We start from the raw sequence: 111,411 nt of genomic DNA, 5'->3' as shown, positions 1-111,411 counted from the left end.
TGTTCTCCAGAGCCAGCAAGGAAAGTTGCTCTGATTAACGAAGTTTTTCCCTGAAAAATGTATAAAACATGTAGAAATTAAAAATTAAAAATAATTAGTGGGGTACTCAATCTGGTTTTTAATAACTTTTATTGTTTTACCGATTATAAAAATATGTTCTTTGTAGAAAATATGAATAATGCAGAAAATTAAGAAGAATATAAAGCTCATCTGTAATCCTGGCACAGGATTAAAGATAACCACTGTTATTATTATGGTGAACCTGTCTGCAACCTTTCTTTTAGAGCAGGGGTTGGCAAGCTTTTTTGGCATAGGGCCAGATAATAAATATTTTAAGCTGTACAGGCAACTACCCACCTCTGGTTAGTGGGAGAGCAGATGTACACAACACCTAAATGAACGAGCGTGGCTCTGTCCCCACAAAACTGCGTTTACAGAAACAGGCAGCACCCCTGATTTGGTCCCGTCCACAGTTTGCCGACCCCCTATTCTAGAGCGTTCAGTTTGGAGAGGGGCAAGCATGGACTTATAGATTCGTATTTCCCCTCCTGCCCTTGACATTTCCATTGCCGTCATCCTAACGGAAGACTCTCATCACTGTTCTCCACGTTCACTGGTCAACATTTACTGAAAGCCTGTGGCTATGCATTTGCGCCTAGAACGCGTTAAGGGAGCACCCCCCCCAGCCCCCACGTTCCTGCCCTTCTAGGGTTACAGGCCGTCAGGAAACCATTACAAATATGTGAATAATGACAGGCACGCGCAGGAGAGCTGTAGGGTGCTCTGGGAGCGTGTAACAGGAGGGCCTAACCCCATCGGAGGTTCAGAGACAGCTTCCGTGGGAGGGTCAGTGAGGCTGCGATCTGAATGATGAGCGGGGGTGGCCTGGGCCACGTGCTGAGAGAAGGGGGAACAGCAGATGTGAAAGCGGAAATGTGGGACAGCTCACATGGCCAGAGCGCAGAGATGCCGGACAGCCAGTGAGAGGAGCAGGTAGGAGCCAAAATGTGCAGGGCTTTAACACCACCTAAAGCATTTGGACTTGATCCCGTGGGCAGTGGGAAGCCACAAAAGAGCTTTAAGCAGGAGAATCATGAGATCAGCCTTATTCCAGTGGATCCTGAACTCAGTACCCGCACCCCAGACCACCAGGAAATCTCCCTTTCAGTCCTTTCGATGCATCGCTGCAGAGGGATCTTTTAAGTATCCTCATCTTGTCATGGTGCTGCTAAGACACCAGCACCCCATGGCTGTGAAATTAAGTCCAGACTCATAGGTCACCTGACACACCTCCTTAGTCTTGCTTTTCTTCAAAGAAAGACATTTGCTTTTCCCTGTACATATCTCCTATTTCCCCATCTTCATGATTTGGTGCAAGCTGTTTTCTCTGTCTAGAATGTTCCATAGCACCAAAGAGGAACACTAGAACTGGCTAAAAATTTTATTTTTTCTAAAAGATTTAATTTCCAAAATTAAAAAAATGTAAAGCCTAAAAGAATTAATAATAAACATGGCAATTTTTTACATCTTAATGAAAATATTTATAAAGAATGTAGACATTTTTTAAAATCAGAAATATATATATGGAAAATAAAAAACACCTATAATCTTGCCACCCAGAGGCAATCATTGTTAATATGCGGGGCATTTTCTTACAATTTGTATTTTAGCAGCATTCAACTTGGAAAGTTAAAATGGAACGACCTAAATGTCAGAGTGCTTCTTAGGGAATGAATACTTTCGACTTACCTGCTTTTTTTTTTTTTTAATTGGCTTTGTTTTTTAAAATAAATTTATTTTATTTATTTATTTTTGGCCATGTTGGGTCTTCGTTGGTGCTGGTGGGCTTTCTCTAGTTGCGGCGAAGGGGGTCTACTCTTCATTGTGGTGCGCGGGCTTCTCATTGCGGTGGCTTCTCTTGTTGTGGAGCACAGGCTCTAGTCACATGGGCTTCAGTAGTTGTGGCACACAAGCTCAATAATTGTGGCTCGTGGGCTCTAGAGCGCAGGCTCAGTAGTTGTGGTGCACAGCTTAGTTGCTCCGCGGCATGTGGGATCTTACCGGACCAGGGCTTGAACCCATGTCCCCTGCATTGGCAGGCGGATTCTTAACCACTGCACCACCAGGGAAGTCTCAACTTAACTACTTTTAAACAGAAGAGTATAGAGTGTAAATTTTTCTGCAGTGAAAGCAGCAGACTTCCTCCCCTGCCCTGCACATATGTCGTTTATGAAGAGAGTGAAGAAGAGAAGAGAAATGGGGAAAGAAGAGAAAGAAAGGGGAGCAGGATGGAGAGAAAAAGGCAGGGGAGAGCAGGGCATGAGCAGAAGAGCAGGAAGTAGAGAGGGCAGAGGAGGAGACAGAAGCAGATTGAGAGTTTCCGAAGAGACAGAGACAGAAAGAGATGGAGACATACTGGGAACGAGAAGCTTCCACACATTCTGAAGTGAGAGCTGGATTGTTTGTCTGTCAGCTGCTCAGGGCAAAAGGAAAATAAAGTGGAAACAGATGAAGAGAGATTCAAGTTAGGTAACAGCTAATTCGCCCAGAACTCAGGTCCCGGGATCCCATGTACAGAGGGCTAAAGTGAAGATTTGTTTGTTTGAATATTTTTTTTATGGTAGCATAACATATGGAAAAGTGAACAGGTCATAAATGCACAACTTGACGAGTTTTCACAAAGTAAACACATTAGTGGAACCACTACCCAGGACAGGAAATGGGGCATTCTTAGCACCCCCAAATCTCCCAGTTCGTTTCCTATCCTCCGCCCAGTAATGACCCCTCGAAAAATAATTACTATCCTAACTTCTACATAATGGATTAGTTTTGCCTGTTTGTTTTTGAACCTTGTATTACATTTACATGTAAATTAACTGAGATGGTACCATAAATACTTTTCAGGATCTGGCTTCTTTGGCTCAATATTATGCTTGTGAGATATGTCAGTGTTACTTTGGGTGCAATAGTTCATTGTCATTGACATCACAGTGTTCTGTTGCATGAGTATATAACTATCCCTCTTACTGTTGATGGATATTTGGGATTGTTTCCAATTTATGGCCATTATGAAAAATGCTACTATGACCATTCTGGAACATGTCTTTTAGTGCACACATATTATCTTAGAATTATAATATCTCTTTTTTTTCATACTTATTTATTTGGCTGTGCTGGGTGTCTCAGTTGCGACTCGTGGGATCATCGCTGCAGCATGCAGGATCCTTCAGCTGCGGCATGCAGGATCCAGCTCCCCAACCAGGGACCGAACCCGGGCCCTCTGCATTGGGAGTGCGGAGTCCTAGCCACTGGACCACCAGGGAAGTCCCTATAGTATCTTTTTCAAGTCTGTAAGATCTTTAGCAGTGTCTCCTTTTCAGCCCAGATAATAGTGATCTGTGCTAATGGGAGAAGATAGTTGTAGTGTATTCCATACGTGTTTAGAATCTAGAATATTTAAAGAACTCTAACAACTAAAAGACAAACAACCGATCTAAAATTGGCCAAAGACTTGAATAGACATGTCTCCAAAGAAGATATATAGACAACAAGCACCTTAAAATATGCTCAACATCATTAGTCATTATAGAAATGCAAATCAAAACCACAGTGAGATACCACTTCGTACCAAACTAGGATGGCCATTATAAATAAAGCAAAACAAAACAGAACCAGAAAGTAACAAGTGTTGGTTAGGATAAGGAGAAATTGGGACCCCTGTACATTGCTGGTAGAAGTGTAAGATGGTACAGCCACTGTGAAAAACAGTTTGGCAGTTCCTCTAAAATGTAAACATAGAATTACCGTATGATCCAGCAATTCCACTCTTAGGTATATACTCAAAAGAACTGAAAACAAGTATTTGTACATGAGTGTTCATAGCAGCAGTATTTACAGTAGGCAGAAACAACCCAAATGTCTGCCAGTGAGTGAATGGATAAACAAAATGTGGTATAGCCACGCAATGGAATATTATTCAGCCATAAAAAAGAGTTTGGTTGCACAAATCTGTGAATGTACTAAAATCATTGAAGTATACACTTAAAAAACTTATACTCAGGACCAAACCTGAAGTGCTGAGTGATTCACTAACCTCTAAGTGATCAGTCTATAGCTTATTTTGTACAGTCTCTGGGAGGATGTGAATAAAAAGTGGTTATAAGAAGGGTGTGTTCTAACAGACAGTAGAGCCATAAATTAAAATACTAAACCTCTGGGTTAATTTCCCACCTTAAATCATGAGTCTGAAGTGAGGTTTGGGGTCTCCTGGAATAGCATCTGGCTGTTCCTAAAGGGAAGGCTCATTAGCTTTGCTTAAACCATTATAATTTGCTTTCAAACCTGTTTGACTTCAGTTAGGAAAGTCATGCAGTTAACAAGCCTGATTGTGAAATATTTATAAACCCTAATATAGCATTTACACTGCTGTTAAGGTATGTTGATAATGTTGAGACTGGCTCAGGGCAACACTGCGTCATAAGGATCATGACAGATTTAATACGTATGGGGTTTTACTCATCTCACCCTCAAATGTTCTTTCTGCCTTTTAAAGGAAATATCCCTCCCAAGGCATTCTTTTATGCTCTTCCCTTCCTTTCCTTTCATTCCAAAGTTTCTACACTTAATGCTGCTTCTCTCCACCAGCTCAAGATCATTCCAATGTATCTGACGAGAGCTCAAACTTTTAGAAAAGGGATGTTGGAATGCCATCTGGCTAACCATTAGATGTGTCCAGGCAGACACATTGTGGATTATCTCCAGGAAGGAAGAAAAATAGAAGAGAGTCTCAGAACTATTTATACAACTATACAGCAGGCTTTGGCCTGGAAAATAAGAAACTAGGACTTTAAGGGTTTTGATTGCATTTCCTCTTTCCGGTATTTCATGAAGTTTAAATTATAACCGTCTGTTTCAGAAGATATAAAAATCCTGAATTCCATCTCCTTCCATATTAACAGCATACTAACCCCTTGGGGAATCTTATATCAGTGGAGGTTCTCAGTAATGACTCTCCTAAAATCACAGTGTAAAGCAAGCACTAAGCTACATCTCATTACCTCTCTACCTCATTTGCCTCTTGAATGTAGTGATGAAAAGGGCGTCTAACTCTGAAATGCATCTCCTAATGAGGATGTTTGCCTGTGTACTAACAGTGACATTGTTTTCTGCTTGTTTAATGATGGTGTTGAGGATGGTGATCATGATGGTGATGATGGTAAAAGCTCTCTTTCCTCCAGCTCCTATTAAAGACCATTAAATTACCTACTATTTTGGGCTGATTCTTTTGCTCGTCTTAACTTTTCAAAATATCCCCAAATTATTCCTGGTAAATTCAAAGGCATTTTATACTTGGCGATTAATTTAATTTGCTTTCATTCTTATGGCCTACAAGACATCGTGGATGGGAAAAACACCACTCTGAAATTCACCAACTGCAATGAGTCTGATCCCATTCCCCAGTCACCCCTCCCCTCTCAGTTTGATAGGTAATCCTTGGTGTATTTCCAGTAAGCTGGAGGGAAAACATGGCATTGTAGCTGCATAAAATAACCTTTTCTGTGGTGCAGAAAGTCACTGAGTTTCTTTTAGTTAATGTGCTAGACTCCGATTTTCTCTCTCAATAGGCTTTCTCCATTCTTCTCTCAGAAACACTTTCTTTTCTTCTTCCCATTAATAAACCTTGATTGAGCATCTACTGTTTTCTAAGCACAGCGCTGGGTACTGGAGACACGGAGGTAAACAAAACCTGGTTTTTATCCCTGAGTAATCAAAATCGAATATAGAACAAACCATGTAAATAAATACTCATAACACAGTGAAACAAGAGCCTCATGAGAAAAAAGTTGAATATTGTGGAGGAGGAATGATTCGTAAGCTATAAAATCTTGTTTTTTCTTCGACCATGTATGGGTTTCTAGTATTTGATGGTGAATTTATTTTTATTTTATTATTTCATATACCTTTAAAATCTCTGTGTCTTCAAGGCTTATGTTTTTCACCTTTTATTATAATACTCTACCTTTTGTGGGTCTCACAGATAAATATAACCTTTTATTGCATCCATTGGACTTTTATTTGGGATCTAGAAATCAGGTAAAGAGAAAGATTTAGAATGAGTGGTAATGCGGGTAAAAAATCTTGCCGGCATTGCTGAGATATGAGACAGAATATGCAGTTGTGTCCCACACCCTCCAATAAACATGCTTCAGGCTCTCAGGAGAAAGGCACAACAAAATGAGTCAGAATGCCTGAGAGGGAAACCTCCCCTCTAGCCATAAAGAGAAAAGAGAAAAAGAAAGCTTGGAAGGCTAGAGAGATTTCAGTCATGTGTCTTTCAGGAGAACAACAGGACACACTCCCATGTAAACAATTCACTGACTGCATCATTGTCAAGGTGAAGCATTTTTAAGAACTAAGATGAAAAGCAAGTGAAAGCTACTCAATACACTGTTCCTTCCTATCAGGTCCCTAAACCCATGGGGAGGCTAAAACCAGTGTCTTAGAACGAAATGTAAACACATGTGTAAGGCCTTTGTCTGGGCCCGGGGATGGAGCCAGGGAAGAAAATACAGAAGTATATTACCTGAGAAAGATTAGAGAACAGAAAAACTCTTCTTATCTTGAAAAGGTAATCACATTCTTGCATAACTGGAATCGCTAACAGCTCATTGTGAGGGAAAGGGAATGAAATGAAATGAATACTAGAAAGAATATTCTGGAAACCGTTTAAGGCCTTGACCAACTACATCATCCACCCTCAGAGTGAGATGTAGAGTTCTAGTCGCCCCACTGTACCTGAGGGGGGTTCATCTTGAGAAGGATCTTTGGCACCGACTGGTGTTTAAGGCAACCTGGTGACAGGTCTCAGGGAAAGAGTCAGTAAGCTTCAGTAATTTTTAAAAGTCAGTTGTCAGAGGCAATGGCTGTCTGTCCATTGGGGCCAACAGCCCACACTTGGGGGCATAAGTAGGGGGTTAGGGATGCTGGCTAGAGACTGCGGAAGGTCGAGATGCTTTGCCTGTGCCAAGTGGCCGCACAGCTGGCGGGGCTCAGCCATGTGGTCAGCCCTGGGGCACTCCACAGTCTCCCCGCAAGCCCCAAGGGCACCGGCGGCCGGCGGCGGGTGAGGCCCTGTGGGACCGGAAGCCACAAGATCCCGCAGGCTTTGGGAAGCCTTTGTTCTGTGACTGCAACCAGATGTCACTGCTTCAGGGCCAGGCTCAGCGGGGCGGGGTTGGAAGGTGGGGACGGCAGAAGGTTCAAGGGCCCGAGCAGTGGAAACAGCAGGGCAGGTACAGCCCTGAAAGCTACAGTGGAGGGCAGTGACTTCAGGTGGACATTCAAGTGAAGCACCAGGAAGTCCTTCAATGCGACAGACAGTCCAGGAGACCTGACTGTAGCTCCCAAGGAGGGACTTGCCATCACTCACTCCACAGCGAAGGCAGCACAGGCCCTAAGGACGGATGGGCAACATTCTTACACGACACCACCTACTTTATGTTCTTCCGGGCCAGGAAAGGCAAAGTGACCTGCTGCTTGTGTTCTGACATCCACAGGATTTCATCCAGCCTGTTTCAATGAGTTGTTTTCACCCTGGCTGTTCATAATGGTGTCCCCAAACTTTCTTTTTTTTAAAATTATTATTATTTTTTTAATTTATGGCTGTGTTGGGTCTTTGTTTCTGTGCGAGGGCTTTCTCCAGTTGCGGCAAGCGGGGGCCACTCTTCATCGCGGTGCGCGGGCCTCCCATTATCGCGGCCTCTCCTGTTGCGGAGCACGGGCTCCAGACGCGCAGGCTCAGCAATTGTGGCTCACGGGCCCAGCCGCCCCGCGGCACGTGGGATCTTCCCAGACCAGGGCGCGAACCCGTGTCCCCTGCATTGGCAAGCAGACTCTCAACCACTGCGCCACCAGGGAAGTCCCCCAAACTTTCTTGATTGCGTGCTCCACCAACAAAAAAATGTGAGCATGCACCCCAGTGTGCCTTTATTTATTTATAAATGAATTATAAACATAAGCTCCTATATGGTATGTATGTTATAAACCATATACAAAAATAGAAATGACAAAAGGATCAGATTAAAAATATATATAAGTAGAAGTTCTGTTATTTCCTTCCAGTACCCCAGTAGGGTTTCTTGTGCACCTATAGGGTACAGGGGCCCACTTTGAAAGTCACAGAAGATGAAATAGAAAGCATGCATAAAGCACTCTGCCGTGTATCCAACCATCATGGTTATCTCCAGAAAAAGCATTTGTACCACCATTTAAGTGGTGAGCTGAACCAACTGCTTTCTTCATGGAATATCCTTTTTACTTGAAAGAACAACTGGCAACTAGGTTATTCAGACTTGACTGCTTGGTGGGCATTTTCTTGAAAATGAACCAAGTGAGCTTGTCACACCAAGGAAAAGCAACCGATAATATTTGTTTCTTTGAGCTTTTAGGCAAAAATTAGATTTTTAAAAATCTCGTATCGGACATCATAAGCTTGACAGCATCCCAATACTTAAAGACTTTTCAGATGAGATTGGTGTGGATAATAATGAATGTGGTTTTTTGATATTGTGTAATGAAATGGGTCAACATTTGGAAGAAGTCCACAACTCAGGGAACCAATATTTTCCAAATAGTCAATGCATGATGTTGTAAAATTATGCAAGGGTATGGACAGAAGATCCATTCAAAGTGCATGTGTTCCCCCCCTCCACAATTCAAACACTGAAGCCTAATCCCCAGTGTGATGGTATTAGGAGGGGGACCTTGGGAGGTGATTTGATAGGTAATCCCATCCTCATGAATGGGATTAGTGCTCTGATAAAAGAGACTTCAAAGAGTTCCCTCACCCCTTCTGCCACCTGAGGACACGGTAAAAAGTCTGTGTACGAGGCTCTCATCAAACACTGAATCTGACAGTGCCTTGAACTTGGACTTCCCAGCTTCTAGAACTGTAGAGATAAATTTCTGGTGTTCATAAGCCACCCAGTCTATGGCATTTTTGTTATAGCAGCTTAGTTATAATGAAGTGATTGCACTCATTTAACCACTGGTTATAATTCATCATAAAGTTATAACAATTTTTTTCAGTTTAATTCCACAAAAATATATTCACTTTGTGTTCTTCCTCCATTTTTGCTTTTCTCTGAAATTGCTTTCTGTTCTTTGACCTAGAGTAATATCTAAATCACTAAGAAAGGCCATAGGACAGTCATACATCAAGAAGATGAAGAATTAAGATAAATACTCAGTTAATTTAAAGGAGAACACTTTGCATGAATGTTTTATGAAGGTTTCTGAGGACGGCAGTGGGGTGGCTCTTCTGATTGGTTGCCTGAGTTCTACATTCATTTAATTCCTCAATGCTGTTATCTGCTTTGAAGATAATGTGGGGATTTTTAAGTGAAAGCAAACAAACAAAAACCTTTATCACTAACATTACCAAAGCAGTATTGAGGAATCATCAACTAATCTAGAGTAAAAATAAGACTTTTCATACAAATTGCACTTTTCATTCTAATGCTGACAGTGTGCACTGCACAGATCTTTGCTTTGGATTTTGTAACTTTTATAAACCTTGTCTTGGATACAAATAAATCTGTGGCATGTCCAGAGGGTAGCAGGACCACTGGAGATTAGGAAGGCTGTGTGGTAAAGGCATTTTTTAAATTTATGAAAAATACTCTACTGTCATGCATACTGGTGTCCTGGGGTTATTTCCATCCTCTTCTTTCAGTACAAGACCCAATCATGTTTATACACAGTGTCTTGGCAAACACCTGGTATTTACCATGTCACGTACACTAGGATGAGAAGTTCAGTCTTGAACTGTACTGCCCAATATTGTAGCCACCAACCATCTGTGGCTATTCAAATTTAAAAGTAAATTAATTAGATTTAAATAAAATGTAAAATTCACCTCCTCATTCTCAATCAGCCACATTTCAAGTGCTCAAGACCTCATATGGCTAGTGGCTACCATACTGGAGAATGCAGATGTAGAATATTTCTTTTGTCACAGCAAGTTCTATTGAACAGTGGTTATCTAGAACACAACCTGTAGTTCTCATTTTTTAATAGATGGCTGTATGATGATCATACCTGCTTTTTAAAGAATGTTAGTAATTTGAAAAATTAATTACATTAAAAAAATGAGTTTTTGGAATTCTGTTTACAAACTCATGTTTTTAAACTTAAGTAAAATGAATACAGCAAAAGCATGTATTTGCAGACCGGCTTCTTCCAAGTTGCCTGTTTCACTCTGCCAACGTTCACTGACTCATTCGAAAGATATTTACCGAGTGCCTTCTGTGTGCCAGGTACTCTTCTGGGCTCTGAAACAAAACGAACAAAATCCCTGGCCTCATGGAGCTTACGGTGTACCCTGTGGGATGAGAGGCAAACACTATTTCTGTTTCCAGGTCCAGACACAAGTATCTGTTTAGGGTAGTATGTGCCAAAGCAGGGAACAAAGTGAGAAGATTCCAATTCTCATGTTGTTGCTCATTAAGAAGTCATAGAGGGCTTCCCTGGTGGCGCAGTGGTTGAGAACCCGCCTGCCAATGCAGGAGACACGGGTTCGAGCCCTGGTCCGGGAAGATCCCACATGCCGCGGGGCAACTGGGCCCGTGAGCCACAATTACTGAGCCTGCGCGTCTGGAGCCTGTGCTCCGCAACAAGAGAGGCTGCGATAGTGAGAGGCCCGCGCACCGCGATGAAGAGTGGCCCCCGCTTGCCGCAACTAGAGAAAGCCCTCGCACAGAAACGAAGACCCAACACAGCCATAAATAAAATAAATTATAAAAAAAAAAAAAAAAAAGAAGTCATAGAGGGCTTCCCTGGTGGCGCAGTGGTTGAGAATCTGCCTGCCAATGCAGGAGACACGGGTTCGAGCCCTGGTCTGGGAAGATCCCACATGCCGTGGACCAACTGGGCCCGTGAGCCACAACTACTGAGCCTGCGCGTCTGGAGCCTGTGCTCCGCAACAAGAGAGGCTGCGATAGTGAGAGGCCCGCGCACCGCGATGAAGAGTGGCCCCCGCTTGCCGCAACTAGAGAAAGCCCTCGCACAGAAACGAAGACCCAACACAGCCAAAAATAAATAAGTAAATAAATAAAAAATAAAAAAAAATAAAGGAATTCCTTCAAAAAAAAAAAAAGTAAAACAAATATCCTTCTTTAAAAAAAAAAAAGAAGTCATAGAAAGAGGCAAATACGAAGAATGTAACTTCTGATTTTAAAAGACATTCTCATCATCAAAAACAAAACAGCCTTGTAAAAAAATTTAAAATACTAGTCCTGAAAAACCCCATTTGCCTGACAAAGTATGCCAAGAACTTAGGCACATTTTCCAATGTCACCATCTTCCTCCATGGGATCAGAGTATAGACAGCTACAAGTGGTTTTAGCCTCTTCTGTTCCAGCTTCCCTCCCAGAGCATCCAGCCGGGTAACCGTTTCACCCCTAGCTGGGCACTTTGGATAGCAGAAAGCTCACCAATTTAATGAACAGCAGGGACACATTTTCATCAGTCCTAACTTTTATTATTATTATTATTATTATTATTATTACTACAGTATTACATATCCATAGTTAGAAGTTTAGAAACAACAGATAAAAATGAAAATATTAAATTAGTATTATTCCTGATACCCAGAGAGATAATCACCAGAAGCGTTTTGATATGTTTTCTTCAAGAATTTCTCTCTCTCTCTTTCTCACTCTCTCTTTCCCACATCTATATATATAAAATGTATATAAAATATATATTTCTATCAAACCAAAATGGCACCATTTGTATCTCACTTGTTTTTTTAACTTAACCATATAGTACAAATGTATTTTCATTCAAATAAGTATAACTCTCCATCACCATTTTTTTTTTCTTGGTCGCGCCACACGGCTTGCAGGATTTTAGTCCCCCAACCAGGGATCAAACCCAGGCCCCTGGCATTGAGAGCGCTGAGTCCTAACCACTGGACTACCAGGGAATTCCCTCTCCATCATCACTTTAATAGCTGTGTAATAGTACATTCACTGACTATATTCAATGAGTTATTTAAGGCCTTGTTGTTGAAAGTTTACATTATTCTAAATGTTTCACCATTATAACCAATACACCATTAAACATCCTTGTACATATATCTTTGTGAAGTTGATTTAATTTCAGCGATCAAAATGTAGAAGTGAAATGCCTGGGTCAAAGGTTTGGCACATATTTAAGGCTTTTCATGTAAATCACCAAATTCTGTCCCAGAAAAACTGAACATCTACCCTAATTCCAGCAGTTATGAGAATGCCCCTTTCCCCAGGACTTACCCCAATACTCTTCTTGGGAGAACTTTACCTTTTTTCTAGTTTTCACTCATTTGTGCCCAGCTTGCCCCTGGGACAGCCGTTCTAGTGTTTGAACAAAACCGTCATGTGCCAGCAAAGTCTCCTCCTTTTTAGACCTCACCTCCCTCCAGTATGGATTAATAAATTATTGTCAGCCTGGCACCTGGAGGATCAATAGTTCTGTTCTTGATCTTTTACTGCTCAACATTCTAATAGATGACTTGGAGGAAATTATAAAAAGCATGCTTGCAAATTCTGCTCAACGTTTATTTAGTACCTACCAGATGCCAGGCACGATGCCTTGTTCTTAGGACATAAATACAGACGAGCTCTCTTCCCTGCCCTGGAGGAGCACATGGTACTATCAGAGCGAGGAGAGTATGATGGGGCTGGACCAGGTGATTGATTTCCAGCATGGCTCACATAGGAAGCCGTAATATTTGTGGCAGAGGGCACCGGCCACCCCATCCCTTCCACAGGCTGTAGCACGCTGATTGGGAGACTCTGCTCCGTTCAACAAATATTTATTGAGCACTGTCTGTGTGTCAGGCTGTGTTCTCCAGAACGATCCCATAGAAATTAGTTTTTGAAGTGTGCTGCCCTTTCCTCCAGAACAGACACAGCAGAAACATGTTTCCAGTACACTCATACCCAAGTGTCCCCTGCCTTAACTCTGCCTTTCCCCGTGCCGTTATTTATTTTCTCTGACAATTTCCCAAGAGAATTTCTGGATGACTAATATAAAACCAAATGCATTTTGTAGAGTTCTAGGATGCAAACACATTAACCTTAAAGGGAGATAAGCTGTTTTGAATCCTTTTGGGAGGGGAATGAGGCAGTGTATAAATACCTAAGATGGTAATTCCAAAACTCCACTGTGAAGTATAAATTAGTCTGGAATAGAAAAAGAAATGCTCCAAACTCTAAAACATTCGGCACTTGGTGATTGACAGATGATTCCGTTACTAATATTAAGCCTCCAGGGGCTTCCCTGGTGGCGCAGTCGTTGAGAATCTGCCTGCTAATGCAGGGGAAACGGGTTCGAGCCCTGGTCTGGGAAGATCCCACATGCCGTGGAGCAACTAGGCCCGTGAGCCACAACTACTGAGCCTGCGCGTCTGGAGCCTGTGCTCCGCAACAAGAGAGGCCACGATAGTGAGAGACCCGCGCACCGCAATGAAGAGTGGCCCCCGCTTGCCGCAACTAGAGGAAGCCCTCGCACAGAAACAAAGACCCAACACAGCCAAAAAAATAAATAAATAAAATAAATAATAATTAAAAAAAAAAAACAACCTCCAGAAACTTCTAAACTGTACTCCGAGATCAGCTCTCCCCTATTCCTATTTCCTTCTGTGCCATGACAGTCAGGTCTCAGATTTACATTTTCTTCAGAGAATGGGGTTGTTGTACGTTGCAGGAAATCCTCGTGTCTGACAGGATTTAACGTAAGAAACAGCTCTCCACTGTGGGCCTCCTGGTCAGATGTCCTGGCGGGGCCAGAAGGACGTAGAAAAGTTTACTGTGCTTTGAACTGTTGGGCGTTGGATGCCAAAATCAACAGCCCTTCTTTCCAGAGGAGTACAATCAGCTTGTGATTTGAAGGTTGAAATAATGAAGCATCCCTCGTTCAATTTCAGGTTTAAATATTTTACTCTTTGCATTGGTGCCTGACATTTTGCTGGATGCCACAATAGTTTGTGGTTGATTGGAGCAGAGCAGTTGATCTTTGTCTCTGTGTTTTATGAACCATGTCCCACTCACTAGAGGTCAGAGAGTGTGTGTAAGGCTGGCTTTGTCTTCTCACTTTCCTTTCCAGAATCTTAAAGGGAAAGAAACCATGTGCCTGCCTGTCTCGCCTTCCCCTCACTGGTCACGGCCATGAGTGGTTACCAACATTCTAAACCTTCATTTTCCAAATCAAGCTTTGTTCATACGCTCCACAGACAGCCTCCCCTGAGGCTACCCTTGGGCCTAGAAGTGCACACACACCGGCAGTGCAGGACAATTCACTCAGGAGGATGGCAAAAGGGAAAGGCCACGCAGGACCTGGAAGTGGGCTGGAGACTATTTCCTCAGGGAATTCCAAGACCTTGGTTTGGAAGAAGAAGCACCCAGCAGCCCTAGGCAAGACCCTGTAGCCTGTGGGCTCCTTGTCCTCTGAGGAGGGGCCAGGCTGAAGGTGACCAGAGGGGGCTCTTGAGAGCAGACAGCACAGCACAGGGGCACATCTAGTTTGAGTATATGGGCCATACTGCAAACACACACACACACACACACACACACACACACACACACTCTCTTTCTTTTAATTAACATTTCTATTGAGATAATCGTAGATTCAAATGCAGTTGTAAGAAATTAATATAGAACTTGGACATGTTGCCTGGAGTGTCCACCCACATACATGAAAGGTCCTTCCTGGGGTAAGACGAGAAGAGTGTCAGGGTAGGCCCCGGGCAGAGGCAGGGGATTCTAAATTGGAACATACTTGCCATGTCATTGCGAAGTTATATTTGTCAGGGAAGGAGCATATGAATACCATTTAACAGTTTGTTAGCTTGATTTATATCTGGATTTATAGACCTATGGCATGTGGGCCTCCCTTTGTACCTTTCCCCTGCACCCCTGCAAAGGTTAGGGGTGAACCTAGGGCTGGAGGGGAGTTTATTCCTAAGTTAATTACCCCTAGAGATAGTTTGAAGTTTCTGAAACCTATCTAGAGCAGCCTGTTGGGTCCCAGAAAATGTCCTATCCCTCCCTTGGAGAACCTTCTAAGAGTCTGGCAGCCAAGGAAGGAGTTTGCTAGGAGTATTGGGGATGGTGTGTGGAAAACTGGGGTTTGGGGAAAGATTCTCTTGGTAACACTGAAATGAAGAACTCTTGTTCCCGCAAGATAAATGATCCATGTCTTTTTCTCTGCTTTGGTTGTTTCTTTTGTTCTTGCTCTTTTGGGATTTTCCCTTAGCATCCAAGTAAGATTTCATATGAAAAACTCCTACATGTCTCGGCTAAGCTGAGAGGCTAAGGGGGCGGTGCACTTGTGGGCTTGAGTAAGTGGTGAGGTCAGAGCCCTGGGACGAGGACAGAGGCAGTAGCCAGGGCAGGTGGAGCCCTGGAAACATTTTGTGACCTCTGCTGCCTACAGCAGCTTCAGGAAAGCAGGGTCTGTTCCTGTCCCACCCCGTGCCCGGGGCGTGTGTGTGCTCAGACAATGTTTGTTCAATGAACGAACAAATGTCCTCATCTAGCCTGCTACACCAAGTAAACACTCAATAAATTGTTGAGTTAAAGAATTATTCTCGGGCTTCCCTGGTGGCGCAGTGGTTGAGAGTCTGCCTGCCAATGCAGGGGACACGGATTCGAGCCCTGGTCTGGGAAGATCCCACATGCCGCAGAGCAACTGGGCCCGTGAGCCACAATTACTGAGCTTGCGCGTCTGGAGCCTGTGCTCCGCAACAAGAGAGGCCGCGATAATGAGAGGCCCGCGCACCGTGATGAAGAGTGGCCCCCACTTGCCACAACTAGAGAAAGCCCTCGCACAGAAATGAAGACCCAACACAGCCATAAATAAATAAATTAAAAAAAAAAAAAAAAAAGAATTATTCTCAAGCATTTTAATTAATTAAACAGTACTAATAACTGTGATTAACAAATATGAATGTTACCTGTAAATATAATATATTATAATTATATAAATAATATGCATACATGGTAATAAAATTAAATATAATTAATAATTGTTAATTTAGTTAAGATTTAAATAGTAAACAATTTATTTAGACCATTTCATTGAATTTATTTAAACTAAATTCACTCCTAGAAAGCTTCACCACTTCATCTAAAGAGAGAGAAAAGCAAATTATGTTACCAAACTGAAAAGAGGGGCTGATCTAAAATAGCTGCAAGCAAATGCATCATAATTTCTTCCTGGTTTTCGCATACGGAGCACTGTGGTCTGAATTGTTTGCAGTGTCCTTGATGGACGTGCCCTTCTGTAAGGTGTTTGCTTGAATTTGTAGAACAAGTTCAACCACCAAGATAAACACCATCGCTTCGAGGCCAGGCCTTCCAAGTATGGCTCCTCAGGTTGTCTCTTTATATATTTATTTCAGGCTCTTGCAAAGGTCCCTAAATTGCTGTCTCAGTATACGTGTTTGCAGTATTTATGCTTAATGTTAACAGCTCTACTTTTTTTTTTTTTTGCTACAAAGCATTTTATTAATAAAGTCCAAGATTGTTAAATAAATACATAATGAGTAACGTGTTTAATGTGTAGCATTTTCTTCCTCCAATAGAGATGAGCAACACTATTCACATCATTATTTTTTGCATGCATCCATTTTTGCAATGCATCCTTATTTAGGTTCAATAGAGGACCTATCAATTTTCTCTCCAGCCCTAAAATACAGGATGCAATTTTATAAATTGAAACTGAATTATTCCCAAACAATAGTGGGCATGTACAGCTCTACTATTTTATCAAGTTTACCAAGTGCTATGTATCTGATCTTCGGCCAGAATTTATTGATACATTACCATGACTCAGTGCAAGGCATTCTTATGCATATTTATCCACACCAATTAAAAATGATAAGACGTATAGATCAATGGAATAGAAATGAGAGTCCAGAAATAAACCCATATATCTACGGTTAATTGACAAGGATGTCAAGACAATAAAATGGGGAAAGAACAGTCTTTCAACAAATGGTATTGGGACAGCTGGATATCCACAAGCAAAAGAATGAGCTGGACCTCTATTTTATAGCATATACAAAAATTAACTAAAAAATAGATCAGGGCTTCCCTGGTGGCGCAGTAGTTAAGAATCCACCTGCCAACGCAGGAGACACGGGTTCGAGCCCTGGTCTGGGAAGATCCCACGTGCTGCAGAGCAACTAAGCCCGGGCGCCACAACTACTGAGCCTATGATCTAGAGCCTGTGAGCCACAACTACTGAAGCCCGCGCACCCTACAGCCCGTGCTCCGCAACAGGAGAAGCCACCGCAATGGGAAGCCCACGCACGGCAACGAAGAGTAGCCCCTGCTCGCCGCAACTAGAGAAAGCCCGTGTGCAGCAACTAAGACCCAACGCAGCAAAAAAAAAATAAATAAATTTATTTAAAAAAAATAAAAATAGATCAAACACCTAAATTTAGAAGCTAAAATTATAAAATTCTTAGAAGGAAATATAGGGGTAAATCTTCCTGACTTCATATTTGGCACTGGATTCTTAGAAATTACATTAAAAGTACAAGCAACAAAAGAACAAACAAATTGGCCTTCATAAAAATTGAAAACTTTTGTGTATTAAAGGGCTATCAAGAAAGTGAAAAGACAATGTACACAATGGGAGAAAATATTTGAAAAAACATGTATCAGATAAGAGACTTGTATCCAGAACATATAAAGAACTCTTGGAACTCAACAACAGAAAGACAAACAACTAAATTTAAAAATGGGCAAAGAGCCTGATATTTCTCCAAAGATATATAAATGACCAACAGGCACATGAAAAGATGCTCAACATCATTAGTCATTAAGGAAATGTAAATCAAAACCACAATGAGACATACTTCACACCCAGGAGGATGGCTACAATTACAAAAATAAAATAAACAAAAAAATAACAAGTGTTGGCAAAGATGTGGCGAAATTGGAACCCTCATTCATTGCTGGTGAGAATGTAAAATGGTTCAGTTGCTGTGGAAAAGTTTGTCAGTTCCTCAAAAAGTTAAAAATAGAATTACCATATGATCCTAGACTGAAAATAGATACTCCAGTAAATACATGTACATGAATGCTCATTACCACACTATTCACAATAGCCAAATGGTGGAAGCAACCCATATGTCCTTCAATGGATAAATGGGTAAACAAAATGTGGTATATCCACACAAGGGTATATAACTCAGCCATAATACTACACTGCTATCTGCTGTATCCTACAATGTGGATGAGCCCCCCAAAACATGATGCTAAGTGAATGAAGCCAGACACAAAAGGTCATATCGTGTATGCTTCCATTTATACAATACATCCAGAATAGGTAAATCCATAGAGACAGAAAAGAAAATTAGTGGTTGCCAGTGGGTATGGGGAGTGGGAATAGGGAGTGACTGCTTAATGGGTACAGGGTTTCCTTTTGAGGTGATGCAACTAGATAGAGGTGATTGTTGTACAACATTGTAAGTGTACTAAATACCACTAAACTCTATACTTTTTTTTTTTTTTTTTAATTTATTTATGGCTGTGTTGGGTCTTCGTTGCTGCGCGAGGGCTTTCTCTAGTTGTGGCAAGTGGGGGCCACTCTTCATCACGGTGCGCGGGCCTCTCACTATCGCGGCCTCTCTTGTTGCAGTATACTTTTATTTATTTATTTTTTGGCCACGCTGCGCGGCTTGTGAGATCTTTGTTCCCCCACCGGGGATCGAACTGGGGCCCTCAGCAGTGGAAACGCAGAGTCCTAACCACTGGCCTGCCAGGGAATTCCCTGAATGCTATACTTTTAAATGGTTACTTTTATGTTATGTGAATTTTACTTCAACAAAATAAAGGGCAAAAAAGACAACCACCAGACCCTTCCTTGCCCCTCTCCCAGGTGCCTCTGTGCAGCTGCTTCTATGGGAACGATCCTCAGTCTCCACAAACTCCTTCAGGTGCTCAGCCCATCCTCAGGGGCAGGAAGCACAGTGCAGCCCTGTCCTACCATTTACTGGAGTTTAGGGAAAAAATCACATACACCAGGGCAGTTCCTGGTCTCCCTGTGTCCCCCCTCTTCGTCTCCCCACCAGCCCTCAGCTAAGCAAATCTTGGACGTTGTATCAGGACTGGCTACACAATTTGGGGAGCCCAGTGCAAAGTGAAATTGCCAGGCCCTCTGTGAAAAGATTAAGAATTTCAAGATGGGGATAGCAGAGCATCCAAAGAAGCATAGGGCTCTTCATTTCTGAGCATGGTGTTCTGTCTGCCCAGGTCATGTGCCCTGGTGGTACCCCACCCCTGTGTCCTGTTTCTGGCTCCGTCGTCACTTTATAGCACTATATAGACCCCCTCTCTGACAACAATGAATGTTGTATCCTGTCCAAGCTGCCTGGGACCACTCAGCTGTCCCCCCAGAGCCACCTTCCAAAGCCAGATCAGTTTAATGTCCTCCCAGCCTTTCCCCTCTCACCCCCTCCCTCACATTGCTTGGCATTCAGTTTGCCTGAGAACTTCAGTGGGCCCAACAGAAACCTCGGCTGCCTCTAGAACTCACTATAGGAACAGGAGAGATGGGCCCTGAATGTGAGGGGGCTGGGAGGAAGCATGGCAAGACTGAGGCCCTGAATCAGTGGAGGGGGTCAGGCCTGCTGGTCTCTAAGTCCCCTTAGAACCCTGAGAGTCTATATTGAATCTAGGCCGACGTGTACCGTTATCCCTATTTTCATAGATGAGTAAACTGAGACTCAGAGAGGTTAAGTAACTTCAGCAAGATCACACAGCTGGATACATGTTTCATTTTGAGTCTAAATGTAATTTAGGAAAACTTAAGACATCTTTACTCTTGGTAATACTGGATAATATATAGTTACCTGCTAGAACTCTGTTAAGATCAGGACTTTTTTTTTTCAAATAGCTTTGCTGGCTAAGTTTCAGTTTCATTTCATTTTCTTTCTATCATTTAAGTTTCAGTTCTGTTGTCAGGATATTCTCTTTCCCTTTTTAGTGGTATTATCTGATCCTGTTCATTATAATTGTTCATTTGTGCCCTTGAACCTGGTTAAGATACACAAGTTATTCTATGGCAGATATTCCTAAACAAGAAGTCTAAACAGATTTAAAGCTTAGCATCATGCGTATTTATTCTAGCATTAAGCAAAATGCATCTACTTTACTATTACCATAAAGTTTCCCAGTAGCTGCTTCGGTATCTATGCATCCATGGCTTAACTTGCCCCATCTATACATTCCTTGATATGAAAAGGCCAGCAGGAATCTCTGACACCCTAATCGGCCTATTGTGAATGAACCATATCCAGGGTTTCTGCCTTTGCCAGAAAAAGGACTGATTGAGAACTTTCTGAACTTGCTGGTATTCTGGCCATAAAGTGGAGGAAAGGAGCCTGTGAGCCTCCTCATTCACAGCTTATTCTCGAATCTATCAAAACCAAACAGGCCAAGGACTCCATGGGACAACATGAACTGGAAAGTGTGAGGAAAGGACTCGAAATAGTGACCAAGTGGTTAGAAAGCTCTTCAGACTTGACAGCACTTAGGGAAAAAGAAAGATTGAACTTCTATTTAGATAGCCAACACATACTTCAGACGCTAAATCATTAAGATATTTAAACTCTAAAAAATTTCTGCTTGAAACTTGAATCCTTGATGACCCTGTATTTTTTAAAATTAATTAATTTATTATTATTATTTTTTTTGGTTGCGTTGGGTCTTCATTGCTGTGCAGGCTTTCTCTAGTTGCGGCGAGCGGGGGCTACTCTTTGTTATCGTGCACGGGCTTCTCATTGCGGTGGCTTCTCTTGCTGCGGAGCACGGGCTCTAGTCGCGCGGGCTTCAGTAGTTGTGGTTCGCGGGCTCAGGCTCAGTAGTTGTGGCGCTCGGGCTTAGTTGCTCCGCGGCATGTGGGATCTTCCTGGACCAGGGCTTGAACCCGTGTTCCCTGCATTGGCAGGCAGATTTTTAACCATGGTGCCACCTGGGAAGTCCGATGACCCTGTATTTGAAAGTACATGTTTTTCCTTTCCAAAATTAATATATGCCCCATTTTGACAATTTGGAAAACAGATGAAAGTAGAAAGAGAAAAAAATTCAAATTGTAATTTCACCATTAAAGGTAACTCCTCTTAACATTTTCAGGTATTCTTCTCCATTTCTTTTTTCTACTCATATTTTTTGTGTATTGCCTTGACCATGCTACTTGTAAAATTTTATACCCTGATTTTTTTCACTTAACATTATATTATAGCATTTCCCTGTGTTGGTACAAATTTTACCAACCCCATTTTTGTAATGGTTATGTAATATTCTCTCACTTGAATATAATGCATTGGCCATTCACTTATTTTTGGACATTAATATTACAAATTATCCTGTTATGAACATGTTTGCATATAAAGTTTGTGTTTTTGTTTGTTTTTTAGAATTATTTCCTTAGGAATCATTCCCAGAAATAGGTATATAATCAGGCATTCCGTATCTGCGGGTTCTGCATACACAATTCAACTAACCTCGGATCAAAAATATTCGGAAAAAATAAATTTCAGAAAGTTCCAAAAAGCAGAACTTGAATTTTCCATAGGCTAGCAATTATTTACACAGTATTTACATTGCATTAGGTATTATAAGCAATCTAGAGATGATTTAAAGTATACGAGAGGATGTGCATAGGTTATAGGCAAATACTATGACATTGTATACAAGGGACCTGAGTATCATCAGATTTAGTATCCAAGGGGGTTCTGGAACCTATACTAAATGGTACAAAAAGTTTTAAGATTCTTGACACATAGTGTCACGTTGCTTTACAAAATGATTGTAGCAGTTTACACTCTAAAGTAACCTATTTAACATCAAGGTTCCTAGCAAAATCAGTTACTTGAAGTTGTTTGAAGCAAATATTCCCTTAAAAGAAGTTTCCCACACATCTAATTTATACAAAAATGTCCTTTATTTTACCTATGCTTCTGAAAGGTTTTTAGCAGTTCACTACTGTGACCATATTTGAATTTAAAAATCAAGCTTTAATCAGTTTATTTGTGTGACATGGAGGCCTAAAGAGGAGTACAGAATGTGGTCTGTGTCCCATAGGATAGACAAGAATTACATATAGAAATAATTGGGGGAAGACAGCGTTGCTGAAGTGGGTGGTAAGGGCCCCCATAGTTCGGAGGGAGATGAGACTCACGGGGACTGGAATGCCTGGGGAGACAGGTGAGTTCTGTTCCTCTGGAAGTGGTGGAATCTGACACTGAAGGACGGTAAGACCTAGATAAACACAGATGAGATGAGGAGGGCCTTCGAGACTGGGAAAACAGGATTTACAAAGAAGGTTTGCCATAAAAGGAAATGAGGAGACAGTAGGCTAAAATTTACAAGTGATGTAACCTACATTTGTACACTAAATTCTGATGTTCCATCTCCTGATTTGTACTCAAAGAAGTCAGTCCACATAAGCTCATCTGATTTTAGAGCTAGAAGAGATCTTAGCTCAGGCCAATATCTCCCGTATTCTATATTTTTCAAAGGAGGAAGTAGAAAAGAGTGAAGGATTAGAAGCTATATGTTCTAATTCCTAGGACAGTGCTTTTTCTATGGGGTCCTACACTCAGGCACACCAGACGGGAATCTGACAGAGACCAGGTTTATTTAATGCCTTATATTTATATGTTTAAACATACACACACAACATTCTTACAGAGCCTGGGAAAATAATTGGGGGGAGGGGGGTGCCAGGTAGGAGTGATTATATAGATGTGAAAAGGGGACTGAGTTTTCATCAACTTTAAAGTTTAGTTCCATACCCGTATTAGAATATTTTGTGTGGAATGATTAAATGACACGTAACTAAATATTAGAACTATTTATGTCTTTCATACTTAAGTATATTTAAAGAAAGAGTGCAAATATAATCATCATACAAATTAAACTTTTCCTTTAAGTCTCAATAGAAGTCACTCTGCTAAATTTTATGAGGAATGCAATAAATAATAAGATGGAGGGTGTAGCCCCAGGCAACTCACAATTTAACTGAGAAAATAAGATTTAGAAACATATATCTACAATGTGCATACAGATACACAGATAGCTTTGATACAGATAACTTTTACCTATCTTCTATCACATAATCAGTGTCTTACAAAGAGTAGGTACTCGATACATATTTGCTAAACAAATAAATGAAGGAAGGAAAAAAAGACCATTTCCAGGTGGGATAGCAATGGGAGAGTTCCTGAAAGAGTGAAGATTTGACATTGGTCCTTGAGAGTGGTTAAGATTTAGAAGAATTAGGAGGATGTAAGAAACATTACAGACAAGGAATGAAACAGAAGTCTAATGTGCCTATTTTTGGCAAGTTAGATAAACGTGCTCTCTGACCACTAAAAATTAACTTTCTTCAACAGATAAATGTGGTATACACAGAGGCATGTGAACATACACGTAGGATAAAATTAACAGTACACCTCACCAAGAGGTGATTTTTAGGGCTAGGGGGAAAATACATTCTAAAAGATAGCACTGAAAAATAAATAAACTGTTTGTCCTCAAAAAAATAAACACAAAAAAACACACCCTGAAAACTTTTCCTCAATTATGTTGCTAAAAACTAGAATAGTCCAGAATAGAAAATATACCATTTCCTGAACAGCCTAAGGGACATTAATGATTAGTGATCACATAGTTGCAAAATACTGGTGGATGCTGATTCTCTGCTGGTGTAAAAGATCTGTCAGTTCAGTTCTGTGAGATTGCATGAGGGCAAAGGTGTTACAAATATACACAGATCACTCACTCTGCACACAATACCTTTGCCCCAAATAACCTTCTGCACCTTTTATACAGTGAAAGAATTAGAGCTACTATTCTAGGCACTAGTTCCTAAAATATAAAGTCGTTCTTTCCTCTTTGCAGAATTTTAAACTATAGGCAAAGACATGTGCTATTTATAGATGCAGAACACATGTAAAGAGTTTTTGTTATAACTTTTTTTTCTGCTAAAAGCATTCGTCTTATTTTGAGTGAAAGGGGGCTTACTAGTTATTTAATCTAAATCCTGAAAATTGTTTGTACATGTGTGTATATATATGATAACACAGTGTAAAGGACAGGAGGTAGGGGTGTTTACAGTCTCTAAGTGGTAAATGAACCTACATATTCCACGACAAAGGAACCTATACAGGAACCTAAGCAGTAGTAAATCAACCTATATATAACAAGGTTTCTACATTTTGTATGAAGTGGAAACATTAAATAAAGTAGAATGAAAAGTTAGGGATGTGTATTGTATCCCTATAGAAAGAACTGGGGGGGGGCAGGGGGTAAGGCAGGGGCAGGATTACCCAAATGACTGAGGGAGAAGCACAGCAAATGTTTTCCCCAAACAGCAACAATAAAATTGGACAAAATTATCAAAAACAACCATCTCAGTACTCTGTAAATACAAAAAGTTGAGAAGAATTTATTTGAGACAACTATTGAACTTCAGTGAGATCAGTGGAAGTTTGTGGCATTTTAGCCTGAGGCTGCTCCCAGCCACCCCTTTCCTCAGCTTCATGGAGAGGTGGCTCTACTCAGGCAGAGTAAGTGATGAGAGACAGCTGCCAGAGCAGGGTAGCATCCAGTAACATATAAGAAGAATGACACATTATGACCAAGTGGGATTTATCCCAGGAATGTAAGGTTGGTTCAACATCTAAATATCATTTAATATAATACACCATATAATAGAATAAAGTGCATACACCACATGATCACCTCAAAAGACCCAGAAAAATATAGGACAAAATCCAATACCTATTCATGATAAAAACTCTCAGCAAACTAGGACTAGAAAGGGACCTCTGCAGTCTATTAAAGGGCATTTATGAAAAATGTACAACTAACATCATACTCAGCAATGAAAGTCTGAATTTTTTCCCCACTGAATTGGGAATAAGGTAAGGATGTCTACTCTCACCACTTCTATTCAACATTGTGCTAGAAATTCTAGCCAGTGCGGACAGGGAAGAAAAAAAAGGCATACTGATCAGAAAGGAAAAATAAAACTTGTCTTTATTCAGACTCATGATCCTGTACGTAAAAAATCTTAAAACACACACGTACACAAACACTCACACAACTAGTAGAATGAACAAGTCAGCAAGGTGCAAACTGCAAGATCAACATACAAAAATCAATTGTATTTCCATATACTAGCAATGAACAATCCAAGATTAAAATTAAGAAATCAACATAGTCTTAAGTTAAAAATGTTACACTCACAAAACTATAGTGTATAATATATATACCCTGCACAAATATACACACATATGTGTGTGCACACTCAAACACATACAATCACAGGAAAATATTGGAAATAAATTGTATAACAGTTACCTCTAGGCAGTGGAATTATGGCTTACTTAAAAATTTTAATTTTAATCAAATTTTTTTTATTAATCAAAATTTTAATAGTGACTGTGTGTGGCTTTTATAGTCAGGAAACACGTGGTAAATTATTCATTATCTAGATGGTATAATGGTTGAAAACAGTGTAGGGTGGCCAATCAGGGTTTGAATCATGTATCAGTCACCTTCTAGCATGAGACCTTGGGAAAATAGCTTAACATTTTAGTCTCGCTTTTCTCATTTATAAAATGGCATATACCATTTTATAGAATGTTACGAAGATTAATTGGCAGGTGGATTCTTAACCACTGTGCCACCAGGGAAGTCTGATTTTGCACTCTTCTTTAGGAACATTTCTGTCTGAGGATGACCTTGCTTGCATTTGGCTGTGGCCCAGGTTTCCTTCAGAATGCATTGACAAACTGACTCTTGGGACACCTTATGACTCTGCAAGCCATTTCAAGTTGATTCTAACCAGCTTCACTCTCTAATTTTTTGAAAGGTCAATATATTGAGGTAACAAATTCGGAAAACCCATTCTCCATTAGGCTTGTGTTCCTTTTACAAATCTTATTATTCTATTTTATATATAGTTTTAAGGGGACTTTGATTAATGTTTTGTCCCATTGACAAGACCAGTTAATTAAGCAACTTTAGGGACTTCCCTGCTGGTGCAGTGGTTAAGACTCCGAGCTCCCAATGCAGGGGGCCCAGGTTCAGTCCCTGGTCAGGGAACTAGACCCCGCGTGCCACAACTAAAAGATCCCGCATGCAGCAATGAAGATCCTGCACGCGGCAACGAAGATCCTATGTGCCGCAACTAAGACCTGGAGCAGCCAAATAAATAAATAAATAGTTTTTAAAAAGCGACTTTAAATGTGCTAAACTCCATTCATAAATTTAACAAATTTTATTTTTTTACTCATCCTGTGGATGTGTATTTGCAATCGCCATTTTTTCCCACTTTATTTTGAAAAAAAAAAAATCGCACCTAAAGAAAGGTGAAATTGTACAATGTTCACCCATATACCCTTCACCTAGATTTGTCTACTGTTAATATTTTGTCACATTTGCTTTATTTCTCTATATATAATTTTTAAATTAAAAGATTAAATTGTAGATATCATGACATTTCAACGTTCAGTACTTTGGCATGAACCAACGGAAAACATTTTTCTATAAAACCATGATGTCATTCTCACCCAAGGAAGTTAGCATTGATACAGTAACCATATCAAATAAGAAGTCCATATTCAAATTTACCTAATTATTCCCAAAATGTCTTTTAGAGTTTTTTAAACCCAGGATCCAATCATAGATCATGAATTGCATTTGGTTGTCACGTCTCTTTAGTTTTCTTTAAGCTACAACAGTCCCCTGCCTGTGTTTGCTTTTATGACGTTGATATTTTGGATGATTCAGGCCCATGTCTCGTATAATGTCCCCAATCCAGATTTTGTCTCTTTCCCCATGATTAGATTCAGTGTAGACATTTTGGCAAGAATACTGCAAATAGTGTGTGCTTCCAATGACATCCATGACAGGAGGAGGAATGTTAGACTGTCTCATTATTGGTGATGCTAATCGTGACCACATGGTTAAGGTGGTATCCATCAGATTTATTAATGTAAAAGTACCATCCCTCCCTTTTAATTAAGTGAGGTGTTATTTTGAGGACCTGTGAATGTTTTGCTTCCCAACAACTTTGCACCCAGTGGTGAAAATGCCTGGATCAATTATTGCATTTGGTGGTTGCAAAATGATACTTTCCTTCTAAAATTTTCAGCTGGCGTTCTTCTATAAAGAAGCGCTTTCCATGCACCCTTCACCACCCCTTTTTCTTTGAGAATCCCTATGAACTTGGATTCTTTTTTATTCACTGGCTCCATCTTATTCTTTTTGATATTCAAATTCTGCTAGATTTGGCCAGTGGGAGCCCCTTCACGTACCAATTTTATAGAGTTTGTTGGCTCGTATGTCCATTTGACATATCCCAGTCATTCTGGGTTTCTGAACCAATTGGAGAGAAGTATGGGCTTTCCTGATTGGGTTACTGTTCAAGATCCACGGAGCTGGCAAAGGTATCCCCCAAGCCACACAGGGTCTTTGGGAGAAGCCTGGATACTTGAAGAAAAAAAAAATCAGGCTTCTTTTATGAAGATGGAAGGGTAAGAGATGGCGGGTTTAAGGTGGGTTGACCATCAACAGCTCACCAATAATATGATGTTACCATATGTTTAAAGAGGTACACGAATTCAGCAAATTCCATTCCAGAGACGCTGCTGGAGCAGAGGTTATTTTTCTATCTAGCAAGTCAGCCTTCCAGAACTTCAATTCTACCTTTCCACAGGTCCCTAGAAGGCAGTGTGATTTTTTTTTTTGGCGGGGTGGTGGTGGTAGGGGAGAGACAGCCCTTGCCTTTTTGAGCGATTGGGTACAAGGTCTATTTGCAAAGCTACCAAAGAACCACACAAGTGCCTAAGGTCATCCAGCTCCTTAATTTCTAACACAAATTAGAAGCCTGAGGATTTTCCAAACCAAACCACTTCAGAATCAAGTTTATTTCCGGACAGCCCTCAAAGATCGGTGGATTTCAGGGTTCCTCTAAAAGTTTTGATGTACAAGTGGGAAAACGCGGGCAGCCTGGTCAATCTAAGTCCCTGAGAACCTTTCTGACAAGTGGAACCATAACTCCAGCGAGACTCCGAATTTTACCCGATGGTAGTCTTCCAGTAAAGGAGCCATATACCACAGTCTTGGGCATGGACTTCCAGCTGGTCAGTGAGAATACGGTTACAGCATAAACACTGAGGGTTTCTTTTCATCTCAGATCTGTCATACTGGGTGTTTCTGTAAACCTTACAAAAACTTATCCTTTTAATTTTAAATATGCAATATTTTGTTCCCTTAAGTTGTAATGTCAATGAATAATTTACCTGCGTTGTTTGCAAGACTTTTAGACCAGCTTCTTTTTTTTTTTTTTTTAAATATTTTTCTTAACCATATTTGCTTATTTATTTATTTATTTATTTATTTTTATTTTATGGCTGTGTTGGGTCTTCGTTTCTGTGCGAGGGCCTTCTCTAGTTGTGGCGAGCGGGGGCCACTCTTCATCGCACTGCGTGGGCCTGTCACTGCCGCGGCCTCTCTTGTTGCGGAGCACAGGCTCTAGACGCGCAGGCTCAGCAGTTGTGGCTCACGGGCCCAGTTGCTCCGTGGCATGTGGGATCCTCCCAGACCAGGGCTCGAACCCGTGTCCCCTGCATTGGCAGGCAGATTCTCAACCACTGTGCCACCAGGGAAGCCCTAGACCAGCTTTTTAACTGTAATCTCTAAAGACAATGTAATATTTAATCTCTTAAAATAAATACGATGTAACAAAAGGAAAATATGTGACCTAACTAAACAAAAAATTGTCTTTGAGGTACCTTAAACCCATGACAACTTAAGTGATCAAAAGTATAGATTGTAAGTACGATGACACTGGACACATGTGGGGTGCTTCCGCAGCATCCATGTCTCCCTTCTTTCCAACAGCCCTGGATTTCTTTCGTGGGATCCACACAGTTCTGAAGAAGCTGCCTCCACTTCTCTGGCTCCAGGATTGATCAGGAACAGGCATGTAACCGAAGCCAATTCAGTTAGAATAAATCTCAGGACTAGCCTGGCAAGGTTGGGATGCTGATGTTTTCTCTTCCCTGCTAGAGGTGATAAGGGTTCAGGTGATCCCCGGAGCTGTTAGCAGTTACTTTTGGTCCCTGGAGCATTATTCATTCATTGTTTATTTAACAAACATTTAGTAACAACTACTGTGTTCCAGATGTGAAAATATAATAGTGAATAAAACATGGTTGTCGATGTTAAGATATTTATATTGTAATGGAGGAAACAGGGAGGTGTAATGGGGGAGGGGGCAGATAGGTATTCACAAAGACTAAGAGAACAAATTCTTGGTGCGGATCAGGTTAGCTGTTGCAGGATATCATCTGAGGTAGACGTGGCTGTAGCTAGGCATCCTTTATATGGAGTAGATGTCATTACCAGTCTGCCTTGAACCATCCAATTAATTGTGGTTTCAGTGAAATTTCTTGCAGTAACTTAATTGCAAAAGGGTTACAAAGTCTCCTCAATCTTCAACCACTGGCTGGTGTCTTAATCCAAAGTATAATCTTAACTTGAAACCAGTCTTCTGGGTACACCATCTTTCATTGTTAAAGAGGCAAATAAAACAAAGTATATTGAATACACATAAATATCACCTAGGGACAAGACACAATAGCACATTGTGTCCTTAAAGATGTCTTTTACAGGATATATTCCTCTGAAAGATCTGGATACAAACACACACCCACCATTACCACAGTAATACTATTTGGCCCATCTGAATGATTATATAGAAAATATATAAAATACCAGGGAATCTAGAGCAGGTGTTCCCAAAAGGTAGGCCCGGTGGGAGGAATACCTTCCTAGGATGTCTTATTAGAATCATCTGGATAGTTTTTTTCCAATAAACACGCCTACACCTCATCTTGGGATTTCCATCTGGGCCCCTCCCTGTTGTAGTACATTGGTCTTAACTGAAGGTGTTCTCTCTCACTTAGGATGGGGTGGAAAAAAACAGAGGCCTGGTCTAATGAGTAGCGGTATGGAGAGGGACCTCTGAAACCATGTACTGGGGCATAAATAGCAAATTATCCAGCTGATGCATGATGACCAGAATCATTAAATCACTGTGTGTCATGTATGTGTAGGAGCTTTGATCACTGCATTTTCTTTTCTTTTTTTTAAATTAATTTATTTTTGGCTGCGTTGGGTCTTTGTTGCTGCGTGCGGGCTTTCTTTAGTTGCAGCAAGTGGGGGCTACTCTTTGTTGTGGTGGCTTCTCTTGTTGCAGAGCACAGGCTCTAGGCACGTGGGCTTCAGTAGTTGTGGCACGTGGGCTCAGTAGTTGTGGCTCGCAGGCTCTAGAGCGCAGGCTCATTAGTGTGGCGCACAGGCTTAGTTGTCCCACGGCATGTGGGATCTTCCTGGACCAGGGCTCGAACTTGTGTCTCCTGCATTGGCAGGCGGATGCTTAACCACTGCACCACCAGGGAAGTCCACTGCATTTTCTAATATGGACAAAAGATAGAAGGACAAAAGTAATCATCATTGATTACAAATCTGAATTCAGACCCAAAATTTATGGATCAAGTATCGTGGGGAGTTCATACCAAATGGCTTCTTGTTGCCAAGGAAGAGGTGAAGACTATATGCCTGGATCACCTCGATCCTCATCTAAACAGGGTGACTCACTGTGGACCTGTGAGTATCTAGTAAGATTATTATTGGTTGCCTAAAGTATTTCACCCTAAGCTTCAGAAATGTGGGAACAGATGAGATAGAAGATTCCAGGGCAGGTGAGGTTGACAGCAAAAAAAGGGCAAGGACTGTAATAATAAAAGTCCTTGTAAAGTTTTCTCCTGATTGTAATGATTTCTACATCACACCAAAAGAACACAAGGAAATAGCAAATTACAGGAAAGAATGGCTTTCATATATTTTACTAATCTCAAGTGTGTTGAAAACAATTGCCTCCCTATTTTATCACTGAAACTGATTTAGGCTTTAGTTCAGCCTTTTACTGAATTATAAATTAGCTTCTTAGGGCATAAAGCTGTGGGGTAAAGAGGGCTCAGCATATGCTCTCCCAACAGATGTCCAAATACTTTCAGAAAGACTTTCGTAAAAAGTGATTCTTTTTTTACATACTGCCACAATATAGCTATAATAGGACTTCCTAATTTAAAACATTAAGGATTTTTTTTTAAACCCACCTTTTTAAAGTTAACCCTCAAAAGATCCAGTGGGACCTTAAAAATTTAGGTTCCACTGTTTTTTAAAAAGCAACAAACAGTGAGAGAGAGAGAGAGAGACATTTTGGAGGTCTTTAAACCTTAAAAATGCAACAAAACTTTAAAAAAAAAAGTTGAAAGCCTGTCAGGTCACAGGGAATTCGCACCGGCATGGGAATTCAAAATGTTAGCATTAGGCACAGAAACGTTTTGTAGCAAATAAAGTAATCCCCCAAAGATGGGGGCTTTGGGGGGCTTTTGCTAACTGTCGTGAAAATAATTTCCAAAGAGCGTTACAGACCAGAGGCAACTGTTAGGCCAGGGGCGTCCACACCAGCGCGTCCCGCTTCGGCCCAGAGGCCGTGGAACTCCCGCGGGTCGGGTCGCCCCTGCGCCCCCGGCCTCGCCCCGTGCCGCCCGCGGCCCGGGTGAGCGCTCGCCCGGGATCGAGGTGTCCAGGCCCCCCAGCCCACAGCCGCAGCCCAGCTTCCCCACCCTGTTCCCCGATCCGCAATCCGGAGAGTCGACACAGAGATCCCGGTAAAGCTGCGGTGGGAACTGTCCTGTCGCTGACTTCCAGACAGTCGGCCGGGCTGTGGACCGAAGAAATGCGGGTTAGTGCGCTCCCTCCGGAGGAAGCCCGGTTCCTGGGACGCGTACCACGCGGCCGCGAAGGGAACCCGGCGGCGCTGTGGGGCGGCGGCCCCCACGATGAGGTAGGGCAGAGTCGGTAGTCACAAGCCGTGCTCGGGCCCTTGGAAAAGGTGCAATTCCCCACTTCCTCTTCACACGTGGGCCTTGCACCCTCCTCGCTGCGCTCCTGCCCATCTAGCCGCCACCCACGGTCCCACAGCGTCCTCCCCACGACCCGCAGGCAACTACCAGACATTAGGACCACGCGGAAGCCGTCCAGAGGGAAGGCGCCTAGAGGGCAGTTGGGCGTGGCTTCTCGGAGAGGGGCGGGCCCCGGGGGCGGGGAGATCTACGCAACCATTGGTTCGGGCTGCTGATTGGCTGAAGTGCCTGAGTGGAGCCCGCAAGCGTCTCCGCCCGGACCAGCCGCTCCTCCTCTTCTCCCAGCCGCTCGGTCCGCACCGGTTCGCGAGGGAACCGCTCAGGTACCGCCGCCACAGCCCAGTGCGGACGACGGGAGAGGAAGGCGGAAGGAGGACACGCTCGCTCGCTTGCTCTCTCCCACCCGCACCCGGCGCGGAGCCCAGGGGGGAGGAGTCACTGCGGGCACGCCCCGCCTCCGGCCGGGGAAGACTACGCCGGCGACCCCGCCGGCTGGCCACCGCCCCCCTTGCCGGCCGAGACCCGCCCCCGGCCCTCCCTTGGCGGCATGGAGGGGCCCCGCTCCTGACGGCCGCGCCGCCGCCTCGGCCCCCGCCCCTCCTCCTGGCCCCTCCCTCCCGCCCCCGCTCGCATGTCCGCACCGCCTTAGCCGAGGATGCTGAGGATGAAGCTGCCGCTGAAGCCGACGCACCCCGCGGAGCCGCCGCCCGAGGCGGAGGAGCCCGAGGCGGACGCGCGGCCAGGCGCGAAGGCGCCGCCGCGCCGCCGCCGCGACTGCCGCCCCCCGCCGCCGCCGCCGCCGCTCTCGGGCCCGCCGCGGGGCCCCCCGCCACAGCCGCCGCCGCCACCCGGGGGGCTCGGGCAGCCTGTTGCTGGCGGATCGGCGGCGGGGGCGGGCATGCCGAGCGGCGGCGGCGGGCCCACGGCGGCGCTGCGCGAGCAGGAGCGGGTGTATGAGTGGTTCGGGCTGGTGCTGGGCTCGGCGCAGCGCCTGGAGTTCATGTGCGGGCTGCTGGACCTGTGCAACCCGCTGGAGCTGCGCTTCCTCGGCTCGTGCCTGGAGGACTTGGCGCGCAAGGACTACCACTACCTGCGCGACTCGGAGGCCAAGGCCAACGGCCTCTCGGACCCGGGGCCGCTGGCCGACTTCCGAGAGCCCGCCGTGCGCTCGCGCCTCATCGTCTACCTGGCGCTGCTGGGTTCCGAGAACCGTGAGGCCGCCGGCCGCCTGCACCGCCTCCTGCCCCAGGTGGACTCGGTGCTTAAGAGCCTGCGCGCGGCCCGGGGCGACGTCTCGCGGGGCGGCGCGGAGGACGAGCCCGGCGAGGACGGCGACAACGAGGAGGACGCCGAGAAGGACGGCTCCGGCCCGGAAGGCGGCGGCGCCGAGCCTCAGCCCGGAGGCGGGCTGGGCTTCAGGGCCCAGGAGGAACTGCTGCTGCTCTTCACCATGGCCTCGCTGCACCCGGCGTTCTCCTTCCACCAGCGGGTCACCCTGAGGGAGCACCTGGAGAGGCTCCGCGCCGCGCTCCGCCGGAGCCCCGAAGACGGGGAGGCGGAGCCGTGCAACTTTGCCGGCCCCAGGGCCCAGGTAAGGCGCGCCAGCCTCCCTGCGCCCGCGGGGCGGTCACTGCCCCGGCGGCCTCCCCCGCCTGCCTTTCGGACGCCCCTTGGCCGAGCCTCACCCCGGCGCAGGTGGCTCGGCATCCCCAGCCCAGGCTCACAGCCCCAGAGCACTAATCTGCGTTTTGCTGGGCCGCTCAGTTGCACTCCGCCCCCCCCCCCCCGCCCCTACACACACGGGTACCCGCCATAACAGAATGCTCTAGAAGTCTCTTCCGTGCCGGAGTTGCCACGGAAAACATGGAGCTCTCAGCCCCGTCCCCCTCTCGGATGAAGGGTCTCGGGACCTTTTTGGCTTTGAGCATCTCGACGTGTTGGGAAAGGCGAAGCGCTAGGGGAGCCTGTGTGTTGGCCGCAGTCAGCCCTGGGCTGAGCTTTCCCTTTCCTGCCGCCTGGCGCTCTGGTCACGTTGTAAAGCTCTGCCTTGCCGCTCGGTGAGGCGTCCTAAAGGTGCGCTCCCGGCGTGTGGCCCTGTCTTTGACACAGAGGGGCTCTTTTTGCTCAGTGTATGCCCGAGTTAAAGGGAGTCGTAGGGTCTTTTGGCTCCTGCTCAGCGAACTTCATGTTCCCAGAAAAACGTCAGATGTGGAGACCCACGAAATGACTCAAATTAGGTAAGTCGTAGCGCAGGTTGTCTGGGTAAAGAAACCCCTCCTGGGGCGGTTGGTTATGCCCTTTGCCTCTGGCGTGTCCTGGTTTCTAACGGGTTTGAGTTGTGCTTACACATTTGGGTACGGGGATGTTTGTTGGTCCTTTGCTGAGGCATAAGTGTTTTCTAAAAAGTTATTAAACGCCAAAGTGTAGAAGACGAGAATTAAGATAAGTCATTTGTCGCAAACATTAAATAAAATAATTCTATATGGCCACGAAAGCAATTTAATAATAATCTAGGCCCAATATAAAGTCCTTGAGCGTCACAATTTTATGGAGTAGTAGCTTTTATTTAAAGTAAAACCCGAACAGTAAGTTTATTTTCGTGGTTCACAACTATTTAAAAAGTATTTATTTGGATGCCATGTTTTTCAACTTGGGTAATCTCCAGGATGATATATTGGAAAGGGGGAGTTTTTTCACTCCTTGCTTGAAAGTTAATTCAACTTATATATCTGCTGCCGTTCAATACCTTGGAATTAAAACTGGGCATTGTATTTCTCTACTGGCTGTGTGGACTCAGCACCCATAGAATCAAAGGAATTTGGGGGCTGGAAGGGATTTAGGGATAATCTAGGCTGAACCCCTCCTTTTTAAAACGAGGCTTCTGTGAGGTGACTAACTCACATTTTAGGACATACTTTATCAAACTCAGATGTAGTAACGCAAGTATCCAGAATTTTCTTGGTGAGCTTGAAATATTATCTTCCAATGCCTATTTACTACTAGCATGCAACTGTGTATACTGATGGTATAAGCCCTTACCACTCTTCTTCAGCCTACTCACTAAAATAATTCCAAAAAAATCCTGCGCCCGTCATTAAATTTAGAGAAGCAAGTCTGAACTCAGAAGCAGTACTTATATATCTTAAAAAAATTTTTTTTCTTGTAATAGTATATATTGTAAAGATAACCTTAGAGTGTAGATATAATCAAAATGCCCCACAGTGGAGCAGTTTATATTATTCCATTCGTATCATTCCAACAAGGGTAACCGATTTCTGGTTTTAAATGCTGAGTCTTTTTTTTTTTGCCTTTAAAATTTGCTTATAGTGTGTTGGAAGGTGACTAGACAAGGAGAGAGAAGCATGAAAACCACAGTAATGAAATTTTTATCTTGACTGCAGTGTGTGGCCTTTTCTGGCAACCAGTGAGTGCTGGGAAGAGTGGACAAAGTGAGGCTGGGCATCCTGCCATTAATTTCAGCACATCATTACTTCTCAGGCAGTGCCTTGTGCTGTGGCCATCAGTAGAAGTGGGGGAATAAATAATAGGGGATGCACACACTACAGGTGACACTGAAAGCTATTTCTAGACGTTGGTGTTGTGATGAACTGTTTTTCTCCAGTAGTTGTTTAGGGTTACCGTTAACAAGTCACTTACGTCTCACTAAATTGTTACTGCCCCACGCTTTCTGCTGGTTGGCGTGGACTCGGAGGCCCTCAGCTGTGGCTTGTTCTGGCCTTGAAGACATTTCCGCGGATCTTATTGCTCCCAGGCTCTCTCTCTAGAGGCGGCAGATGGGGGTGGATTGATTTCAATCCCTGTTCACTGCAGTCCAACCCAGCTGTTCCGCGGCCTTGCGCCGTCGATGCACTCGGGGGAGGGACGGCCCACCTCCGAGTCTGCAGGGAGGTGCCCGAGGCTCGCGCCCGAGGGCCGCGCGGTCACGCGCCGCCGCCGACCGGTGGACGGCGACTGGGGGCCCGTCCTGCGGGGCTCCTCCCCTCCCCCGCCCTGTAAGATGGCGGCCGCGCACCTCCCACGTGACTGGCGCTGGTCCCGCCCCCGAGGGAGCGGGCTGAGGACGGGCCGCGCTTCCAGGGGGGTGTCCCTTAGGCCTTCGCTGGGCGAGGCGGAGACGCAGGTTCGAGCGAAGAACAAGGTGGATTGCATGGTGCTCTCTGGGAATGGCAAAGGGGAGTTCTTGTGGCAGCCTTCTTTGGCCCCGGAAGTAACCTTTTAGACCCATACTTGTAACTTTTTCATTGCTTAGGAATAATTCTATTTCTTCACTAGTGTTTTAAGCATCACCTATACTCAATGGATGAAGTAGAACTAATTTTCTTTTAATTTTCTGTTGGAGTAAGGGTATACTAGCCATGACTTTTATGGGAAGTTTTAGGTTGGTTTGGCTGCAGCAAAGAATACAAACAGTTCACTTAATAAATGCCTTTTGGGAGAGGCTTTTAGAAGATCACAGTTAAGCAGTGATTATTTTAGTAGCAAATGGGAGCTATTGGGTATCCTCCTCCAGTTACTTACATTTTTCTCTGCAGTGGTTTTCTCAGGTAAGGAGAATTCAGGGAAAATCTCACTTATACCATAAGTTAATATACCATTAATTTTTCTGCAAATTAACTAATGTAATATATATCTTTTTTTTTTTGTTTTTAATTACCTTTTGTGGATTTTTTTGTGGGGTAGGGGACAGGAAGTGTGTTGTAGAGGCTATCAAAGCGTTGAAGAGTGATAGCCATGTTTAGTAGAGCACTAGACTTGGAGGCTTAAATTCCAGCTCTGCCACTTACTTCGTAATATTAACCAGGCCACTTAAATCCGTGAGCCTCACTCTGATCTGTAAAATGGGAATAATAACTTATTCTTAAGGTTATGGTGATTGAATTAAGGAGATACGATGCAAAATAATTCACACTGTCTTGAGCACAAATTCTTTGAGAATGACGTTCAGTGCGTTTTCTTTTCCACTAAGATGCAGCCATCCAGATTGTTACATCAGTTGTTTTCAGGAGTAGGTTTTCTTTTATTTTCTTTTTTTTTTAACCTAATAGAAGTCTATACATAATAGTATTTTCTATATTCTCTATTACCATACCTCTAAATTGATTGTTCGGGAAGGATAAGTAATTAAGCTGGTGTGTGAGACACATTTGGGGCAGTTTTGTTAATTCTTACATTGTAAAGATCTGGTATGCTACAGATAAGCCCAAAGGAAGCATTTCTCTGGGTCACAAATCATTAAAATATGTATTTTCCCCATATTGGATTTGGAGATGGGAATAGAGAAAATACGTATTTTGAATTTGGGTTATCATGAACTCCTGTGCAACCATAATCTACTTAAATCTTTTTCACATTTAGTTAGGATGATGTAAAGCTATTTTGCAGTTTTGTTAAGTTATGTAATTTTTCGTTTATTTCAGAGTACAGCCTGGAATCCATGGATAATTAAACATTTTATGCCTTTTTTATAGAAGCTATTAAATTGGCTGATGTTTAAGCATATTTAATATTTTTGTTCTTCTTGAGAAATATTAAGCTTAATTTTTTTTTTTAAGAAAAGCAAAAAAAGCCTGAACTACCCTCAAAGCAGACTGAGCTTCACTTTTACCAACCGTGTTTCCATTATGGAGGACTGTGTTGTCACAGCGCTCCTTTTCTTCACAGAGAGCGCTTTGTTACACAAGCCGCCTTCATCCAGGCTGTGTAGACAGTCACTCCAGAAGGGAAGTGCCTAATCGGGTGTTTATGTCACAGGTGGTAGAGCTGCTGGGCGCTCGGTAGTCCGTTTCCTTCTGTTCTTTCTATGCTCCAGGGAACGTTTGGCTTTAACGCCCTTCTAAATGTCTTAGTTCATTAGGCCTGTTTAATGCTCATTCAAGAAATAATTTGAGGTCAGGTTTAGGTTTTGAAGAGGTCATTTTTGCAAGTTATTTGGTTTTTCAAGTTTCAGACTGCCTAGTATTGAATGGGGGTCTCATCACCATTTATTGCATGTAACTGCTGTGAAGATGAACGTGATAACGTACATGAAAATGCTTGGTAAACACGAGTGAGATAGGTCAACCCATTTGTCTGTTGATGGTTCCAAGAGTGGATAGCACAATTTGGTTGCAGTGGATGAACAGAAATACAGAAGCCTGAAGAGATGATAGGGGTTGGGTTGCAGAGGGCCTTGAAGGTCAGATGAAAGAAACTGGTTGCAGTGGGAGCAGGTGGAAATTTGTGTGTCTCCCTGAAATGTTTACTGGCACTTTAAATTCATATGTATGAAAAGAATGCATCGCTGATTTGTTAAAAAGAAAAAGATCTTCCAGACTCATCCAGTTTTCTCAATGGCACCATTATATTCCTAGTCACTCTGATTTGCTTGATAATCTTAATCCTCTCCACCCTCATATGCTGAATCCACTCTTTTCTCATCCTTGCTGACACCATTCTGTTCTGGGACCTTTATCTCTGATTCCCTTGCTTTCAGCCTTCCGACTTTTTACCTGTTGGATACCACTGCCAGATACATCTTCCTAAAGCAATATTTAATCATATCACGTTTTCTTACAGTGACTGATGGAACGTGGTCTCTAATAGGTCTTTGGACTCAAAATCTTTCTTCTGCTCCTTCCTCTCACGTCTGTTCTTTTATTTAAGGCTGACTCATGCCATCACTTCTTGCATGTTGTTCTCTGGAATTGTCCCTATGGTAATCTTCTCCTAAGAGTCTTTGCTGCCTCTGCATTCCAGTAGCGTGTATATTCTGTGTTACAATTTCAGTACGTATCCTATGATTCTTTTTTTTTTCTTTAACTTTGAATTATTTTTAACTTAAAATCCAGGGGGGAAGGTCAATTTTATAAGTTCCCCAAAGACTCAGGCATGACGTCTCATTTTTTTGTCAACATTGCATATGTTGTAAGTGTTCAGTCAAAATTTCCTATGCTTAGTATATTTCAAATATAGCTCTGAAAAATACCATTATGATTAATTGCTCTAAGACAATTAGAGTGCATCAGGAAGTGATTTTTGGGGGAGGGGGGTTGGTGAATTACCAGCTACTTTATGGTTACTTGCAGCCATGTAGTATAGGCACAGTTGTTTTGGAAATAATAGAAGGAATTGTTCCTTTAGGTCGAAAGCATGGAGCAGTATAGATTTGAACTGAAGCTTCAATGAGTGAATGCTGAATAGTTGTGCTTATTAATTATTCTTTCAAAATCAGGTCGTGTGTTATGTACACCACTCCCTAAATTAACTAAGCTTTTGTGTGTAGGGGTGCATGTTGGTGCAAACCTATGGGTGATGTTTTGATAGGACGGAAAAAGTCACAACTTACACACTGTATTATTGTTTGGGTAGTTGTAGTTACTGTCGCCCAGTGTTGATCTCTGACCCGTGATTTGCTTGAGGGGTGGTGGGAGCCAGATGTGGAATTGAGATAGTACCTTGCTTATGATCTGAAAGTTAAAAACTTTGGTCACTCAAGTGAGCAGTTTATAATCTAAGAATTGTGGGGTTTTTATGTTTCTTGTTAGGAACGTTTAAATGGGGAGAGTTAAGAAGCATAATGTTCCCTCAGTGTAATGGATTTTTGTTTTGGGTATCAAACGCTTGAAATTCTCTAGTGGTCCTGGAAGGAACAGCATGGTCGTGTGTCAGCCACAGTGCTGTGGTGCTTGGAGAAGACTTCCTCAGGAAAGAGGTCAAACACTTACAGAGAGGGTGATGTTGAGTGGTTTTGTTAGTTTGGGGAAGGTGCCTGTTCTCCCAGTTGGTATTAAGCACAAGTCCTAATGCAGTGTTTCCCAACACTAATAATTACCGACCTGTAAGTCACTTTCTGTCAAGGATGCTTCATAAGCTTTATAAGCTACAATTTCCACACGGTCCCAGGAACATTTCTCCACTGGGGGTGAAGGCTGTGCTTCAGCTAGAAGTCCCTGCAGTGCCATTTGGCGGTCAGGCTCCTGAGCCCAGGCTCACCTCCTACCAAGATCCTTTGGTGTCTCCTGTGGGGTGGGGCTGTGTAGGAGCGGGCAGTTTGGTCATATACGGGCTGGGGAGGAGAGACACATCCTCGCTAGATCCTTCTGTACTCATGCTCATGGGTGCGTTCTTTTCAACTCACCCAAGAAACATTCTGGCAAAGTGGGGATTTAAAGATCTGGGGGCTGCTAGCCCAGGGATGCAGCAGTTCTTGTTCAGCCTCCTAATTCCAGGGTAAAAGAAGAGATCTTTCCCCTTCTGTGTGGTAGGAGAGCAAGAAGGTTGGTAAAGGAAACAGACGCTGATGTTAAAGAGGGGGGGGTACCCCAGCTTTGGTCTAGGCTGGAAGACATTACCACTACTCCCTGCATTCTATACCTTTGTAGCTTTGTGGTCCAATACAGTTTATATTTTTTCACCAGTCCACCTGTCAACTACAGATGGCGCTATTGAGGTTCAAAGAGCAGAAACACAAAGGGAGTTTCATAAACGTCACACATCCAGGCTGGTTCTCGGGTAAAAACTGCTGCCCTCACTTCTTTCATTCTCTACTCTCCTCATCCCCAGTAGGCTTTTGTATCAGGGTTCTTCTGCTAGATCTTCCCTAATTGTGCATCCTACAAGTTCAGTTCTCTAGAAAAGATGATGACATCGACAATTTTAAGGTTTTTTATTTGTAATAAATTCAGAGCTCCCCAGCATACATAGAAAGTTACAGTGAATCAAGTTTCCCACTCCCATCTTTGTTTGCTGCACCCAGTTCCAGGCCACTGCTACTCTATACAGGTAGCCACTGTCAGTTCAGAGATGTCGTGTTAGGAAGAACTTAACAGAGCCAGGTCTTGTCTGTGGGCTGTGATGGCAAAGTGTATACACGGATTCAGTACATAGTTTAGCACTTCCTCCCACATTCAATAACTAGAGCGCGCTTACCCATGCTTTAACATAGTGAATTCTACCACACTCATCTTGCTGAATCACCTTATTCGCACATTTCTAGTTAAACAGTAAATCACCTAGGAAGTGAGTCCATGATCATAGCAGAAATCCATGGCATACTGTTTCTAAGCTGCTGATTCATTGCTCCCTCCTTTCTGCACTGTTGGGTCAGTTTTGTTCTTTGTGGCATAACTTTAATACATTTGCCATCCATGTTTCTTCTCACACCACAACTTGCCTTTTATCAGATGCTATAGATTGATTCAAGGCATTTCATTGGGTTGGGTTATACTGTTTCATTGAGCAAAGATGAGACAGATATCTGCTTTTCTACCACATCCTCTCAATTAAAGAGACAGACAATAATTCTTAAATTCACCTCAGCTTCTTCCCTCTTTTTCTACCAAAATAGATGAAATTTGACATCTCAGTAATGTTTCTAATAATGAATCATTTTCTGACATTCACAGGAAGACTTTCTATGAATCTTGCTTAAATAATAGCATATGCTTTAGGTACAACCCTGGTTATTTAAAGAAGAGAATCTGAAACCTAGAACTGTAACAGATTACCCCAAAACTTAGTGGCTTAAAGCAACAGCCATTTTATTATTATTTCTCATAATTCTGTGGCCCAGGAATTTAGACAGGTAACTAACAGCAGGGGCGACTTGTCTCCACTCCAGGATATCTGGAGACACTGCTGGGGACTGGGGGCATCTCTCCCCGTCTCCTCTCTCTGCCTGGTCTCTGGCACGGCAGCCTCAGGGGAATTGCACTCCTCACAGGCTGGCTCAGGACTCCAAGAGCGAGTGTTCCCAGAGGCCCAGCTGCAAGGCTTCTTATGACCTATCCATAGCCATCCCGGAACACCCCTTCCATCCCATCCTACTGGTCAGTCAGGTCTCTAAAGTCAGCCCAGATCCACTGGTTGGGGAATTAGACCCACCTTTCAGTGGGAGGAGTATCAAAAGTATTTTTGGCTATCTTTCCTCTACCACAAAAACTTAATAGGGTGTTGTTGTTTTATATACTAGTGTTAAATTCTAAGTCTGATTTGATGAGTGTAAAAACTTCTGAAGTTAGTAAAATTAGTAAAAAAAAAAAAACAAACTAAGAAATTCATTTTCTGCTTTTGTTTTTTGTTTCTTTCTTAGAAAGAATGTCTTGGTATTTTAAAACGTACAGTCCGCATCAAAGGACTAGAGGAAACGTTTAGAACATTGGTAGATGAGCTAAAATAAACTCTACCTACAGTTTGACCTTTGTTAAAGTAAAATGAGACCAGTGTGATTTTTGTTCCAACGATGTGTTTTCAGAGAAGAGTCTTTTTAGGACTGTCCAGTCACTTGACTATTTCACAGACTTTCTCCACATTTAAGAGATCGCAAGTATGTAATTGTGATGGCTCTACCTGTGTAAAATTGAAATCTGAGCAATCTCTAGAATGAATGAGATACATTACATGACATGTGGATTTGAGCTCACCCGGAGCACGCCATAGGTCAGAAAAGGCTTTACACGCTCAAATGAGTTATAGAAAGGAGAAGGGCACACACATACTAATGCTCTTTTTGTTCCTGTGCGTTCTTTTGCCGGCTTAGAATTTTTAAACTTCGTCTTCTCAATCCAAGCAGAGAAAATTCTCCCACTTTCCACTTGGTCTTGATTCTTTTTGTAAAATGCCAATTCTGGCATGTCATCTATATTGCGTTTGCATGGGAATCTGAACTTCATAGAAAAAGTGGGCATAATTCCTTCCGGTACGGTTCCATTGAGCCACTAGTTCTCAGATTTTGCGGCACCTTCTTCTACGCAGAGGAAAGCACACGTGACATGGGGAGGGGAGACGGCAGAACCGACCCCCGTTCACGCGGGGACCAATAAACGCCGTGGTTCTGATCTCTGTAGCTCATGAGGCGTTAAATTTTTGTTAAATTAATAAAATTTAAAATTTTATCGTTTCTAAATTTAGTCTAAATGATTTTATAGCATTGGTACATGCTGAGACTTGGTGTTGGGAGGGGGCAGAAAACTTAATTAGTAGATATTTCATGGGTTGACGAACTTAGGTCCTTGGATAGCAACTCAAATACCATTTTTCTGCCTATCTTATTAAACTAGGAGGCTTTTTACTTGGTTGTTAAATTGTGTTCTTTAAAGTAACTTCTGGCTTTAAAAACGTGATTTTGATTGTGAAGCAAACTACTTTCACACAGTTGCTTCAATATAAAATTTGTGGAGACAACATGATAAAATTATTCTTAATTTTTTATTGTGGTAAAATATAATAACAGAATTTGCTGTGTTAACCTTTTTTGAGCGTACAGTTCAGTGGCAGTAAGTATGTTCACACTGTTGTGCAACCATCACCACCATCCATCTCCAGAACTTTTCTTTTATCCCACACTGAACCTCTGTATCCATTAAGCAGCTACCCCTCATTCCCCTCTCTCTGAAGCCCCTGGTAGCCACCATTCTACTTTCTCCATGAATTTGACTACTCTGAGGTATCCCATATAAGTAGAATCATACAGTATTTGTCTTCTTGTGTCTGGCTTATTTCACTTAGCATAATGCCCTCAAGATTCATCCATGTGTCAATTTTATTCCTTTTTAAGGCTGAGTAATGTTCAGTTGTATATATACCACATTTTGTTTATCTGTTCATCAGTGGACATTTGAATTGTTTCCACCTTTTGGCTATTGTGCATAATGCTGCTATGAACATTGGAGTACTAATTATCTGCTTGAGCCTCTGCTTTCAGTTCTTTTGGGTTTATACCTAGGAGTGGAATTGCTGGATCATATGATAATTTTATTTTTTTGAGGAACTGCTGTACTGTCTTCCACAGTGGCTGCACTGTTTTACTCTCCCACCAGCAATGCACAGGGGCTCCAATTTCTCCACATCTTCACCAGTACTTGTCCGTTTTTTGGATAATAGCCATTCTGATGGGTATGCAGTGGTATCTCATTGCAGTTTTGCTTCGCATTTCCCTAATGAAAACTGTTGTTTCTTTTATATTTTGCATTCATTTATATTTAAAGGTGTTATTTTTAATTCATGAACTACACATGAACAGTGTGGAAAATACTCTATGTAAAATGGTTGACCTATTCAGCTAAACTTCCAATTTACACAAGTATTTGAGAGGATTACAGGGCTTTATTTATTTTGATTTTTGAAGTATTTACAGCAATTTTAGGCCAATGTGGTTGTATTACTTTGTGGTAAATGATTATATGGTTTGGGTTAGGAAATACATGATTTTGTTATTGTTGGAAGAATTCCTGTATCCACTTTTTTTTATTCAGTAATATTGAAAGTTGGTGAATGCCATTCGAAAGTTGGATGTTGACTTAAGAGGTCGGTGCTCTCCTTCTTAAGTGTTTCTGTGTAGACAGTCTTTATTTCCTTGGGTTTCTAGAACAAGACATACTGTAAGGCTGAAGCTTTGCTCCCAAGAGTATCTATTATGATGCCTTATTCCTAGAAATAGAGGTGTCAACTGGCAACCCATACTCATTGACAGGCCAGGATGAATGATGAGACTATAGAACAAAATATATTTTTTTAACATCTTTATTGGAGTATAATTGCTTTACAATGGCGTGTTAGTTTCTGCTATATAACAAAGTGAATCAGCTATACATATACATTTATCCCCATTTCTCCTCCCTCTTGCGTCTCCCTCCAACCCTCCCTATCCCACCCCTCTAGGTGGTCACAAAGCACCGAGCTGATCTCCCTGTGCTATGTGGCTGCTTCCCACTAGCTATCTGTTTTACATTTGGTAGTGTATATATGTCCATGCCACTCACACTTCGTCCCAGCTTACCCTTCCCCCTCCCCGTGTCCTCAAGTCCATTCTCTGTGTCTTTAAATTAGGATTCTTGGAAAGTTTAGGGTCTTCTGTTTACTTCATTTCTTTATACAGTTAAAAAAATTAATGTATATTATTTATTGCAGATTTGCAAAATTGTAATTGGTTCCTGTAACTGAGATAATTTTGGTCTGAGTAGTGTTTTGAGATTCTGAACATAAAGGGGAGGATAAGGTGTGAGTTGTGATAAAGAATTGTGTTAAAGCTGTTTTAATTTTTGGCTTACCCAGTGGGTTATAGTAACAATATATACAAGACAATACTTGAATTCTGAGCGCTGTGTGTAAGATTAGCATGCTCTTCATTACTCCAAGTAGCAGTTCTGGGGTAAAACTTACCTCTAGTTCACTAATAGTAGGGATTGGCTGAGCAAATTCAGATTTAGAGCACCCAGTTGCTATTAGATGGTTTAACATTAATAGTAAACTCATTGTCCACACACATTCTTGTTTAGAATTGTGTATTGATGATACCTTTTAAAAAACTTTTTCCTAACAAAGCATCTTGTTAGACTGTCACTAAGACCAAGTAATGAATAAAAATTGCATAATTATATTAAAAATACAAATACCCTTACATCTGGGGAGTAGCATAAAGGGTACCATCTTTTTATATTTATTCCTTCGATCCTGGTTCACTTTGGTAAAGAACTGACATCATTGGCAGTTCTGAATAGCAGTTTGCAAGCTGTCCCAAGAAACTGGGACAGTGAATAATGGATAGAATATTGCCATTAAATGAAGATAAATATTGATACTTCTTTCCCCACTGCTCTGACACTGTACCTTTCTGCTCTTAATGTGTAATCACCTATTTTATCTCTAAAAATTGCTATTAAAATTATTGCTATTAAAAGTAAGACTTTAATCTGGTTTATTTTTGTGCCATTCGCTATTCTTAGTCTCTGATGTAGATTAACATGTGCCCCTCTTTCTCCTCTAGAATGACTCTGCTCATGGTGATTATATGCAAAGTAATGAGGCCAGTTTAATGGAACAAGCCCCGATACCTCATGATGGGCTTCCTGTGGCACCTCATAGAACCCAGCGAGAAGGTATGCTGTATTTTTCCTAAACTTTAAAACGTCTGTACACGAAAAGATTGCAGAGTGCTATCGACATTGGTTAACGCACTCCTCTTTCTCCTTTTTGAAGTAGAGAATTCCTCCAGGTCCTGGGTTTAGTTTAGCTCAAATGCCAGCCCTCCCACTTCCTTGAGTCTGTGTCTGGGCTCTGGCTCTGCAGCCCCTGGCCTGTCCCAGCCCACGCTTACTTGGTTCTGCCTTGTGGTCCCTTGTCTTAAATCTGATTGCATACTTCTGGAGGACAAAGACCTTAACCTACTCCCAGAGTATCAGCCTAGTGCTTTATCTGTAGAATGTGCTCAGTGTCTACTGAAGAAATTAATTTTACGGAAGTTCGCTGCAAGAGAGTGAAGAAATTCCTTACAAGCCCATTCTTCCTGCAGTAATGCAGTTTTCAGGAGGACCGGGTGGAGGAGTGAAAGGACGTTGCCCCCTGAGAAGAAATGAGTTCAGATGCTCTCTTCTCCTCACATCTGGGGAGCCCGTTAGCCTGTATTGAGGGAAGTTTGAAATGGCAGATGTAGACTGCCACCCGGGCGGCCTTGGAAGGGTGAAGGGTGTACACTTAGCATCACACTCAGTTATAGCAGCTTTGAATTGATGTTTTGCTTCCTTTTCATTCCAGTAATAATCCTTTTGTGTAGTGCATTTTTCTTCACGGAGGAAAAATAGGTGTGAATGTTTAATGTTTAGAAAATGTTTACGGAATTACCACTTCTATTCAAGACTATTAAACTACTCGAGTCACGAATGAACTGCTTCAGCCAGGCCCAGTGAGCCTACCAGTAACCTAAAGCAGAGTTTGGTTTTGCAGTGAAGGTCCTTTTTTTAAAAAAAAGTAAAGATATTAAAAAAATAAAACATAAAGACTACATCAAAAAGGTAACAATTAACTGTAATGTGGTACTCATAGATGGTTTTTCCTTTATTCTTAATTTGTAAACAAAGGTACACAGTCCGTGCTTTTCAGTTTTAATTTATGAGGGTTAGGGGATCTCCCATTATCAGCCATTCCTCACCACATACGCCTTTGTTTTCCTCATCTTGATTCTGATAGATCACAGCAGGTATAACTTGAAATCAAGGCTGAAGCCATAGCCGTGTTCCCGTACCCACACTGCCCCAGTGGTCCCCTTCCCTAGAAGTAAAGCTGCTTCATATTTTGGAACATTGATTAGTTCAGGTGGTTTTTATTTAATAGCATCATCCTTCATATAATTTAATAGAACAGCTTTTGGAAACAGCAGACTCTCCCTTCCCCACTTTGGCCTTTATCATATTGCAGCAGTTGTGAGCAATTGAAGGCTTCTCACCTGGCTTCTGAGATTTTCTTTTGTCCCATTCTCAACATTTCTCACCCACCAAGGGAAACTGGCCCAGAAGCAGGCCACCAAACACTATAGATTTGGAAAGTTAACACAAAATACTGGTAATGGTATCTCCTTAGTTTATTATGCCTGTTTACCAGCAAATTTCTGTAATCTTATGTTTGCTGCTTTCTCAGTGTCCACCTTCTGTGATCTACAGCAGTCTTAATTCTTCCTGTATACTTTTGTTACTTTGTATATTCTACTTCGCCTATTTTAACTTCTTCTTTTAAGGCAGAGTGAGTCCTTCCCTTTTCTTCTCCATCTCCTGTCCCCCGAATCCAACAGTGACCTTCTGTTGAGTCACTTTCCTAACTTCTTACCTGTGACCTTTATCATCTTCATGACTATTTCTTCTACTTACACCGTGAGCAACAATCTTTTTTTTTTTTTTTCCCTTAAGTCCTTATATTATGCTTAGTAGACTGGCTCTTTTCAATTTGTAAAGAGATTTGCTTGCTAAGGTGATAACTTTTACTGAAGGATGTATGAAATGAGTAGTTTGGGGATTTGCACTTTTGCTTATTACTTCACGAGTAAGCTGACCATCTTATCTAATTCAATTCAGAGTAATTGTTCTTAAGCCATTAATGTAATTTATAATCACTATTTTATCTGTATAATAAATAAATTGTGAAAAATTTTGCTACAGTGAACCATCATAGTTCGTTATAATGTTAAGTTTGTGTTACTGTTATATGATATTAAGGGTCACATTCGAGAAAAATAATTTTTAAATTCTCAATTGGAAGGAAATTTTTACCAGTTCATATTACTTTTGAAGGGTTTTTCCCCCCAATTAAAAAACAAAAAAACAAAAAAACATTTTCTAGTTTACACCTAATATGCATAAATAACTGAATGACTCTAAAGTGCTGTATTTGTGGTAATCTGAATTAACAGTTCTGAAGATTTCATCTAGAACAATAATCTTCACTGCGGGCACCTTTTATTATTTATCTTTGGTGCTTAGCAGAGTGCTTGAAATGACTCCAGCCACTCAGCATGCTTAGTGGATATAGAAATAAATTACTTCATGAATGGACAGCACATTGCTGTGCTTCTGGGTTTTTTTGTTTTATTTCATGATTAAGGCTAGTAGTAAAGATGAAGATAAATAGCTTAATCGTTTGGCTTTGTCAGTTTGGGTAACTGAAATATGTATCTAGTCTCTGTAGAACAAGTCAGCATGTTTTCTTTCTTTCAGCTGTACACATTGAGAAGATAATGTTGAAAGGAGTCCAGAGAAAAAGGGCTGACAAATATTGGGAGTACACCTTCAAAGTAAGCTACTCTCACCCAAAAAGATACCTCATACTATGTTAAATGATCTTTTGGAAAGAATGAAAATTGATCTTTGGAAAAACTTAATGGCAGGTTTGCTAATCTAAGGGAAGCTATACACATGTCTGTGTTTGTCTTAGTTAAGGGAATGTACTGTTTTCAGTATATACTGCATGGTTTGCCAAGTGTTAAAAATTGTATCACATTAAAGTTACTTTGACAGTTTTATTAAAAAGAAATAAGAGCCTTAGATTTAAGGTGTAAGATACATCTTTAAAAAGTGAAAGTAAACATTCACCAGTATTTTTAAAAATCAAGATCACAGGCATTGTCTTTTCCTGGTATTTTTCTCCTCCTCTTCTTTCTCCGAGGCTTTGATTTTCTGGCCTTTGTTGGCTTTTCTTATCTCTGCTTGCTCTGCTGCCATTCTGTCCTTCACACGGCTTTCTGATTAAGTGCAGAGCCCAGCTCTGTTAGTCCCCACGGCTCCTCCTTGCCTGTTGACTGTGATGTGGATTCCGTGTCCACGTCTTCCTTCCCCCCTGCTCGGGCTTCGCTGTCAAGCCCTTTCTTCTGACGTGGGACTGCCCACGCCTGGAAGCCGCGTGGAAGGACGCTGTGTTTCTCTGCATCCTCACTTCACTTCCTACCCAAAGGTGTTGCTTGCCCAACTTTAGCTGTACTTGCCTCACAAAGTCATTTCTAATCCTCCAGCAGAATGTTTTTTCATTCATCCCAGGTGTACCACCATCATCCCTTTCCCAGCTTCTTAATTTGGGTTCCATGATTTTTCTTTCCAGAAGGCTGTCATCTCATAGAGAGCAGGAATCTTCATCCTCTGCATCTCGCCATATCTGACTTGCTTCGTACATTAGTTGGAGTTTCAGGACTCTGGCTTCTGCCTTCTGTGAGAAATATCCTAAATTTTCAAATTTTAAGTCCTTATCTCCATGTTTCACCTATGTTTGGAACATTTAACACAAGCCCCCCTGCTCTATTCATTCAGTTAGACCAGCTCTCCTTTTGTTGCTGGAGCTCTAAGCGCATTCCTTCCTGAAGGCCTTCAATGTCCTCTGGCTCTGGAACGATATTCCCCCGGACCCTGGCAGAGCTGACGCCCCTTCAGCTCACACACAGGCTCGACGGCCCCTACTCTGAGGCCTTTCTTGGCACCCGTGTGACCTGCTTCTCCCACCTCCTGCTCCTGCTCCTGCTCCATGCCCAGCTCGTTTTCTTTGGAGCGCTGATCACTGATGGAGCTCCTTGTACATTCATCGGCTCTAATCTGACTCCTGCACTAGACTCTGACCTCAGCCAGCAGAGGCTTCACTGTCTCGTCCACTCCTGTATCCTTTCATAAGAACAGTGTCTGACACAAGTAGCTGCTCAACAAACATTTGAATAATTAAAAATCATTTAAAAGATGTGCCGGTTAATAAGGGTATTTGTTTGAGGGTTGCTGGATAAAATTTTGTATGTATTCTTAAGTATCTGGTTAACCGTGGCATGATTGGTTGGTAAGGCTTATGTATTAGCATAGTTCAAGTATTCACTCAGCTCAAATAATTGTGAAGTAGAAATTATTAGTGGGCTACCATCGAGTCCACTGAGTTAAAGGTATCCAAGAAGTAGGTGGGTAATAGATTTTAGTTCTGGCTCTTCTGCTTACCTAGAGTTGAATCTACGTAAGTTAACCTTTTTGAGTTCTAGTTTCTCCATCTGAAAACGGAGGTAGTCATATCTGCCCCATCTACGTTAATAGGATTGTAAAGCATCAAGATAAAGATGAAATCTTTTCATAAACCATAAGTCCCCATAAAAATGCAATACAGCACTACCAAAGAAGGGCAGTAAACTTGGTATTTCTCTTAAGAATGTATATTTAATAAGTTCCAGGAGATAGAGTTTTTCTTTTTTCTTGGGGCGTAGATCTGTGCTGTCGAAGTGTCATTTTAGAGTCCCTACAACTTCACCAAAAGGAACGTAAGACATTTCCCTTTCTGAAAAATTACTAAAGTATAGTCACATTGTTAGAAGACAGCTTGTTTTGAAAACCATGTGCTTTGAAAGGAGTTATTAAAATTTTTTTAAGTAGAATGTCAATATACAGTTAATTTTAACAGTTTTGAAGCAATTATGACAATACCAGATTAACTTTATATTTCTAATTGTTAATCTTGATAAAGTTAAAGTAAGGTCATTTGTTTTACACATGGCTTTTTTCCAGTCAGTTCCTGCCTAAGAAATAACTGTATAACGTGTTTTTTTTTTTAAATCAGGTAAATTGGTCTGATCTTTCAGTCACAACAGTAACAAAAACCCACCAAGAACTACAGGAATTTCTGCTGAAGGTAAAAGTATAGATTTGTTGTTAAAATGATTTTGACGTGATATACAGCAGGGGTCCCCAAGCCCCGGGCAGCAGGCAGGTAGCGGTCCTCGGCCTGTTAGGAACTGGCCGCGCAGCGGGAGGTGAGTGGCAGTGAGCGAAGCTTCGTCTGCCACTCCCCATTGCTGGCATTACTGCCTGAACCATCCCTCCCGCCACGCCACCCCACCCCACCACGCTCCGCCCCGGTCCATGGAAAAATTTCTTCCACGAAACCGGTCCCTGGTGCCAAAAAGGTTGGGGACCGCTGATACACAGAATCCGAAAACCTTAGTACCAAAGCAAACACCAGCAAAATTAAAGCATGTATATAGAGGCTGGCTTACAGCTCTTCATGAACATTGCTGTAGAAGATGTCATGTTATTCTAAACATAGATTTTGTTACCTTACGTTACCAATATAAGGAATTGATGGTTTTCCACATTAAAAAAAAGAAAAAAAAAAAGGGAACCTTATTCCTAGTTCCTTGCCGAGATGTATATTGTTGGTGGCTCTGCACCTAGCGCCCGACAGGGTCTCTCCTCTGGGTTTCCCTAAACTTTATCTACTCTTTATCTTGACAGATTTCATTTTTCAGTCACAGAATTTCTCTAAAGGCTTAGGTGTTTTTTTAAAAAAAATGCAGCCAGAAATAAATAATTTGCTCTTCAGAATCACAGTAATTAATGGTCCCCCTGCTTAGCCAACATCTGAATATAGTGTTTTTTCCATAGGACCAATGCCTTATCAGGTTATATGAAATAATTGGCAACTAGCGTACTTCTAGGAACGATTTGCCGATTATGAAATATCCTTTCAAGTTTACCATATGTCTTTTTTCCTTTTCATCTTCCTTTTAAAATCATCTACAAAAGGTAAGAGCATAAGCTGTCTGCTTGACAACCTGTACATGCTAACAGTCTTTGACTTCTGTGGAGGTGGTTGAACTGCACTTAAAGTTTGCTATAGTGAGGAAGGTCAGTGAGTTTGCTATAGTGAGTTCGAGGTCAGTGCTTTCCAGTCCTTTTTTCCGTATCAGTAGCAGCCTCTGTCCTCCACATCCTGGCCTCCTTCCCATGCTGCTCCTTGACAGCTGTGTCTGCCACCTGTGTTGTTTCTCCTTACCAGAAAGGAAGCTCCATGAAGGCGGGGTTCTTGTTTCATCCTCACTGCTGTATCCACAGTGCCAGAAACAGTACTTAGGACAGGGTCGGAGTTTGAACTCTATGTTGACTGAATGAATGAATGGATTAATGAGGAGAGTTGCAAAAACCAAATTGTAATGAGATTTTGTAGATGGTTATCCGTTAGGCCCTCAGTGTTCTTAAAGGAAAACGTGTAGCGAGGTGTGAATGCCTTCCAGCACGCTGAGCTTGTGCTGTGGCTGAGCCGGGGCTCCGGAGGTGGGGGACTGGGTATGCTGGAGCAAAGACCAGACAGGTGAGAAAGTTCGGGGGACTGGTATAGAAGAGGCGTGTATTTTCAGCGAATGTGCCTTCCTCTAGCACTGGAAGTAGTCCCTGGATATCGAAGATAAAAGCACTTGAAAATAAATCCGTTTGCAAACACTGATGGCTGCATATCCGCACTCTGCCCAGTCACGTGAGCGGTCACTGACCAGGTGAAAATGTATATATTCTCACCTTCCTGTGTTGAGAAGAGCCATCAGTCATCCGGTAGTTGAAACAAGCTTCTCCACTGAAGCTGGTTTTGGCCGTGTACAGATATTCAGGAGAAATTGTGTTTAAAATGGGTAATGTGATATATGCCTAATGTTCTAAATCTGTATTAAAATGATAACATCAAAGTATAAATACTGAAATGAATGGTCATTTCCTTGTTTGCAAAAATGTGTAGATCCAGAACGTGTTTCTTCCTGTTAGTGGTCTGAGGACATAATTTACACAGTGGGTGTGTGGAATGCCAGCAGAGCGTTTGACCTTACCAGGTTAATAAAAGGACCAGGAAGAGCTTCATTCTGTTATAACGTCTTGATTCCATAGTCTTACTGTGCCTAAAATAGTAATTCTTACGCTACCTTTGTTAAATGTTCCATTTCTGAATTGTTGACTCAAAATGCTTATTTGTCAGAAGAATACTTACTTTGGGTTCTCCAATTAAAAATTAATATGTAAACTGACAAATTTGTATAGATTGTTATATTCCCGTGGCACCTTAGATAAATGTGTTAATGGTTCTATTCTTAATTTTAGTGAAAGTGCCTGCGGTTCACGAGTTAATTGCAAAGACTAGTTATCAAAAGTCAAATTTAAAACTTTGACTTCTTGAAAGACTTGGAAAATTAGTTTTATAAGGGATCAATTTATTAGGCATTTTAATAGGTAAACTAGTTAATAAAAACAAAGTTTTAAGTCATTTTATTTAATTTAAAAATTTTCTTGGTCAACTGATGATTTTTTTGTGATTTCTTGTGCATGGCTCTGAGGCCACCTCCATCACATTGAGGAAAAGGTTCCTAAACCTCCAATTAATCTTTTTATGTAAGATTCTGAGTTTTCACCCCATCTTTCACACCCATATCTTTATTTGGTGTGTAGCGTTGACAGCCTGACATGGCCTGAGGTTCACACGTGATACAGAAGGCACAAAAGTGGTAACTACAAAGGCAGAGATCACGTTTTCAGAACACTATTTGAGGATAAAAATAATACTCCCTGTGCTCTGCGAAAGGCTCCATTTCACTAAAGAACCTTGGTGCGGTGTCCTGGGAGGGGATGGGATGGGAGGGGAGTGCCGGGGGGCCCAGAGCAGGCTTAGCGCTGCCGGCGCCCTGGGCCCCTCCCCTTCCCTTGGGACCCTGCAGTTCCCTGTGCAGTGGGTTCCCTGTGCAGTGCCGCTTCAGGCTGCAGCCCTATGTCGGGAAGATTTAGAAAAGGAATTGCTTCTGGGTGATTTCTGAGTAGGAGGCATTCATCTTCCTTTTGTGCCTCTGGTGTGTGACATATTTGCCAGTAAGTGAGAAACTTAACGTTGGTCGTGCGGTTTTTCTTTCCTAGCTTCCAAAGGAGTTGTCCTCGGAGACTTTTGACAAGACCATCTTGAGAGCCCTGAATCAGGGCTCACTGAAGCGGGAAGAACGGCGGCACCCTGACCTGGAGCCCATCCTGAGGTAACGGCTTACTGGCACCTCCCCGGCAGCCTCACAGGCTGGGCCACGGCCGTCCCGGGGCTGAGCATGGAGTTCTAGGGGAGATCACAGAGATTCCTCCTCTGCAGTACTTTTCAGAATGGACTTCTTATCCTTGTGTTATTTAGATCTAGGCTAGTAGTCGACACCAAACGAATTTCTCGTATCATTGTACTTTTCAGCTGTCTGCTATCATAAAAATCGTCTCTAAAGTATGCAGATATTCAGTGAAACCTCTTATTTTCACCATAAAGTATTTATTGAAAGAGGCCCTTGTCCAAGGGCTCAACTTTGGAGATGGTTTTGGATTTAAGTTGTTGAGTAAGGTTAGGCTAATGGGTGGGAAAGTGAGGGGCGTCCGAGGTCTGCAGTGTGGTTTTGGTCATTGTTGGCGCTCGCCCCTCTCTGAGGGCCCCCCTTTAGGAGAGAGAAACTAAGGAATAACGGCCAAGGGAACAAAGGCTGTTATACTGGAAACTTGCAGTTATCAATAAGTAAGATAAGTGAAAGCAGTGTTGGCGCAGATGTGGCTTAGAGTCGGGGCTTAGGTGAGACTCATCCGCCCCCTGAAGCTCAGCGGGCCCAACCTGGGAGGAAGACTTGCTGGGGCAGAGGTGCGGGCCACGTGATGCAGTGACCCTCCTGCTCCCACCCAGGCCCCCTGAGTATTCTCAGGACGGGGTGGGGCTGGGGACAGAAGCAGAAATCCGAGAGGGAGGGTATTTCCATGGTATGACAAGATTTAGGGTGTGATTTGGAAGCAAATGAGGGAAACCAGAGAGGAGATGGAGGGAGTGACTGGGAAAAGGCAGCGGAGCAGAGAGCTGGAGGGTCCGATTCGAAGCCCCCCTATGAGCAGGAGCACGATGGAAGGCGTAGAGGGACTGAAGAGCGACCTGGAGGCTGGAGCCAGATGTGGAGTGGCCGGGGAGCAGCTTCAGGGGAGCGCCCCTCCCGCGCAGCCCGCGCACCATGGGCTGTGAGGACTCAGAGGGCACAGTGGGAGGGTCCAGAGAAGGACAGGAGAAGTGGGAGGGGCTGGGTCTCTTGGGGGTGGGCACAGAGAGCATTCCAGGGCTGAGCTGGGGTGGGGTTGGGTGAGGAGGAGTTGGCTGAGCTCCTGAGGCCCCTGTGCTGCTGCTCAAGCATCAGGGGCGTGTGCATCCCTGGGGAGCCTGTTAAAGGGCAGAGTCGTGCCCCACAGTACTGGGGTGAGCGCAGTGCTGGGATTCTAGGCTTCTGGAGGCGCGGGGTCCGCAGAGCACACCCTAGAGGGTGGCGAATTCTCAGGCCCCCGCGCATACAGCTGGCTCAGGAGGGGCTTGTGCAGCTGTGATACGGGGGTGGGGGGTGGCAGCGCGAGCCTGGTGTCTGCGCTGGGTGACAGCCTCTGGGGAGGAAAGTCATTCGCCCCCCGGTGACGGTGCGGGGAGGCCTGGCCTAATGTTCCAGAGGGTGCACACGTGACAGGTGGCCCGGCAGGGGCGTGAGGCCCAGATGGGGTCAGGAGGGCGTATGCGCAGGGCTCCGAAGGGAGAAGCAGTGACAGTGGGAGACAGATGAGCTTACTACAGGGGGATGGGCCTAGTTAGGGTGTATCTTAAGAATCATGAGGGGCTTCCCTGGTGGCGCAGTGGTTGAGAATCTGCCTGCCAATGCAGGGGACACGGGTTCGAGCCCTGGTTTGGGAAGATCCCACATGCCGCGGAGCAACTGGGCCCGTGAGCCACAGTTACTGAGCCTGCGCGTCTGGAGCCTGTGCCCCGCAACAAGAGAGGCCGCGACAGTGAGAGGCCCGCGCACCGCGATGAAGAGTGGCCCCCGCTTGCCACAACTAGAGAAAGCCCTCGCACAGAAACGAAGACCCAACACAGCCATAAATAAATAAATAAATTAATTAAAATTAAAAAAAAAAAAGGATCATGAGAACCAAGTTTCTCTGTTGGAGAAGAGAGTTATGGTATGGAAAGGAGAAAACCAGAATGAACCCTGGAGTGTCTCATTGGAGTTGAAGATATCGGGGCAGACTCACGATTTTCCGTATATATAGGTAGATACAGAAATAGATACGGTTGTGTGTGTACACATGTGCTCCCTGGCTCTGGTCATTGAAAGGGTCGGGAAGCAGCTGCACCCCAGTAGCGGTGGGCATCCCTGGTATCCAGAGCTTGACTTGTAACTCCGTTCTCCACTGAACAGAGCTAGGGCTCCTTGGAGGAGAAGCTGATTGCAGGGCTGGAGGAGGAGAAATACAAGATGAGCCCGTTGTGCCAGAGAGCAAGGAAAGCGCTCAAGGGATGTTTGGCTCGGTCACGAGGACAGAGGCCAGCCTGAAGGGCTCCTAGTGGTCAAGTCTGGAGCAAATTGAACATCAAAATAAATAATAACAGTAACACTGAATGAAACAGGAAACCACGGGTCCGTGTTGAAATAAATAATAAACGAATAGATTGAACGTTTGAGGACTAGGATATTTACATTGTCAGAGTCATTTCCCAGTGCTTATTACTTCTAAAGGAAGGAGAGTAACTCTGGGTGGAGAAGTCTGACAGATGCTACTTGGATCCAGGAGAGCGAACTTGACTCAGGATCGCCCACCGCACAATAGGCTGCAACGAAGGAGCACTGCCTCACTCCTGTGATACTCCTGCTGTGAACCTAATCTCGAGGAAACAGCAGGCAAACCCAAATTGTGACCATTCCACAGAATATCTGCGCTGTCCTCTTAAAGCCAGGACAGTCGAGGGAGGGCTGAGAAGGTAGCACGGCTAGCTGGATGCAGCGCAAGATCTGAACTGGGTCTTTGTGGTAAAAAGGATACTTTGGGATCAATTGGCAAAATTTAAATGGCATCTGGGGGTTAGGAGGTCATAATTTATCAGTGTTAACGTCCTGATTTTGATTGTAGGAGAATGTCTTTGTAGGAATACTCATGTTTCACCCGGTGTTGGGGCAGCAGAGGTCAGTTATTTATGGTTTAGAAAGAAAATTCTCTTTATTTGCAACTTCTCTGTAAGTTTGAGGTTTTCAGAGGGAAAAAAATACTTCCACAAGGAGCCACTTTCAGAAATTTGGCTCTTGGCCAGCACCACAATTAAGAAGTATGTGTTGGACTCCTTGTTATAGCTTTTAGGGTTCTCCTCAGTTATGATCTCGTGTGTGTGTGTGTGTGTGGATAGCCTTTTTACTGTAAAGATGTTATTCAAGCTATTTGTGGAGAATGCAAAGGAAGGTGTAATGTGAAAAGTCCCTAATATCCCTTTCTTCAAGTCTAGTCACTAGAAGTGGCCTTCATTAAAAACTTACATAGCTTTCCAAAAATTTTCTGGGCATGTACACATCCCTGAATTTGTGTATTTGTGTGTATTTCCTTTGCGCACATGAACTCTCCTTTGCACACTTTTTTGCCATTTAGTCTTTTCATTAAATAATATTGGACGTGGTAAAGCATCAGTACATGTAAAAAGATTGCTGCCTCATTTTTTATTTGCTACATAACGTTCCATTTTTAGTTGTACCGTAACTAAACTAATCAGTGTATTTTATGGCTGTTTTGGTTCTTCCTAAATATTTTAAAGCTACAAGAATATTACAGTGACTGTCCACATATATGTTTCTTAACACACTTCTCTGTAAGAGAAATGTCTGGAATTGGAATTTTTGGTCAGAAGTACAGTGTGCATTTTTTAATATGCGGTACTTCCAGATTACTTCTCAGGAGGCAGCAGCACTTTATACCCTCAGAAGCCTCGTTTTTGCATCTCCTCCACACCTCAGCAGACATAAATACTCTCAGCTTCTCATCTTTGCCAGTCTCTCAAAAAGGAAGACTGTATCTCATTTTAATCTGTATTTGAGTGGCCATTTGTACTTTCCTATGAATGAATTTTTCAGTCCCTTTCACTTTTTTTATTGATTACTAGTTTATAAGAGTTATTTGTTAGATAAAAGAAGGGAGCACTGTTTGTCATTATTTCTTGACCATGCAGAAGGTTTAAATTTTTATGTAGTTGGATTTATCAGTCTTCTCTCATACGGGTTCAGGGTTTTGTGTCCAGCTTGAAAAGACTTTTTCTCTTCAAAAATTATATTTTTAAAATGTTTTCTTCATCATACTTCCTTTTAAAAACATCTTTGATTCTTTTGTATGGCTAGCCTGTGGTCTCAACACCATTAATTGGATTTTAGGACACTTATTCTCAGTTTGTGAATTTTAGATTAGTATCGCTATAATTCACCTAAGAAATGTAGCAATTATAAAGGAGGGGGAGAAATGAAAGCGAGAGGTAGGTAATGAATTTATAAGTGAAGTGGAGATTGGATTGGTACAGGACATACTGTACTTCCAAGTACACTGTAAATTAGGAAAATGAAGATATGGCACTGAAATGTACATTTGGGGTTGGACGACTTCTGTTATGTCAAAATGTAATCCTGTTTTTCTTATTTGATTGCTTGAGTAGTTTATGGCCACTTTGGGTTCTAGTTGGGTATAACTGCCATCTTGTGGTTGTGCAGCAATGAACCCTGACTTGAGTCTGTATGCTGATTCCAACCAAGCCCCTGCCTTTATCTCAGGTGTGGTTTTCCTATACTGGACATGCCTGTACTTTTGACCAGTTAATTTGGTTTGTAAATGTAACTGGGCAGTAGATGCCTTTGGATTTTAATCCTCAGCCTTAGGTAATGTGTTCAGACCTGGAAATTTAGATAGCTCCATACTTCATATCTCAATTTCTCTTCCATCTCTTCATTTCCTCCCTTTGTCTTCCTATTGAATATTTACCTCCACATTTGAGAACCAAGAAGCAATTTTGTCTAACCCACAAGGCAACTTTGGTCCATAAGGGTCATCTCTTCATATGGTATTTTGATGATTTTTTAACTAATCTGAATGATAGGTCCAAAACCTTGGGGAGACATTAAGAATTAAATTTTTAAATGAGCATTTAAAATGTTCAAAAGTAATGCAAGGGGGTTTGGATGTTGAGCAGGGTGACAGTTTAATATGCGTATACTATTGGAGTGTCATAACCTTGAAGAATGTTAGTATATTCCCTAAGAAGAAATCGGAACTGAAAGGCCAGATAACTTGTTTAGGGTGATGCAGCTTTTAAGTGATTGAGCTGGTATTCAGATCCCAAGTAAACTTTCCATTAGACTGTGCTGTAACTATGCCCCTTTTGGCAGAGTCCCTTTTGTAGGGAAGACCTCCAGTTGGAATCTTTTAATGACATTAATAAAACATGAGGAAAGCTGTTTTTTAAAAAATAACAGCTTAGAATTGTGGTATGATACCTATTGAGGTGAGTCATCAGTCATACCTTAGTCTGTAGTAATACTTGTAACTAACCTGGCCGCTGCGTTCCGTTCGTAGTTTCCAGAACTCCTGTATCCCGAACTTCCCAACCTCTTACTTTCAGACTGTGGGAAGGTGCCTTCATGTTACACCCAAATGATGAAAAGTAACACTTATGAAGAAGGGTAAAGAAACTGAAGTTGTTTTTCTGAGCAGAAAGGCGACTATTGGACCACTTGGGTAAAAGGCTGAAATAATACATAGTTGGTCAGAATTGAAGCGTTACCACTAGATTATATAAAATTAAAAATAAGCCTGTTTATTAGATTCTTGTACATAAGTCTTTTATTCACTTCCTCCTATGGGAAATACATTAGAAAATAATATTCTTTTCCTTAGGAAGGCAATTTTTTATACCTGAATTAAACTGCCACTGGGTTTGTTTACAATCTAAACTATCTCGTGGATTTATAGTACATGAAATTAATGAATCTCTTTTCTTTTTATGTGCAGGCAGCTATTTTCAACTTCGTCACGAGCTTTTCTACAGAATCAGAAAGTACACAGCTTTTTTCAGTCCATATCATCAGACCCTTTCCACAGCCTCAGTAAGTGCCCCTCTGCTTCTCTGTAGAAATTTGGCCTTTTCCTTGCTTGGATGTCTTGCTTTACCATGCCATCTTGTATGGGATTGTCACTTTAGTTAAGGTCAAGGAATAGTGGCATACAAAATTAGAAACATTTGTAGTTTTTAGTGAATTTTACACTGCAGTTTTAAAGAAAATAACAACAGCTAATGTGACAAAACAGTAATGACCTGTATGCAAAAAGAATATAAAAAAGAGTGTATGTATGTATATATATAACTGATTCACTTTGCTGTACAGCAGAAACTAACACAACACTGTAAATCAGCTATACTCTAGTAAAAATTTAAAAATTTAAAAAAATTTTAAAAAAGCTAATGTCACAAAACAGACTGATCCCAAGGCAAGGGCCAAGTATCTCAAAGTCGTGTGCATACTGGATCCTCAAGTTCCTTGAGAGATCTGGCTTACAGGTTGTAGAGATGCTTCAGTGCTGCTTGCATGATGGATAACCTCTCATAATCTGCCCCTGTTCCCATAATGACCTCCCCAGCCTCCCAGGCTGGAAACTCTGGCCTTACTCTTTTCACTTTTCCTCTTTGTATTCAGTCATTTAAAGGCCAAGCCACGCCAGACAAAGGACATCATCCTTTTTACCCCTCCTCACCAATCCCATTGTTAGTTAGGTCTTTTTTTCATGCATAGACTGTGCAAAGCCTCACTTCTCTCAGGTTCTGGTTTCTTACTGTACTATAACCTATCCTGGGATTATCTCGGGGATCAATTTGTTAATCCTCTATTTAGAACCTTAAACGTTTGCTGTGAAATTCAAGCCCTGCCGTGAGCCCCTTGAGCCGCCTCTCACCTCTCTCAGGCTCCCATTGGCAGCCACTCAGGACACCCTGCCGTTTCCTGTCCCAGGGTCTTGGCTCGTTCTGCACCCTATCTTTTGTTACAGCCTGTTAAAATCACACCTGTTTCAGGACCCAACTGAAATAACACCTCCTGAGGATTTCCTAGCTTTCTCTTACGTTCCTGTGTTTTGGTTTTGCCCGCATGTTTCAGCATTCATCATGGTCTGCCTGGAGTTTAGTTTTATACACGTCTATCTCAGCTGCCTTTTTTAGCAAATATTTTGCCAGTAACATCGATGTGTGCTTTAGGAGAATTTCTGCTAACTTTAAGCACAGCCACTATGGCAAGTCGCTATGTATTTTTCTTGTTTTTTGAATCTTTCCTTCTGCTTTCAACAAAGCCATGTCTCCCTGTACCTAAAGGGGAAAGAAAATGCATTTTTCCTCAGTTTGAAGTGGGAGGAAAAAAAAGAGGTAAAAAAAAAAAAGTAGTATGATTGGATATTTATTGTAACAAAGGGGTTAACTTTTAGTTTTTCTAATCATTTGTGTGTATATATATATGCCTTAAACATTTTAAATAAAAAGTAGCAACTAGAATTAATGACTCTTCATGACTAAGACAAGATGAACAACTCCATGTTTAAATTCATGTCTGAATAGTGGCAATAGCTTTTTAAAAAGAGAATCCTGATCATTCTAGAGTCATTAATAGATTTAACAGTCAGTGCTTTCCACTTGAACCAAGTGTGGTTTTTAATGAATATCTATAAATAGCGTCTAATTCTAAAAAAGCATTGAAGCATGAAGTTAAACTTTTAATTCAGATTTTAGCAGGCTGCCTAGGAAAATGTACCCAAGTGAGTAGTACACACATAAATAACAGAAAACCCGTCTGGAGAGTTTGGCAGTATCTAAATTACATGAGCAATGCTAAAGAGGCTGGTAGATTTTAAGAGATCAAATCATTATGAAATCAAAATAGTGTATTAAAGGACATGTTTTGAGATTGTGGAAAATCTGGTCAGGATGTTCAGATTATTTCACCATAGAACACATCATTGGCAAAGTTCATTTGCACTTACTCTTTTAAGAAATGACAGCTCTAACTTCCCCTGCCCCCTCAATAGAGAGCAATATTCCGTATCCTGACAGCTGAGAGAACAAATGTTAAACTCCTGAATGACTTAAAATGTTGACCTCCAGAAGCCTACTGGTCTGTATTTTAATGGAGACGTAATCCAGTGCATCAGGGTGGGTTCCGTGGGTCAGTGCTGGTCCATGATTGCCGGTCACTGGTCTGTGGTAGAAGAACAGGAACAGAGAGGAGACGCTGGGAGTAATCTGACGTTGCCGCATTATACTGTCTTTCATAAAAGGAGCGATCCACACGAACTGGAAATTCTGAAAAACCTTACACAGCACAGATAGTTGAGAAGCACTGATATAGTCCGTCTCCTCATTTTGCACAAGAGCACGCGGGGGCAGGCAGATGTGAAGCAGCTTGCTTCACCCCTGTGGCTTTTATGGGGAGAGCTGGCTCCGTGCTTCAGGGTCCCCACTCCCAGTCCAGGGTTTTGTGCTATGTCCTCTAGCTTTCTTCAAAGTCCTAACTACTAGACACGTTCTCTTTACCATTAACTCTCCACTCTCATCCTCCGTGGGAGAAGAGTAATCATTATATTTGTTTTTCTCACTATTATAATTTTCCCTAAAAGTTAATGGTATTTAATACTTCCCGCAGATAACTTACAATCCAATCTGAAGACTTCTAAGATATTAGAACACTTAAAAGAAGACAGCTCAGAAGCTTCAAGTCAAGAAGAAGGTAAACGCTGATTCACTGGAATAAGTCATTCTGCGTGATATTGTCACAGGGATAGGTAAACAAACCGTTAGAACAGATTAAGGAACTGAGAAACAGACATATGGGAACTTGGAATGTGACAGGTGGCCTTACAGAAAAGTGGGGAAAGAATATGCAATAAATGGTATTGGCTGGCTTTCCAGTCAAAAAAAATGTTATATAATTAGATCCCTACTTCTCTTGGGCACAGAAAATTTCAAATGAATAACAAATTATTTGCAACATATATAAACTTAATGTAATATGTAAAATGTAAAACTTAAATTTTTAAATGTTAATAGTCTGGGATGAGAAGGCTTTCTTGACAGGACAGAGCATGACCATAGCGGAGATCTTTCTAATCTAAATTAAAGCTTGACACGTGACAAGAGGTTACCATTCAGAGGACATTTGCAGGATATTTACAGGTGTAAAGACTATACATCCAGACTACAGATTCTTCTAAAAATCACTGAGAAAATCAGTCTGGTCAACAATATGGGGAAAGATAAACATAGGCAGTTCTCACAGAAGAACGTTGAATGGTTCAGCCTCACAAGTAGTCCAGAAAATGCAAACTAAAAACAATGAGAGGGGCTTCCCTGGTGGTGCAGTGGTTAAGAATCCGCCTGCCAATGCAGGGGACACGGGTTCGAGCCCTGGTCCACGAAGACCCCACATGCCGCGGAGCAACTAAGCTTGTTCACCACAACTACTGAGCCTGCACTCTAGAGCCCGCGAGCCACAACCACTGAGCCCGTGTGCCACAACTACTGAAGCCCGTGTGCCTAGAGCCCATGCTCTGCAACAAGAGAAGCCACCGCAATGAGAAGCACTGCAACGAAGAGTAGCCCCCCGTTCGCCGCAACTAGAGAAAGCCCACGCGCAGCAACGAAGACCCAATGCAGCCAAAAATAAATAAATAAAATAATTAAAAAACAAAAAAAACAATGAGAGATTAGTTCACACTCATCAGATTGGCAAACCATTTTCAAGTCTGACATTATCAAAGATATGAAGTAATGGGAATCCTCATCTACTGTTGATGGGAATTTAAATTGGTACGACTATTGGTACAACTATTTTGGACAAAAATTGGACACTCTTGTGAAGTTGGAGGTGATTAATGCTACTACCCAGCAGTTCTGCTTCTATGAAAATTGTCGTCCGTGTGTTCAGGGGACAGGGATTCAGGCTCTCCCAGCAGCTTATGGGTAACAGCAAGCACCTGGATGTTAACCCAAATGTTTCAAATGTTAATAAAGTTATAAACAGATTGTGGTACCTTCATGCCAGGTGGTAATTAAAATAAAGGGTATTTATAGTATATTCAAACATGTAGCACCACTGTGTGTTTGTGAATACACACAGAGGTAGTTAAAATAAAAACATGCACTAGATTATTTCAACTAGTTAACCTCTGTAGAGGGAGGGAGCTGAATGGAATGGAGGGAGGCCTTCAGTTGTTTCTGGGATATTTCCTTTCCTAATAAAACGAGGCAAATACAGAGATACCTGCGAGGTGGGTACATGGGTGTTGGTTTTATTAATATGTGGTTTTTTGATATTTGAGACACTTTTTTTTTTCTCATGGTTAAAAAAGAGCCTGAAATTGAATGTGTGGTTTTGCAGCTTAATGCTCATAGTCAAATTTCATAGTCTTGGACAAAATTGATTTTGCTATTAGGTGGAACATATTTGAGAGGATATTTAAGGAAATTACTGTGTCTTACTGTGTCCTTGAAAAATTGTTTCTTTAAGGAATTTTCTGTGAAAAATGCTTGGGAGTGCTCTACGTGGTCTGTCAACACTGTTATGGTCACATACGTTAGTTGTGTCTTCCTTTTGGATTTTGCAGAAGCATCTGGTATAATAAACTGTTTTTTTCCTCCACTCTAGATGTGTTACAGCACACCATAATCCACAAGAAACATACCGGGAAAAGTCCCCTTGTGAAGTAGGTATCTAGTTCCTAAAACATGAATGACTTTGTGCGTTTTTAAATCAGCGTCACGTTTACTTACTGATGTATTTGGCTATAATTTTGCCGTTTTACTGTTTGCTTGTTATTTGTCTCACCTTTTCTGTGTTTTCCTTTCTCTCCTTTCTTGCTTTTGGGCATTTTTTTAAAATTCTCTTTTTCTCTTCTGTTAGCCTTGATAGTTTTCCATACATTGTTTTTCGATTCTTCTGATGGTTACCTAGAGGTTTTATTCTACATCTTTGACTTAGGAAGGTCTGATATTTGTGCTTGTACCATTTCCCACGTGAGGGCCTTGGATCACTGTAACTTCACTTACCTCCTCCCAGCTTATAAACTGTAGCTGTCATGCATCTTAATTCTGTTTTAAACCTCATGAACCTTTTTGCGTTAATCATTTAGTTTTTACCATTCCACTGTTCTGCATTCCTTCCAGTGTGTCTGAGCGTCCTTCTCACTGAAAAACACTGGAGAATTCCCTGTCATCATATCTGCCAGTAATGAAACCACTTTGTTTTTTATCTGGAAAAAATGTCTATTTTGCCTTCATTTTTGAAAGACTTTTTTCTTCATACGACATAGGACTCCAGGCTGGCAGTTACTTTCTGTTAGTGCTCAGAAGCTCCAGTGTCGCTGTCTCCGGTCTAGTGCCCTTGGTCCTTCACATCATATCCTCTCAGCCCAGTTTGATTTCTGCTGCAAGCCACATAAAATCATTTATGTGACTTCTGACCCCCCTCACACTGTGACCATCCCTCCGCAGGCCCTGCCTCGTGACTGTCCGCCTCCTGCCTCAGGGCCCGCGCTGATTCTGTGAGCCTGCTTAGCCCTTGAACCAGCCCAGTTCAGAGCTGCACGTTAATTTGCCCCAGGGGTCAACCCTCAACTGGTGGGGAGCTCCAGCTTCCTGCCCTTTGGGGAGATAATTCTGGGAGGTCCCAGCTGGTTTGAGCCTCTGTCGCTCATAGCGGCAGCCTCACTAATGGACCCACACGCTGGTTTTTCCTCCTTTCCTGTTTCATTCTCCCCACTCCTTGCTCCCACTTCTGGATCACCTCCCAAGTCAACTATGTCATCCCCAGATTCTGCTTTTAGGGGCAACAGTGGACAGTGGGTATCCATTGTTCTTCAATCTTATTGCTGCTCTTTGAAAGTTAGTGTGCTTTTCCAAACTGACTGTGTTTTTGAATTTTCCCATTGTCTGGTTTTCAGCAGTTTCCTATGATACATTTGTAGCTTTCTTTGAATGAGTTCTGCTTCCTAAGTCTGAAGCTTGATACAGTTTTGTTTTAGAGAAGCCCAGGCCATTCTCTCTTAACATATTGCTTCTGCCTGTTCTCTTGTTCCCTCTTCTGAGGCTCGGGGTGCTTACAGGTTAGACTTTTCACCATGTCCTAGGTGTTCTCTCAAATTTTTTTTGTTTTCCACATGTTTTTCCTCTCAGTGTTCCCATCTATTTTCTCATGGTCAAATTTCCTCTTCAGTGATTTTTTTCATCTGTTTCCATCCATTGAGTTCTTAATTTCAGTTTATTGTACAGTTATAGAATTTAAATTTGGTTCTTTTTTTATATTTTCCAGTATTCTTCCAAAATTCTGTCATCTTGTAGTCCTTGACCGATGTGAAACACTGTTAATTCAGAGTCCGTGTCCAATCCCTTCATTCTCTCTGGATTCTCTCTGAGTCTGTTTCTGTTGTGTGTTTCTCTTGGTTTTCAGTCACATTATCCTGTCCCTTCACTTGCCTTAGACACACACAGTACATAGTGGTTCTCTTGAGATTGGGGTTAACACCCCAGCTGTGAGTGGTGCAGGATGAGTCTAAAGACAGACTGTGCTTCTGTTGTCAACCTCCTCAGAGGCGGGTATTAATTATTAAATAGGTAAGAGAGGTATGAACTGGTTTATTCTTATAGTAGACTTTTTTCCTTAGAGCTGTTGCTAGGCATTCTATAAAAAACTAATATACGGAAGAAAGGGTTAGTATAGCTTCTTCATTATGAGATGAGAAGGTTAGCTGACTGAGGACAGAGATTCATACTTGCGTGAACTCTTCTTTTGATAGCACTATTGGTACAAGTTGTTCTCCGTTGGATGGGCTCACCATGCAGTATTCTGAACAGAATGGAATCATGGATTGGAGGAAGCAGACCTGCACCACCGTTCAGCACCCGGAGCACTGTGTGGCCTTAGCTGACCAGGTACGGGGGCTTTGTTTTGTCTTCGTGCCATGCTGTTCAAGCATTGTCACTGCATGAGAGTGGAGTTCTTTAAGCATATTATGTCAGATAGTGTAATCTGATAAGAAGAAATGAAGGAATGTTTGAATGTAAGACTTCAAAGTTAATTGGTGTACATGATCTAAGCTCCTCTGTGACCTGAAGAAGTGTATATATATTACTTTGTTTTTTGGTTTTTTTTAAATTTAATTTATTTATTTATTTTTGGCTGTGTTGGGTCTCCGTTGCTGCACACAGGCTTTCTCTAGCTGAGGCAAGCGGGGGCTACTCTTCGTTGCAGTGCGCGGGCTTCTCGTTGCGGTGGCTTCTCTTGTTGCGGAGCATGGGCTCTAGGCGTGCAGGCTTCAGTAGTTGTGGCACGCGTGCTCAGTCGTTGTGGCTCGCGGGTTCTAGAGCGCAGGCTCAGTAGTTGTGGCACCTGGGTTTAGCTGCTCCATGGCATGTGGGATCTTCCCGGACCAGGGCTCGAACCCGTGTCCCCTGCACTGGCAGGCAGATTCTTAACCACTGCGCCACGAGGGAAGCCCCATATTACTTTTATTGCTCAAAAATATTAGTACATTTTATTGTGATGCCTAAAATGTTTCACTAGGGATGCATTGTTAAGCCAGGTTTTTTGCTTTTGAATTATTCACGTTTCAGTCACTGTCTTGCTATTGGTGATGTGAATTTTGAAACGGACCTTCCCTCACGAGTTGTTGGGCCAGTTTACCAGCAGTCCTGAATGTACTTAGGAAATACTTGGTTCTTAGGAGTTGGTGTAATCAGAGAACAGAATGCTCTCAAGTGTGTTTAGGTAACACGGCACCACAGATACATGAGAGGTACTTACTGGTACAGCTATGGAGAGAGCCACCTTCTCTCTAGAAAATTGGTTTTTATTACTGGCCAACACTCGGATCCAAATGTTAACCTTTACTGGAATGTGTTTTTATGAATTAGAGCATTAAAACATACTTTGAGAAATTGTGTGTTATCGGAGTCATACTTATTTAATGGCTGAGTTTCAGGTCTATGTGATTATACTTTTTCTCCCTCTACTTCAGTGCCAGCACCTTTTCTTCTTAGAGTTGACGCAATTGTGTGTTGCAGTTTTACCAACCTGAACTTTACGAGAATATTAGTAAACGTATAGCAAATACTGGTTACTTGACTGTGTTTTATTTTGTGATAAGAAGAAAAAATACACACTCCATTTTAAAAGCAAAATACGAAATAGATATTTTTTCTCATAATTAATATTAAGTATTTGTCAGAATATGCGGATTTTAGTGGGTCAAGTAGGTAACTTCAAAAAAGAGGTTGGAAATAAAAATGTGTTAGAATATACAACTGGGACTGCATCATTTTAATGTTTTGTATCAGAATAAGAGGATACCTACACGAGTATGGTCTCGCTTTAGTCTGATTTTTTTTTTTATTCTTTTCCCTAGCATTCAACTGAAAAACGAAGTTTATCTTCAATAAATAAGAAGAAGGGAAAGCCACAAATAGAAAAGTAGGTTCAATTTAATCTTTCCAGTAATAGAAATTGGTAAGAAGAGACAACATTTGATAATGGGCATGTTTAATTTATGTAGTATAAATAGTATTTTTCCATTAGTTTTCTTTATATTTTTACTCTGGACTTAATTTTTTCAGTTCTAAATGATCAACACATGCAGGTGATAAAAATAAAGCTATTGTCAGATATTATATTCAGTTTGGAGGGGCAAAATTCTCAGCCCTGTAAACTAAAGGGTGAATCTTAGATTTACATTGTACCTTACTAAACGTTTTTATTTTAATTATAAAAAAAATTTGAGGGGAATTTTATTAATACTGCACTTAGTGTGTTCTCTAGGGACTCTTATAAACAATGTGGGTAACATGTATACTTTCGGCTTAGGGAGAAAATTAAGAAAACTGACAACAGATTGAATAGTAGAATAAATGGTATTCGAATCTCCACTCCTCAGCACGCCCACGGTGGTTCTGTGAAAGGTAAGGGTGTTTTTCTTTCAAATACGCGTCACCTAAATATATTTAGCAGGGTACCTATTAGAGTAGGTATTAGGCTGTTGTGTCAAAGCCTGATAACACTTTTTTCCTGCGTTGATGTGAATAGTGATTTCTGAATTAACTCCATTAATACTTCAGAATTGTTTAATGCAGGAAATTTGATTCGGCCACGGAGGTAAATTTTTCCTTTGCCATAGTGACACTCTGGCACCTTTTCCTTCCCCTGGTAGCAGCGGTCTCCTCGATTGTTTCCTTCTCAGCCAATCCCTGCTCCAGAGCAGAGGCCGCAGGACCTGCGGGGTCTTTCCACCCTCGTGAAAGCCTGTAGTTCTTGTGTAAAGTCACTTTTAAAAATCTTGTTGACTTTTTCATGTTTTAATGACTGTCCTTTGTGGAGTTTTATGGGACTTCAGGGGAATTCAGACCCTCAGATTTTCGTTGTACTAGATTTGTGTGGCTTCCATCTACCCACCATTATTTTAAGGTCCTTTTATTTTTAAGTGAAAGATTTTATGTTCATTTGACTGAGAAATGTCCCTTGTGCTGGTTCATTGGTAACTTTTCTGTGTTACATTTACCTTCACCACTAACAGTAAAGATTTTTAGAAAAAGAATAAAAGCTCACAGACCTCTAGGAAAGTGTTTGTCCATGTGTGTGTCTAACACATAATGTTGACAGCTGACCCTACAAATACGATTTGTTTAATTTAAATTTTATTCAAATGTTAGTACCTTCAGTTGTGATGCAACGTAAATAACCAGAATATATCCATTTTTTTAATGGAGTATGTTTTTAAACTAGCTATTTGTTTACAGAGATTTAATATTGATAAGGAAATATAGTTGCATTTTGACTCTAAAATCATCTGGCCCACTCATTGAATTAATTAACTGAGCGGTCTTTGGGGGGAAAATGACATGGGGAAAAAACCATGTTTATGAGTATATTGTAACACTTCAGTATCTTTGAGGTTTCCTGTGGTGATGGCAGCTAAAAGGAGGGGGGAGAAGCTAAAATAAGGAAGACAAGAGTTCTCTGTCAGTGGATGATTAGAAATAGCTTCTGCCAGGCCTCCCTGTCTGTTTCCTCCTTCTGGTTTATTTTCTGCACTGTCTTCTAAAGCACACACTAAATCAGGTCATTCTATAGTTGAAATTCCTGTCAAATATATACCACCCTCATGACATCACTCTCTCTCGTCTCTCACATGATTTGGGAACTACGCCAAAAAAGCTTGTAACAGTTCTTTCCCTTTTAGCTTCATATTTTCAGAGAAGTGTGTGGACTTTGATCTCAGACAGATGTGGGTTTGAATCCTTACTCCACCAGTTTCTTAAATTTGTAAAAGAAGAATATCTACCTCACCAGACTGTAGAACTTAAATGTGATAACATGAAAAGCATTTAGCTAGTATCAAGCACAGAGGTGTTCAATAATGTGGTTCCTTTTCCCTATTCTAATAAGTTAGAAGAAAACATACGCTGTATAGGCTATTAAGAACTTTTTTTTTTTAAACGTCTTTATTGGAGTATAATTGCTTTACAGTGGTGTGTTTCTGCTTTATAACAAAGTCAATCAGCTATACATAAAAATATATCCCCATATCCCCTCCCTCTTGTGTCTCCCTCCCACCCTCCCTATCCCACCCCCTAGGTGGTCACAAGCACCGAGCTGATCTCCCTGTGCTATGTGACTGCTTCCTACTAGCTATCTATAAGAAATTTTGATAACATCTCAGGCTCTAATTCCTTTATTTCTTTATTTTTAAATATTATGAAAGTACAATCTCAGGATTTTTGATTCAAGATTAACCTTTTCTGTCTATTTTGTTCTCTGTATATGTCACTGATTCATATATATTTATGTTTATAGACTACGACTATAAATATATACATCAATACTTTGTACAACTTGTCTTATTGTCTAGTATAGCTCAGATGTTTGCTGGCTCCAACTTAAAGGGAAAACCCTCTATTTATTAAATCCCCTTTGAAATACTAAGGAGTTACCTTTAAGTAGGTGATTACCTTTAAGCATTCAGTAAACTTAAGATATATTTAAGATTTTTTTTAATAGAACAATCACACATATCATAAATGTAGATACTATATTGAAGCTGAAAATTTTAAATAACTCAAAGATAAGTATTATTTATTTTTAATTTAAAATTTAACTTCTATTTTGAGTAATATACATTTATGTAGTTCAAAATTCTGAAGGTACAAAAGGGAACAAAATAAATCCCTCACTGCGTCCCTCCATGTTGTCTTCTCTCCAAAGCAGTCAGTGCTGTTCATCCTCTGTGTTTTTGCAGTATATTTGCTTTTAAAATCTCTTTGAGACATGATAAATAAAACAGTTTGTCTCTCTGTTTAAAAGGGCAATTTGTGGAATAGCCTTTGGCATAGTTATTTCATCCTCACCTTCCAGCCACACCTCTGACTCCAAAGGATCACATTTTTTTATTGTAAAAATTCCAAAGACTCTACACAATTCTGAAGCACCTGGATTGTCAGAAAGGGAAAATTATGTTCAGTATAGATTTACATTTATGTATTTAGTTCTTTGAAAATTGCAAATTAATATATGACATTTGGTGATTAGAATATTTGCTAGCTATATAATCTAAACAAAATCATTTCATAAATTGATTTTGAGGAATAGCTGCCTTTTTTTATTTTTCTTTTTACATTTCTGAAACTTACTCTTTAGAGTTTCAAAGTCATCACTGCATTTTAGTGAGCAAATCTTGGCTCACTCTATCCCAATGGTTTTGTTTTGGTTTTTTTTTTCCCCAGTCCGTCATTTCTGGTTCGAACTCAGGGGTTACTCAGTCTACTTGATGGGAAGCAATTTACTCTTTTAAAGAAAGAATTTTACAACATGCTCTGAGGAGTTAAAATGTATAGACTTAAGAAGTGGCTCAATGTGCTAATATTGGACAGATCCTACAAAGAATCTTATTTCTGATTTTTTGAAGTTGGTTATATTGATTTTTTCCTCTGCCTTTGTTTTAAGAATACATTTGTCCCCCCCAAAAAAAGTCGTCAATTATTTTCAAATAATATTGTGCTTCAGTAATGAATTTTTACCTAGGTCAGAGGCCAGCTTTTTAGGTAATTATAGAAAAACTTGGAAAAAAAAAATTTAAGGGTGTAACTAATTTCTGATGGTTCAATTCAGAAATTTATTTAACTAAACAATTCTATTTTTTAAAAATCACGTTATTTTTAGATGTGAATTTGGACATTGGATCTGGACATGACACATGTGGAGAAACATCTTCAGAGAGTTACAGTTCTCCATCTAGCCCACGACATGATGGAAGAGAAAGTTTTGAAAGTGAAGAAGAAAAAGACAGAGGTTTGCTCTTTGGAGGGATTTGGGGGTGTCAGAGGAAAATGTGTGCTCTTAAAATCAGTCAAACATAAGTATTTTTATGTTACTGTAAATGTCATTATTGACTTTAATTGGTATAAAGGGTGTCTTGTAGACCACTGACTTAGCAGTTTCTAGTGATGTTGATTTTTTTAAGCCTATTTCACTTCATATGAAATTAAAGAGAAAGACAGTCACAACAAAATGTGGAGTTAATGCAGAAAGATTGAAAACTTGCATATTGTTAGATGCACATATATTGATAACGTTTATGTCTTCCTGATGGATTGACCCTTTTTATCATTATAAATATCCTTCTTTGTCTCTAATGACAAGTTTTGTCTTAAAATCTATTTTGTCTAATAATAATATAGCCACTTTAGCTCTCTTTTGGGTGTTTGCAGGGTACCTCTTTTTCCATCCTTTTACTTTAAGCCTATTTGTGTCGTTGACTCTAAAGTGTCTCTTAAAGACACCTTATAGTTGGATTATGGTTTTTTAGCAATTCTGCCTATCTCTGCCATTTGATTGGAGTGTTTAACCTATTGAAATTTACTGTAATTACTGATAAGGTAGGATTTACGTCTGCTATTTTGCGCTTTGTTTTCTGTATGTACTATGTCTTCAATTCCTCCTTAAATGGAGGCTCAGAGTCAGCCAGAAATGAGAGTTTAGAGCCTTCTTAGGTCTCTCCTGGGCATGCATATATAGCCCTAGATATGAGCATGGCCTTTTAGATTCCCAGGAATATATTGAAGCTTTTCAGAGCTCCCTGTGAACATCTCATTTTCAGTTTTTCCTTTTAAGTTTTTTGGTCAGACTATTGTTAGCCTCAACTGGTAATGCCAGCCCAGGCAGCCAAATTGTTAAACAGTTGCCGCAGATTGATTGTGATAAATGCCCTGTGGGTAAGCAGCTGTTAACACAGAGTGAACTCAAGTTGCCAGACAGATAGTGACGGTTCCTTAGGAAGGTGCTTTTATAGAGTTCCAAATCCATGTTTCTTACAGTGGCTGCTAGGCTGCTTGTTTTCATCGCTACTGTAGTTGCAAGACTATTCGTTTACAAGGCTACTTCAGAGATGGAGAATGTGAGCAAGAATTAGGGCAAGGTGAAATACCGCAGTGGTTGCTATTCTTACAAGATTCAGCTGTTTTTCTTTAATAAACACTCTTCACATCGCTGCAGGCCTTTAATTGATTTCCAGAGTTCTGAAAAAGTTGATTTTGATAGTTTTTGCCAGGATTTTTGTTGCTTTTATGGAGGAGTGGAGTGTCAGAGGTTCTTACCCTGCCATTCCAGAAATGAGGTATCAAAAATGTATATGTTGGGACTTCCCTGGTGGTCCAGTGATTAAGACTCCCCCTTCCAATGCAGGGGGTGCGCGGTTTGATCCCTGGTCCGGGAGCTAAGATCCCCCATGCCTCGCAGCCAAAAAAAAAAAAACGGAAACATAAAAAAACAGAAGCAATATTGTAACACATTCAATAAAGACTTTAAAAGTGGTCCACAGACACACAAAAAATGTATATGCTGAATGAGGATGTCATTCTTTACAATGATAATGCTATCTGATAACATCTTGGCTATAAACATCTGAGTAATACTGTCTTGGTTATAAGGTGTGTCCATGCTGGTGGGCAGTAATAAATGGTTTCTCTTGGGCCACTTAAAGATCATAAAGATCCTTTGACAACAGCATTTCAGACACGTGGCTTTTTCCTGCACGGTCCACAACTCTTCGAGACCTTAGCCTTTGTGTTACAGCGTCAGGTCACATCTTAGGGAGCTATGACAATGATTCTGCTGCATCACATACAGTTAAAGCCAGTTTTTACTTTGAAGTTATTTTGAAGTCATAACAAACGTAGCATGCAGTGACTACTGCCAGTTCGACTAATCTGAGGCAACACTGCGCTTCTGATCTGCAGTTTCCTCCTGAAAGAAGAAAAATGAAAGTAACTGCCCAGAGCTCTTATGAAGGTTAAATGAGAGAATTTTTATGCCTTATCCAGAACAGAGAAGCTTTCAATATGCTATGCTCAGTTCTGTAGGATGTACCAATAATCCATGGCTCTTAAGCTAACAACGCAGATTTGCCTCTTCGTCAGAATTAAGGGTACATCTGCATGCCTAGATGACTTTGCAGCAGTCCTTTCCTGTCATCAGATAGGGTGAGTTGGTGGGCCTGTATAGAGGAGCTTGCCCTTTTTCAGATAGGCTTCGTTATCGTGTGACTAAATGAGCCTTCCCTAAATGAAGGATCATTAAGGGCTCTCTGAAACCAACCAGGGGGGAAAATGTCCACTGTGATAACAAGTGTTGATCATCTTTAGAATTTGGAGTGCATGAAAAGGTTGCTTTGAAAAGCATGGGGCTTTGTTGTTCTTGTTGGTCATAAAGGGGTTTTGTTGTAAGACTTCATACTTTTCAGAGTCAGTGCAAAAATGGAGGACCTCTCTCTAAATAGCTGGGTGAGTCCTTATAATGCTTAGAAAACCATTTGGGATCATGGGGCCATTTGCTATGACCTAAGAAGATTTAAACAAAGCCCAATTCCTATAGAAATTTAATTGATCATCTGAAAAATGTTACAGCTTCTTTTGAACTTAAATATTTATTTTTAACTCTATACTTATATGAAGGTACAGATATAAATACAGTGCCTTAAATAAGTTACTAATTTTTGGATTGCAAAGTTTAACAAGAAACTCCTCAGCTATTAAGGAGAGTATATGTTAGAACCATTTACTCATAAGTTGAATCTTTTCTAATATAAATTATTATTGTTGAATTAATAACATTGTTGACATTCTGTAGGTTGGTTTAGGTTTAACCTTTCTCCAGGAAGACTAGTATGATTTGTTTTTAGTATTGTTTTGAAAAATTTTAGCATCTTAGCTGAATATAACTAGTTATTACCTTAACAAATATAAACATTTTAAGTACACAATGCAATTCTGATTATATTTGTGAGCAGAAAGATGTTAAATTAGGCACTACATTTAACTGAATGGTCTCTATACATAGTACTGCAGTATCTGGGTTTACGATATTTAAACATTGTGAGTTAGATTTTGTCTTTTGTCCCCTTTATACCAAAAGTCAAGAAATCCAGGGTAAGTCTAGGTTGAAGTTATTTCTGTTTACAAGCAGAAGAGTGATGCAGTAATAAAAACAAATGCAGTACAATTTTGTATCTGCCACTTTGCTGTTTTGTTTTAGGAGAAATGGCACTGCTCTCATATTTGCGCTGCTTCTTGTGTTCTAGCACACTTGTATTATGACTGTAGTGGTAGCTTTAAATTTTCTTTCCCCCACTGAAATATTTAAAAGTAAGAATATTTATTCCATTCTAAGAAAACTCTCTTCCCTTCCCTATCTCTGGATATTTGAGTTAAATATAGTCTTTTTTTTTTTTTAACTTATTAATTTATTTATTTTCGGCTGTGTTGGGTCTCCGTTGCTGCACACGGTCTTTCTCTAGTTGTGGTGTGTGGGCTTCTCATTGCGGTGGCCTCTCGTTGCAGAGCGTGGGCTCTAGGCATGCGGGATTCAGGAGTTACAGCACGTGGGCTCAATAGTTGTGGTGCACGGGCTTACCTGCTCCGTGGCATGTGGGATCTTCCTGGACCGGGGCTCGAACCCGTGTCCCCATGCATTGGCAGGCAGATTCTTAACCACTGCACCACCAGGGATGTCCCGAGTTAAATATAGTCTTGATTGAACTCCTTTAAATTGTATTATTTATGTGAGACAAATGTGAAGACCTCGGGTTTAGTGGTACAGAATATAAATCAAGTGCATTGCCTAAAATTGATTAAGGTTAAAAATATCTGATCCCTTTCTCTGTAATAAAGGTCTGTATTTTATACTGTGCTTCATTCAGTCTCCATTCACGTTTTGTTTCTTACCTCTCCTTGGATTTTTTTTTTAATTTAAGATTTAATTTTTTTAGAGCAGTTTTGGGTTTACTATAAAATTGAGAGAAAGATACAGAAATTTCCCACGTATTCCCTGCTCTCACACAGATATAGTCTGCCCTGTTAACAACATTGCTCCCTAGAATGACACATTTTTTACCAAGGATGAACCAGTCTACTTTGACGCATCATTATCACCCAAAGTCCATGGTTTATCTAAGGGTTCACCTTCAGTGGCTTTGGACAAATGTATAATGATACATATCCATCATTACAGCATCACACAGAGTATTTCCACTGCCCTGAAAACCCCCCGGGCTCTGCCCGTTCATCCTTCTCCGGGGCCCTACCCCTGGCAGCCACCAAGCTTTTATTGTTTCCATAGTCTTGCCTCTTTTCCAGACTCTCCATATGTTTACAGTGAAGTCCACAGAAAGCCAAAAATTAAAAGAAGTTCAGCTTGGTAGTCAGGAAGCTTAGGGATACATTTATTAGTCCAAACTTCAGTGTTTATTTTAGATACACTTAAATTTTATTTCTAGCAAGAAGGTTGGGAGATTTTGCTTGTGTTAACATCTACTTATGTTTGTTTCCCTCAGACACAGACAGCAATTCTGAGGATTCTGGAAATCCATCAACAACCAGGTTTACAGGTTATGGTTCTGTCAACCAGACTGTCACTGTCAAGCCACCTGTTCAGATTGCTTCATTAGGAAACGACGATGCAAGCCTCTTAGAAGATCCCTTAAGCTCACCCAAGTATCAGCATATTTCTTTTATGCCAACTTTACACTGTGTCATGCACAATGGTGCCCAGAAGTCTGAGGTGGTTGTTCCTCCACCCAGATCTGCTGATGGTAAAACAATAGGGGTGCTTGTTCCTAGCCCTGTTGCTCTCTCTGCAGGAAGGGAGTCCACGAACTCAACCCCCGTCGGAATACTAGGGCCAACAGCTTCTACTGCAGAATCAGAAAAGCACCTTGAATTACTGGCGTCCCCTTTACCTGTTCCATCAACATTCCTTCCACACAGTAGTACTCCCGCTTTGCACCTCACAATTCAGAGGCTAAAACTGCCACCGCCACCGGGATCTTCCGAGAGTTGCACAGTGAACCTCTCCCAGCAACCAACCGGGAGTCTGAGCGTCGGATCACCAAACACTGCCTTTATTCCTGTTCATAATCCAGGTAGTTTTCCAGGATCTCCTGTGGCTGCCACAGACCCCATCACAAAATCTGCATCTCCAGTGGCAGGACTAAATCAAATGGTGCCTCAGATTGAGGGCAACACGGGGACAGCCCCTCAGCCTGCCAATGTGAAGGTAGTTCTTCCAGCAGCCGGCCTCTCGGCCGTACAGCCACCAGCTTCCTACCCCTTGCCAGGCTCTCCCCTTGCGGCCGGGGTGTTACCCAGCCAGAATTCCACCGTCCTCAGCACGGCGGCAACGTCTGCCCAGTCAGCGGGAGCAGGCGTCAGCCAGGCCCAGTCGAGTGTTCCCCCCGCGGTTCCTACCCACACCCCCGGCCCCGCCCCAAGCCCGAGCCCTGCTTTGACACACAGTACTGCGCAGGGCGACAGCACGTCTTACATCAGTGCTGTGGGAAACACGAACGCCAGCGGGACAGTGTTGCCTCCGCAGCAGATGGGCTCAGGTCCTTGTGGTTCCTGTGGGCGAAGGTGCAGCTGTGGGACCAATGGAAACCTTCAGCTGAATAGTTACTATTATCCTAATCCAATGCCTGGACCAATGTACCGAGTCCCGTCGTTCTTTACTCTGCCATCCATCTGCAATGGCAGCTACCTCAACCAAGCACATCAGAGCAATGGAAACCAACTTCCTTTTTTTCTGCCTCAGACTCCATATGCAAATGGACTGGTGCATGACCCAGTCATGGGGAGCCAAGCCAACTATGGCATGCAGCAGATGGCAGGATTCGGGAGATTCTATCCTGTGTACCCAGCACCCAATGTAGTTGCCAACACGAGTGGTTCGGGGCCCAAGAAGAACGGGAACGTTTCATGTTACAACTGTGGTGTAAGCGGGCACTATGCGCAGGAGTGTAAGCAGTCGTCCATGGAGGCCAGTCAACAAGGTAATCATGAGAGCTCCCAGAGGACTTGTTTCTGAGTGTGCCCGTTCCTCCCTCCCCTAGTGATCGCGGTGATCCTGTTGGAGCAGAAAGAGCTGTTGTGTGTTTGTTTACGGAGGTTGTGCTTTCGGTGACAAATCGTAAAATGCAAACGGCAGAACCTAGTGTGGACACACACAGGTCACACACACAGCACAAGGAAGTTCAGAGAAATTCAGTTTCCAATTAAGGAATAAACCATTAAGGCACTTCTTAAGGAATATAATGGGGATTTGCAAATCTCTTGCTAGCAGCACTTTTTTTTAAAGCTACAATCCTATGTCATAGAGTAAGCAAAATTTTTAAATGCTGAAAAACTAGGAAGTGATAGTCATCTGACATGGAAGATTTTTAGTTGTTTGGGTCTATCTATGCATAACCAACTGGCCTCATGCTATACCCTTCCTTCCCAGCAGATGTTTTTTTTTTTCAGTGCTATTGCATTTTAAAAGGAACAAAATATTTAAGCACTGGTTTTTGGAGTAAGGACATTCAAACTAAGTTTAATATTATTACCACCAGAATAAAGAAATTGTTCTTAAATAAGTACGTGTAAGATACCAAATTCAGTGTAGACCTGAGAAACTGTTACCTTTCACTCACATTAGGCTTTTGTCATTTTGCCAAATCTCACACAGAAAAAAAGTCTTGACTTGGGAGTATGTGCTTGACATTTTTAAGGGAAAATTGAGTTTGATAGCTTTAGGTTGAACTTAAAGCACAAACTTCATTATTACTTTTTAAAAGTCATTTCATGGACCGTTTTGCGGTCAGAGTATTGCAGAAGGAGCAGCGCCTGAGGAGCATGCCCATTTGATATCTTGTAGTGGTTTGTGATGCATTGCATTGTACGCAGTGACTTAGCAGTTCTGTCTTTCCCATTTTAGGCACTTACAGACTGAGATACGCACCTCCCCTCCCCCCTTCTAATGATACGTTGGATTCTGCAGACTGAAACAAGTAAAGCTTGCCTACTTAATACACTGAAGTGTGGGGAGTCATGGTTGGGGTGTGGAGGGGAGGAAAGGAAAGGTATTTTGTTTGTGTTTCTTTGTCTATACATTTCCTAGATTTCTATGCAGTTGGGGTTTTTCATTTCTCTTGTACCAATGTCCAAAACAAAAAAGAATGCATTGCTTTTGAGCCTCTGGTCTCCTGGTACAACAACAGGCTTATCTGTATGATACATGTAATTTAAACATCCAGACAAACTACCAAAAGGAAAATGTTGATGCGTGCTTTTTTTTTTTTTTTTTACACTGAATACTTGCTGTGTGCAATGTTTACTGAATCTTTAAAACTGTGTATTTGACCTTTTTTAATAACACTGGTGACAGTCCTATGGTTTTGAAAAAAAACTTTGCTTCTTCCCCAGTTTTTCTCACTTTGGTCCTACACTCCGCTTTTCTCCCCCGCCCTCACTCTTTCCAGTGGCCGCAGGAGTGGTTGGCACTGCATTGTCCACACTTTGTAAGCTGCTCTGCATATAAATTGAGGGTAGAATGTTTCACCTTAATCATAAGGGAGAATCGCATTCCCAAAATAGTGTGTATATATGTAATGAACAGCACCACGTAAATACATATATGCAGCGCTTGTTATCCAAATAAAAATTAAAATAAGTGGAAGAGAGAGGAGGAAGTAAAATCATATGAAACTGAGAAAATATGACATGTGAAGTGGACAAAGAGCTTTTTCTTTAAAAAAAAAAAAACAACAAACTTTTTACTTTATCATACTTTTTTAGCCTGTTGCTTCAGAGAGACATAAAGTGAACAAACTAGTGTGAGTGTGGTTCTTCTGTGTGTTTGTGTTTGTCATGAAAATCAACAGCCAATTTTACCTGTAGTCTACCACTGTGTCATGTAAAAGAGACACTTGAGTCAAGATTTCTTTTCCTACACCAACTGTTACAGTGTTCCATTGTGTTAAAAATGTGTATGCTTTATTGCAATCTGAACAGAAGCTCTGCGTTTCTACAGAAGTCAGGTATTTGTTCCCTAACTTGTCTCGTAGCAAAGTCACTTTTATAACAGTTTACCACTATGCTTGATTATAATGTGAAAGACTGAATTCTGAGTGTGTTAAGATGGTATGAATCACGTCAGTGTCACATCACTAAGTTTAATGCTGCTGTTTAAAAACAAAAGTTTTTTTTAAAGCCTACCTATGTACTAAATTGCTTCCAGGTAATTTTTGATTTCCTAAAGTGCACTGAGGTTATCTGGAAGACGGGGTGTAGGTTTGGACCGCTGCATCCGACAGCAGTGAGCAGCTACCACTGTAGAGTCGCAGGTTGAGGGCTTGGGGCTGGGTTTGTTTCCCCATCCTCAGTACAGGGCAGAATCGACAGATGTTTGTTGTGTGGGGTCACGTTGGTGTGCAGCAGAGGAGGAACTTGAATATCATATCTGGTCTCGGTTCAGAAGCCTAACAGATTGCCAGACAAAAGGAAACACTTGAAGAAAGAAGCTTTGTGTAATGCTTCACAGATAGAATTTATATTTATAGCACCAATGTACATTTTGAAACCTTCTTTCCGGGTTGGGAGTTAAAGGGGAAGGAAGGTGGGGGGGGGTGTGAAAGGGGGTAGACGAAAGCTTTAATTTAAAAAGAGAAGAAGTCCGAGTAAAGGAAATTATTTTGATTAAATGTATTTTGTTTGATCTGGGTATTTTTGGACCACATTATTAAATTAAATGTTGAGCTGCAGTTGAGTTGTTCACGTGAGAGTTTTGATAAGCCCCATCTGGACCGCATTGTGAACCACTTGCCAGTCATACTTTATGGAGCTTATTTTATGATTTAAAAGACTGTACTGTACATAGGAGGTATGTTACCTTCTCCTTATTTGTATGTTTACCATATACTTTGATATTTGAAATGTTATGTACTGGAAAGGCCACTTATATTTCTAGAACAGATTGGATTTTATGCAACCTTTTTTCCTTGAATTAACAGCAATAAAAAAGTGAAAAACGGCTTAAGAATTGTGCTTTATTGCAAATTTTGTACAAGTGAAAGATAGGAGGACATCATACCTGGTGGGTTTGGGGTTTTTCCCCTTTTTAGAGAATCGACCCGTTATTTTCCTGCAATGTGGGTAGTGAATCCCTAAGTTATTTACCATCTGGAAATGTTTCCCACAAGCAGCCTTAATATATATATGGGTCACCTGTGTGACCGCTGAAAGAAGAGTCTGCACTTCTGTGCCTCCTGAGCACACACTGTGTGCCAGAGGGCACCGTGGCGGCTCAGACAGAGTCCTTACCACCCGAGAGCGGTGTTTCTGGTTCAGGCCCTCCCTCACCAAAAGCGTAGAGGACCTAACTTACTTCCTCAGATTTGTTAATACCATTTTGTTTTCCAGGCAACTCTCCCAATACAGTACCTTTGATTACATTGGTTCTATCTTCTGTAATCCAGTCTCAAGTCAGTCTTTACACAATCAGTAATTTTATAAGAGATTGTGGGGAGGCGCTTTCCACGTATCCATGCATCAGTCATGTCCTCTGGTGATGACTGATGTCACTCGGCCCAGCCCCTCCAGTTGTCCCCAACGTTCCGTGCAGTGATGGACACTAAGAATGATTGTCCTGAGCCACCTAACGCATGTTCCCTCTGTACCCAGTTGGGCAGTGGGTTTGAAAAGATCACAGGACCCCTGATGGCTTTTCCGTTAGCCAGCAAACAGGCACCTACACGTAACACACGGCAGTTATGGACCCGCCTCCAGTTAACTCACACACCTCCGGTGTCATCACCTGTGTCCCTTAACCGACCCTTCTCCTTCCTTCCCCCACTGTGCAAGGTCACCACTACTATCAATTTCACTATTCCTCTTTTCCCCTCACGTTTTACATCCTCCTTCCCCAAACAGTGTATTTTTACTTTTCTTGAGCTTTATAGAAAGGGTACCCTTTACCTCGTCTTCTGTGACTATCTCTACTCATCTGGTTTTACAGTCCTGATGTTGCATTCCTTCAGTTTATTCATTTTCACTGACTTTACAATATTCCATTGCATTGGGGGAGAACAATACACACACACACACAATTTATCCATTCTGTCAACAGACATTTTGGTGGTTTTCACTCGTTTGCTCTTGTAAAAGGAGCAGTTTTGTACCAGTCTCCTGGCTTGTATGTGCGAGAGTTTCCTGGGATATACATCTAGGAATGCAAGTGCTGGGTTGTAGGACATGCCAAGTATTCAGTTTTCCCAGATTCGCCATGTGGTTTACACTCTTCACCAGCAGTCTGCATGCCCCTCAGTCCACATCCCGATGCTGTGATAGTGCCCAGGGCGGCTTGGCGAGGGAGAAATAAGTGTAGGCTCGGAGGGGTTTGCGTGAGGCTTCATGGAGGAGGTGAGTGTGGGGGAGAGCCTGACATGACAGTACGGGTGGGGTTTGGACCAATGTGGACCAAGGGACGCGCTCTAGGCAGGTGTGTGTAAAGGCACAGGACCCAAGGTGATGGGTTGTGAGGTCGGGAGGTAACACAGGCAGCTGTCGTAGAGGGAACATCTTGAAAGAGTTACGAGATTTGTGGTTCAGTAGGTAAAATAGAGCCAGACTGGAGAATTTGGAGTTGATTGAATGAAAAATTGGAAGTTGCCAAGTTTTAAGTAGAGAAAAAATACGTTGACGATAGTTTTTGAAAGTGTCGGGTGGTTGAAAGAAGGCTTGGAAGTTGAGAGACCGGTTAGGGTGAGGCGACAGGAAGGAGGAGGATGGAAGGAGCCCTGGGCTTCAGAGCCACGTTTTCCCCACATGGAAGATGAGCTTGTAGAAGTTACGGCTGTGAGGATTACACGATACGTGGGAAAGGTCCAGCGGGATGAAGTAGCACCAAGGAGGCGCCCAAGTGTTAGTTGAACTCCATTTCAGTGAACAGGAGGAGAACTGTGATTCTGTTTTCAGAGATGAGGGAAGTGCGGACGAGAGTTAAGTCTGTGTGAAGGCAGTGGTTTGCTGGGTGGCGAGGAGCCTGGTAACTGTAGTTCTTCATTATATTAAGCTTAGTTGTTTCAGCTCTATCCACTTATAAACGACAAAATATTTCTTGTGCTCAAAAAGTAAATCTATTTGGAGGTAGCTATGGGCTCTATATCCATGGGCTGAGCCTTGCAGTACCAAAGTAGAACAAGGTCTTACAAGGCAAATCCGCATTTAATTTTTTATGTAAGTGCTAAACATCTAATTTTTCTGAGAAGTTTCCAAAAAGATTAAAGCACAGCATAAAATAATTTCTCTCTCTCTCTTTTTTTTTTTTTAACAGGTAGCATCTAGTACTTGAGCACCACCATCCATGTGAGCTTGGAGGACACCTTTTTTCAGTTCTACATACTGATTACAAAAACATTTAAGGTTAAGGCAGTGAAACCAAATGGAGGCAAGCTGTGACAGTAGTTAACCCCATAACCCTTCCATCTTTCCTCTCAAAGGATAAAGAAAAATTCTGACTCCCCCTGCCTACCCCACCCATAGAAAGGGCCCGTTTCTGTCCAGAGAAATGAGTTGAGGGCTGGGGGATGAAGGAAGAGAGAGGTGCCCTGACCTTAAACATGGTGGCTGCATCTCTGGACCTTTCCTCGGGGATGGAAGACAGTCTGAAGTTGGGTTCTATTATGAGAGTGAAGGGCTCTGGGGCCCGAGGTTGAGAGGCAGGTGTAAACTCAGATGAGGGCGTGTTTTCGCTGCAGTGCCCTAGACCGCCTGCAGAGGGCAGCACCATCATTTCCCAGAGCACGCCCATCCGCTTGCACGGTTTGGATACCTAAGGTCAATCGAACATCAGTATTTTAGTATACCACTGCTTATGAATCACAGCTGTTGTACTCATATGTGCAAAAGTAACTTTTCCACGTTTCAGGAAAAATTGACCTAATTCTTAAATGCTGTCCTCTTTTGAAAACTGTGAGCCCCTACATTGGAGCATGGGTACACATGAAGTGAACTCTGTGTGTATGCAAATGTCTGTCCATCTTGGAAGCAAGATAGCTTTAGGCTCCCTCTTTCCTGCTCTGGAAAGTGGGGTACATCACAAGTGTGGGCATCAAAAATCCTTCCTCCCTGGTGTCACACCTCTTCTTCAGTGACTGCTGGCCTCAAGTCTCCAGAGCTCTTAATTCCAAGATCCTGATTTGCTACTTGAAATTTGGGGGTAGGGGTGAGGTGGGGGGCTGGGTGGCTTTTCATTGTCTTTCTTTTTCCTCTTGCAGCTCCAACTTGATCCACTATAAAAGGTCTCGCTCGGCCAGCCTCTCACCAAAAGAAATTGCTAATTGGGAAGCGGCGCCACCTGGTGGGGAACGAGGACAATGCAAGCAAGCTGACATCATTGCCCACTTGACATGATGCAGAGAAAATTGAACGTAAGGCAGAGAACATTTGAGATTGTAAACCTGTGCTCAAAACCTTAAAGAATGCAGGCAACTGGCCATAAAAGCAATTTGAGCGGTCTCCTCTTTCAGCCATTGCAATCTCAGTTTGTTATAAACATCTTAAATGCATTGATGGTACTTCAGAGTTTCCTTTGCACTGTTCTCTGTGCTTATTGGCCTGCACAACTGTGAAGGGTATGGGGTCTTCCTCCTCCCTGTTTTACAGATTAGGAACTCAGGGTTCAGAGGGGTTAAGTGCCACAGACATGCCGCCAGTGATGAAGGCCAGGCCCCAACTTCAGATTAGTGCTTACCTCCTGCCCCACTTCCTGGCCTGCAACTGCTTCTCCACTGAACCCAGGGCAATGACCTTTTAAACCATACAAAGCGATAGGCACCCATGGTCTTAAGAACCATGGGGCTTCTGGATTCCTGAGAGAGGAGTGGGCTGGGTCCTGGTCAGTCAGAATGTCTCTTTTCTGTATCTCTGTTGAAGGGGTGAGGGAAAGTTTGCAGAGCTGGGAGACCTCAGGCCTTTTAGAACTAGGCTTTCAGCGTTTGCCTGTCTCAGATGAGTTCAAGGAGCAGCAACTGTTGCCTACATCCAAGGTTTGAAACATGCACCAACATACTCTGTTGGAACACTGAGTCTTGCTCTGCAAAGGTTTTTATTATCCCCAGATGTCTCGGTGACTATTGAGCATTTGGTGACTATTCCATTAATTTTAAGACTTCAGAATTTAAGAAATGCAGTAGCAGGGCACACAGAAAAGACACTTCACTGCTGATATTTGCAAAGCTCTGACAGTTATATATAGATTGTCCCAAGCACTCCCTCTACCAGCCACCGCAACTCAAAGACACTCCAAAGATCAAAAATGATGGAGGCAAAGTCACCTTCAAGCAGGAACAGTGACAGTCACACCCACCCCAAAAGCCTTTCTGGACGTTAAGAATGCCACCAGGTCACCTAGTACTCGGTGCGCATTCTTGCTAGCGTATCAGGGTTGGGTATTTGTGACATGGTAACTCACTTTTGCATTGGAAGCCTCCATCAGATGAACTTGTACAAGAGGTGGCACTGGTAAAGCCTTATTTTCAGCACCCACCCACAGTACGCATGACCTTTCTCAGGCTCATTTACAGAACGGGGATAACATCCACTTTGTTAGAATAGTTACAAGGATTGAATCTGGCAAAATACATAAAGCACTCAGCGTCTGGCACACAGTAGGTGCTCAGGAAATTCGTGATAGTGGCGAACGCCTTCATGCCCAGTGGGGGGCAGACACATTTCAGCCTCACTGCAGCCATACGAGGTGGGTACTCCGCTCAATCTTACCGTTGGGGAGGTTGAGGCATGAAGGCCGCCCAAGTGTCTGAGGGTACAGAGCGGTTCAGTGGTAGGGCTGGGACTGGTACCCGCCGCTCTTAGCCCCCAGGCTCCTCCAATTCTTTGTGCCCGGGTCACAGGATGCCACAGGCATGGCGTGACAGTGCAGGGCACCCCGCACGGGGGTCAGGTAGGCAGGACTCAGGCCGGCTCTGCCGTAAACTCTGTCGTCTTGAACACCTGGCCCTCCTGGACCTTCATTTTTCTTATCCGAAAGCTGAGTGTTGCTTGGAAAAGAGTGGTAGAAACTGAGCTAAATGACCTTAGAATTCTGTGGCTTGAAGCTTACTTTTTCACTTTAGGTGATTTATCAAGTTTTTATAATTCTTTACCTTTACACTTTTGTTTTAACTGATTTGAAGTCCTTTTTGGGTGTGGTCAGGAGCACAAACCCCAGCTGTCACCAGGTGCTAACAGGACAGGAAACGTTTCCAGGTCCTTAGGGAACGGCAAGAGAAAAGACCCCAGTTGGGGCTGGCTGGGCACTAGGTGGCAGCACCGGGTTCTGACCGTGTCTGGTCCAGTGGAGGAGCAGGTGCTCTGTCCTCTGTCATCAAGATTCTAGGCTCTCCTCTACTTGTACTGATAAAGTTTTCACTTAGGCGGGCCTTCTAGTCAAAAAACGAAGCTCGCATACTGAGTCCTGTGCTGAAGGACACAGGGTTAGCCGTAGCTCACAGGTCGGCAATGCGTAGAGATGGACAAACTACGGTCCACAGCTAAGAATGGTTTTTACATCTTTAAATGGTTGAAAAGAATACATTTTCATGATGCATAAAAAAATGATATGAAATTCACATTTCAGTGTGCACAAATAAAGTTTCTTGGAACACGGCCACTCGTTTGTCTCGTTGTGGCTGCTTTCGTCGGAAATGGCCAAGTTGAGCAGTTACGACACAGACCACATGGCCTTCAGAGCCTGAGGTACTGTCTGCACCGTTATGGAAAAAGCTTGCCGACCCCTGACACACAGCAACCTTCTCTAAGTAAAGGTGCGCTCTCCGGTGTCTTTCAGGTCCTACGTGCGAGTGCAGGAATTTCACTCTCTCCTTTTTGCTGCCGGGTCTCCTTAGCAAAATGAGATCACCTCTGGTGCACACATTCCATCAGCCGTTTAGCAAATATCTCTTGGCTGGGAGCTGAGTGTCACGAGGGGCATAACCAGCTACAGCCTGGTCACAAGCTGTGGGATCCCAGCGGGTGGACAGGTGAACTCTGCCTGCTGAGAACTGGGAAAGGGTTTCCAAAGGACAGCATTTCCGCTGGGCCAGAAAGGAAGAAGTGAGATATTCTTAGTGAAGAGGTAAAGAGATGGCAAAGAAAATGTCATCGAAGATGGACGTCAGGAGTGTTGGGTAGGGAGGTGAGAGGGTGGGAGGAACAGGCAGGGGCAGGTGCGGGGCAGCAGGGCACGAAGACGGGAGGGAGCCAGGACGGGCAGGGGTTTGGAAGAAAAGAACATGGATTCTTTTGCTCTTGCTGAATTTGTGGTGCTTGAGTGACACCTGGTCATGCAGTGTTTGTCTCACAGTGTGGTCTTGGGTCACCTGCAGCAGAGTCACCTGAAGGGCGTGACTAAAACACGGACTCCTCAACTCTCCCTCCCCCCAAACACACACCTAGAGAATGGAAGTTCCCAATGTATATTTTGGTGGGTGCAGGGGAGGGCAAAGCCGATCCGTCAAGGAAGGCTGAGAAGGAGAATCCAGATAGCGGAGAATGTTCCCTGAAGACCGGAAGATAAACCTGGAGAATGAAATGGTCGTTATTGCCACATACAGTAGAGATCAGGAGGCATGGCCATGAGCTTGACAGTCACGAGGTCACTGGTAACTTTAAGACGACAGTTACAGGGGACTGAGAGGAGAGCCAGAGGAAGACAGACAGAAGGATGTGAGGATGGACAACTAACCTCACTCTAGTTGTTACTTTTTTTTTTTTTTAATTTATTTTTGGCTGCATTGTGTCCTCGTTGGCTGCGCGTGGCATTTCTCTAGTTGTGGCGAGCGGGGGCTACTCTTCATTGCGGTGTGCGGGCTTCTCTTGTTGCGGAGCACGGGCTTTAGGCGTGCAGGCTTCAGTAGTTGTGACATGCAGGCTTAGTAGTTGTGGCTCGCGGGCTCTAGAGCGCAGGCTCAGTAGTTGTGGCACACAGGCTTAGTTGCTCCGCGGCATGTGGGATCTTCCTGGACCAGGGCTCAAACCCGTGTCCCCTGCATTGGCAGGCGGATTCTTAACCACTGTACCACCAGGGAAGCCCATAGTTGCTACTTATTTTTAAAAGCAGTATAATGTAGTGCTTTGAATCCCAAGGTAGTCACTTGAGCCGGGGCCTCTGAGCAAGTTCCCTTACCTGTACACAAAGATTACAAGAGTGTCAACCTCCTAGGGTTTTTGTGAGGGTTAAAACGTTCCAACGTGGTGCCGGGCATACAGGGAGCACTAACACAATGTTATCTTTCCTTTAAAAATATTTTCTTATTCAGAACCTGCCTTCCTATTTTAGGGCCTGTCAAAATTAGGCATGCCTCCCTTTGGATTATGACTGTGCTTTGTTCTTTTCTGTTGGCTGCTATTTTTGTTTTACATAATTGCAGTCATCCTATACACGCATTTTATATCTTTTTTTGGTTTAGAACTGATGAGCCAACATCGACACTTTATTACTAACTAAAGTCCGCAGTTTACATCAAGGTTCACTCTTGGTCTTGTACATTCGGTGGGTTTTGACAAAGGTATGGTATGATGACATGTATCCAGCATTGTAGTATCATACAGAGTAGTTTCCCTGCCCGAAACATCCCATGCTCTGCCTATTCACCCCTCCCTCCCACCCCTGGCATCCACTGATCTTTTTACTGTCTCTATAGTGCTGCCTTTTCCAGGTGGTCATATGGTCGGAGTCACACAGTATGTAGCCTTTTCAGATTGGCTTCTTTCACTTAGTAATATGCATGTAAGTTTCCTCTACCTCTTTTCATGGCTCAATAGCTCTATTTTTTTTTTCCCTCTGAATAATCCACTGTCTGGATGTTCCAGTTTGTTTATCCACCACCTACTGAAGGACATCTTGTCTGCTTCCAGGTTTTGGCAATTATAAATAAAGCTGCTCTAAACATCCATGTGCAGGTCTTTGTGTGGATGTAAGTTTTCATCTTACTTGGGTAAATACCAAAGGGTGCGATTGCTGGATCATATGGTAAGCTATGTTTAGTTTTGTAAGAATCTGCCAAACTGTCTTCCAAAGTGGCGCCCCGTTTTCGTTCCCGCCAGCGGTGAACGGGAGTCCTTGTTGCTCCGCATCCTTACCAACATTTGTTGTTGTCCTTGGGTGGATTTTAGCCATTACAAGAAGTACGTAGTAGCACCTTATTGTGTGAGCTTGCAATTCTCTAATGACACATGATGGGGAGCATTTTTCACGTGTTTGTCTTTTTTGGTGAGGTGTCCAGATCTTCTGCTGATATTTTTAAATTGGGCTGCTTGTTTCCTTATTACTGAGCTTTAAGCATTCTCTATATTTTGGACACCAATCCTTTGTGCTTTGCAAATATTTTCTCCTTAAAAGCATTCTTTTAACGCTTTTTTCTTTTTATTGGGATGAAACGGGAATGTGAGGCCACCAAGGGACAGAGCCCAGAGGGTCCCCCTGCGTCTCTGCTCTTCTCAGACGCAGCGCCAGACACCTCCAGCGGGCATCCGGCAACATGTCAGAAGCAGGATCCCGCAGTGGTTGCCAGGTCCTCAGTCCAGAGCTGGGGGCGCACTTGGCAGCTGGGGTGGGACCCTGGAGGCTTCCAAGTACCTCCTCTGAAGGGACAACGGCAAGATTAAGCGGCTGGGCCCCCGCTGGCCCTTTTATTACTTGCCCAGAGAACAGAAATTGTGGGTCTACAGCGACATCCCTTCGTAACTTCTTCAACCTTATTTGGGACACAGAGGACCGAGTTCCTCCCCAGTGTGTTTACAGAGACGTGCACGGCAAAGGAAGTAAGCCGTTTCCACGCCGGGCTTCAAGCAGGGCTGCCGGTGTTGCCTGTGCTCGTCGGTGTGGATGAGCTTCCTATCCGCCAGACACAAACAGACCTTGGCGGGGCCTCGGCGGAACAAGAGACAATAGTGCTTCCCCCAGGATGGAAAGTCGTCACCCCGCAGCGGACGGGAAGTTCAGTTCCACAGAGGGGCTTTGCCTGTGGGTCTTCAGATCTCCCCTCCCACCCCACCCACCTCAGGATAAATTGATGCAATGTCCTAATGCTTCCACATAGCTGAGTATCTTCTCTGGAGTTCAGTATCAAAATAGGCATATTTCTGGCTACATTGAAAAACCTGGCGAGGAGGAAGTGAACTACTCTAGAGTGTGTGTGATCCCAGTGGAAATAAATCATTGTGCCCAGCTCGTTCTGAGTCCCAGTTTCCTCTTAAACCAGACTTTCCACCTAATGGAAAGTGGAGGTGTGTTTACTCTAGCAAAGATGGTCTCTTGATTGAAAACAGTTGGAAAAGGCCCGTCACGTGGAGGGAAATTGGTGGAGCGTGGTGTTTCTCCCAGTGCCGTCTGGGGAGCCCCTTGGGGGGCCTGTGAAATACAGACTCCAGCATTACCACCACCACCCCCGGCCCCCCCCCCCCCTGCACAGGATGCCCGGCGGAGGGCGCAAGAGCGAGCCCTTCACAAGCTCTCCATTCCGATGCACAAAATTTTGAAAATCATTAAGTTAAAAGCACAAACTTCAGAAGCCTAAAAAGCTGGCTTTAGATCTTGACTCTGTCACCCAGTAGCCGTGTGACTTTGGACAAATATTTAAATGGCTTCATTCGTATCTGCAAAATGGGAATAATAACAATGGGGTCGTGGAGACCCCCCAGTGCCTGCACAGCTACCAAAGCTAAAGTGCTTGAAACATGTACTGATACACACAAGAGGTCCTCAGAAGACAAGAAAAGGGGCTTCAGAAAGTGTAGGCTGTCCCCCTCCTCTACTGTGGGGTTTTGTTTGTTTTACCCGAGGTAATAATGACTACCTTTTATTTGAGTCCATATCATGCACCAGGCATTATCCTGAGCACTTCCACGTATTATTAACCCTCAAACAAGCCTATGAAATACGTATAATTATGATACCCACTTTATAGATGGAGAGGTCGAGTCAAGGACAGGTTAAGGAACTTGCCCACTAAGTTGCGAAGTAGGCATTTGAATGCGGGACCTCAGAGCCTGGAGCTCTCTTCTCCTTGGGCCTCTAGCCCTTAAAGACCTGACAGTAAACTGATAGAGAAAAATGGAAGTCCATTTTTCTGGACTTCAGTGGAAGTTTAACTCCTCTTCAGCAACCACATGATAAGCATGGAATGTTCAAATAATTATTACTGTGGAGCCCAAGGCAGAACAATGTTTTCTCTGACGAGCCTTACAAACAGTATCCTTTCTGAGATGCTCAGTCTAAACCCGAGCTGTCCAATCTGGTAGCCAGTAGCCACAGATAGTTATTTAAATGTAAGTCAATCGATCCCTGGAAGAGCCTAGAGAGTCCGGATATAGACCCACACATATGCCAAAAACTGACTATTGACAAAGGTGCCGCGGCAGGTGCAGCCGGCTGACCTCGGACGCCCAGGGACTGACCGGCTGCAGGGCTGGGGGCGGCGGCGGGGCGGGCGAGGAGGGTCCTTCTCAGCGATCCCCCCGCGGCCTCGGCCCCCCTCCCCCCGTCCGCGTGTACGCCCCTCTGCGCTTCTCCGAACCCATTTTAGGACCGGGAGAGCCGCCCAGGGGATCTTCCCCCGGCGCGCCGCCCCCAGGGGTGTTGTCCTGCCAGAGCTGAGGATGCTAAATGTCCTGACAGAGGCCCGCACCGCCAAGGACGGTCCCTCCGGAAAGGCGACCGGGCCCCGGAGGAGGCCCCGCCCCTCCCGCCCGCGCGCGGGGTCCACGTGGGGGCCTCGCCCCGCCCGCCCGCGCGCGCGGGGTCCACGTGGGGGCCTCGCCCCGCCCGCCCGCGCTGGGTCCACGTGGAGGCCTCGCCCCGCCCGCCCGCGCTGGGTCCACGTGAAGGCCTCGCCCCGCCCGCTCGCGCCTCCTCGGCCTGCGCGGCGGCCCCGAAGAACCGAAGAGCCGGGGAGGTGGGCCCCAGCCCCGCGCCACCTGCCCTTCGGAGCGTCAGTGTGTGCGGGTCTCGAAGACGGTGAGAAAGGGGCCTTTCCAATAGGCTCGGGACAGTTTCCCCAGGGTTGGTCTAGAAAGTGCTCCGCGTCCCTTCAGCTGGTTCCCGGCGCCGCAACTGGAACCGTCCTGACCGCGAGGCCAGGACACTTTCCCCTTGGATGGGCTTGTCCCTCTGTGCACGCGGCCCGCCCTCACCCCGGATCCTAATGCCTCAGACTTAGCGTCACAGCTTTTGGTTCCATGCTGAATTAAGCAGGGAGAGATTTGGACCTGGGAATATCCGGAAAACAAGCGGTGTCTGTATCTAACAGACTCTCGGTAAATGTTACAGGAATGAATGAAGTGAGGAACCATCCCCCAGCCGCCACGGTTCCCTTTGTTCTTCCACGAACCAGAAAATGACCTGTGTATTCTGAGTGGGCATTCTGGGACCGCAGCCCTAATGAGAAAGAATTATGAGGACTTTACGCTCCTGGGTTTTTTTTTTTTCCCCGTGAGACAAGAAAAGGATGTTCAAAGCCATTAACCTCCTTAGAACAAGCAGATAGGAAAGGCAGAAAGCAACGTTTTGAAAACAAAAGCAAATGGCCTTATTTACTTTTAAAAATGATACACGTAAAACGTGAAGATATGTTCAAAAAGACTATATTTCTGAAAAGTGTAAACAGTTAAAATCCCTGGTCCTAGAGCCCCAGTCTTAATTCTCTCCCCAGGTGTAACCTCACCCCACGGCCCTCCTTGCCCTCTGCGCAGCTCGAGCTGCGGGTTTCTGGCTGTTCTCCACGAGGGACAGTCCACCTGCAAGCCTCTTGCTTATTATTCCCTCCACCTGGAAAGCCACCCCCTCCCTTTCGTTTCCCTTTATTGGGGGAAGGGGTATTTAATTTTATTTGTAAGATAAGTGCACAAAGTGTGCTGCTGGATGAATTTTTACATACTTTTCTGCATATATATTCACCCAGATTCAGATGCAGACCATCTCCAGCACACGAAGCCTGCCCCCCGTACCTCCCAAAGTCAGTACCCTCCCCAGAGGTAAGCACTGTTCTGACTTCCATCGCGGCAGATTCCTTTTGTCTGTTCCTATAAATGTCCTAACGTCCTTCGGAGTCTCCAGCACTTTATTTGGGAGCTCATTCCCATCCTCCAGGTCTCAGCTCAGATGTCATCTCCTCTCCTGTTCCTTTCGATAGCAGTATCCATAGCAGTATCCTGTGCCTTTCCTTCAGAGCCCTTCACGGTTTGCAATTTGTTTACTTGTTTACTGTTTGTCTCCCCAACTGGAAGGTAAGTGTCCTCTCCTGTTCACTGCTGTCTCCTGAACCCCTAGCCCATTGTCTAGCATATGTAGACAGTCAACAAATATTTATTCAATGAATGCATACATGTGTGAATGAAAGGGAGAAATGCCCCAGGTATCAATTTGTATGGTCCTGAATCCAAAACTAATTATAGTCATCCAAACATGCCAGAGGCCTCTGCGCTGTTGGTTACAAAGACAATATTCACCAAATTCAAGTGTGAAGATTTAGAAAGAAATACTGGAGTTGTTCCAGTCTGCCTGGAAGCAAAAAGTGGGCTAATTCGCCCCCTCTATAACAGGATTGCTTTCTCCACCAAGACTGGGCTTTCGCTTTATAGTCTTGAATCAATGTTTTATAAAACAACTCCACTTTGGCTACATAAAAAGACTCTCTCAACAGTGGTAGACTCTGTTGGAGTGATAGAGGATGATGGTTTTAAAACTTCCTTTATATTTTGTCATGTTTTAAAAGTGAGCACATAATACTTAAAAAAAATTTTTTTAATTGTGATAAAAATACACATAACATGAAATTTACCATCTTAACAAATTATTTTAAGTGTGCATACAGTTGAGTGGTTCTAAGTACCTTCACATTGTTGTGCAGCCCATCTCCAGAACTCTTTTCAGCTTGCAAAACTGAAACTCTGTAGCCATTAAACAAGTCCCCCATCCCCTCTCCCCCACACCGTCCTTGGCAACCATCATTCTACTTTATGTCTTTATGAATTTGACTACTATGGAACCTTATGTAAGTGGAATCTGTAACACAGTATTTGTCCTAGTGACTGATTTATTTCACTTAGCATAATGTGTTCAAGGTTCATTCATGTTGTAGCATGTGTGAGAACTTCCTTCCTTTTTCTGGCTGAATAGTAGTCCACTGTATGTTAAACCACATTTTGTTTATCCATTCATCCGTCGATGGACACTTGAGTTGCTTCCAACCTTTGGCTATTGTAAATAATGCTGCTGTGAACATGGGGACGTGGGTATATCTTTGAGACCCTGCTTTCAATTCTTTTGGGTAGTAACCAGAAGTGGAATTGTTGGATCAGATGATAATTCTGTTTAATTTTTTGAGGAACTGCCATGCTGTTTTCCACAGCATCTGCGTCATTTTACATTCCCAGCAGCAGTGCACAAGTGTTCCAGTTTCTCCACATTCTCGCCAGCACTTGACATTTTCTGGTTTTTTGATTGCAACCATCCTATGGATGTGAGGTGGTATCTTTTTGTGGTTTTAATTTGTATTTCCCTAATGAAAAATGATGTCGACAGCATCTTTTCATGTGTTTGTTGGCTATATGTATATTTTCTTTGGAGAAATGTCTAGTCAAGGCCTGTGTCCATTTTTCATCAGCTTGTTTGCTTCTGTTGTTGGTGTTGGGTTCTGGGCACGTATTACTTTTAAAATCAGGAAAGAATTTTATTTTATGAAGAAATGGGAAAAATGCATATAGAAAGCCAGTTAAGAGAGTGTGGTGGTTAAAAGCTTTGGGCTCTGGAATTAGAACACTCAGTCACCGTAATTATTGAGTACCTACTGTATAAGTCGGGGTAAGGGAACTAACATACAACCCTAAAAGTGACCTAGTACAATAAACGTTGCTCGCTTACTTCAAGTCCATGGTGGTCTGAGGCAGAGGTGGGGGAAGGGCAGGACTTATGGAGGGACACTATGTCATTTGGGGACTCTGAGTGACATAGTCATTCAGGGACCTCGGCTGCATCCATCCTGTGACACTTGACATCCTCAACATGTGGCCTCCAAGGTCGCCAAAGGATGGGATAAAAGGGAGGATTACACAAGGGCATCGTTTTAGGGACCAGTCTTTGCCTGTATTGCATCAACCTAAAGTTGTGCTTCAGCCTCACCCACTGCAGAGGAGACTGGGAAACATCCTCTTCCTGTGTGCCCAGAAGGAAAGGAAATGGCGTTGTCTCTGCCCCAGTACATCCTTTTGGTCACCAGCCATCTCATTCTCCTTCCCCTCCACACACAGTTTCATCCCCTTCTCTCGGGAGACAACCTAAAGTTACATCCAGGATCTCCGGGTCACGCATTCTTCTCCAGCAGGGCTAGGTTCCGATCCTGTGTTCTGGTGACCAGTGAACTAAGGGGGGGTGAGCTGTCTGCCTGCCCTCCTGACACCCAGCGTACAGAGCTGAAGTAGAAGTGACAGATTCCCATTGAGCAAAGGGAGGGCGCAGTAGCCCCTGGTTCACAGAAGTGACAGATTCTTTCCTGAGAGACAGGTTTTGTGAGGGTTCCCAGCCCTGACAAGGGGAACGTTCCCTTAGGTTTCTGATCTGGCCTCCAAAGGGCACCCCAGCTGCATCTCAAAGGAGTTTCTCCTATTTCATTATCTTCCCTGACTACACCTGAAATTCTCCTTGGGGAGTAAGCCCTTCTCCTTGGCTTCCTCATCCGGTTCTTGGAGCGTTCTTCCTGCTCAGGGAACCCAAAGGGATGTTTTAAGTCTGCTGTGTGCATAGTCAAAGACATTTTCAGGGTGACTTAGTGATTTCTCTGGCAATAATCTTCTCAGAAAGGTAGTGGGCTGAGCGAAATAGGGAAAACTCTGGGAAGGGTAGATTTGAGATGCCGACCGGAGATCCCTGCACAGATGTAGACTAGTTGGATGTAGGAGCCTGGCATCAGGGAGGAGTCCAGGCTGGAGAGATACGTGGGGAGCCATCACCATCTGGCTGGCATTTATCAGGAGGCTGGCATGTGTAGTCAGAAGAGAAGAGGTCCAAAGACTCAGCCTGGGTCCCTCCAGTGGCCAGAGGCGGGGACGAGGGGTGCGTGCCACAAGCCAGGAGATGAAAAGGAGGGCCTGGGAGGTAAGTAAAAATCCAGAAGAGTGTCGGTGTCTCAGAATAAGAAAGAAGAACACGTCTCAAGGAGGAGGGTGTCCCCAACTAATCCAGTGGTGCTGAGGGATCAGTAAGATGAGGGCTGAGTGGACACCTGAGGCGGTCATCGGTGACTTGGGCAAGAGCTGTTCCCCTGGAGCAGTGGAGTGACAGTCCCACTGAAGTGGGTTCAGCCAACAGTGGGAGGGGAGCATGAGTGGACGTGACTGCGGACGGGGTGGTCTTGCTGTGAAGGGGAGCGGGGACATGGGAAGGGGTCTGATGTGCAAGGGCAGCAGGAACACTTCGCCCCTGGTAACCGCCCTGAGACGGCGCAGAGGATGTGGCCGGAGCCGCCGGGAGACGGGGCAGCGAGAGCCCGGGGAAGCGAAATGTGTAGAGTGAAAGTAGAGCCAGGGCAGCAGCTGAGAGTGAGGATGAAGAGGCATCTCGGGGGTCCGAGGAGAGAGGAAAATGCTACGCAGGAGTGGTTGGAGAGCGGAGAGTGGGTGGACTCGGGACCTGTGACACTGAGCGGCAGGAAGGCCCCCCGGACGGCCGTGGTCATGCCTTTAAGGAGAGACACCCCTGCCCCGTCCCTGTCGTGGCTGTGCCTCTTCGGCAGAGCACAGCCACGTGAGCACAGGCGTGGAGCAGGCAGAGCTGGATTTAACCAAGTTTGGGGGTTTTGCCACCGTCGGCTCCCCTGGTTCTCAGGCCTTAGGTTTGGGCTGGAACTACACGCTGGCTTTCCTGGGCCCCCAGCTTGCAGAGGGCAGATCGTGGGGCTTCTCAGCCTCACCATTGCATGAGCCAGTCCCTCATAATGGATCTCTTTGTGTATATCTACATCCATCCTCTTCGTTCTGTTTCCTGGAGAACCCTGACTAATCCAAGGCGTATTGGGGGAGGTGATGGGGGGGTGTGGCCGGCTCAGGGAGGAGGGGAAAGTCCAAGCAGGAGCAAGGAGGCGGGAGGACAAGTGTCACTTGAGAGGCTCCGGAGCCGCAGCGCCCGCTGGACGGAGCCAGGCTGAGGTTCCAATGTGCAGGTGAAGAGAACATTCAGAGAAGAGGTTGCAGTTGTAGGAACTGGGGAACTGGGGGGGAGGGGGTGGAGATGGGGTCGCAGGGCCCGCGGAAGGCTTCGTGCAGTGGGATAGAGGTTTGGATCGTAGATGTTTAATGAATGCACTGTCCTTCCTCAGGGAGGATAAGAAACTCACCCAGGGTCACCAGACTACTCAGTGACAGGGAAGCGGTCCTGATGCCAAAGCCTGGACTCTCTCCTCTGAGTCCAGGCTTTTCTGTGAGAAACACAGAAATCGCTTGTCTGCCTCCTGTTCCAGAAAACCCCAGCACTCCAATCACCTTTCCTTTCCTACTATGGAGAGCCCGTGTCGCTCTCTGGGCTCCCAGATCTCTTCAAGATGCTGGATAAAGTCTGCGGATTTTCCGCAGAAAAATGTGCATGTGCACAAAGCCTGTGCATTGCAGGGGTCGTGGACCCTTCAGGATCCATCCAGAGCCCTCAGGTTGACACATCCTGCCCTGTGGCCTCTGAGTGTCAGGAGGTGGAGCTGAGGCGAGCTGGACATCGATCCTGAAACGAAATGGTCCAGCCGCCCTGACGTGACTGCGACTAGCAGCGCCCAGTTACTAAAGGCCAGGTGGCTAAGCCGCCATTTGGGCACCCCGCTGCCCTGTCGGGATCTCCCTGCAGTTGCCTGGACACCGGGACAAAGGAGGAGACGGTGGATGGAAGTGGGAGGAGCGCCCCTCAGCCGGGAGCCAGCGGTGTGCCTCTGCCACCCGCCGCAGCTCGGGGCTCTTCACGGTGTGTCCTGCTGCACCCGAGAGGTGCTGAGCAGGTGCCCTGGCCTGGCCACGAACTCTTCGGGGCTGCGTCAGCACTCAGCAGACCAGCCCTGTCTGGGAAGCTTCCAGGGACCCCTCTCTGTGGACACAACTCCAAGAAGCTAGGCCTGGCTGGGGGGTGGCTAGGATTTCTTCGTTCCCTGAACCCCAGGGCAGAGCTCCTCCAAGGATGCCTTATGCTCTTGTCTAGTCTCCAAAGTAACAGCCATGTGCACCTAGAAACCACTACTTAACACCTGTGAGGGCAGCAGGAAGGGCAGCCTGTCTGAGGCTTCTGAAAAGGGTTGCAGCAGATACCCTCGGGAATTAGCAGAACCTTGAATTAGCTTGCTGGCCAAAAGTGCCTCATACTTCGAGATCCCGCAGGACTCCCTGGATTTCTCTGTCTTTTCATTTAATGCTGGATTCTCGCTCTCGATTCTTTCTCTGGAAAGGAAACAATCCTTTTTCTTTCTCCCCATCCCCTCCTATCCACCCCCCTTTTCACCTAAGAAAATGTAAAAGCTCTCCATACAGTAACTACAGTGAAAGCAGTCCTTAATCTTATCAATGACGACAAGAATAAGGAACACCGAAGTAAAGCAGGTGTCTTAGTCATTAGGGTGTTGAATGTCCTCAGGCTGGATATGCTGAGAAACCAGGACTCGTGTTCTGATGAGAAAACCAAAGCCTGATTTCTAGGCAGTTATTATGTCACCAGATTCCTAGCACCCATGTAGAATAGATCATTTCCTAGTCCAGTAGGAAATGTGCTCTAGTTAGGCTCTTTTCATAGCAAGAGTCTTAAGTTACTGAAAAAATAAAATAAAATAAAATAATTTTTTTTTTATAAAAGGGGGTTTATTTTAAGGATACCCATGACCCGCGAGAACTGGCCTGGGTCACTGTCGGGAGTTGTGAGGGCTCTGCGTGGTGGCCGGCAGGACCGCGCTCTCCTGCTCTGAGCCTCTGCTTCTCCCTCTGCTGGGTGTTCCTCTCTCCTTCACCCCACTGCCTCAACCGTCCACAGAGCCACTTCCTCAGGAGGTGGCCCATCCCACTCCCTCCCGACCTCCCAGCATCACACCTCAGATTCCCCTTCCATGGCCAACGGCCTCTTAGCTCCAGTTCCAAAGAGAGAGACAGGTGGCCTGGCCCATGTGATAGTTTTCTGGGGCTGCCCTTGGCTCAGGCCACTTCTGTTCCAGTCAGCTGTGCAGAAGTGTGTCTTATGTGATACAACATGGTGAGAAGTGGGGACAGCTTGCTGCTCCCAGGAAGGGCGTGGATCTGAGGCCCCATGACACGCCTTCCACTACGTAGTATCAATATATTCCCTTCCAATATGATCCAGCTGTCAAAACGCACCTCATCGAAGGCCACGTCTAGTTATTGCCTTAGAATCAATAGGCAGGGCCACTTCAGAAGCCACCGCTCAGCAGAGTCAGTTTCACCCCTGGTTATGTTGAGATCCCTTCTAGATACCCCTCTCCATTCTGTAATCCATGTACTAAATGGCTCACATAACCACAGCCAATATAGACCCCATATGACGGTGGCGCAGAACTGAAGCAATTGCATGGGCAGAAGGGGGGCCGCCTCCTCCACTTGGCTCCTGGACCCACGAATTCCAGTGACGGCAGGGACAGCACCATCATTGTGACCTGTCCCCAGACTGCCCTGAGCCCTGCAGGCCCCATCCTAGCCTCATGGTGTGGGACCTCCGCTGTCAGATTGACCACCGGTGGGTGGTGGGAGAATTTGGGAGACCCCATGTGAACTCACTTCTTTGTACTGCAGTGAGTTGTGGTTGCTCAGTGTGACTTCTGGAGCTTCTGCCTGTTGACAGGGTTGTGCCACTACATCACAGGGAGGGCTGCCTGGCCTTCCAGCTCTGTTCTGAGGTCTCAGGATAAATTGAGGGACCAAGATTCCCTGCAACGTTTGAGTGAGACATACCCCTTTTTATTAGGCTGAGGACTTTTACGATGCTACAGCTCCTGCAGAATGCCTGGGGGCTGCCCATCAGTTCCCATTCTGGAATCTCTTGGCTTATAGATGAATGATTTTGCTTCTCCAGGCGTTTGGATCACCACACCCTTTGGAGTCACCAGCTGTCATAGCCACAACTAGGTCCAAAAGACCACTGCCCTAAGGCCTTTGTTGCTTACCAACAACCTGGGCTGGCCTCCGCATTTTAGTGGAGGTGGGGAAGGGCAGAAGAGCCTATCAGCTGAAGTGCTTTTCCTCCTGGATCTGACTTTGACCTTGTTGCATGACTGTAGGCTGGACAGCCTCATCATAGACGCTGTGGGTGGAACAGGCGCTGGGAACACACACTGCAGACTGTCATTATGTTCTATGAAATTCAGCGCCCTTTAAGAATAAACGCGTCCCTTCGGCAAGCTGTCAGTGGATGCCATTTCCACCCACGGTACCACCCCGCCCCTCCCGACGGCCCCTGGAGTTGTACACTCTGCTTCCCCAGCCGTGCTCCAAACCATCCTCGAGTCTGCTTTTAGGATTCTGCATCTTATAAATGGGGAAACGGAGGCAGAGAACATTTGAGTGATTTGTTCAAGGTAACAGGGCAAGAATAAGGACTTTAACATCCTAACTTCTAACCCTATTCTGGGCCTTTAGCTTGGCGGGAGCAACTCTTTACACTTTTAGCAGGGAGATGTGTCCACGAGGGCTGGTTCTCAAGAAAGAAAGGATGACATCCTTAGATGCTTAATTAAGAAGGTCACCCCCCTCCTGTCTGGCTCTGCTCCCCAGTCTTGGCTTCCTCATTATCTCGGTTAGAAATTCACTTTGCTTTCTTCCATGCTCATAACACACCGTTCGTTATGTTGGCGGCAGAACGAATAATCCACTCCCAGGCTTGGCCTCCCTTTGTTCCCAGCACTCTGCATCCTCCCTGCCTTTTTCCTCCAGAGATCAAACTCTTTTATGCCTTTTTCTAGTTTCCTTTGATGCGAGCCTTGATGGCTGCGAGGCTGTGCTTGTCAGTTGCTGTTTTAACAACTCAGAGGTCATTTCAGTCCCTGCTTCTGTAGAAATGATGAGTCTGGAGGGAGACAGCCCAGTGGCCTCCCCTTCCTCCCCCCCGTTTGTTTATGTGTTTGCATCAGTCTCTCTTCGGCAGTCATTGTCCTGTATATGAAAATGTGAACCTGATTTTGACAGCTGGCAGTGTCTTTGATGTTGGAAGATGTCACTTGGGAAAGAGGGGGAATGACAGCAGATGGGCAGCAGCTGGTCTGCACGGCAGTTGCCCCTGGGCGCAGCTGTGGGTGGCTGGAGTGGGGTTTGGGGGGTGGGAGCGTGTGTGTGCATTTGTCTCTGTTTTGTGTGTTGCCAAATTCCCCGGGCTGGATATCATCAGGCCACAGCACGGTGCTCCGTCTCGTTAGAACCAGGAGTTCCCGGCACCGGGGAAGAGGGAAGGAGAAAGCGCCAAGAGACGGGGGACGAGAGGAGAGGAGAGCAGCAGAGAGCACCCCAAAGGTGGAGTCGGAGTGAAGTGGGGGGGCGGGAGGTCTGGGGGGAGAAAGGGGAAGACAAGGGGGTGGTAACGGGGAGCTGGGTGCGTGGAGGGGCTGATTGCCCAAGGTGGGCTTTGTCCTGGTCCATTTATAATAAACCTCCACAGACTGGGTGGTTTGTAAACAAGAGAAGTTTATTTCTCACCATTCTGGAGGCTGGAAGTCCAAGGTCAGGGGGCCAGCCTGGTCGGGTTGCAGTGAAGGCCCTCTGCCGTGGACAGCAGGCTCCTGGCTGTGTCCTCGCAGGGAGGAAGGAGGGAGCTCTGTGGGGCGTCTGTAATGAGGCAGCTGATCCCATCCACGAGGGCTCCACCGTCAGGACTAAGCGTCTCCCAAAGGCCCCACCCCTTAGTAGCATCACCTTGGCGGGTAGGATCTCAATATGTGAATTTCAGGAGGACAGACGCATTCAGTGCAGAGCAGGCTCTTTCCCAAGATCGGGCAAATCTCCAGCCGTTTGTGCTGGTTGGCATCACGGGGCAACCACAGCCTTGGCACAGGGAGAGGGGAGGCTTTAGGGCTCAAGGCTGTCCTTGAGGCTGCAGACAGGGCCCACCTGCTGCCGACCACCCACCCTCATAGCAGCCGGGCCAGGCTCCCATCAGCAAGTGAAGGTGAGAAGCAGAAAGCCATTCGCCAGCTGACCTGCTCTGCGGGCTGCCTGTCTGGTATCCTAAACCTATAAACGTGGGAGAAGTGACTTTCTAGCTCTTTCTCAGGGTCCCAAGGCAGCCAGCGAATGGTCAGTAAGGCTACGATGTTGCTGTTCCCTCAAGACTGTTGGCGCCTGGAGCTGCCTGGCACCGGGATCGGCTCAGGGTCCTCCCGCCCCACACCCTGCTCCTTCCCTCTCCCTCCTTCTGTTTTCGGGTTCCTGTGCTGGGTGGTCCTTGTCACCACCAGCAGCAAGTCCTGCTCTAAGGCTCACAGAGACCAGGGCTGTGCAGGGACATCTGGCCTAGCTCCATCCCTGGGTTTCAAGGGTCAAAACAGGAATCCCAGAGACAGGTGTCTGCTTTATTACATGCAGAGAGGAGCCTTCAAGTAGAGCCAGACACAGGTGCAGGAGTGGACACCCTCCAGGGTCTGTGCCTGGGCCATTGGCCACAGGACATCAGGAAGGAGGCCCCCTCCTTGGCCTCCTGCCCACAGCTGCCGGAGCTTGGCGGTTTGAACCCAGATTTTCCCACTAAACCAGGGCAGCTGGGAACAAGCCTCTGACCGCAGAGCAGAACTGCAGCCCAGGAGTGTTGGTTGCTGGGGAGGCCCCGAGCCAGTCGGGGTCAGCTGCATCCTCCCTGCAGACTGTGAGCTGAGAACCTGCCGCCCTCCCATGGCTCCCAGAGTCCGGATTCCCCGCCACTGTCCTGGCTGCATCCCTTCCTGGCAGCCACTTGCGACTCTGCAGGAGTGGTGGGGGGGGGGGGTGAGAGGTGGGTTGTAGGAAGCCTTTCCATCCATGTCACACACAGCTGATAGAAGCTGAGCAATTCCAGGGGGGATTTCTAGCACTTCCTTCAGAAAGTCCTGGCTACACGGCAGGTACACAGAGCGCTGTTCTGAGGCCCAGCTCTCACTCCCATCATCTCAGAGGGAAGAAGGAGCAGGAAGGTGGGAGGGAAACCCGTGGCCAGGGCTGACGCTTCCACAGGCTCCCTGCCCTTGGGTCCTTCTGGTGTCAGAAGTCTCCTGAACTGCTGTCACCTGCCTATGGCCCAGGGGGATGGGGGCGGGGTCCCGGGGTGGGCTGGCAAGGGAGCAGCCCCCAGGGGACTGAGTCCCTCCTCTGTTCTCAGCCAGCCATGGGGGTGGCTCTGCAGCCTCGGCCGGTGAAGCCCCTCCAGGGAGCCTTTGTCTGGCTGGTCTTCTGGACTAGCTTCTCCCAAGTGCCAGCAAGTCAGGCAGAATCCTGAGCTGGGGAAAGTATCAGGGAGACCAGTGGTCCCCAGCATTCAACGTTGCAGAGAGCTCAGGGAAGCACTTACCAAATCTCATAACTAGGAAGTCCCCGAGACAGAGACTCTGCAGAGGACAGCTGGCCACGGCTCCTTTGGGGATCTTGGCCGAGAAGGCGCGACGTAGGCAAATGGGAGCAGGAGGGACCCAGTGAAGGCATTTGAATGACAAGGAAGGAGGAAATGTAATTTTTTTAAGACTGAAGCAATCAGGAGGCACTAGATATTAGTATTTTGGGAACAGGGCTGTCATACATATCACGACAGTTCATCAGTTCCAACCTCCCTCGCGTGACAGCTGACGTTCACATGTGTGACACACGTCCAGGAGCCAGCTCTTAGCCAGGGAGTGACGTGTGACTCTGTCCCTTCTGTCTGCGCTAAAGAAAGCATCTCAAAACATACGCATCTCAAAACAGTCACATGTGGTAGTGACTTTACTATACAGACAACAGGGTTGAATCACCTCTAAAATTATTATTAAACTATTGGAATAAACCAAAGACTGATACTTTAACTATTAGTAACAAACTACCTGCAACAGCGCTCTCAGTACATGAACCTATAAGAAGCCTAGTGAGGCTGAAAACTGTGATAGTTCAACCAGTACCCTTGCACACTCACTCTTCCCTTAAAAAAAAAATTAATGCAAGCAATTTTCAGAAAAACTTGATAAAACAAAACAGCTATTTGTTTCATAAAAATTCTCTTTGGATACGTAGTGATATACACAGCAGCTTACAAAGCTGTAATCAACATGTACCTATAGTTTCAGGTTCTGCTTTTCTTCACTAAATATTTCATTTACACATTTCCATTTATTGGTATATTCTCACAGTATCTCGTGTCTAAAAATATTTTATTGATTAACATTTTCCTATTATTGAGCATGGGTTGTTTCCCATTATTGTTTTATAAATAGGGCTGCAATGGATTTTTTTACTAGAATTGTTGCCATTTTGATGTACCGTTTCCCAAAGTGAAACTACTGGGTGAAAAAGTGTATAAAGCCTTTGACACTGCATCACATATCGTCAGATTCCTCGTCTGCAAGAATAAACTTATTCTTAGTACCACTAGCAATTTATAGATTACCAATTTCTCTTCGGGCCTAACAGAGTTTTCTCTTTCTTTCTCTTTTTGTCCCTGTCCAACCCCACTTCTTTCTTCTTCTGCCTCTTCCTTTCCTTTTTTGTTTAGTAGATATGCAGTATTACATTAAAGAATTGTTTTAGTATTTCTGAAGTTGAAATGAGGGTATAGCCTGCGCTTCTGTTGCCACCTCTCCGTCCTGACAGCCTCATGGCATGCATGTGTTGAACCAAAGAGTGAAGTCTCTTCAAGACCTAAGCCCAGGCGTGCTCAGGAACGCATGTGGCCGGTGAGAAGGGACGTGTATGGCTGGCCCAGGGTGCATCCACCACAACCCTTAATTCAGTACATGGCAAAGGGTAGCCGGTCAGGAGGTGGGAGGAGTAAGGAGAGTGTGGTGTCCTGGGCCTTTCCAGCCCAAAGCTACGTAGGCTACATGTGGGCTCCTACAGAGCTTGCCTTCCCCTGTCTTCCATTCTGAGTATGGCAACCACGTGTCCTAAATCTGCTAACATTTCAAACATTTGGCCCAGTTGTCCCCATAAAGGGCACCCCTTCTTTTCAGATCATGTGTCCCAAATTTGAATTTGGAATGTATGGTTACTACTATTTTGGTATATCCGGCTCACCCACTCCACTAGAACGCAAGCCTATTAAGAGCAAAGACTGTGTCTTATTCATCATTCCAAACCTGTATCATCCCTTTCCTCCTACCTACCCATCCTTTCATTCTAAAATTGGTTCTACTTGCTCTGTCGTCACTTAGGGAGCTGCTGTTCTTTGAAAATACAGATCCTAAAATAGCACCCGTCTCTCCTTTCTCTTCCGAGGGCTGTGCGTGTCAGAATGGGTTCAGAAAGTGTAATTTTCCGTAATGTTTTATATGCAGCACCATAGAAGCTAAAGGCAATAATGTAACCAGTAAGCATTGCCTATCAGATTAACTCTTCTGAACACTTCATGGTGCTGTTGGCAACTGCGTGGTCCTTGAAAGTCACAGATTTCACTGCTTTTGCTTAGCATACAAATTAAAGTTGGCATGGCCAACGAAAGATATTCACTGTAGGTGTCAATCATATAAAGAGCTTTCAGTGCAGTGCTATGAAGTCATAGCTTTCAATAAATATTATAAAGATGGAAATGATAAACACTCTTAGAAACTATGTACTAGTGCAGCATACCCATACAGCAAATCCTCTAAGGTATCAGGGGAAGATTTCTGGCAAATGCTTTGAGTCTAAATGCTTTGCATTCCACTGACTTTATAACAGACCCCAGCACTTAACATTGTCTCCCAGATTCCTCCTCCTAGTATAAGTCTCCAGGAGGCAGTCTGGTTGAATTAGCAGAGTCTTCAATATGTCAGGAGACCATGGCCATCCTTCAACCTACAGCTCAAAATCAAGCTTTTGCTATGGACAGAAACATCTAAAGGGTTAGGTGAATAGGGGTGAAGAAGGTAGCTTAGCATTTATGAAATGGTAAACTTGAACTGGCAGGAATTGTCTTCCACTGTCCACTAGAATTTTTAATTCCCCACCAAAGAACTTGAACCACGAATTCAAGATTAATGAAGAAGCATCCTTTGGAAGGTAGACATCATCTGTCCCATTTGTAGGCTCCCCGGACATCAGCTTAAGTGACTGAAGTGAATCTAGGGTCGTACAAAACATCTTCCCCCATCTCCTGACTCTACTGCACCAGCCCCAGATGCGACCTTCTAAGTCCAGACAACTTTATATGTCCCAGCTGTCTTCTGCTGCCCAGAAGTCATGCTTGGACCACTGTGGCTTGCCTGCACTAAGGCCAAGGAGCTTCAGGTCACCCGGCATGTAGTATCTGTTTTGTTTTTCTCCCAACTTTCTACATGACCTGAGCTCCAGACCTTAAACCTAGCAGGATGAAGCAGGTGGGGGACTCAGCCCGTGTTGGCTCTGAGTCACTGCTCCCAGGGGCCGAAGAGACGGCAAGTCAGGAACCCCACCCGTGTCGAAGGGTGAGGGGGGGATGTGCACTCAGAAGTCCCAAGAGCACCCATCAGGCAGCCGTCCACATAGAACCCCAGCTGGCCATCAGGACCAGGGAAGGGGTCTAACATTAGCAAGAAAAGAGTGGGCCTCCGGAGCAGGAAGGGCTTCTGGAGAGAACCGGCTTCTAGGCTGGGCTGCGTTGCCAATCAGCATCAGCAGAGGAGGGAGATTCTGTGACCCAGAAATCCCTATTGGGGGACACTGGCCCTAGTATGGTTCACTCATTCAGCATCTATTCTGAGCTCCTCTCATGGCTGGTCCGTGTCCTGGGAGCTGGGAACACAGCAGTGAGTAAGAAAGGCACAGCTCCTGGCCTTGTGGAAGAAACATTCTGTGAAGGAGGATTTTCAGGAGGAAGAGTTGGGCTCCACTGCAAAATTTAGCAGCTCTAACTGGGCCCCGGAACCAACACCTAAGCTAGTGACTTCATTCTCAACCTGCCAGATTCTTAATCAGTTCCTGCCTTCACCATATTTGGCTCCAGAACAAGATGGGACTGTCTGGGCAGGAGAGCATCTTTGGACTCAGCTGGGGAAACTGGGCAGACGTCTCCAGTGGATTTTGCACACCTGTGTTCATGGTGTCACGATTCACAGTGGCCACAGGTGGAAACAACCCAACCGCACGCTGATGGGGGGAGGAAGGGCTAAACAAAATGTGTCCGATACATACAACGGAACATTAGCCTGAAAGAGGAAGGAAATTCTGACACACGCTGCAGCATGAATGAACCCTGAGGACATTATGCTAACTGAAATAAGTCAGTCATGAAAGGACAAGTACTGTATGATTCCATTCATATGAAATACCTGGAACAGTCAAATTCATAGAAACAGGAAGTAAGATGGTGGTTGCCAGGGGCTGGGGGAAAGGGCAAATGGAAAATTGGTGCTTAATGGGGACCAAGTTTCAGTTTAGGGGGTTGAAAAATTTCTGGAGATGGATGGTGGTGATGGTTATACAACAGTGTGAATGTAATTAATGCCACTGAACTGAACATTGAAAAATGGTCAGAATGGTAAATTTTATGTTGTGTATATTTTACAATAAAAAAAATTTTTTTTGAACTCATAATAGAGTAGGTAAAGCTTCCTTCAAACTCAAAATTCTTTCCCAGGCCACCTTCCCCACCTGGTCTGTCAACTCCTTGACGTTTGGGAACCTCCCAAAGAATAAACTAACATGCTCTCTAGTGAAACGGAACAAAACAAAACAAGACTGGGAAGAAGCAGAAGCCGGGGAAGTAGTGAGAGCTTGACCCTGTCTGTGAGCTTAGCCTGTGCCCATGGCGCCCACGTTTTGTGCCTCAGAATCCCTTGGAGGGCTTGTTAAAACAAGATGACGTTTGCATCGCTAACAAGTTCCCGGGTGATGCTGACGCCGCCGATCCAGTGACCACACACTTTGAGGACCACAGGCCTCAAGCCCAACGCTCTTCGAAGTGTCAAAACCACAGACCAGGGATTCTCAGATTTCAGCAAGAAGATTTCCGTGGAATGTTGCTTCACTTCCAGAGTCCTGAGCCGTATAGACATGTGTACGTTTTGAAGCTTCCCCAGCTGATTCTGATGCAGTAGGTTTTCATTCCATGGGGTAGTAAATGCAGGAATTAGCCCAGTGGTTCTCAGAGTGTGGCCTGTGGACCAGCAGCACCTGGGCACTGGTTAGAGAACCCATTCTCAGGCCGGGCCCCAGACCTGCTGAGTCAGATACAGCCGGGCAGGGCCCAGCTATCTGCCGGAGCCCTTAGGGTGGTCACTTCACACTAACGTCTCAGAACCAGTGAGCTAGATCTTTCGACAGCTTCTTTTTCATTGATATGCTGATGACAAAACCAGGGCTCTTGGACAATCGGATACGTAGTTTCCCGGTGCATGTAACCAATTCCTGGAAAATGGGACTGTTTATTTTTATTTATTTATTTACTTTAATGTTGACCTGGAAATGTGATTTGTATACTACCAGGGTTGGAAAAGTTAATGAAGAGAATTAGAAATACTCTGGCATCCGAGGCCGCGTGTAGCATAATTCATAGAAACTTCAAGGAGGCAAATTTTGGCTTGGTAAAAGGAAAAACATTCTTCTGGTTGGAGGGCTCTGGCTGTCCTCTGGGAAGGGTTTTCTTGGGATGTAGTGATTGCAGTCTCACTGGAGGTGTTCCATCTGGATGCCGTGAGGAAATCTAAGAATGAACTAGACTGGGTCAGGGGTTCCCAGATGCCTGTCTGAACAATGTTGGTATCAGAATGACCTGGGGTTGTTTAGATTCTGGAGTCCCCCTCACAAACATTCTGGTTTGGCATAGCTGAGGTGGGACTCTGGCATTGCAGGTTAATTTGGAGTTCTAGGTCTGAGAATTGCTAAACCAGACCTATTTGCTGTCCCTTTCCAATTGTACAAAAGAGGATAGAGAAGTTAACTTCTAAAGGTTGGAAAATGAGAAAAAATTAAAGAATTCTCTCCTTCAGAGAAGAAGTTTACATTAAAAAGTAGTAGGGATGGTGGTGCTTTTAGCTCTAAGGGCACCCATAAGACACAAGTTTACAGCAGAAAGGATTTGGATTAAAGGAAGAAAAATTTCTTAGCAAAGAGGATTATTAAACATTGGGATGGGCTAAAAGAGTCGATCCTGGAAGATTCTTCTCCAGAAATTTCTAAAGCTAGGAGGACTTCTCACCTGTTTGGAACCATGTTGGGGATAGTTTAAACTCTCTTCCAGCCCCGATGCTGATGTTCCGATTTACACAACAGGATAGTAAACTAATACAGCCCTCAAGCTTCCAGAAGAGCCATAATGAAAGCTCCCCTCATTATTAGATTGTTAATAAAACAGTCAGCAAATGGTGAACAGATAAAATACTCCTGCACTTACAAGACAGGGTTTGAATAGGAGGACAATCCAGTTTCTTGTTTTCCTGTCACTTAATCCCCTGTGCACCCACAGCTTTGGTCTGAGCACTTGTTCCATGGGCACCAAGTCTCCAGTGCAGAAAAGTAAGAAACTTCTACCTGACAGTATCTTTCTGTGGTCCTGATTTTGAGGTGCAGCTGGAGTTAGGCATCAAGGCCAGCACTGCTGAAAAGGGAAGATCTTAAGGCAAAAAGGGAGGCAGGAAGGAAGGCCCTGAACAAACATAGATATGAATAGCGACTGGCGAGGATAGGCTCCACCCTGGGAGGAAAGTGAGGCGCTGACATCCAGCCAGGGCAGGGACGTGGGACCAAAGGAGAGGCTGCAGTTGCTGCTTTCAAGTCTCTTAAGTACTTCTGCTTCAGGAAAGATAGTCGTAGGGAGACCCTCATATTTTTTCACGTGGAGACATAAGCAAAACTGATGTCGAGCTTTTGAAAACCCTCCAGAGGTGTCCAGAAAGTCCAGAAGGCTCCCTCAGTCAAGGAGTACGTTTACAAAGGGCAGCATCGCGGTTTAAAACACTGGCCGTGGAGTCAGATGACTTGGGTTAAATCCCTCCTCTACCACTTGACTGTGGACAAGTTTCTTAACACTTCCAGGCCGCAGTTTTCTTATTTGGAATATGAGGACAGTAAATAGAACTGGATCATTGATGCGATTTCACGAGATGACAGTGACTGAGGGCAGGGGCTGGCACATAAGTGATCGATAAACCTTAGCTCTTAGCACTTTTCTAAAGAAGTGCAGGGCTGAACTCAGATTCACTGAAGCAGGGCCTCCCAAATGCCGGGCTGACACCTGGCACTAGCCTGTGACAGAGTTTTCAGCATCCCTTGGCAAAACGGGAGGGATAATGACAATGTCCTATGTGTGCATGTTGGCACTTGGTTGCTGATGACAGTTTTTTTCCTCTACTCAGAGAATGTACAGTGCCCTTTGCTTTTGGAAATAACGAGCATAGTAGGAGGTACTTTCAGTTTCATGTTCTTTTCAGCCTTGATTTTTTTTTTTTTCTGGTCTATGAAATTCCAAGAATGGGAACCATTCTTCTAAAAGTTAAGGTAAACACAGAGAGGGTTGGGGAAGGCTCTCACTTCTCCTACCAACACAGGCTTCTCAGGTTCTTCCTCCTTACTTATTCATTTTGTGTCCTTGGCCAATTTCTCCCTGCCTTTGAGTATGTTTCTAGCCTTAGTTTCTCCATTGCTTTTGCTCCTGCCCTGGGAGGGTAGCAGAATATGCCGCCCTAGAACATGCCACTTTGGCATAAGGATTATTTTGAGCTGAAGGCAATTGAGAAGAAGCAGATATAAGAAAAGCGCTCCACCCTCCCTGTATTCACCTAAAAGCAGGACATAAATTTGTAAAGATGTCTCCCCTCCCCTCTTTACCAGGAAGGACAGAAGTTCAGCACTGGTGACAACTCTATACTCTTAGTAACCTACCTTACAAACTTCCTAACGAACCCTTATCTTCCATTATTTCCCCATATACTTAACCTTCCCACAGTTTGCCACCCTAGAAACTC

The 111,411-nt window shown here is 43.8% G+C and overlaps 1 protein-coding gene across 11 annotated transcripts; it reads left to right on the top strand.

Annotated features, from left to right (window-relative positions):
• Nucleotides 1–32,362: 32,362 nt before the first annotated feature.
• ZCCHC2 (zinc finger CCHC-type containing 2) lies at nucleotides 32,363–87,521 on the top strand. 11 transcript variants are annotated; one of them, XR_451933.3, is made up of 16 exons: nucleotides 32,363–33,659; nucleotides 45,831–45,942; nucleotides 48,547–48,623; nucleotides 50,903–50,974; nucleotides 54,010–54,122; nucleotides 59,953–60,047; nucleotides 62,625–62,708; nucleotides 64,626–64,683; nucleotides 66,772–66,907; nucleotides 68,380–68,444; nucleotides 68,835–68,929; nucleotides 72,183–72,311; nucleotides 76,849–78,342; nucleotides 79,266–79,410; nucleotides 83,661–83,692; nucleotides 84,604–87,521. XR_451933.3 is itself a non-coding variant. In XM_057526675.1 (15 exons), the coding sequence occupies exons 1-14, from the start codon at nucleotides 32,724–32,726 to the stop codon at nucleotides 83,669–83,671; spliced, it is 3,477 nt and encodes a 1,158-aa protein (XP_057382658.1). In that variant the 5' UTR covers nucleotides 32,363–32,723; the 3' UTR covers nucleotides 83,672–83,692; nucleotides 84,604–87,521. The 11 variants fall into 11 exon arrangements, 6 of the variants coding, with proteins under 6 accessions (XP_057382658.1, XP_007192065.2, XP_007192064.2 ...); XR_009005053.1 differs by having other exon boundaries at nucleotides 83,661–83,749; XR_009005055.1 differs by lacking the exon at nucleotides 79,266–79,410 and having other exon boundaries at nucleotides 83,661–83,749.
• Nucleotides 87,522–111,411: the final 23,890 nt, after the last annotated feature.

This window comes from Balaenoptera acutorostrata, chromosome 13, assembly GCF_949987535.1.
Source record: "Balaenoptera acutorostrata chromosome 13, mBalAcu1.1, whole genome shotgun sequence".
NCBI classification, from domain to species: Eukaryota; Metazoa; Chordata; class Mammalia; order Artiodactyla; family Balaenopteridae; genus Balaenoptera; species Balaenoptera acutorostrata.
The sequence above is the reverse complement of the archived record's forward strand: the minus strand, read 5'-3'. Positions and strand labels throughout refer to the sequence as shown.

Bases quoted from the DNA above. Each gene is read 5' to 3' on its own strand.
- ZCCHC2 (XM_007192003.3), top strand. From the start codon at position 32,724: ATGCTGAGGATGAAGCTGCCGCTGAAGCCGACGCACCCCGCGGAGCCG. The intron at 50,975-54,009 runs GTAAAAGTATAG...TTTCTTTCCTAG, and splicing joins TACAGGAATTTCTGCTGAAG to CTTCCAAAGGAGTTGTCCTC. The intron at 68,445-68,834 runs GTAGGTTCAATT...CTTTCGGCTTAG, and splicing joins GGAAAGCCACAAATAGAAAA to GGAGAAAATTAAGAAAACTG.